Source organism: Triturus cristatus, chromosome 5_1, assembly GCF_964204655.1.
Source record: "Triturus cristatus chromosome 5_1, aTriCri1.1, whole genome shotgun sequence".
NCBI lineage: Eukaryota > Metazoa > Chordata > Amphibia > Caudata > Salamandridae > Triturus > Triturus cristatus.
Window position 1 is genome coordinate 765,598,457 of NC_140587.1, and position 144,179 is coordinate 765,742,635.

Below are 144,179 nucleotides of genomic sequence, written 5' to 3' on the forward strand. Positions count from 1 at the left end.
ATTTAGCAAGTTTGAGAGGGGATATTGTGTTATTACAGGAAATTCATATAAAAGAGGTTGAATTTGCCAAACTACGTCGTAATTGGGTAGGTCATGTTTTTGCATCTCCTGGTTCAGGGAAACGTAATGGTGTTGCTATTCTTTGTCATAAGCGCTTAAATATCACCAAGCCAATGACTCTGATGGTAGATGGGTGAATGTATCTTTGTTAATTGATAACATCCCTATAACTATTTTTAATGTGTATGCTCCTACCACACAGGACAAGTTATTTTGGCCACAGATGCTCACCTCATTGATGCAATCTTCTGATGACTACCTCATTTTGGGGGGGGGATTGTAACACAATTGTGGACCCTCTTATTGATCGACGTTCCAACTGCCATTTCTCACCCTCTCTGATGCACACTCAATTTACTTCCACTATTTCCCAACAGTGTCTTGTTGATTCCTGGAGACTCTGCCATCCCACACTTAGGGAATACACATATTACTCACCAGCCCATTCTTCCCAATCCCGGATCGACTACATTTTTATCTCTAAAGCCTTGACTCAACATATTACTCATTCTGAAATAGGTTCTATTTTAATCTCTGATCACGCTCCAGTTTCCTTGCACCTAGATTTACTCCCGCCCGCAAAAGGTACTAGGAGATGGCGGTTTAATAACTCTCTTTTATTAGATCCTAAATTTACCCCAGCTTTTCTTGAGTTCTCATCCCTATTTTTTACGGAAAATGAATCTCCTATGATCTCTCCTCAAGTATTATGGGTCACTTTTAAAGCTGCTTCTAGGGATTTCATTATTTCTTTTGTCTCTCGTAAAAGGCGTGTCGCTTCCCAATCTTTACAATTGATTAACTTACAAATCAAACAATTGGAACATTCCTATTACTTGACTAAATCCCCCCCTGACTTGGATAAGCTTCTCAAGGCTAAATTCTCGTTAATAAAATCTCCACGGAATCTGCAAATTTATGTTTACTTAAATCTAGTGCCAAATATTATACTGCTCAGAATAAGGCTGGCAATCTTCTTGCCAAATATCTTAAAGTTAAAAGAGAGTGCACAAGAATTGAATCTATTATTTCCTCATCTAACGTCACACTCCATAAAGATGAGGATATTCTGATGGAATTCACTAATTTTTATCAAAAGCTTTATACTCCGGAATCCCCTCCCTTGTCAACTGATATTGACCAATATTTATCCTCTATTCCCTCCCCTTCCTTTCCAGATATTAACTTTTCCCCCTTGGAAGCTGATATAAGCCCTAAAGACATTCAGGATTCCATCAAGTGCTTAAAAAAGGCAAAGCTCCTGGGCCAGATGGTTTTACGATCGAATTCTATTTACATTTTTCCAAGTTGCTTGTTCCTAAGCTTCATCAACTGTTCTCATTCTTTATATCTTCCAAAAAATCTGAAGGCTCCTTTCAGGAAGCCTTAATTTGCCTCCTTCCTAAAGAGAATAAGGACCATACCTTATGTAAAAATTATAGACCCATTTCTCTAATTAACCTGGATTACAAAATCTTTGCAAAAATTCTAGCGCTTCGTCTCGATAAAATTTTACCTCACTTGATTGGTAAGGAACAATGTGGTTTCGTTAAGGGCCGTCACCTCTCTGACAATACTCGACTCTTTTTTAACGTATTAAGTAAGTCTCATTCCTACCCACACTCTTTAGCTGCTATTGCATTAGACGCCGAAAAAGCTTTTGATAGGGTTAATTGGCAATTTATGTTCGCAGTTCTTGTTTGGTTTGGTTTTGGTCCAAAATTTCTTGCACCCATCTCTTTATTATACTCCTTCCCTAGGTCTTTTATATTAGCTAATGGCCTTGTCTCTTCTTCGTTTCCCCTCTTTAGAGGTGTCCGACAAGGTTGTCCCCTTACTCCTCTTCTTTTTATTTTAACATTAGAACCTTTTTTGACAAAACTCCGAGAAAATAATGGTATCACCGGCTTTCCATATGGGGATAAGTATTTGAAGCTTTCGGCCTATGCGGACGACATACTTTTATTCATTTCTAATCCCAAATCCTCTATCCCATCCTTTTTATCTGAAGTTTCTGGGTTTGCGAAGGTATCAGGTTATAAATTAAATGTAGACAAATGTGAAATCCTTCCTCTTAATAAATTTTGTTTCCACGTAGATTTTTTAGCCTCATCCTTTCACTGGAGCCCGACTCAGATCAAGTACTTAGGTTTGTGGTTTAAACCCTCTATTAAGGACACTGTCACGCTCAACCTTAAAAACCCACTAGCAACTTTAAAGGATTCTACAGCTCGGTGGCATCCCCTGTTTTTATCCTGGTGGGGTAGATTAGATTCTATTAAAATGATGCTAGTTCCGATAATTCTGTTCTAACTTTCTAATCTTCCAATTAATATACCTAAATCCTGCTATAAAAATATTGACTCCATCTTATCAAAATTCCTATGGCATCATAAGAAGCCTAGGATGTCTTTTGCCAGACTTAAATGTCCTAAGCAATTGGGTGGAGTTAATTTCCCGGATTTTGCATACTTCATTTTTTCTTCAGCACTCTGTTTCCCTTTTATCTGATCATATGTCTGATATCCTTTCTCAACCTCTGTGGGTAGACATTGAGTCCTCTTTCTTTCATCCTTTCACTTTTGAAGAATTTGTGTCATTGTCCCGCATTCCCAAGAGCTTTTCCCTTCCCATTCTTAAAAATTCTCTGAAAATATTTTCTCCTCTTTTTCTGGACGGCTCCGATGATCGCTCATGTTTCTTGCATTCCTCCTTATGGTATAATCCCCTTATTAAACTAAAAAATAGGATGCTTTTTTGGAAGGACTGGAGAGATCTTGGTCTTAACTGGACTCACCAGCTTTTTCATGAAGGTACTTGTGTCTCCTTCAATACTCTTCAATCCCGTTTTTCTCTACCAGTTTCCTTTGAACCTAAATATAATCTACTACGTGCGGCTGCACAGAATAGCTATGATTCCCTCTCTCCCTCTACCACTCACATCCACCCTTCTCCTCTTCCTCTCCCTTACTTACTTGCTTCTTCTTCTGCTTCCCAAATCTACAAAAAGTTGAGAGAGTTTCCTACTACTCAGGATAAATCTAAAGTAGAATCCGATTGGGAGTCAGATTTAGAGGACTCTTTTCTGCTTCCGTATGGCAGAAAATTTGGATCAAAATAAGGAAGTCGTCTAGAGCAGCTAATACAACTCAAACGTTATTTTTTATCTACAATAGACTTTTAATCACTCCTGCTAAACTGAATATGATTGATCCTTCTGTGCCATCTACCTGTTGGACTTGTTCAGCCTCACTGGCAGACCTTAAGCATATGTTATTTACATGCCCAGTGATTTACAAATTTTGGAATGACGTGTGGCGGCAGATCAACAAAATCTTTTCAACACATTTCCCCTTTACTCTTTCACATATTTTCTGAGGCAGTCTCTACGACATATGGTCCTCTTCCACTACAAATACTTCCATTATTGATCTACTTATAGCTGTGGCGTTTCAACAAATCACTAAGTCTTGGAAGGATGCCTCAAATGTTTCTTTTCAAGCTTGGTGGTATGGGGTTTGTTATCACCATAGATTAGATAGGGCCTATGTATATCCCATTACACTTGCTATTAAACGTAATATATTATGGGTACCAATCACGAACTTTTTAAATGAAGTTGCACGTTCTCTACCCTTACACAATCCTCGTACAGAAGAAGTTCCCAATCCTCCCTGAACATATTTCTGTTGATTTTATGCATCTATACATATACAATGTTTTGTATTTCTAAGTATTTTATACATTGTTATTGGAGAAGTCTTTATATATCCAATGTATCTGTATACTTTCTCTGCATACGTTTTATACAGTAATAATTATGCTCTTTGCGTATATATTTTGCTCTACTCACTGACAATCTCCTTTTCCTTTTTATTCCCTTCCCTTATTTCTTTATTTCCTCCCCTCCCGTATGACAATACTCCATTTTAGTTGATTTTATCCATGCTGTTTTATTATAATTCTGTTGTGCTTAAATTTCAATAAACTTCTCTTTTGAAACTTAAAAAAACGTTCAACAATAGAGGGCCCCACAAATCAGGATAAGATTTAATAATATCAATAGAGAGGCCATCCGGGCCTGGGGCCTTATTCCCCGCGCTCTGGGTGATAGCTTCTACCACCTCCGATAATGATATTTCTACCCACGTGGGGTGGTTGAATACTGGGGTAGCTGTTACTGAGGGCGGTGCGGCATAAATCTTAGAGAAATGGTCCACCCAGGCTGCACCAGAAATGGTGCAGTCCATTGGGGTCAAAAGCTGGCCTGAGCAACACAAGTCTTTGACCGCGGCCCAAAAGACATCCCCCCTTCCGCGATCAGCAGTTCGCGCTAACACCTCCCAACGCTCTTCTAGGATCTCCTCCTTCCTTCTCGTAATGGCCAGTTTGTAACGAATCCTAGCATTTTTCACATCAGTCGGGTTCCTCGGGCAGGAAGATAAAACATGCCGCAAGTCGCGGTTGGCTAGAGAACACTCATGATCAAACAATCTCGGGCCATCCGAGAATATGCGCCGCAAGGTCATAAGTTGGGCTCGGCAGGCTGAGCAAATCTTAACAAAATCCTCAACTGCCTCAGGATTTGGATTTAGGTCAGACAAACAAGAAAAGAAGAGGGGTAAGTTATCTCTAACCAGTGTCTGAAAAGTCCCCTTGATATTAATACCCCTCCATTTTAATCTAAGATTATTTGAACATATGGAGAGGTTCCTAGCTCCACATTCCTTATTATATACATGGCGGTGGATTGATTTTAGGCAAACCTTAATGGGGTTATGATCCCCTTGAAACATGGGAATTACTATAGCCTCACTAATACGGTCAGCCAACCAAGGAGAAATAAAAATATAATCAATAATTGATAAACAATCTCTGCCTCTGAATGTAGGTACTAGGGGAACTGTTGACAAACAATTAGCCATTATATCCATTACATTCTCCAGGTTATGTGAATTCAAAAAGGAAGTCAATTCCACTCCCCTTTGACACCCAGAACCAAAGCTACTTTCCCCCATGGGTAGACAAGCCGCATTAAGTTTTGCATTAAAATCACCTCCCAACACAAACCCGCTAGTTTCATCAAAGTCGTGCCTAGATTCCAAAGTAGTAATAAAGTTAAAAAGATTTATAAAATATATATTTGGCAATGAACTAAAATCATTGTTATAAAAGTTAACCAGGAAAAAACTTATTTTCTTATTTCTTATAGTCAATGAAGAAACCAGAGTCCTGAAGCAATATTCTTATGCAGAATCAGGTACAGACCACAGCGTATCATTGGATTATTTGTGCTTTATTGCAATATCCCACAGCATGACGCGTTTTGACTAGGTCACCCCAGTCTTGATCACATGACTTGCCAGGAACCACAATGTGAATAAATAGTCACTTCCTGAGAGAGAAATCCCTCCCATTGCTCACTAAAGCTCAACAACAGACTATATACCTAGTCCTTTTTCTAAATAGGTTTTTCTGACACTAACAATAATCACTATACAAATATATGAAAAGGCGATTGTACTTTTTTAAGTTTTTAAATTTTCAAAATTCAAAATATTCCTCAGCACAATAATTATTTCAAGTTAGTACTTTCCATAATACATCTTAATAGCGTTACTTCCTGCTAAGTAACGATATCTGCTGATGCCTATACAATACTTGCTTCTGTGTCAAAAAAACCACAAGATTGTCACCACATAGAATCAGTATGCTGAAAGAGCTAACAGAGCATCTAATAGTGACTGTGCAAAAAATCATAACAGGTGCTAGTGCAAAGAAAGTGATTTTATATATGTATACTATTATTACATAGTTACATACTTATCATGATAAACATTATTTATCAATCGTGCTGAGCCTATATAATATATTATTACATCAGCATGTAATATGCATAAATGCACCTTTACCGAACTTAATATGTCATTAATGCATAGTGCACGTTGTATGTCCTTTCCAAAAAATCATCATAATTTCTTAGGGTTTTCATTTCTTGGAGATTGAATTTCCAATGGATCAAGTATAGCAGCCCTGACATATTTGATAGTGCAAATTGCAAATATAAAGTGCAAAACTTCGCATATAATACAGTACAGTAACTTACAAAGATTTGTGTGTGCAAATACGCAATAGTGCAAAAAGAGCAATGATGTCTGATCAATGATTCAATCTATAACAGTTTGTAAAGAGGTGCAAAGATTGCAATAAATAAAATTCAAGAATAAATATAATTGATGTAATTAAATACTGTCTACAACAGTTCCAACATTAAAAACCCTTTAGACACCTAGTTAAAACCGATAAGATCTGGAAAAACAAGGTAAGATCAGGGATAAAAACCAACCTATAATCAATCAAACAAAATATAAAAATTGTCAGAAAGATATATTAGTGGTTCTTTATTGGTCACTGTTTTAGTTGTAGGAGACAAATGGTGGATTCAGTACCATTAATAATTACATCAATAGGGGGAGTCAATGCAAATTAAAAAAAATGTTGTTATAAAAAATTATGTAAATCTTCCCCCGTATTCAAACCATTGGGCATCTTAGTATCTAATTGTAAGATGTATCGTGATTCTAGTTGCCTCAATTTCTTATCTCTATTGCCTCCTCTTATTGACCTTGATACTGCATCAATTACAAAATAGCTGATGTCGTTTAAATTATTGTTATGTGCCAATTTAAAATGTCTAGCAACTGGGTAGCTGGGGTCGGAGTTTACTATAGCTCGTAGATGTTGTAAAATACGTGTATATATACTTGCAGCTTAGTACTGCCTGCGTATTGTAGGTGACAAGAACATTCCAATAGGTAGACTGCAAATTCAGTTTTGCATGTAAACATTCCATTGATTTTAATCGGAATATTGGCAAAGGCATCAGAAAACTCAGTTTTATTTACCCCAAACTTGCAGGCTCTGCAAGAGCTGCACTTAAAAAACCCTTTCCTGTTGGAGAGCCAGTGTGTGGATGTTAGAACTTAAGGACTGGTCTTGACCAATGCGTCCCTCATAGATGGTGCCCTCCTAAAAGTAATAGAGGGCTCTTCTGGTAGTATAGGAGGAAGAGTGATGTCAGTTTTGAGTATTGGCCAGTTTTTGTTAATAATATTTCTGACCTGTTTTTCCTGTCGACTATATGTAGTTATTAATCTGACTACCTCTTCACGCTTTTGTTTTTTTTCCCCATTTTTTTCCTCCTTGCCTAATGTAAATGGTACAGTACTAGCATCAACACTGGTCTCATCAAGTGTACTGCTAGAATTATTGGCTTTGTTCAATGAAGTTTGTAACTCCTTTAGTTTATATCTTCGCGCTAAAAATCTTTGTAGTGAATCTGCTTGGCACTGTTCAAGGTCACTATCAGAATTGCAGATTCGCTTAATCCTTAAAAATTCCCCATACGGAATACTTTTTATCAGGTGTCGGGGTGACAACTGTTGACATGTAGTATCGAGTTCCCTGCTGTACTTTTTTCTGTGAAGTTTTGTTTAAATATTGTTATTGTCAATATATAATTCCACGTCAAGGAACTCAACTCTTTCCCTGCTAATGGTGGCAGTAAACTCTAGGTTCAGTTCATTTTCATTGATATTATTGACAAACTCTAGTGCTGATTAACCCTGGGCGTAGTTCGCGAAGTAGCACTACGCGAAGCTACGCAAAGTGCACTTCGCACTTCGCGAGCTACACGTAGCACTTCGCGAACTGCGTAGTACCCTGTTCGCACTGTGCAAGATGCCGTTTTCAATGATTGCACAGTGCGGAAAGCATCCGGCACTGTGCAATCATTAAAAATGGCATCTTGCACAGTGCGAGCTGTAGTTTTCTGCCGCTCGAGTAGATTTTTACTCGAGCGGCAGCTTTCTCAACGCAGACTGGTAGTTTCTCATCGCGAGCGGTTGCGAGCATACGCGACCACTCGCAATGAGAAACCTGACCTCCTCGCGTTGAGAATCTCGCCGAGATGTTTATTTTCCACGCTTGCGATCGGCAACTTGATGTTGCTGATCGTGAACAAGGAAAAAGTCTCGCTGGGATGTCATTTTGCTTTCTCGCGGTCGCCAACTTGATGTTGAGGACCGCGAGCAAGCAAAAAATGACCGCTGCACTACGCAAAGCTACGCTACGCATGTTTGCACTGTGCTACGTGCAATTTGTGTAGTGCGAAGTAGCGCAAACTTCGCAAACTATGTGAGAGTAGCGTAGTGCTTTGCCCAGGCTTAGTGCTGATTCCTTTGTTCCTCACTAAATGACTCATACGTCGTCAATAAATCGCCACCATTTTACCACATGATTGTCAAACATTTCCTTATGGGTGTGCTTGAGGACATGCTCCTCCCACCAGCCCACGTGCAAACACGCCTAGCTGGGAGAGAAGCATGCCCCCATAGCCACCCCACGTAACTGTTGATATATTTCTTTGTTGAATAAAAGTTAATTATTCATTAGGCACATCTCAATCATTTTTAGGAGCATAGCATTCTGTCTGTAAAATTGAATACTTCTCTTAGCTAAAAAACATTTAACAGCATTAAGACCATCTATGTGATGTATACTAATATAGAGAGAACAAATGTCCATCACTATAAAAAGATAGTCCTCCTTCCAATTGACTTCCCGTATTTTTGTAAGGAAATGGCCCGTATCTTTAATATATGAAGAAAGATTTTCCACAAAATCATGTAGAAAAAAATCCACATATTTAGACATGGCTTCAAATAGGCGTTTTTGCGCAGAAATGATTGGTCTACCAGGTGCTGGTTTTACCATTTTATGTACTTTAGGGATAAAGTATAAAGTTGGGGTAATAGGGAAATCATTTCTGAGAAATTCGTATTCGCATTTACTCAATAGCCCATCCCTTGTCCACGTGGCTAGTTCTTTAAAAACCATGTCTTTAATAGTTATTAGCTCTTGAAATGAGGCTTTTCTATAACACAGCTGATCACTTAAGTGTTTTTCTGCTTCCTTCATATATGCGTCACGTGGCCAAAGAACAATGTTCCCTCCCTTAAATGCCTTATTGACGATTATATTGCCATTACTATTGATCTTTTGCATGAGTTTAGAATATTGTATTTCAGAATAACCTCTTCTTCTTTGTTGATGCATCACATTACGGTTTAATTTCTTAAGATCATCTACAACCATGTCGCTAAACGTATCTATAGCGTCCTTAGGCATAAGGGGAATGAACATGGAAGGAGGGCGAAAAGGGCTGCTACCTGCACTTATACTGGCAATACCCATTTCATGCATTACTTCTTGGGTGCTAGTAATGTCAACATTATCAGCCAAAGCATTCATGGATCTAAATGTTGTGAAATCGGAGGCTTGAAGAGATTTACTAGGTTGATTTGAAGCAATGATGGTAGTAGCCCTTTCTTCTACGTTTGCCAATCTGAAATGTTTTTTTAGTTTAAGTTTCTGCATAAACTTAAAGACATCAATACGTGCTTGTACATATTTAAACCCATTATTAGGACAGAAGACAGGCCCAATGATAGCAATTGTGTTTCCGCTTTATTTAGGTCGATTTCAGTAAGATTAATCACAGTATTGGTACAAAGTGTTGTCTCTGTTACTGTTGGGGCCACTGTTTCCCTCTCCCTCTCCTGCCTCTGTTATTGCCTCTTCCTTTTCCTCCTTTGTTTGCGGCGCTCATTTCTCCTGTGTCGTTTTTCTTCTGTTGTCTCGGTCGCAGTGTGTGGCGCCGATCTTCTATTATAAACCCCAATTCCTCTGATGGGGTAAAATTTGTCATTGCCTGTGCCTGCTGTACTGACAATCCTTCAGTTTCTGAATCTGTGCTACTTGCCAATGAGCTTATGTCTGTATCTGATGAAGGAATATGAATGGGATTGGAAAGAGAGGTCTCAGGTTGCTTGGTGCCCAATGCTTGCTTTTTAACCGTGTCAAACTTTTTAGAGAACGTGAAAACGCGGCCCGTCTCATAATCTTTCTTGTCACGAGCAAATTTAAACATTTTGCAAGTTTTAATCACCTCCTCATGTTTGTTAAGGCGCGTTTTGATTTCTCCTCTAGTTTTTTTAATCAGGTCCTGTTGATCAGAAACATCCAATTGCTGATTGAGTATTTCGATTTGTTTTAAGATTTCAATCCTGTCGATCTCAGCATATTTGATGAGTATTGAAACCATGTTCATGGATGCCTCTAAATTATTTGTTGCCCATTCTCTTAACATGAGGGGGTTGGGGTTTTCAAAGGATGGTGCAATAAGTACCCTCAACCCCGAGGCACTCTTCCTGTTTCTTTGTATTTCTCTAAAGATTTTCTCTCCCACCACTTCGTTAATTCTGTACGTAGCAGCTTCTCTAGTTTTTTTTACATAGTTTTAACATCATTATTGCTCCCTAAGTTGGTGTCATTGTCAGGGCTTGTTTCATTACTGTCCTTGTAAATTTGAAAATAAGGCATCAGCTACAGCCTCACGGTCCCGTAGCTTGTCCGCTGTGGTTGCCATAACAGCGTATTTGTTTGCAAATAGTTCGTTATGCACACTTAAACGTCAGGATAAACGTAGGTTTAGTCCGCTGTTTCAATCGTTGTAGATACTATCTCCTCACCCTCACTGCCGATTAAATAAAATCACCCAGCTTACCGCTCTCGGAGCCCCGACTGGCTCATGGCGACCTCCGACTCCTCGGAACCGGCAGAGCCCTTGGATACTCCAAAAACGGTTAAGGCCGGTTTCCTGTTGCTCGAGCTTCTCGTCGATCGGCTGAGGGGGACTGATTCGGGAAAAACTCCTTCCGGGTTTACGCAAATTATCGCAGATGCGATGTCGACTACAACCGATCAGCCACTTTAAAGGAGAGGGTCCGTTTTTGAGCGAAGACAGCCGTACTCCACCAATAGTCAATGAAGAAACCACAGTCCTGAAGCAATATTCTTATGCAGAATCAGGTGCAGACCACAGCGTATCATTGGATTATTTGTGCTTTATTGCAATATCCCACAGCATGACGCATTTCGACTAGGTCACCCCAGTCTTGATCACATGACTTGCCAGGAACCACAATGTGAATAAATAGTCACTTCCTGAGAGAGAAATCCCTCCCATTGCTCACTAAAGCTCAACAACAGACTACATACCTAGTCTTTTTTCTAAATAGGTTTTTCTGACACTAACAATAATCACTATACAAATATATGAAAAGGCGATTGTACTTTTTTAAGTTATTACATTTTCAAACTTTAAAATATTCCTCAGCACAATAATTATTTCAAGTTAGTACTTTCCATAATACATCTTAATAGCGTTACTTCCTGCTAAGTAACGATATCTGCTGATGCCTATACAATACTTGCTTATGTGTCAAAAAAACCACAAGATTGTCACCACATAGAATCAGTATGTTGAAAGAGCTGACAGAGCATCTAATAGTGACTGTGCAAAAAATCATAAAAGGTGCTAGTGCAAACAAAGTGATTTGATATATGTATACTATTATTACATAGTTACATACTTATTATCATGATAAACATTATTTATCAATCGTGCTGAGCCTATATAATATATTATTACATCAGCATGTAATATGCATAAATGCACCTTTACCGAACTTAATGTGTCATTAATGCATAGTGCACGTTGTATGCCCTTTCCAAAAAATCATCATCATTTCTTAGCGTTTTAATTTCTTGGAAATTGAATTTCCAATGGATCAAGTATAGCAGCCCTGACATATTTGATAGTGCAAATTGCAAATACAAAGTGCAAAACATCGCATATGATACAGTACAGTAACTTACATATATATCCAGGTACTCCGCTTCAATTGCGTGTTGTTTCGCAAGCAGACAACGGATACGGACCACGATTTGGTGCAAAGTTTTATTTCGAGCAAGAAGTCGCCATGACGCATTTCAGCCCTTCCCACGGGCCTTGATCACATGACACAGTGCAAACACATACATTGGTTTAAATAACGTGAATATGCGGACATAATCATTGGTGCCTGAGGCATACAAAGTCAGTTGAAATAAAGGACAGACTTTCATCGAACTACGAATCTGTTTTCTTTTTACCATTGTTACGTTTGAAGTTCAGATGTGCAAAATTTGCATTGAAGCCTCTATTGTTGAAACTTATTTTACAATTTGTTAAAACAAGAATACAATGTTAATATCATTACTGCACCCCAAATGGTGTTCTTCATTGTAAGCACGTCTCCACATTTAATCCAATGTAAAACAAGTAGAATTGTGCAAAATGTGCAAAATTAGTGCAAAAGTGAATTTAAAATGTATTCAGAGAATTTTCTTTGACAAATAATGACACCATCAAGGAGATTCATTTGGGCAATGTAGCGCCATTGATAACTGTATAAATACATTAAGTCTCTACTGGCAGAAATTTCATGACCAATAATAGAGGTGTGTGGATCACTGGAGCCCCAGCGTTCCTCCCTTTCAAACCAATTGACTCACGAACTATAATAAAGTGCAAGTGCATAAAATTGTATAGCAATTTTGCCTAGCAATTTTTCAAATGGTGGTTATCAATCACAGATCAAGACAAGACCTTATCGGATAGCGGTATAAATACCTGAGAGCTAGATGTAAAAACATGTGAAGTAATATTGGTATTAATCGTCATTAATAAGGGCTGGAGATAAAATATCCTCTATCAACCATGAAAGGACCATGAACCCTACACACATAAATATTTGGATACATAAATAATAAATATTAAATAAGCAAATGCAATACAATCTATAATAGATCAAATATGCTTAAATATTCATATGTGTAACAAATAACTATGTGTATAAAAGGTCACTAGATCATTCATAAATAGTTAATAAGTATAACAATAAAATCCACAAGTTTATAAAATCCCATACAAATAACTCTTACGGAAATGTAAAAATCCTAATGTAAAAACATATAATGACACTTGTCAACAGTCTGGGAAATATTCTTATAGACATGTAAAATGATCCTCCGTAACATTAAGGCCGAAAGGCTGTTTTGTATTCAATTCTAGATGTACCTAGTTTCCATTTGGCGCTGTTTTCTTCTCTGTTACTGCCCCTCCTACTAGCAGGAATAGAGTCAATTACAAAGTATTTCAAATCTTTGCTTTTGGAGTCATGTTTGGCTTTAAAATGTCGTGCCACTGGGTAAGTGTTGTCTTAGTTATTGATAGCCCTTAGATGTTGTAATATTCTTTTGTGAACTTGGAGCTTTGTGCTCCCTACATAAAGTAGATTACAAGGGCATGACAAGACATAAACCGCATACTCGGTTTTACATGTGAGTAGCTTGCCAATCTTATGTTTTTTCTGGTCAAATGGAGTGATATATGTAGTTTTGTTTTCACCCTGTTGGCAAGCTTTGCATGATTTGCAGTTAAAAAAGGCAGTATGGGTTTGACTTCCGGGCTGGTTCTAACCAGTTCATCTCTCATGGAGCGACCACTGCTGTAGGTTATAGAGGGCATTTAGGTAGTCTAGGGCCTATTATAGGTTCACTTAGAATCAAAGGCCAATTCCGGGTTATTATAGATTTGACCTTTTTACGATGTTGGCTATGCTGGACAATAATTCTGAATTCATTTTCAGTTTCCTCACTGTTTATTTCTGTTTCAGTTGTTGTAATGTCAGTCATGCTTCCTGTCTCACCTAGTAGCTCAACCCTGTTTTTACGCATTGACTTTTTAATGGCATTGTCTATGATACTGTCAGAGAATCCCCTTTCTTTGAATCTCTGTTTGCTTTCATGTTGGGCTACCTGCAGATCACTGTCTTTACTGTGAATCCGCCTAAGCATGAGCATCTCACCGTAGGGAATACTGTTCACCAAGTGTTTTACATGGGAGCTACTTGCATGAAGCATTGAGTTCCCAGCAGTTTCCTTACGATGGAGTTTAGTTTCAATCCTGTTGTTCTCAACATAAACCTCCGTATCCAGAAAACTCACTGAGGTAGCGCTAATGTTGGCAGTAAAGTGCAGGTTTAAGTTGTTCACATTGATTGCTTGTACAAATTACTTAGCTCTATCTAAACTGCCATCCCATACGATAAATAGGTCATCCATAAAGCGCAACCATAGCTTGACATTAGTTGTCATGACCTCCTTGTGTTCCGTCATAAGGGCCAGCTCCTCCCACCAGCCCATGTGTAAACATGCGTAGCTTGGGGAGAAGCTGGCCCCCATCGCAAAACCTCTTAGTTGTCTGTAAAGAAGGTTATTAAACATAAAAATATTGTTTGTTACACAGAAATCAACCATGTCAAGTAGCATCTTTTTGTGGTTCACCAAATTACCCATTGATGTTTCCAAGAAGTAGTCAAGTGCCCTCAAACCATCTGCATGTTGAATACTAGTATAGAGTGAGCTGACATCAAGGGCAATTAGTAAGAAACTATGTTTCCATATGAAATTTCTAATTTTCCGTAGAAAGTCACTTGTGTCACTCACATACGATGGAAGGGCTTTCACCAGACTCTGTAGAAAACAATCTACATATGGGATGTGTGTTCCAGACACCCATTCCTCGCAGAGATAATGGGTCTTCCGGGTGGATTTTCAGAGTCTTTGTGAATCTTGGGCAGGAAGTAAATAGTGGGTACCACAGGAAAATTGTTCTTTAGGAATTTGAATTCCTGTCCAGTGATCAAATTATTTGATTTCCATGTTGACAAATTTTTGTAAAAGATTGTGTACATTGTTTTCAATTCAGTTCCATTACATCTGGTGTAGCAGGTTCTGTCATTTAGCTGGTTGTAAGCTTCTTTAGTGTACTTGTCTTTGGCTATCAATACAATGTTCCCACCTTTGTCAGAGGCACGGATTACAATTTTGTTATTCTTCTTTAGTTTTGACATCAAAGCAATATAATCCGATTTCTCTTTGTTGAATTTGGGTTTGCCTCTATATGTCTTTATATTAAGCTCCTTCAATTGATCTGTTATCTGGTCATGAAACAAATCAATCAAGTCCTTTAACATGACCGGATTGAATGTTGACTTTGGTTTGAATTGGGTTAGAGGATGTCCAATTGGTGTCAGCATACTGTTAGACTCAACAGGAGGTTCATCTAATTCATCTTGAGCTAGGGCAGACAGGTCCTCGACTTGTTGTGGGTCCCATAATTCCTGTATCTCATTAAGGAATGAATCGTCGGTTTGTGAGACTTCTGTTGAATTTGTAGCTCTTGTTCCCACTGTCGTGGCGGAGTCATTTTTCCCAATATTTTGATTGAGCAGATTATATTTTTGCAGCTTTAATTTTCGAGTGCTTTTAAATATATCTAGTCTTGTTCTTCCATAATTAAAGTTGTTTGCAGGACAGTACGTTAGGCCCAGACTTAATATTCTTGTGTCGTTGTCGCTCAGTACCATATCCGATAAATTTACAATCGTTTTGTTGGTATCTGTTGGTATAACTACTTTCATTTCCTCCACCCTCCTCTTTTCTTGCGATTTGTTTCTGTTACGTTTTACCTTCTGCCGTTGTCTTCGCGTCCAGTTCTTGTTTGGCCATTGTTTGTTTTCTGCGTGCGGGGACGGAGAGTCTGCCGTCTCTCCTCGCATAAAAAAGATAGCTCCTCATCTAGCGTATGCTTCGGCCTGCCCTGATTGGACGCCGATTCCCGCTCCGAATCACTATCCGGAGCTGAACTCAAGTCAGATTGTGACGTACTTGAGGATATCACATCTGTCTTGTTTGCTTTAGCTTTGGTTTATATATATATGTTTGAAGAAAGGGTGTGGGGCCTCCGACCAGCTCCCTTGAATCCCGCTGTGTCACACTTACTAGAGGTAACAGGAGGGCTTCTTGGCGCCTAAGGACCTGCAGCTTCCAAGAGGAAGTAAGCTCCTAACCAGTAGAGCACCAGGAGGTGCAGTTGAAGAGTGGTGGAGTAAGGGTGCGTGGCCTCCAAAGACCTCTCAGCAATCCCACTGTGGGGGACTTACTTTTCGCAACAATAGGGGTTCTTGGCCCCAATGACCCTCAGCAGCCAAGAGGACCACATCCCCCAACCAGCAATGTGCCAGGAAGCTCCTTTGCAGAGTGGTTGAGAAAGGGGTGGGGCCTCCGACGAGGTCTCACCATTCCTGCTGTGAGGGACTTACTTCTGTCAACAATAGGAGTTCTTGGACCCCAATGACCCTCAGCATCCAAGGAGAGTTCATCCCCCAACAGGATGTGCGTTTACAGAGTGGTTGAGAAAGGGGACGGTACCTCCTACAAGGTCTCAGCAATCCCACTGTGTGGGAATAACTAGTGAGAAAAATAGGGGATCTTAGCCTCTAATGACCCTCAGCCACTAGGGGTGGCTGAGCAATACTCTGCCTATTCATGGAACTCCACAGAATTTGGTAGAGTTTTTCGGTAATTCTGCAGAAATCCACGGAGTTAAACTCTGTGAGCTCCACCCAGGCCTACAGAAAATGAGCAGAACCCACTCAAGCACTCATGCACCGACTCACAGAACAATTCAGACACTTTCACAGCCACTCGCAGACCCATTCACTCATACACCCACTCACAGGCAAACTCAGAAACATATACCGACTCACAGACACAGTCAGACGATCATGCACCCACTTACAGAATCATGCATACTCTCTCACCCACTCACAGATGCACTCAGAGACTCATACATTGACTTACAGAACCTCTCAGAGACTCACACACCCACTCTCAGACCCACTCAAAAACTGATATTCCCACTTACAGTCCAACTCATACTCTCTCCTCACACCCACTTACAAGCCTATACACCCACCAGGACACGCATACACTCAGTGTCAAAGGTTAGTGGTTACAGTTAGGAAATAAAACTTTAAAAACCTTACAAATTCCCTTAAAGAATCAAATATTACACATACATTATAGTTAGGAAATAGAATTGTAAAAAAAAACTAGAAATTCACTGATAAAACTAAGGTTACTGGGGTGTCATAGGCAGGAAATAAAATTAAAAAACACCTTAGAAATTCACTGAAAAAAACAAAAGTTACAGGGGTGTTATAGTTAGCCTCAGATTTCACTTGTACAAAACCAGTGAAATTCAGCAGTTATAGTTACCTGAGCTAACTATAACTTATGCCCATACAGTTCACTGGGTATGACCTCATATATTACATCACTCATGACATTGTCAGTGACATCACTGATGATATCACTTATACTTTATTTGGGACTGGCGGGATCCTGAAGGCCACCGTAGTCCCTGCCAGCTCCCCGCCTCCTGCTGGAGTGGACTTTACTTTGAGACCCAGGGATCTGCTAACATGCAGGACCCTGAATCTCAAAGCAATGTGTCTGTTTTCCTGCTCACTTGACAGTGGGCATAGAAACAGGCATGCTCCACCTCCAGCAAGCAAGAGCATTTTCTGCTCCAACTTGCTGAAAGCAAAGCACTGTTTGCTATGACTTGGCAGGAGCAGAACACCTACCAAGCATCAGCAAACTGCAATGTCCCATGGTCATTGCTGGAGTGGGCCCATTTAGGGCTCCATAAGGGGGGCTGCATGGCCCCCTCCAATGCAATTAAGCACTGGGGAGGTGGTGGTCCCCTGTGCTGCAGGGGCCACACAGCCCCCGCATGTATATTTAGAGAGTTGCCCCTGGGAGGTGGCAGTCCTTGGGCTGTAGGGAGGCACGTGGCCCCCGCCTTTGTCTCATTTAGCTCCGGGGAGGTGGTGGTCCCTAGGGCTGCAGCCACGCATTCATTTAATTCAATAGCCCTGGGAAAGTGGGGTCCCCAGGGGCTGGGGGATGCTGCATGGGCACCCCTGCATTACTAGAAAAACTAGCCCTCAGAACACAGCCCACACGGGGGCTTATATTAAAACAAAGCACTTATTTTGGCCCTGGAGGTTCCCTGATTTACACACATAAACAATTAAGGCTCTTTAACCAAATCCTGCTGCAATATCGTCTTCTCTGACTTCATTTCCCATATATTATCTAGAGTGCCTCCCTCTGGTACCTGCTGTGTGACAGCCTCTGTCCTGTGATTGAGAGCACAGGATACATAACACAGCCAATCATGATGTACCTTGACACTCATTACGCTAGCCCCATTACAAGGTCAACATTGTCAAACACAAGTATGGAACTGAACTTGTCACCGGGATTGTGCCACTGGCTCAGACCGCCTTACTGGAGAGATGTGAACCACAATTTCAGAACCACTTCTCTAATAGAGCGCCAGCTTGCCATTGAGTGCAAAATGTACATATCTGATGAGCCCAGTGTGGTTCTCTGGTCTGGGATGGTGGTTATTCATCACCTCAGGGAGAGTGATGAGAAAATTGTTGGGGTCCCACCCAAATCTCCAGAAGGGTGAACCACGTTTCATAAAGAGTGCTTTACCTATCTATGTGCAGTTGAATCATCAAAAACACAAGGAATACTATTTTTCTATTTATAACAATTAATGCAGTCTCACACTTTCATTAGCACAATTTTGTTTAATCACTATGCCACCTCTAAGTGACTAAGAATGGGAGGCTGACTTTTTACAATAATGTACACATTTTTCAATCAAACATGAGGTTTTATTTTTGGAAATTAGTTTTATTTACCCAAACATTATTATTGTCATGCCCATATGCCACTATTTCATGCCTGCAATCAGTATCATGTGCTAAGAATTACCACTGTTATGCCAGGGCCACATTGTAAGAAGTTGCTGGCAGTTATGTAATGGATACCGAAATATGCCATGACTTATCACCATTATGCTGTAGCCAGCATTATGCTAAGGGTGGTCACCTTCATGCATGGATGCCCATAACATGAGAAGAACTACCACTTGTATGCCAGCGTCAACATTGTACCTGAGGGAGGCATAGCAGAACATCACACATACTTGCATGCACACACAGAAGGGAGTAGCCAGGAAATTAAAATATCTCCCACTTTGAACCAAAGCTCTGATTGAACTAAGAAAGCAAAGCAAGCAAGTGTGACCCTCCCTATGAGAGCTACCTTGTCTCTTCAATCCAAACATCTATCCATGTATCAACCATTTTTCCTTCACATCCTGTCACCCATTTATTCTTTTATCCATCATTCAGTCTTTCACCATTCCATCCATTCACCCTTTCACCCATCCTTTCACTTACTCACCCTTTTGCCAATCATTTCACCCATCCATCCTTTCACCCATTCACACACCCATGGTCCTCTGATCCACCCACGTATCCTTTCACCCATCCACCCTTTCACCCATCCTTTCACCCACACATTCTTTTACCCAATCACCCACCCATGCATCATTACATCCACCCACGCATCCTTTCGCCCATCCTTTCACCTTAGGTTACTTTCAAACATCAAACCTTTCATCCATCCTTTCATTCACCCACTCATCACTTTACCCATCCACCCTTTTATCCATCTTTTCACTCACCCACCCATGCATCCTTTCACCCATCTACCCTTTCCCCATCTATCCTTTCACCTATTCTCTCATGCATCTATCCTTTCATACAAATTTTCCCTCACCCGTGCATCCTTTCATTTATTATTTCAATCACCCATGCATCCTTTCTCCCTTTCATCCATCCACTCTTTTACCCATTCTTTCACCCACACACTCATTCTTTCACCAATCCTTTCTCTCACTCACAATTAATTTCACCCATCCACACTTTTACCAATCCTTTCAGCCACCAACACATCCTTTCATCCACCCAGCCTTTCATCTACCCATGCATCCTTTTACCCATCCACCCTTTCACCCATCCTTTCACTCACACACGGATCCTTTCACCCATACACTGTTTCACCCATGTTTTTGCTCACATATGCATTCTTTCACTCATTCTTTCTTCCACCCATCGTTTCTCCCACCAATGTATCCTTTTCATCCATCCACTCTTTCACCCATCCTTTCACCCACCCGTGCATCCTTTCACCCACCCACCCATGCAGCCTTTCACTCATCCTTCATAATAACCTTCCATCCTTTTTTCCCTTTCCTATCAACTCATCTGTCTTTGTTTAATTAGGAGCTTTTGTCTGCTGAGTTGCAGACAGAAGAGGCCCATAAAAACACCTACCCCTGCCGTAGCTGGTAAAGCCGGGAGTTCACAACACCCTGCACACACATGCATGCCCTCATGCACATGTGTAACTAGGGAGACATGCACATTTACACAGACACAAACACACCAACTATCAAAACATTTTATACCTGCTTTGACTTAGTCATCTCTGACTCTATCCCAGTGCCATGCTTAGACTTAATCACATCCACTGTATGACAGGTGCATGAGGCACACTCATTGTGCAAATGAGAGCACAGGTCCTGCATTACAGCCAATCAACATGTCTTGCGCCCTGTGGTGATAATTTACATTATAAAGCCTGCACCCCAAACATACTTTAAGTGCGGTACAAAACCTAAACTACAATCTTACCAATTGTTAAGAGCAAATTATTGCTTGATCGTGGGTTATATTATTAATTTACACTGGAATGCAGTCTTAAACTGTTCAAAAGTGTATTTGTTGCCCATACTTTGTGACATCTCTGAGTGACTAGGAAAGGGAGGAGAAGACATGAAGGAAAATCACTGTGTCAGGACTGAACATGAGTGATGAATTAGAAAACTGTCAATCTGAGGTACTTTCAAGTGCATAGTACCTGGTACTTAGTTAGACAGGTTCAAATCACTAGGAAAGCTTCCAGCTTAGGTCCAGTCTGAGTATGATTAAGATCAAAGTAGAGAATCAGTAGATCTAGAGAGCACAATTTATAGTGCCACATGAGGACGATTGACTCACACATCTTATGCTGTTCCTGGGCCATTCCATGGGAAACAGGTAATGACTGGCTGACAGTGTCCTGGGTTTTCTTCTGTCCGAATGCCACTCAGGGAAACAGAGCAACAGACCTTACAGAGTCCATCAGGGAACATTGACACAACTCAGAAAGGGTACTTCCTGATGGTACAATGGCTTTTGCAGACTGAAAGTGGGATGGCTTAAGTCAGCTAGGGGCATATGTATCAAAAACCGTATTTGCGATTCTCAAATAGCGATTTTTTGAGAATCGCCATTTGAGAATTGCAAAATGGGATGTAATTAAAAATTCGCACATATTTTGCGAATTCTTAATATTCCTTAATTGAGATTAGCCCATTGCGAAATCGCAATTAAGGAATACCTTCCTATTCATTCCTATGGGCCAGGAGGACCATAGGAATGAATGGGAAGTCATTCCCCAATTGCGATTCGCAATTTGCTAATCGCAAATTGAGAATAATTTCAAAGGTGCAAGAGTGTCATGATGACACCCTAATGCACCCCTGAAATGAGCATGTGTGCGCATATGGCGCACATACATGCCATAAGGGCAAGTATGTGCGCCACATGGCACTTTGAAAAATGCCAAAAAGTGAATTTTTCAAAAAAATCGCAAATTACCACCAACTTGAAGTTGGTGGTAATTTGCGATTTCTTAAGGAGAAATCGCACAACTTGGGTGCTTGTTACATAGCATTTAAGGAATCGCAAAATTAGCGATTCCTTAATAATGCGATGCAAAAATGGCTCATACATCGCGTTTTGCGATTTTGTATTCGCAACCGCTGTTTTTTAGCGAATCGCAGCGTTTGCGAATACAAAATCGTTTGATACATTTGCCCCCTAGTCATTGACAGCATGTGCTCACCTCAGCTGTGATTGAGACTGTTTCTTCATCCGCGCATAAAGGCATCACGCTAATCCCTTTCCCATGAAACCCAGCAGGCACTTTGGAGAGCACAGGCCAGAGATTAATCTCACTCATACAGCTGGCACCGGGTGCAGTGAAATTCCCTGCATGCGACATGCACAATTAGGCTATTTTCCAGCCGCAGTATGCACTAAAAAATACATAAATTCAGTAGTGGAATACACACTTATCATTAAATAATAAATTAAAGAAGCAGAGAAAATAAGCAGAGTTTGTTGCATGTTTTGTTTAATTATTAGCAATACAAGACAAATTGTATGTGAACAAAATCTTTCTCTCTGTGCTTCACTGCAGTGATTGTACCTTACAAGTGATCATAAATCAAAATGTGTTAACAAGAAATCCGTTTATCAAATAGCATTTTTTAAATTAAATATATGATTCATTTGAATTAATAGAGGTGACACAACCACTAGTATTTTGCAAAACATTATTTGTGCATCTCCTGTTAGTTATTATTGCATATTTCTTTAAGTTATACACTGGGGAACCATCAAATCATGACAGTTTTGGATGTACATCATTTTGTTTCCCAACTTTTTTTAAATCGTCTCAATAGAAGGAATACATAACTTTTCATGAAAGAGCAAGAGAAATTAGTAAGGTTGCCTCCTGTGTCATATCATGACAGCACCTTAGTTAAAATATAGGTACCGTCTAAAATTAACATTAATTTGTGTAAGCAACTGTGTATTATTAGATAATTTGTACGTTTATATGGGGTTTTTAACTTCTGCTATGTCAAATACTGTGATGTCATCAAGGGCATATAACAGCAGTTCCTGTGACCGGTCTGGGCAAAAGTCATATGATGTAAATTCTCTAGTCTTGTTGAGGTCAAAGGTGTATGATATCACCTCTGCTACCTCTAACGTTTCGGTGAGTTGACATCCATCTGCTTTTGTATGAGCACTCCATAAATATGGTATGCATACATCATCAATTTGTCTTATCTAAAAATTCTCTCTGGTCGTTTTGTTTGCACATTCCCTGTTTTCCTCCAGGCACCTTTAAATCCACACTTTTTAGGGAACAATATTTTTATGAAAGCCTTCTTAAATGCGGGATGACACATTGGATAAATAAAGGGATTAAATGAGGAGTTAAAGTAAGGGAAGACATATATGATATCATTCCACTGTACTGGTATACAAATATCTTGACAAATTGCACCAGCGATCAAAATCAATGCGTAGGGGGCCCAACAAAGGCAAAATATACCCACAAGAACTGATAAAGACTTTGCAATTTTTATGTCAGCAGACAGCAAAGCGCTGTGCTTTGTAATATGTGGTATTTTCAATTTGTTTCCGGTATCTATCTCTAACACAAATACTCTATTCGAGGAGTCAATGTGCAGAACGTGCTTAACTGCTCCTCTTTCTTTTAAAATCGGAGGCTGCTCTTTACTACATCCTGGTCCTGAAACTGAGTTGCTGTTGCCTTCATTGTTTTCCAAACCTGGAATGGTGAAGACGGATTGTGTCTCTCTGTGTGCATTGTATTCTCTTGTAGGAACATCTAAATGCTTTTGTTTTGCTCTCGTACGAGTTTTAATGTTGATGTAGATGTTCACATTCAAATACAGAATGGCAACAAAAGGTGTGAAGAAAAGTATTATGGATGACCAAAGCTTAAGGTTATGGCTATAATGGTATTCTGGATTGCACTCTCCCTCTGGAATATTGCTGTAGCCAGCTATGTATTCCCATAATACAATCAATGGCCCATGAAAAAGGAAGGCAAGAACCCAGGTAGCAGCCATCTTCAACACAGCAGACTTCAGCTTGTGTTGTTGTTCTCTGTAGACCACCTGTAGAAAAAAAGGAATACATTTAGAAAAACAAATATATATATATATCTATATATATTTATATATGTGCATACATAAAGGCAAACGTTCCCAACTCACAATGCAGCTATGCCATCCCTTCCATTTTAAAATATCTCCTTAAGACTGTTTGGGGACCAAGTCAAAATTTACATGGGCTTCTGTCAACCCCATTGATTCAACAGTCAATTGGCCTGTTCCATCAGTTGTTAAATACACGAAATGACTATCTAAAATTCACGGTTGAGTTGGACAAGACGCGCTTTGCATTTCTGGATTTGTCCATTTTTGTAACATCACAGGGTCTTGAGAGCGAACTATATCGAAAGCCCATGGCACGTAATTCGCTTTTGCGATATGACAGCCAGCATCCTAAGGCTTTGAGGGACAACTTGCCCTATGGCCAGTTCCTGAGGGTTCGGAGGAACTGTTCGACTACTGAGGGGTTTGCAAGACATACTAGTCTTTTAACTGAACAATTGGTAGAGAGACATTACCCACGGAAGCTGGTCAAACAGTCCCTTAAAATAATAATCGTGAAGCCTTGTTGGAACCACCCGCACCCAAGCCACCTCTTGAACGCTTGACGTTTGTCAATACATTTAGAACTTTATCTAATAACATCAAGAAAAGTATTAAGAAACACTGGCGGATTTTAAATAGTTGCAATGAGAAGATTGCTCTGCCGCTTTTTGCTTTCAAAAGATCAGGCAACATAAAAGACAGATTGGTCCACACACGCCCCCAGGTTGTTCCTACCAGGTCGGTGGGCACATTATGGGATTTACCGGCAGTGACTGGACACCACCCTTGCGGGGGGTGTTCTGTTTGTCCACAAACCACCCATACCACGTCAATTGACATAGGGTCTAATAGACCTTGGATCCAGACCCACTTTACGAACTGCAACAGTAGCAATTTAATCTATCTACTTACATGCCCCTGCCGTATCCGGTATGTGGGGATGACAACCCGCAAGGTGAGGGCACGCATGTTGGAGCATAAAAGTACCTTTAGGTGCCAAAAGTTGACCACTAGACTTACCAGGCATTTTGCAGAGTCTAATCATACCGCAGAAGATTTCCACTGGACAGTATTGGAAAAACCGACTATACCTTCCCACACTAGTGATGTCTCCAGATACCTGTTCATTAAGGAACAAAAATGGGTCCACAGGCTCCAGTGCGACACTTTGGGTCTAAATGACGACATACCTTGGACCAGCCTCTAGATAGAAGTACTGATTTAGCAATGTGGTGAGGAGGTGGGCCCTATCCCGGATTACGCGGTGTTTTGTTGATATAACACTCTGTCACAGTTTTTTGGGGGGATTTCTCAGTTTTCCTCGACGCCTGTGCCATGTCTCATAGTTTTTAGTTACCCTAGGAGTCATAAATATATTCCTATATGTGCTGGGTTTTGGGCCTTTGACGAGACAGAGGGGTGTATCTTTTATAGCCCTTTATGTCGCTAAAATAGTTGTTTCTCTATACACTAGCCCTCTGGGCAATCAAGTTTACCACCCATTGTGGCACATTTGGGCTTTGGGAAGTTGCGATGTGGCTGTCATCAATAGTGCCGGCCTCAAATGTAATGTATCGCATGGATGGGTGAATAAAAGAAATTACAACACCTTTTTGGATTTTAACAATGAGAAGGAGCTGTTTATCAAAACATAAAAAACAAAAAAACACAAAAAGACACAAAAAAATGTAATAATAAACAAACTATAAATACATATACAAAAAGCAAGTAAGTGATAAATACAAAAAACATTTATGACATCATCCTGTAGTTTCAATTTTTCATGCTCGTATTTGGCTTAAACAATTTTTGCTGAAATCTGGGCATAAGTTTATACAGTTGTCTTTTATCTGGGGTATTTGGCAGGCGGTATACTGCACGTGGTTTGCAAACACGGGTGTACTTAGCGAACGCTTATCTCGCTTGATGAGGCATAACTAAAACTACATCTCCCATGAAGGATGATATCATTCTGTAGTTCAGAAATTAAACGCCGCGCGCATGTGACGGCGTGATCATGCAGCGTTTTGCGCGTCTATCGCTGATCGATTCCAGCTGTGTCTAGTACCGCTATTTAAGCAGCCTTCCTGGTTCCTGCCGTTGCCTCCCACCCTGCTCGGTAAGACTTGGGGCAACGACGGACAGGTAAGCGCTGGCTTGGTGACTAGCTCAGGCTACCTGTTGAATTATGCTTTGGGCAGCTTCTAAAGTGACTCACTGTATCTCGCTGCAATCGAGACGGTGGGGATGACTACAGCGTGCTGTTGCAGTTTTGTGTGGCTCTAATTCAAACGCTGTATTTTTAAAGTCCGCTACAATCATGTCTTTGGCATACAAATAGTTTATAGGTGCCATCATGAGATTTGGTTTTTTGGCAGGGGCTGTTTACTTTGGGGTAGTGTGCCCCAGTGAGAGTGCAGGCACATTGCGTTTAACATTACGTAATATAGTTACTGAGATGGACTTTTGGATTTCTCAGTTTGAAACAAATGTTTTTCTTCTGTCACCCACGACTCAGAGCAGGGCCTCCTTCACCTGAGCCAGGTTCCAGGGTAGGTGAGGTGCAATCCCAGATCACGTGGGGTAAGCAATTTGTATATGCTTTGAAGTTATGAACAGGCATACCAACATGATTTAAGACAGCACTTTTGATGTTTTATGTTGGATTTTGTGTGTTAACTGTCCTATCTCCCTAGGTGATGCTTGCACCTTGTGATTCAGAGGATTAGGACGTTTTGAGGTCGTATTTATTGCAACCTTGTTTATTTTCACATAGAGTGGATATGTGTGGGCACGTTTCACGATTGGAAGTGTACTAATTAAATGCAGTAGCATGGTCTAGAGAAATACAGGTCCTGAAGAAAGCCGTGGGCAATATTCCCGGATGGCTGAAACATGTCGACCCATATATAGCAGCCACTAGGTAGTACTGCTATAAATCTTGATACACTTTTTAATCAAGGTGTGCGGAGTGAATTGAATATGTAGGATTTTTCTCTCTACACAACCTTTTTTAGATTTCACTGTTTTCTTTGCACTGCACTTTAGATGACTATTCTCCTTGGATACCACAGTTTTTCACTTGTCTTTTGACTCACATTCATCAGCCCGAGTGAGTAATAGAGCTTCAAACTAGCGAGGCAGTCTCTATGATCAAGAGACACACCTCTGCCAAAGTTGGATACCAGATGATATAAACGATCGAGAGAGCAACTTTGTTCTCACTATATGCTTCATTCAATGAGTAAGGTTGATGGTAATCCACGCTCTGCTCTAGTAATGTTCGGGTCTGATTGATTTCATGCACCTATTTCCTTCTTTGTTTTCTTCTGTGCTGCCTGTTATTAGACCCCCAGTTCTTGTGTGTGTGTATAGTTCAGTTATGGGGATGAGAATTTGGGCAGGTCTATAAATACTCTTCCCTTAGACCCTATTTTTCTAAGTAGTATTGTTGATGTTCTTGAGCAGCTTATAGCTGCGGGTCTTGATTAGGACTACACCGTTCCTTTGGGTAGTCTTTTGCTTTCACTGCGGATTCATTTAACTGCATAGTTTTCATTCTCACTGTGTTTTTCCCTTTAGTATTTAGTCCCATTGCCAATTTGCACTAGATTTCTTTTGGTCAACCCAAAATGGCAGAATTCAGCGGCTTAGCATATGACGATGCAGTATATCAATCTATTTTAGATAATCCACCTAGCATCCTTGAGGGACCTAATGCCCCCTTGATAGATACAGGCAATGAGTGGGGCAGAGTCCTCATTCTTAAGAAATCACATTCACGCTCCTCTATTCACGGCGCTATTATGGCGGAGTACTTAAGAGCAAATTGTGCTCCTCCGGGGTTGATAGTGACAAATGCCCCCAGGCTATTCTTAGAGGACGGGGTCTTCCTAAAAGACTGGTCCCTTATAGCATGGCGCTGTACGCGCGACTGGCTGATTTTAATCATCAGTACAGCGAAGAGGGTTGCAGACTCTATTCTTATAGAGATCCAGGCTTTGGAAGCGCAAATTAAATTTACTATCACTGCCACTCTATTTAAGAAAAATTTGGATGAATCCAATAAAAATAACAAGGAGTTTAAAGACTCTATTCTCCTTACCAAAATCGAGAAATTCAAAAAATATCTGGCTAAGTTCAAGCATGAAAAAGTCTATCCATACACTAGCGATAACTACTCACCCCCAGAATTCAGGAGCAATGGGAAGAGATATGGTTCCACTTATTCAGGCTCTAGTTCAGATGAAACCTCCAGTGATTCAGATGGACCTAATGTCCAAAAACCACATTCCAGAGGTAGAGGGAGATACGCTAGACCTTACAACCAAAGGGGTTACAGCGCACCACAATTTCAACAGTGGTGGGCGCCTGCTCCATGGGGCTTTCCACCGCAAGCTTTTCAGCCACCAATGACACCATATCAACCGGAATATGATAGCCAGTCTTTTTTAGGATATGGCCCACCAGGACCCAGAGGCAGAAGAAGAAATGCACAGGCCCAAGTACATTGGGATTTAACCTCAGGCCCCCCCTCAGGCCCCCACTCAGGGACTCGGAGCAACACGAGGAAGAACTCGGCTCCACCAGTGAACAGCACAAATTAAACCTCGTAGTCAATCTGAGCAAGCGGATTCTGTCTAGAGACGAGCAGTCTGTCCTTGATAGGGGGCTCGGCTTTGTTACCACTTCTGTAGGTGACCAATGCGAATTGGCACAGTTTTTAGGAAACTTAGGTTGCATCATTTTTTCAAGGATAAACCACTGGCAGATACTGATGAGAGTGAACAGAATACGGGCCTCAGATTAAAATCTACGTTCAATCCCCCAGCACATCTGGTTCCTCCCCAGGTTTTGACTTTTGAAAGAGCAGTTGTAGGTGAGGTTACTGCCATGTGCAAACAAAAGCACGATAGGTTCAGTAACTTACCACGATGCGAACAACAGGCACTTACCTCTCTGGCTAAGGATGATGATATCACTATCAAACCTACGGATAAGGGGGGCTCCATCGTCATTTTGGATACCACTGACTATAGAGCAGAATGCCTTCGCCAGTTGGGCGATCAGAATTCGTACAGAATTCTCACACAAGATCCCACTGCTAGATTACAGCAAACCATCAGGGAATACACTGAAGAGGCACTCAGTGAAGGCTGGATAACAACACGGGAAGCACAGTTTTTACAGACTAAGTTTCCTGTTATTCCATACTTTTACGTTTTGCCAAAAGTGCACAAGCCTCAGAGACCACCACCTGGGAGACCAATTATCTCGGGGCAGGGCTCACTTCTGGAACCATTGTCATCTTTTGTGGACTATTTTTTAAGACCCATTTTCCAAAAGATGCCGACGTATCTCCAGGACACTAAAGATGTCCTGCGATTGCTTCCACAAATTGAATTCGACCCGGAGAGAGACTTTTTAGTCTCCTTCGATGTCGAATCTTTGTATATATCAATTCCCCAAGACAAAACGCTGGACACAGTATCCTCTATTTTAGAGGCGACTGACCTGAAGTCCATTACACCTGTACATTTTATCATGGCCTTAGCCAGACTGGCTATGAAAGAAAATGTCTTTAAGTATGAGAACACCATCTACTTACAGACATCAGGGACCAGCATGGGCAGCGTTTTCGCGCCCAGCCTAGCGAATTTGTATGTCCACTCGTTTGAGCAAGAGCATGTGTTGGACCCCACCAACCCCTTTTTCACATCAATTCGCTTATGGAAGCGGTATATAGATGATGTGCTGGTGGTTTGGAGGGGAGACCAACAGTCAATTGGCCTGTTCCATCAGTGGTTAAATACACGAAATGACTATTTAAAATTCACGGTTGAGTTGGACAAGACGCGCTTGGCATTTCTGGATTTATCCATGTTTGTAACATCACAGGGTCTTGAGAGCGAACTATATCGGAAGCCCATGGCACGTAATTCGCTTTTGCGATATGACAGCCAGCATCCTAAGGCTTTGAGGGACAACTTGCCCTATGGCCAGTTCCTGAGGGTTCGGAGGAACTGTTCGACTACTGAGGGGTTTGCAAGACATACTAGTCTTTTAACTGAACAATTGGTAGAGAGACATTACCCACGGAAGCTGGTCAAACGGTCCCTTAAAAGAGCTTCTACTAATAATCGTTAAGCCTTGTTGGAACCACCCGCACCCAAGCCACCTCTTGAACGCTTGACGTTTGTCAATACATTCAGTACTTTATCTAATAACATCGAGAAAAGTATTAAGAAACACTGCCGGATTTTAAATAGTTGCAATGAGAAGATTGCTCTGCCGCTTTTTGCTTTAAAAAGATCAGGCAACATAAAAGACAGATTGGTCCACACACGCCCCCAGGTTGTTCCTACCAGGTCGGTGGGCACATTATGGGATTTACCGGCAGTGACTGGACACCACCCTTGCGGGGATTGTTCTGTTTGTCCACAAACCACCCATAGCACGTCAATTGGCATAGGGTCTAATAGACTTTGGATCCAGACCCACTTTACGAACTGCAACAGTAGCAATTTAATCTATCTACTTACATGCCCCTGCCGTATCCGGTATGTGGGGATGACAACCCGCAAGGTGAGGGCACGCATGTTGGAGCATAAAAGTACCTTTTGGTGCCAAAAGTTGACCACTAGACTTACCAGGCATTTTGCAGAGTCTAATCATACCGCAGAAGATTTCCACTGGACAGTATTGGAAAAACCGACTATACCTTCCCACACTAGTGATGTCTCCAGATATACCTGTTCATTAAGGAACAAAAATGGGTCCACAGGCTCCAGTGCGACACTTTCGGTCTAAATGACGACATACCTTGGACCAGCCTCTAGATAGAAGTACTGATTTAGCAATGTGGTGAGGAGGTGGCCCCTATCCCGGATTACGCGGTGTTTTGTTGATATAACACTCTGTCACAGATTTTTGGGGGGATTTCTCAGTTTTCCTCGACGCCTGTGCCATGTCTCATAGTTTTTAGTTACCCTAGGAGTCATAAATATATTCCTATATGTGCTGGGTTTTGGGCCTTTGACGAGACAGAGGGGTGTATCTTTTATAGCCCTTTATGTCATTAAAATAGTTGTTTCTCTATACACTAGCCCTCTGGGCAATCAAGTTTGCCACCCATTGTGGCACATTTGGGCTTTGGGAAGTTGCGATGTGGCTGTCATCAATAGTGCCGGCCTCAAATGTAATGTATCGCATGGATGGGTGAGTAAAAGAAATTACAACACCTTTTTGGATTTTAACAATGAGAAGGAGCTGTTTATAAAAACATAAAAAACAAAAAAACACAAAAAGACACAAAAAAATGTAATAATAAACAAACTATAAATACATATACAAAAAGCAAGTAAGTGATAAATACAAAAAGAACAAAAAAGAACATAAAAAATATCACTCTTAACAACTACTACTATAGAAACTACAATTCCATTTTTTATGACATCATCCTGTAGTTTCACTTTTTCATGCTCGTATTTGGCTTAAACAATTTTTGCTGAAATCTGGGCATAAGTTTATACAGTTGTCTATTATCTGGGGTATTTGGCTGGCGGTATACTGCACGTGGTTTGCAAACACGGGTGTACCTAGCGAACGCTTATCTCGCTTGATGAGGCATAACTAAAACTACATCTCCCATGAAGGATGATATCATTCTGTAGTTCAGAAATTAAATGCCGCGCGCATGTGACGGCGTGGTCACGCAGCGTTTTGCGCGTCTATCGCTGATCGATTCCAGCTGTGTCTAGTACCGCTATTTACGCAGCCTTCCTGGTTCCTGCCGTTGCCTCCCACCCTGCTCGGTAAGACTAGGGGCAACGACGGACAGGTAAGCGCTGGCTTGGTGACTAGCTCAGGCTACCTGTTGAATTATGCTTTGGGCAGCTTCTAAAGCGACTCACTGTATCTCGCTGCAATCGAGATGGTGGGGATGACTACAGCGTGCTGTTGCAGTTTTGTGTGGCTCTAATTCAAACGCTGTATTTTTAAAGTCCGCTACAATCATGTCTTTGGCATACAAATAGTTTATAGGTGCCATCATGAGATTTGGTTTTTTGGCAGGGGCTGTTTACCTTGGGGTAGTGTGCCCCGGTGAGAGTGCAGGCACATTGCGTTTAACATTACGTAATATAGTTACTGAGTTGGACTTTTGGATTTCTCAGTTTGAAAGAAATGTTTTTCTTCTGTCACCCACGATTCAGAGCGGGGCCTCCTTCACCTGAGCCAGGTTCCAGGGTAGGTGAGGTGCAATCCCAGATCACGTGGGGTAAGCAATTTGTAGATGCTTTGATGTAATGAACAGGCATACCGACATGATGGGCCTGTTTTAAGACAGCACTTTTGATGTTTTATGTTGGATTTTGTGTGTTAACTGTCCTATCTCCCTAGGTGATGCTTGCACCCTGTGATTCAGAGTATTAGGACGTTTTGAGGTCGTATTTATTGCAACCTTGTTTATTTTCACATAGAGTGGATATGTGTGGGCACGTTTCACGATTGGAAGTGTACTAATTAAATGCAGTAGCATGGTCTAGAGAAATACAGGTCCTGAAGAAAGCCGTGGGCAATATTCCCGGATGGCTGAAACATGTCGACCCATATATAGCAGCCACTAGGTAGTACTGCTATAAATCTTGATACACTTTTTAATCAAGGTGTGCGGAGTGAATTGAATATGTAGGATTTTTCTCTCTACACAACCTTTTTTAGATTTCACTGTTTTCTTTGCACTGCACTTTAGATGATTATTCTCCTTGGATACCACAGTTTTTCACTTGTCTTTTGACTCACATTCATCAGCCCGAGTGAGCAATAGAGCTTCAAACTAGCGAGGCAGTCTCTATGATCAAGAGACACACCTCTGCCAAAGTTGGATACCAGATGATATAAACGATCGAGAGAGCAACTTTGTTCTCACTATATGCTTCATTCAATGAGTAAGGTTGATGGTAATCCACGCTCTGCTCGAGTAATGTTCGGGTCTGATTGATTTCATGCACCGATTTCCTTCTTTCTTTTCTTTTGTGCTGCCTGTTATTAGACCCCCAGTTCTTGTGTGTGTGTATAACCCCATTGATTACCATAGGTTGGCTTTCTTTTCCCTCATTTGCTTTCGTCTTATTCAATGGCTTCCCTTTATTTTCTTGTAATTGTCTCTCCTGTAGAACACAGCTTCTTTTTCATCTTTTAGATTGGATGACTTGTATCCTTCCACCTTCCACATTCAGGTCATTACTTTATATTTAAGCACTCCTGGGGAGAGATATGTTTTATTGCTGTCTCCCCATTGTGGCCTGCTTCAATCCTCTCACCCCGTGCACTCTGTGTTGCTTTTCTACCCCTTCCACCAGGTTGCCCTTTGCTTCCCTCAGTTCCATTGTATCCTTTTTTAGGTCGAGCCCAAACAGCGCTTGCACTGTTAGGATGATCTGTTGTATTTACTTTGAGGGTTTTGACTCCTCTCATCACTTTTAATTTGTCTAATCGTCTGTCTTGTAAAAATCTTTGCTTGTTAGAAGGTAATTTTTCTTCCTGGTCCCTCCTTTTTCCAAGTTGTTTACTCCCCTGGAATATTTCTACATGACTTGTAGGCTTCCACTTGTCCCACTGTAATATCCGTTTAGGGACTACTTTTGCCTTTCTTCAAGAGCATTTGACCACAGAGCTTGATGTTTTCAGTGCTCAGAGGTTCGTTTTTGTAACAGCGCTGTAATTCAATGTTCCTATCTCCTTACATTTGCTGTACATGCAAAGCCAAGGTCACATGTGAAAGGCTGTTTTCTTTTGCTGTATCTTGAATAAACATGTTGGATTTTCATTTTTGTCTCTGTCACCACTGCAGGGATTTTGGTTTTTGCTTTGGTACGCCGAAGCACAATCTTGAACAATCTTGAACAGTGCTGGCCATCTTCAGAGCCACAACCAGTGCGCAATCTCTGGTCGGGTTTGAGTGAACCCCACCAAGAGTGCCACACTGGCCCCTGACTGCTCGAGACTGATAGGCGCACTTCAGTGCACTTGCCCCACCCCCCCAAAGGCAGAGTCTCTATCATCAGTTTAAAACTGCATGCAGGATGCAATGGCAGACCTGAGACATTATTAAAAAGGCTACTCCAGTGGGTGGCACAATAAGGGCAGCAGGCTTACTAGTAGCATTTGCTGTGCAGGCCCTGGGTACCTGTAGTGCCATTTTACTAGGGATTTATAAGTAAATTAAATGTTCTAATTGGGTTTAAACCAACTGTACCATGTTCAAAGGAGAGAGCACAAGCATGTTTAAAGGAGAAAGCACAATGCTGTGTTTCCCTTTAAACTGCATATTTGTTATTTAAATCGCTGTTGCTATGTTTTGTGAATCCTGCGCTGTCCTGTGTAAAATGTGTATTGGTTCCATCGCATGTGCTGCCCCTCAACCATAGCTATTCTGGCTGTCTCCCTGGCTGAACTGGACTCCGCAACAGAAACAAAAAAGGTAGCACCCCGACAGGGGGAGATGGACATGGGTGGCAGAGGCCCCCATGTTCCTCCCGATCACAGACCACAGATCAGAATTCACGGCTGACATTGTAATGAGGAACTAGCTACTGCTGTTGTGTCTATGACCAACGCCAACCTGCTTGGTTCAATCAATGCCCCTGACTGCCCTGAAGAGTCCCTTCCATATCCCCTCGCTCCTCAGCCCAGCACTTTAGCTCTCAGTGCCAGGCAACAGTCACCATGAAACCAACAATCCCTGCCGCGAAGCAGGCAGCGGAATACCCGCTGTGACATCACACAGGAGCTTGCAGCTGCCCTCCCCCAGACAACATACCATAGGAATCACAAATCAAGCAGGGGATCATAGTACAATGAAACAGTGGCTACCTGGTCCTAGCCCTGGCTTCCCAGCTTCTGGTGGCTGCACCGAATGTTGGGAACTGTAGTCTGTTACTTAGCGAGTGAAAGCCAAGTTAGGTGCTACTCAAGGATGTGGAAGTAATCCATGACTAAAGGGACGTAGTCCTTTGCTCTTATTTCAGTACTCGTTAGTGTTACTCCAAGGCTGCGCATGGCTGAGCCGGGTGTGCCTTTGCAGACATTTTGTTTAATAAATAAAGGCCTCATGCACATTCTGTCCTGCCTACAGTACGCTAAATAAATATTTACCTCATACACATTTGTCCAACCTGCAATTAGCACTAACTGCCTCCTTCACCTGTCCCCCTCCCTAAGGGCTCACAAGGCCTCTTACACAACCAGAAAGTGGTAACGCGCTGACAACAGCGACATAGGTTGGTGATTAACATAACAACTTAAAGCTTCGGCGTACCAAAGCAAAAACCAAAATCCCTGCAGTGGTGACAGAGACAAAAATGAAAATCCAACATGTTTATTCAAGATACAGCAAAAGAAAACAGCCTTTCACATGTGACCTTGGCTTTGCATGTACAGCAAATGTAAGGAGATAGGAACATTGAATTACAGCGCTGTTACAAAAACGAACCTCTGAGCACTGAAAACATCAAGCTCTGTGGTTAAATGCACTTGAAGAAAGGCAAAAGTAGTCCCTAAACGGATATTACAGTGGGACAAGTGGAAGCCTACAAGTCATGTAGAAATATTCCAGGGGAGTAAACAACTTGGAAAAAGGAGGGACCAGGAAGAAAAATTACCTTCTAACAAGCAAAGATTTTTACAAGACAGACGATTAGACAAATTAAAAGTGATGAGAGGAGTCAAACCCCTCAAAGTAAATACAACAGATCATCCTAACAGTGCAAGCGCTGTTTGGGCTCGACTTAAAAAAGGATACAATGGAACTGAGGGAAGCAAAGGGCAACCTGGTGGAAGGGGTAGAAAAGCAACACAGAGTGCACGGGGTGAGAGGATTGAAGCAGGCCACAATGGGGAGACAGCAATAAAACATATCTCTCCCCAGGAGTGCTTAAATATAAAGTAATGACCTGAATGTGGAAGGTGGAAGGATATAAGTCATCCAATCTAAAAGATGAAAAAGAAGCTGTGTTCTACAGGAGAGACAATTACAAGAAAATAAAGGGAAGCCATTGAATAAGACGAAAGCAAATGAGGGAAAAGAAAGCCAACCTATGGTAATCAATGGGGTTATACACACACACAAGAACTGGGGGTCTAATAACAGGCAGCACAAAAGAAAAGAAAGAAGGAAATCGGTGCATGAAATCAATCAGACCCGAACATTACTAGAGCAGAGCGTGGATTACCATCAACCTTACTCATTGAATGAAGCATATAGTGAGAACAAAGTTGCTCTCTCGATCGTTTATATCATCTGGTATCCAACTTTGGCAGAGGTGTGTCTCTTGATCATAGAGACTGCCTCGCTAGTTTGAAGCTCTATTGCTCACTCGGGCTGATGAATGTGAGTCAAAAGACAAGTGAAAAACTGTGGTATCCAAGGAGAATAATCATCTAAAGTGCAGTGCAAAGAAAACAGTGAAATCTAAAAAAGGTTGTGTAGAGAGAAAAATCCTACATATTCAATTCACTCCGCACACCTTGATTAAAAAGTGTATCAAGATTTATAGCAGTACTACCTAGTGGCTGCTATATATGGGACAGAAGTTTTGGCAAACAAACAGAAGATCACTCGTGGGATGGACACACTGTCACAGGGACATTTTTGTTTTTTTCCGATTGAGACTTCTGGATGAATGAAAAGGGATTCCCAGTCAAGCTTACCAGAATGATGTGTTCTCAAAATGTGATGTATAATATATACGTTTCATTGCTCTGTGATGTTTTCATATTGTGTATACATGCTTTTATATTTGAGTCTTTCATTTGACAATGCTTATTCTTGGCATTTGACAGTGCTTGTTTATTTCATTGGGCGTCCATTATTATCTGCTTATATTTTACTCCCTTGCATTTGACTTGTGAGTAGTCCATTATTATTTGCTTGTGTTTATTCCCTTGCATTTCCCTTGCATTTGACTTGTGAGTGTTCCATTATTATTATTTGCATATATTTTACTATTAGTATCTGCTTGTGTTTTATCTCATGCATTTGATTACTTGTGAATGTTTTATTATTATTTGCTTGTGCACATATATATTTATATACATTTGCATGTTATTTTACCTGTTTCATTTGACATCTGCAAACGTCTTTCTGATAGAGAGTTGTACTAATAAAATCCCACACTTTATTTTGAAACTGCCTTTTGGTTTGCCTCATTTTGTGAGTGCCGAATCTCCTTTCCAGGTGTTTCTTCCTGCTTTACTGAGTGCCTCATCTTGGGAGTGCTGAATATATTTTATTTGGGAGTGTAAAGCAAGACAGCCACTCATCTGACTCATAGGGAACCCTTCACCTCCTCTTTTGACCCCATTTTTGAGACTCCTAACTATAAATTGCTCACAGAAGCATCCCAGTTTGTGGGCAGTACCACAATGGCCAGCAAAGTGGTGTGGCACATTCCGCCCCTTGGATCAGACATCAGTGTCAAGAGCCAGGCCCTGGGCCATTCAGAGTTCTCTCACCTCTGAGGTTTCTCAGAGTGGGAGGGGAACACCCCTGGATATTGGGTACCCTAATTCCAATCTCCATCCCACCAGTGCAGGGATGGTATCCTGAGACGTCCCACTCAGCCCATGGTGTGTACCCAGAGGATTAACAGGTGACTGCCAAGCCAATACATCCAGGGGGGAACCACCACCTTCTGCAAGAGTGACACATTACGTCTGTGCAGTGGCCCAGCTGGTGCAAGTCTCTGGCCCTCTGTCTCTGTGACAGTGCAGAGAGCACCCCAAGGTCAAAGGTCACCTCATCAGGGTAATTCTTTGAGTACTCTATTCTCAGAGCTGGCAACCGCTGACCCACTGGTCCTCCCGCTGTGGACTGTCTCCACCTCCTGCCATCCATCTGGGACTCCATACTCTCGAGAAACTTGAGCATTCAGGGCACACAGGGTGGCTGTCCCTCTAAGCACAGATAATACTAGTGGTTATTTGTTACCCAGAATGCAGTCATTAGGCATTAGGGGATCATTCACCCTTTTTAGATCACCCACCAGTGGAAGGTATCTTGGTGCAGACTCTTGCTTGGGCCACTACTAAGAGAAAACAAAGCACTGGGGTTGGAAGTGGGGTGCTCTGAGTCACCGCCCACCAGAACCTATCCTCCTACTCTTAAAAAGGGCATGCAAACCCCTTCCTCCCCATGCTATTCTTGAATGTGTCTAGATCACTGTGGAATCCCTCCTCATTCTGCAGGGGGGAACCAGAACCACCCTGCTTGGGGTCACTCACAGTTACCTTCTCAGCCACTGGTAGTAATCCAGAAGTCTGCCTCATGTGCAAGCTCGCTGAGGTCAGTGAGCTTGCATTCAATCAGATGTTGGTGTACCTCCGGAAAACAATGGCTGAGTGCTCTCTGGCAGCGAAATTGTTCAGTACCTTATAAATGCTCACCTCACTAACCTTCACCCAACCATCAAGCGCCTTACAAAGGTAGTCCACCAAATCCTACCAGGACTGTTGGGGCAACTTCTGGCTGTCCCTGAACCTCTGCCTGTACTTTTCAGGTGTGAGACTATGGGCCTGATTACGATCTTGGTGGACTGGACACTTTATCACAAATATTACTGATATCCTGTCTGTCATAGGATATATTGGAACTTGTAATACAGCGGATGGAATATCCATCATGTTTGTGACGGAGTGTTCCATCCGCTAAGTTCATAATCAGGCCCTATATTTCTTGCAAAGTGTGTCCCTCATGAGTGGATAACTCATAGTATGTGCTTTCCATAGAGCTAAAGGTGCATCCCTCCCTTCACTGGAAATGGTCCTCCAGAGACTGGCTCCCCATTACTCCTCAGGGACCCTGTGCATCTCTAGGACAACTGGCATCAAACCACTTATCTATATCATCTCTCACAACACAGTTAGGCACCAGGTACTCGGGTATGTGGACCCTCCAGTCATCATTGGGAACTGGGGTATCACTGCCACCATCTCTGTTGGATTCTGAGACTTGTTTGAGCCTTAGGGCCAGCTCTTTTAGACTCAGGTTGTGAGCTCACAACATACTTTATCTGCCAAGGCCCTTTCTGCCTCAGCCTTCTCCTCAGCTTTTCTCTATTCTGCAGACTGTCTGGCAGGCTGCAGTTGCAGGCACCTCTCAGCCTGCCTGTTATTCAGCTCCTCAGGAGAAAGGTTGTGATTGGATACACAACAGGCGGTCCCACCTCAATGGCCCTGTTCTATCCTCTGGAGCCATTGACAAGTCCGTTCCCTTCACATCCTCATCATTATCAGGGACATCACCATCTTGGTCCTGTGTTGAAGGCTTCCACAAGTGTGCTTCCTCAAAAGCATACAAGGCTTCCTGAAGGTTCTACTTAGTGAACTCCTTCTTCAAGACTCATCCCCTCTGTCTGAAAAACTCTTCTGTTCCCTTATATTGCAGTATGAAAGGCATTTGGGATCCATTATAATTCATGCAAGGCACCACAGGTACGACAACAAAAGTTCCAAGTGCAAAATGGGGAGGCAGGAATTTCATTTGGAAAAATGACAAATTGAGAAACAAAAAGGAGAAAAAGGGATCAAATCTGGTATCAAACTGTTTATACTGGGATTTTATTGTTACACACAATCACTGAAGGACACTGCACAAAAGCAAGCAATGAATACCACCGCTACCACTAATGTAAGAAATTAGGTTGTTGGTTGGGAACGGGGGTGTGAACCCTTCTCAGGCAACAGTCACAATCCTTATCAGGGTGAACCACAGACAGTCACTAAATTGACCCATGCTGAACTCTCTGGTAGCTTGGCACAAAACAGTCAGGTTTACCTTAGAGACAATGTGCAAAGTATTTATGTAACATGCAAACAGCAATAGTCCCACTGAGAACTGTTAATTTTATCCTTTATGCAGGGTGTTGCGTCACACTGCATAAGTTCTGATGAGGAGTTGCAACTGCTGCAATGTGAGGTCCTTGTTGAGTTTCATTTAGCTGCATTGGTTCTGATTAGGAGCTGTGAGAGCTGCAATGAGAGGTCCTGAATGGAGTTGCACCAACTGTGTCAGTTCTGATGAGGAGCTCTGGGGGCTGCGATAGGAGGTCCTGCATCACACTGCTTAGATTTGTGCTTTGCTGCATTCGTTATGAGGAAATCCACAGCTGGACCAGGAGGAGTAATTTTATTGCCAGCCAAGGTTCTTTGACCTAGAGGTACCTCTTAGAGAACTGGACTCACTCCAGCAGAGGCCAGGAACAGGGCAGAGTCACATCCAGTTGAGTCTGGGCAGCTGGGCAGATGGAGGGCACCTCAGTGGACCTTGTTATGTCCTTTTAGTTCAGAGCAGGAGGCTATTCAGCTAACCCGATGGAATTCTGGCAGTTTTGGGTTCAAGGAACAGGCCCAGCTTTCCTTCCTCATGTAGCAAGGCAGCAGAACAGCTCTTCTTGCAGCAAGGCAGCTGGTTAGTAGAGCAGCAGGACGGCAGAGCAGTCCTCCTTCAAGTTCTGAGTCTTCCACAGGTCCAGAAGTGATCTGAAGAGTTTGTTTGAGGGTCATATATTTATACCTGGTACTAGTTTTTAGATGGGGGAAACTTCCAGACTCCCCCCCACAACTGGTACTGGCATTTGCTGCCTCACAGCCCTGGCTCCACTGGGTCAGGAGTTACAAAAGACTAGTGTGAAGTTCTTTGTGTGTGGGCTGAAAATAAGTTTGTCTTCTGATGCATTCGCTCTGTAGTTCTGTGGTAGATGGTTTATCTGAACAAAGGGGGCATATTTATGAGAGGCTTACGCCAAGTCTTCAGCCACCATCTGCAAGGCTCACCAACATCCCAGAAATGTAAAATTTATTGCTGTGCTCCTCATGTTCTTGGTGCAATTGAGTGCCCACTGTTGCAACATCCCACCTGTATAGAAACCGCAAGCAAACATATTCCATCAATGTCCATGCCATAGTGGAAAGTTAGGGAATGTTCATAAATGTGTTGGCAAAACATCCTGGGAATACAAATAATGCCTTCCCCTTCTGCCACTGTACCATCAATGAGATGTTTCAGAATGGTATATATGGCAATGGCCTACTTATTGGTAAAGAAACCACACATTTACATAATACCAACTAAGGGTCCGATTCCGGCCGCAAAACGTACTGACTGACACAGACCCGGAACGGAGACCGACCCACACGGACCTGCGCCGTACGACCCGTGCAGTACGATGCAATGTGTGTGTTTTACAACCGACACATACGGAATACAAGCCAGAAAACGGACACGATTAGCACCGACCGACACGCACCAGGAAGGAACCCGACCGACACGTACCCGTGATGTCCGATCGGCGCAGTACGATGCAATGCGTGTAAAACCAGACCGACTCGCACGGAGCCCAAGCCGCATGACCGACATGCACAGAAAACAGGGAGCTGAAGCAATAGAGATCTCCGCGACCGACGCGTATGAAACACAGAAGAAAGTCAGTGTGAAAGACCCGGAGAAGCCCGCACAAGCCAACATCAGCGTCCGTCTCAGTCAGAAGAACGTCTCCTTCATGCCTAGAAAACCCAAAGGAAAAAATACAAAAAAAAGGACAAAACAAGCAATGACAAAGTCAATGAATATAAAAAAAAATTTTTTTGAACAAAGACACACCCACAACTGCACCTATATAAAGGACACAAATCACTACCATGATCCTCTGCAAATTGAATACAACAGCCAGCAGAGAACACCATCACACAGCAACCACAGACACACTCACAACTCACCCATCACACAACTTTCACACCATTGGCACCTCACCAAAAGCACTCACACATACACCTAGCAAAACCGACACCCACCCACCCTCACTTGCACACTCACACACAAATCACTCACCACCACCACCCATCACCATGCCCCCAAAGAAGAATCCAGAGTTCACAGATAGTGAATTAGACGAGATCATCAGAGTAGAGCCACATTTGTTTGGTACATTGGTCCAAAGGACCCCCATGTCACAGAAAACAAAGATGTGGGCGAGGAATGTGGACAAGGTGAACGCACAAGCACCAACGTTGCGCACAAAGGATGATATCCAGAACAGGTGGTATGACATGCGCAGGAGGGTCAAGAAACTCATCGAGAAAGATCACGCCTTCAGTCAGCGCACTGGTGGTGGCCCTCCTGCCAAACCAGTATACTTCAGGTCCTGGGAGGAGAAGTTGCGGGACATCCTACCACCAGAGAGCATCCATGGTCTAGCAGACTTACCAGAGCCTGGTGAGTACACAACCAACATACTCAATATTGTGTGGAAAGGGGACAGTGAAACCATGCACCGTTAGCAAAGCCACAGTAACAAATAGATAATCATCCCAAGATGTGTATGCTAGTCAGACAAACACAATACCTGCCATCTCATAGTGACTTGTAACTGTGTCGTGACATGTACAAACCTACCAACAAATAGAGCAAGGCAGTGGCACAAAGCTAAATAAACACTGTCAGGCAGTTTGCCACCACAAACACACTACCTCACAGTGCAGCTGACTGAAAGGAAGGAATAGTGGGTATGCAGGTGAAGTGAGTGTATCCAAAAGCATGATGGTGTTTGTAGTCACAGATAATGCTCCCCCTCCCAATTGGCCCATAAAGACCTCTCTGAACCATGCCCACATCACTGGGAGTGGAAAATGACTGACAAGATGGCTCACACTGGGTCCTGCTGTGGGGAGCACAAGGCCCTGGTAGGGGTTGTGCGCAAATCAGAAGCAGGACACCACTGCCTCACATCCTGAAAGACAACTTGCACTCCCTCCAATGGAAGCACGTTTCATGGTGGGATGTCTGGCCGGGTGGGAAGGAGGACTGACAGCTCTGACCATACTTACCAGCATGTGGAGACACACACACCCCTCAACACAAACTCCACACAACTCACCGGGTAGAATGCATTGACTCACACTGTAGTGAAATATCACCCAAAGATACACCGCACTGGGTGCTGCTGTGTGAAGCACAGGGGCTCTCTTTGGACTTGTAGCCAAACAAACACCAGGACTTTACAGTCAGCCATCTTGCCATTGCTGTCATACTCCCTCACAGCGAAGCAGAGTCAAAAGGAAGGAAGTATGGGCATGCTGGGAAGGGGGGGATAGCCAAAAGCATGATGGGAGTTGCAGTCACAGATATTCCCCACCCACCCACATGGGCCAGCAAGATCACACTGAACCATGTTCGCCTCACAGGGAGTGGGAATGGACTGACAAGATGTCTGACACTGGGCTCTGTTGTGGGGAGCACAAGGCCATGCTGGGTACTGTGCACCAACCAACACCAGGAGTGTAAATTCAGCCATCTTGCCATTGCTGTCACACCCCCTCACAGGGAAGCAGAGTCAAAAGGAAAGAAGTATGGGCATGCTGGGAAGGGGGTGTAGCCAAAAGCATGATGGCAGTTGCAGTCACAGACAATCCCCACCCACCCACATGGCCCAGCAAGCTCACACTGAACCATGCTCACCTCACAGAGAGTGGGAATGGACTGACAAGATGTCTGACACTGGGCTCTGTTGTGGGGAGCACAAGGCCATGCTGGGAACTGGGCAACAACAAACACCAGGACTGCACAGTCAGCCATCTTCCCATTGCTGTCACACCCCTTCACAGGGAAGCAGAGTCAAAAGGAAGGAAGTATGGGCATGCTGGAAGGGGGGTGTAGCCAAAAGCATGATGGGAGTTGCAGTCACAGATATTCCCACCACCCACATTGCCCAGCAAGCTCACACTGAACCATGTTCGCCTCACAGGGAGTGGGAACGGACTGACAAGATGTCTGACACTGGGCTCTGTTGTGGGGAGCACAAGGCCATGCTGGGAACTAGGCAACAACAAACACCAGGACTGCACTGACTGACATCCTGAAAGTTAACCTGCACCCACTGCAATGGTGGCACGCTTCATGATGGGATAACTGGCCTGGGGGAGAAGGAGGTCCTGACTTTAAAACAAATAACACCGATGCTGGCCATACACACACCTTCTATGCTAAAACACATTGAACACGTGGTACCAGTCACTCACAAAGATAATGCCTGGGCAAGATGTCTGACCAATGGGCCTGATAAATGATGCGGCTGAAATCACACATATGCACTGGCCAAACCAAACACGGTCGCACACACAGTCATTGCAACGGATGTTCAAAGCCACTGTCTGGGGATGCAGTGTCCAGGGGTGCCCCCTGGCCTGGCTGTGGAGGTGTATCTTGCAGATGGCAAGTGTGGAGAGCCATATATAGTACATTGCACAAAACACACTGGAACTCACATATACATCATTGACAGGGGACATCTGACAGTGAATGGAATGGACACACCAATATAGCCGACACCATAGCATGGTCTCATTCACACTCAGTGCTGTTGTGAGGTGCATTCCACTCCTACATCATGCTGCAACATATGCATCCTTCACACAACACACCACTCACTGACATAGAACTGTAGACACAAGGTCTAACCTGGACTGCATTGGAGGAGACATGCTACTCACAGCAGCCAAACCGCAACAGACACACCACCGGCACTCACTGTCATGAGCATTGAAAAGCCAAAGTGCTTCCTTGCCCAACCCATGTCACAATGGAGAACATTGACAAGTCAAATCACATATGCACGTACAAAACTCAGCACCAGACTCATTAACGATGGTGACATCATCACTTGTATGAAATGAGATGGGAACTAGGAACACTGTAAAAAAACACTTTCTCCCAAGAGATCACAGGCATACCGGACTGTGACCATGTCGTACCAATACACCAATGTGACACACAAAGACTAGCAAAATCTGCTACCACACATGCCCCAATCTACAACATATCCTCAGTGGAATTGCACGTATTTCCTTGTTAAAGGTCAAATGTGTACAGGGATGACACAACTGTGTCAGCAACATGATGGCCCTTGAGTAGTAATGGCCATGTACAGCCAAATCTATACATGAGCTGGGCATGCACACACTTCGACATGCACATTGAAATGTTTCATTTTGGCTGGGAAATGTGTCACAACAATATCAATCTCTGTACGTGACAACTTTGGACAAAGCAGTGTACAGGCACGCATCCTGACGTACAGTAGAAAATGTCATGTATGTGAACCATTGATGCCTGTAGAAACCTAACTTACATTGTGTGTCTCTTCCAAACACAGGTGGTGCTGGGGACACAGCAGCAAATGAAGAGGAGTCCCTGTCCCAGACTCTGGTGGACCCTCAGCTCTCTGGTGTGGATCCGTCTCCGTCCTCTTCGGATGACGACGAACAACCTGTCACCTCCGGTGAGTCATCATGCAGCACCAGTAGTACCAACATCTGCACCCCCTGTACCCATGCCTCCAGCATCTGGCAACAGACAGGGCACCCCCACCAACACAGACAGACCAAGGCCACAGAATACTGACAGCACAGGGACACAGGACCCCCAGGAAGCTACGGACAACACCACCAGCAACAACACCCAAGGGGGCCCAGTGTCACCTGTGCGTGCCGCCGCAGGTCCTGCCCGTGTGGATAGGGGTGCTGGGAGGGGCGGTAGGCAGAGGGCGCGCCTTGCAGAGGGTCTGGACTGCATGATGACCCCCAACTGGCACGCATCATAGATGCGTACCAGGATAGCACCGGAGGATTCGGCCAGGTAGTGGGGATCCTCAAGGACATTCAAAAGGAGCAGGCTGCCCATCATGCCCGCATGGTGGCAAAGTGGGATGCAATTACTGTGGTGCATAGGGACATACTCCAATGCCTCCTCCTGATAAGCACCAACATGTCCACACCTCCCTATGTGGCCACAACATCTGTTGCCGCACGATCTGCCAGTGCCACAGGGAGGGAGGATGACTGTGGTGGAGAGTCCTCTGCACCGCAGATGCCTGCACCTGAGGATCCCCCCCGAAGAAGAGGAGGGGTCGTCCGAAGAAGGACAAGTGAGACGCAGATGTCCATGCACATCCCCCAGGGCCTCTAAACCTGTTCTGGACAATGTTCTTTGTGCGCAAACCGTTCACCTTGTCGTATCTAACACAACTCACCTACATGACATGGAGGGTTCATGTTGGTCAAATGTAGCAGATGACTGTGCACTTTACTCTGGACATTTCAGCTACCAACACTTCCAACTCTACTGTGATCTTTGGATTCAAAACCCAATGTACAGCACCCACCATCCGGTGCACTATCCTCACACATGTTTGTAAATAAACTCACCAGTACACTATACTTGCCTCTGTTGTGATTCCAACTTGTCATGTGTCATGGAGATGTTGATCTGCTAAACAACACAGTGCATGCAAAATACTACAACAATGTGATCACTGTTATGTGAGTCAAGGTGATGTGACACATGTGAGGGAGACACACCACTATGGCACCTCAACACATACTCACCATGTCCATGTAACTCATCCCACACAATGATGTTGACCTGAAATACATTGGAATGCACAGACACCACACCTATCCACAGTCAGTGGTAACAATCCCACAGGTGAGGTAAGCAAATGTCAGTCAGATGTGGGAAGACAGACAACGCACATAACAAAGCGTAGCACAGGTTCATTACACATCAGCAACATGTTTATTCCATAATAGTTGCAAGGTAATTCCACGTTACAGTAGACACACGGTCACAAAGTGTCAGAGAGTTAAAGTCCAGGGGTGTGTGGTACATCACTTGATGGGAATTGACAACTTCCACACTGGTGTTGGATTCTGGGTGTTGGGGGTCAGTGTTGACCAAACAACAGGCAAAGTACCCTAGGAAGGACAGACACAAGACACAGTCAAAAGCACAGCAGAACAGGAGATAAATGCAATACACATGCACAAAACATGTCAAAATAAACCTACACAGAAACAAGTTAGCAGTTTGACACTATTGTGGAGTACAGACCACCTGAAAGGACACATCACTGCATGCATACAGTCAAGTGTAACACAGACACACTCAAACAGCAACAGAGCAGCCCCAACACATTTCAGGCTAACTCAATACATTGACATAACAACCCTGTAAACTCACATTGAGGTGAAGAAGTTGTTGATGAGCTGTGTGCGGACGTCACCCTCATCATCATCACTGGCACCGTGGCCCAGGCCTGGATCCTCCACAGGTGGCGGAGGTAGGTCATCGTCATCCTGGATGAGAGGTAACTTCTTCCGCACTGCCATGTTGTGTAGCATGCAGCATACAAGGATAATTTTGCACACCTTTGCAGGGTCATATGGGAGGGCCCCTCCGGTCTTGTCCAGGCAGCGGAAGCTGCTTTTCAGGAGACCAAATGTCCGCTCAATCACCCTCCTGGTCCGACCATGTGCCTCATTGTAGCGCATCTTGGCTGGTGTCACAGGGTTCCTGAGGGGTGTCAGCAACCATGGCATGTTGGGGTATCCGGAGTCACCTACATACAAACAATTGAACAATTAGCTAAAAGAGGGTGGAATACAACATTTCCAAACACACACAATGGTAAACAGTCAGTAAACACCGACAAGCCAGGCACGCTGTTCTGGCATCTGTGACATCAGCGTTGCAATGCGACTACTCCTCATGATGTAGGCATTGTGCGCAAAACCGGGGAAACGTGCACACACATGTTTGATACACATGTCTGCAAGACATACCACCACAGCATTGATGGGGTGGAAATGTTTCCTGTGCCCGTGGTGATACCAGGGCCACATGTGTACCATCAATAGATCCAATGACGTTCGGCATCCTCCCCAGTGTATAAAAAGCATCCTTTATTTCAGTGAGTTGACCTGGACTAGGAAACTTGATGTACAGGTCAAGGAAATGCAACATCCCCTCCAAGACATCGCGTAGCACACGACTGAACATAGTTTGCGACATACCACCAGCAGTGCCACAGTGTACTGGAAGGTACCAGTAGCAAAGAAGTGCAGGGCTGACATCACCTTCACCTCTGGGGTCAGTGCTGTAGGGCATGTCCGGCCAGGTAGCAGATGTGGCGCCAACTGCTCCGCCAACTCCTCAATCAGTGGCCTGGTGAAGCGGTACCGTCGGATGCAGTCACGTTTCTGCATGGTTTCAAGGTCTGGGAATGGTCTATGGACAGCTGGTGCCCTGCAGTACAGAGATGAACAAAGGAAGATTGTCGATTCATCCACCCATGTGGCTATGACCAAGCAAAATATCACATGATACATCTTGACAATACACAATGTACTAAAGTGTGTGCTGTTGGGTATGGACACATATGTCACCTACATGCACATCACCTCACATCTCAAGTCCACATGTCTACATAAGTTCCATGTAGTGCAATGGCCAATCATTGGGCTGTGTCACAGTACCTATGTACTGCTGTCACATTACAAACACACACCACAATGACAAGTGAGGCCTGATGTCTCCCAGGCATCACAGCTCTTTGACATGCAGATACCCAGGGTCCCTGTATTGCCACATGGACACTGGCATGACATAGCATATCATGTATACGCCACAGGTAGTGGCCACTGTTGTCTCTGCAGGCCCTACATGGACGTCTCATAGACACACACACAACATCAATGTTGATGCACAAACCACATGGATGTGGAGACTGTCAACCATTGGGCACATTTGATCAGCAACATAGACACAGACTTTGGGTGTACATCAGAATTGGGGCTATAGGTCTCACTGTGTCGTACATACCATCACACCCAGGCTGTATGTGACATGTCCTAAACATATCCAACCTGCAACTGTGTCCATGACTCATGACCATAACTGTACAGTTGCACATCACAGTGGTAATGTGCACAACACACAAAGGATTCTGTCCCCATGAACATGTGTACAGCCAGGGAGTGGCTGCACAAAAGTACCACACAAGAAACTGAATGTTGCCCCCCCAAAACACACAGGTAATGCAGCCTTACATGCCATGGGACACAATGTGGCACATGCTGTAGTGTAGTAGGTGTGCATCAGAGTCCCGACGTGGGTGACTTCTACAGGGACGCATTGCACAGTTCAGAACCGAGCTGTGCGTATGCTTAGCCACTGACAGCAATGCGAACCAATGCAGGTGACTATCATGCATACGTATTGCACAGTTCAGGACCGAGCCGTGCATACGCTTAGCCATTGACAGCAATGCGAACCGATGCGGGTGACTATCATACGTATGCATTGCACAGTTTAGGACCGAGCCGCGCGTTCGCTGAGCCATTGACTGCAATGCAATCCGATGCGGGTGACTATCATGCATACGCGTTGTGCAGGCATGGACCGAGACCTGCGCACGCCTTGGCCATTAAATCGTATGGAGACGGGTGCGTGTGTATTTTCATACTACGCGTTGTACAGTCAGTTGACTGAGCCGAGCGCAGCCATTGGCTCTGGTCTGTCATGGAGACGGATGCGGATTCAAAACTTGGACGAGTTGTGCGGTGGAAATTCAGTTGGATGCCTACAACAATGTTGCAATTACTAGGGTTTTATGAAGGTGAAGATTTGAACGATGCGGAAGACGTGTACGAGTCGTACAATTCCATGGATTGGCCAGATTCATAGAATGCAACCGTGTTGGACCTATCACTTGGGACACATGGCACAGATTCTGCCTCTGAAGCACAGATATAAGGTCGGCTGGTGTACATCAGAATTGGGGCTATAGGTCTCACTGTGACGTACATACCATCACACCCAGGACTCAGGCTGTATGTGACATGTCCTAAACATATCCAACCTGCAACTGTGTCCATGACTCATGACCATAACTGTACAGTTGCACATCACAGTGGTAATGTGCACAACACACAAAGGATTCTGTCCCCATGAACATGTGCACAGCCAGGGAGTGGCTGCACAAAAGTGCCACACAAGAAACCGAATGTTGCCCCCCCAAAACACACAGGTAATGCAGCCTTACATGCCATGGGACACAATGTGGCACATGCTGTAGTGTAGTAGGTGTGCACCAGAGTGCCTGGCAAGTAATTGTGTGTGGAAGCCGTCAAAAAGTCACACCAATGTCAACCGACGTGGGTGACTTCTACAGGGACGCATTGCACAGTTCAGGACCGAGCTGTGCGTATGCTTAGCCACTGACAGCAATGCGAACCGATGCGGGTGACTATCATGCATACGTATTGCACAGTTCAGGACCGAACCGTGCATACGCTTAGCCATTGACAGCAATGAGAACCGATGCGGGTGACTATCATGCGTACGCATTGCACAGTTTAGGACCGAGCCGCGCGTTCGCTTAGCCATTGACTGCAATGCAAACCGATGCGGGTGACTATCATGCATACGCGTTGTGCAGGCATGGACCGAGACCTGCGCACGCCTTGGCCATTAAATCGTATGGAGACGGGTGCGTGTGTATTTTCAAACTACGCGTTGTACAGTCAGTTGACTGAGCCATTGGCTCTGGACTGTCATGGAGACGGATGCGGATTCAAAACTTGGACGAGTTGTGCGGTGGAAATTCAGTTGGATGCCTACAACAATGTTGCAATTACTAGGGTTTTATGAAGGTGAAGATTTGAACGATGCGGAAGACGTGTATGAGTCGTACAATTCCATGGATTGGCCAGATTCATAGAATGCAACCGTGTTGGACCTATCACTTGGGACACATGGCACAGATTCTGCCTCTGAAGCACAGATATAAGGCTGGCTGGCTCCCAGGGAGCTCACTTGCCTGCACTATATGCTACTGGACCACATCTCTGCTACCACTGCTGCTGTCTCTGCATCCTCTGGCTACTGCTATGGCACGTACTCTGGAGAGGGCCCCAGCCTTCAGTGAGGAGGAGAACCAGGCCCTGCTGGATGGGCTCCTTCCACAGTACAGCAAGCTGTATGGGAAACCAGGGGAGCAGGTGAGTGTGCAGTCCCCTGCCTTCCTAATTGTGCATGTTGTCTGACTAGCAGTACTAGCAGTGTGTACACCAGTGGCAAGCGTACTCACTGAGTACTTTCATCCCCCAAAGTGTGTAGGTACATGTAATGAACAGGTGCTCTGCAGCTAAAGTGCATTTGTGCAAGCTTAATCTTCCCAGGCAATGTTAACATGTCAGACATGCAGGGCATTTGTCCATTTCCATGGATGCACTACCTGTGTAACTCATTTTCCTTTGTGATGACGACATGTATATCCAACTGTGTGCAGCACAAATATGGGGCATGTGTGTTAATGGACTTTTAACCTTGTCATCCTCACAGGTTGATGCCCACCAGAAGCAGGAGATATGGCTGACCATCGCCCGGGCAGTTTGATCAGTGGGGGTCTACAAGCGCCGGATCTGCAACTGCCAGAAGAGGTGGCAGGACCTTCGGGGCTGGACCAGGAGGATCGCAAGGGTCCAGCTGAAGCTGTCGCCTCCTCGCAGGAGGGACGGACACCGGACCCTGACCCTCCACATGCTCAGGATTCTGGCAGTGGTCTTCCTGGACCTGGATGGGCAGCTGAAGTCCAGACAGCATCAAGGAGGGGGTAAGTCCATGCCTAATCTGTGTACTATGTCTGACATGCTATTTGCAGTCTTTTGGCCTGGTCACACTTCCACATTACCTAGGTCTTGTAGTCCAGGACATATGACCCTCAGTTGTGTGATGCACCCTCCTCATCTGATCCACAGGTATGGACCCTACAGTCTGTGGCTTGTGTCACTAGGGCACTGTGTCCCCGCAGTCAGCTATGCTTCAGGTTCCGGACAGCATCTGTTACCGTGACTCTGTTGTGTGTATCATGGATGGGTCAATTGTTTACACAATGCCTGAGATCTGACATGTGATCTGTGTGTGCCCTTGATATGTGTTCCAATTGCTGGTCTGACTCGCCACATGTGCCTGGGGTATTTCAAACACACCCATGCAGCAGGGGACTCCAAATTGTGGGCCTCAAGTGTATGTATATCAAGTGTGTCACACTTGCTTAGCCACCTGACTACTGTCCAGGGCTATACACTTTTTCACGTACACCTGGGCAGTCATGCCTACTCAAGGGCATTTAGAAACACTCTGTAATCCCACTCCTGTGTATCAACTTACAGGTTGTGCTTAGTGACATGTGCCTTCAGGTGTCTGCCTCTGTGTCATTGTGGTGTGGCTTCCTTTTCTGGACAACTGGGGTGTTCATGAGTTTGAGGGTCAGCAGGACATCTGAGATGTGACTATAAGAGACAAGACCTGTGTGACATATAGGTGTGTGATCACTTGACAGTGCACAAATGGTGTATGCAACTGTGAACTTCAGGCAATGTGTTTCATGCCCAGCAGACTGTGATGTGCTCATGTACGGAGAGTTGTGTTCGCAGAGACTTATATGTCTGTTTTGTATGATGTGTGGTCATCTGGGTCCGGGATATGTTGTTTGCAGGGGATGGACAAGTGCACTTGCCAGCTGCAGAGTTTGCTTTACCCATGACCTAAGATTGTGACACAGTGCATACTGTTGTTGTCTGGATGCCCTGCCCCTGTGACAGGAGACAGTGATGACTGACTTTCCAGGCATGCCAGTGCCATGACATTTAACTTGCTATGAGCGATCCTGCATTGGAGTCAAATGTGCTCCATGCACCCCATTGTGGCATTGACTATCAGGACATGAGAACATCATAGTGTGTGTTGCTGGTATGAATCACAAGCATGTGAAATGAGACTCTGGCCATCCCTTCATCCTGACACCTGTACTGAGTCAGTGGCAAGAGATGTGATGTGTGTATAGTGAGATACTCCTACATGTTCACTTGCATGTCCAACAAATGTGTAGCTGGTGCATGTCTGCACATTGGGATATTAGCATCCAACATGCAACAGACATAAGGGTGCAAGTCCAGGAGGGATATGAGTGCCATGGTTGATGGTGATACTGACAATTGGTTTATTCTAAACAGTGTGAGCACTTTGAGCAGTGTTCAGCTGCTGATGCCAGGTGATGTGCTGTACTCACTGTGGTGTGTGCGGTAAGTGCAGGTGACTGATGTTGTTCTTTTTTTCCTAATTCTATCCAGATACATCTATGGCCACAGGAGGGGACAGCTCCACAGACCAGGAGGAGCCACAGAGCCTGACTGGGACAGAAGGCGAGGAGTTGTAGGGACCCAGTGGCACAGAGGGCGAGTGGAGTCACACCGAGGAGTCCTCAGCACCATCCACCCCAGCTGAGGTTCACAGCAGCTCGGAGGATGACTCCCTTGTGGAGACGGGTGTCAGCAGCCACCAAACCCCAGCTAGTGAGGCTGTCCCCGCCACCACCACCACCATCACCACCCTCCCATCGGCTCCCATCCCAGAGGTCCGTGGAGGCTCCCGTGTTCAGGAGCATGTCTCCTTTGTGCCAGGCACCGCACCCCCTGCCTCTGTGTCCCCTGCTGCCCTGAGTGTGGACTCTGTGGACTTGCTTCAACAGATCCATGTAGGGCAGATATCAATGCTGAGTGTTCTCCATGCACACACCAGTCTGTTGACACAACTGGTGTCGTTCATGGAGGGCATTTCATCGGGCATGTCTGCCCTACAGATGACCAATCAGTCCGTAGCCTCCTCCCTGACGGCAGCAGTGTCCCTCCTCCAACAGTCCTGCAGCCCTCCTATCTCTGCCCCACCCACAATTCCTAGCACCCTACCTGTCCCAAGCACACACACACCAGCACATTCACCCAAACCCAGAGACACAGGGAGCACAGAAACACCCAAACCAAGGTCCAGACGTGCACACAAACAACCTCAGGGGACTGATACCACACTCACAGGGGATGGTTTGCAAACACACACACAGTCATCCACAACCACCTAGCAGTCCTCCGATACCTCTCCCTCCAAGACCCCTTCCCTTGCCTCACCTGCAACCCCATCTCCCAAGAAGCTCTTCCTCTGTGACCTTGGCCTCTTCCCCACCGACCCAGCAGATCCAGCTTACAAGGGGAAGAGGAAGTCCTCACACACAGAGGGGAGTGCCCCTCACACCCGGCGCAGTCAGACTGAGGCCCCCACCCGCAAGTCCCCCCGGAGCCGGAAGAGCAAGACCCCACCCCCGCCCGGCAGCTCCACGACAAAGTCTCTGTCCTCCATCACCCAGGCCACCACTCCAGAGGTCCCCCCGCCACACCCTGCCCCAGGTTCCCCCACCCACAGATACACCATCCCCAAAATGATCCGGCCCTCCCCCCCTACCACTTGCTCTTCCACCCCCACCCCCACCACCCCAGTCAGACTGTTTGTGCCACTGATGTGGGGACCGTGGCCCCCCTCTGTCCTGCCGACCTCACCTGAACCCCATTCCGCTACCATGGAGTTGGGCACTGCAGTGGAGGCCACGACCACCCCATCTGACTTGGACACTGCAGTGGGGACCCAGTCCACTCCATCTGACCTGCCCACTGCAGTTGTGCCGGCACCCACCCCATCTGACTTGTGCCCCACAGTTGTGACTGCACCCACTATGTCAGACACCTCCACTGCAGTTGCCAGTGATTCTCCTGCATCCACCACCCCTTCACTGCCTCCTTCTGCTAAGCCCTGATCCTGTCCCTGCAGTGCCTGGCCTGCCCCCATGTATGCCCCTCCAAATGGATGTCCCCTGTCCTCAACAGTGCAGGCAAGCAACGTGTGACAGTTCACATTGTTGACATTTGGATATAGACTGGCCATTGGCCTTTGTTTTGAAAGGACATTTGCATTTGCATTGAAATTTGGCTGAATAAAGCAATTGTATTTATCCTTGTGTATTTGATTTAGCTGTACATTATGTTGATGATGTTTACCATGACCTTGCAGTTCTAATGCTGGATTTCCAATGTTGAACACTGAGGTGTTGATGTGAGGTACTCCATGTGGTCCATGAGATATGTATCCTATTCTGGTCGGTATCCATGTCATCCTTTGCAGCTAACTGGGTGTCATGATTAACAATTGGTGAACATCTCTGTAAACATATCATTTGCATGGTCACATCTGCGGCTTGCACACATGCACATATGATGTGCTTCCCATTGTCCAATTTGTCTATTTCCCTGACTGTGGGCGCATCTCCACTGGACATGCAGGTGTGGGCATCATTGTTATAGGAGCAACTGGGTCCTCTGTGCAACTTGCTGGACATATGTATTGAGTATGTGCAGATGACTTAAGTGTTCTTCTGACATGACTGAGACCTGCTGGGACTATGTTTGGCACAGCTGAGCTTTCACAGGATTTGAGTCCACTCAAGTAAGTGTGTTGTTCCATGACATTGCCTGGGCCCATGGTTTGTGTTGTGTGAGCATGTGTGTGTGTGTCCACATCCCTTTTCATACACAGGCAGTGTTCCCTTGAAATGTTCCTGTTGTTGATGCTTGCTGAGTTGTACTGTGTTCATCCCACATCTTTGACCTGGGCTACCAGATGTGTGGGTGCATCACACGCCACTGTTAATTGGTGTTTCATCATTGGGATTTGTCAGTTCTGAGTGGTGATAATGTGGTCAGATGCAGATGGGACACAGTCAGGGGTCCCCAAGGCACTTCTTTGTTTGCAATATCATGTAGTTGTCCCTAGGTGGTACCTTTCAGTGATTGAGACATGTGTATGTTTGTGTGACTACTCCCACTCGTCCAGTTCAGGGCTGCAATGTTGGCAGGTGTCAGCATGCGTGCCTTGTGGTTCTCCTTGGCTTCTGCATTGTCCTGGGACTGTGGCAGGGATTCCGAAGGTTACAGGAGCTTGGACATCATGGCCATGTACCGCATACTGTGCAGTATGTCTGTCACTCACCAGTGTTGTAGACAGTCCTTGTGTGATGAGTCTGTGCACCTTAGTTCCTCCTAACATTACTGTGTTTGTCATGGGTGCATGTGCACCGTAACCTGTCCATGCGGGCTTCACAAATGCACATTGGTGCAGTTCAGGGTGTGTGGTGTTGAGAGTGGACAGGTGTGAATGTTTGCATGGATGGGCCCCTAGCTCCCGTTTGTCCATGGATGATGGGCCATGCTGAGTGATTTGTGTTTGTGTAGGTGTGATGTACGTTTGTGGCACAGGACACATGTCTGGGTTTCCCAGTTTGTACGACATCTACCTTTGTTATCACAGTGGACGTATCATGCATGCTTGTGTCACCCCAATGTCTGGTCCCTGGGGTAGTGCTGTTGTGTGTCAGTCTTTTGCTGTGTTAGTTGCTGTTCATTCCAGCTTGTGTCACATGTGTCTGTTGTGCTCCCTCTCATCTCACAATGCCTGATTGCCCACTAAGGGGGACCCAAGGATAAGTTACTTTTGTATGGCACTGTGTCCACATCTGTCTCACTGTGGTTCAGCCCCCCTCATGTGTTGTGTAGTTGCCTGTGGATACTGAGACACACACACACGTTGTGTCAGATGTGCAGTGTGGGGTTGCCTGTTTGTGCATCTGCACCAGTGCATTGGTATTGCTGTTGTGGGCCATTGTCTGGATGTTGTTTTTGTGATTTTCCCTGCTGTCCCTGTGAGTCATATCACATCATTCTGCACATTCATCCTGGTTGTTAGGTCCCATTGCTGCCATGGAATGGGAGTTTGTGACCTGACACCTGCAGTCTACACAGGATGTTTTGATTTGTGTGTCTATTTTCGAGATGTGTGTAGGCTTTGTGATGGTCACTTCAGCTGTTGTGTCATTGTACACTGTATGCAATGTCAGCCCCCATGGGTGGTGCTTGTCTGCACATGGCCGAGAGTATGTTAGGTTTTCACAGCACTGTTATCCTCACCACATCTCTGCGGGTATGGGACACATCCACTACTTTGCCACAAAAGTGTTTCATGTGTTGGGACCAGGAATCATACTTGCTTTTTGGCATTTGCAGCTTTGACCATGATGACACTTACCTTTTGGTCACTGTGATGAGGTGGGTTTTAGGCCCCATCACCACAATGCTCAACATTTGCTGCAGTTTGGAACCACACACTTAACTTTTGTTCTACACAGTGAGGGGTGTTAGTTTTACATTGACACAGTGCTATTGTGATGCTTGCCTTGTGTAGGCCACACTCAGTTTTTGGTCACACATGTGATGATAGTTACATTGTATGTTCGAAGTCATAATCACTGTTGTGGGCATTTGTCACAGACTAGACACTGTTGTCATGATGTTAGGGGGATGTATTTTGCTGACATACCTAATGTTGGTGTATGATGGATGTGTGGCGCATCACCCATAATATGGGTGGGGGTGGCAGGAGTGCTGGGCAACATTTTGTATACATTTGTGTTTATTTAATTTTGATTTTATAGTGTTAATTGTGGGAATTCATTTATTATTAATTATTTATTAATTAGTTGTTAATTATTTTTAATCAAATAATTGGCAATTATGTTAATTGTGTCATTTGTTTAGGAGCGGGTTGTGGGTTTATGGGAGAATAGAGTGGGAAGTGATTTAATTATAATACATTAATGATTATTTTTTTGTTAGTATTTATTTAATTTAGATTTTATAGTGTTAATCGTGGGAATTAATTTATTATTAATTATTAATTAATTGTCTGTTAATTATTATTATTTAATTAATTGGCAATTATGTTAATTGTGTCATTTTTATAGAAACAAGTTGTGGGTTTAGTGGGGAATAAGATGGGAAGTAATTTAATTATAATAAATGTATTAATATTTTTTCTATTTATATTCTATAGTGTTAATTGTGGGAGCTGTTTTAATATTTATTAATTCGTTGTTAATTATTATTTATTAATTATTGTGTAATTAATTATGTTAATTATGTCACTTTTTATTCGTGGGTGGTGGGGTTCATTGGAGAAAAGGGTGGTAAGTAGTTTATTTAAAATTAATTCATAATTGTTTGTTAATTAATGCCAATACATTAATTAAAATTAAAATATGTCTGTTGTGTAATTGATTTTTGGTGTAAGTTCGGGTGTTTATAGTGGTAAAGGATGGGAAATACATTCTTTAGAATTAATTAATAAGTTGCTGTTAAATGATATTAAATCATTAATGTAAAATTAGTTATGGAAATTGTGTAATGATTTTCAGGTGTGGGTTGTGGTGTTTATTGGGGTAGAGGATGGAAAGTAATTTAAGTTTAATTAATTAATAATTAGTTGATTATTAATATTCATTTATCAATTTATAAATAATTATGGTAAGTGTTTATTTTTATTTTGTGTGTCTGTTTTGTTTTTATAGAAGTTACGATTGGGGAGTAAATTAAATTTTAATTGTTTTAAATTTTTTAAATTAATAATATTTGTTTAATTCATAATTAATTATGTCAATTAGGGAGGCACATTTTGTGTTTTTAATTTAAATGTGGGTTTTGAATTGTGTGGTGTTATAGGGTAGGAAATAAAAAATATTACATTTATGTAATAAATAATGTTTTGGTTTATAAAACAATTCTATTAAGAAATAGTTTTTGTTTTAAAATTATTTTTGATTTTTTAAAAATAATCTTTCTAGGTATTTGTTAGATCTTTTTACCATTCTAATCTGTTTCTATCTTTTGTAATATTTAAAACTTTTATATATGTTTTTAAAAATCTTTTATGTTTTTATGAATTTTTTTAATTTTTTTATTTTGAACTGGGCCCAGTGGAAATATTAATTTTCTCCCCTTGAATTGAGTCCAGTGGAAATATTAATTGTTACCCCTCCACTATCCAACACTTTCCCTACTGTTGCACAAACTAGAGTGGGAATAGTATTTTGTATCCCTCCGCTATCCAACACTTTCCCTATTGTTGCACTCACTGGAGTGGGAATAGTGATTTTTACCCCTCTACTATCCAACACTTTCCCTACTGTTGCACCCACTGGAGTGGGAATAGGAATGTTAACCCCTCCTCTATCCAACACTTTCCCTACTGTTGCACTCACTGGAGTTGGAATAGTAATTTTTACCTCTCCGCTATCCAGTACTTTCCCTACTGTTGCACCCACTGGAGTGGGAATAGTAATTTGTACCCATCCGGTATCCAACACTTTCACTACTGCTGCACCCACTGGAGTGGGAATAGTCATTTTTACCCCTCTACTATCCAACATTATCCCTACTGTTGCACTCACTGGAGTGGGAATATTACGTTTTACCTCTCAGCTATCCAACACTTTCCCTACTGTTGCACTCACTGGAGTGGGAATAGTAATTTTTACCCCTCCGCTATCCAACACTTTCTTTACTATTGTACTTACTGGAGTGGGAATATTAAGTTTTACTCCTCCGCTATCCAACACTTTTCCTACTGTTGCACTCACTGGAGTGCAAAATTTAATTTGAAAGACTATTAAATATTTTAATGTTTTATTCCATAATATAATGTTTTTATTCGATTTTAAGTTATAAGTGTATGTAAATATAAATATATTTATTTGTAATTTTTTATATTTATAAAATTATGAAATAAATAAAGTTAATAGTTTATTAATTGGTTTAAAGGGAATATATATATATATATATATATATATATATATATATATATATATATATATATATATATATATATATATATATAATATTACATGTTATATATGTATGTTAAAATATTTTTTAAATTACATTTATTTTATTATATTTGTTAAAATGTGTATTAAATCGAAATCATTTTTTCAAAGTTAATTTTCTTATTTAATATATTTAAGATTTATTTTTATTTAAATTTAAAAATTGATATTTTGTAGATCTGTATTTTTACATCGATATTTTTGTTTTGATATTTTTGTACTTACAATTTTAAATAGAGGATGTCGATATTTTTGACATTGATATTTTTACATCAATATGTGTATGGGGATATTTTGGGAATCGATATTCTAACAGTTAACCGTAAGTACGAAATCGCAGCTCTATTACCGAATTTACCAATCATGAACTCTCCATCAATCCCGACTCAGAAATACGTGGTCAAGAAGATGCAGAGGTCAAGGCTTGAGGTTACTGATTGACAGGTCACAGGTTGGGTGGCACATAGCCAGCAGACAAACACGTGAACAGGAAACTCAGGTCAATCCCTCAGATAAGCCCAGCAACACCAAAATGGTCCAGGAAGATTGGCCCCAATAAAGCATAGATGGCCAGAGGGGTATGCACATTCCCAAAAACATCATAAAGTCAGATGCCACATGGGACACACAGCCAATCAGGACACAGCACACAAAGTACACACAGTGATTATGCACCCTTCATGCTGGACATCTGAACACATTACCCCCTGGCCTCCACTGAGTACATGCGAGGCCCAGCTGCAATTGTTAACAGGGGCCTTATTTGTGACTCCAAAGAAGGATTGTTAGACTTGGCTTTTTCAGCAGGTTTACCCACAGACCTTTTGCTTTTTGACCTCCTGTTTTTGACCCTGTTTTTGTTGGTTTTAGGATTCTGGGCACTTTACCACTGCTATTCAGTGCTAAAGTGCATGTGCAGTCCTGGTAAATTATGTAAATGAATTAGTGTTTCCATGTTTGGCTTATTTGATTTACTATCAAGTCCCTAGTATAGTACACTGTGTGTGCCCAGGGTGGACCTGCAGATCTAATGCTGGTAGTGGGCCTGCAGCGCTGATTGTGCCACCCACACAAGCAGCCTTTCAAAGGGTTCTCAGACCTGCCACTGCAGTGTCTGCATGCAGTTGGGACTGCCATGTCAACTTGGAAAATTCACCCACTTGCCAGGCCCTAACCTTCCATTTTCTTACATGTAGAACACCCCTAATAGGACCAAGTTACCACTGTGGGCAGGGTGCAGTGTATTTGAAAGGTAGGCATGTGCTGGTGTGATTGACATGTCCTGATAGTGGAATACAGTGTATTTCGTTTTTCACTTTGGAGTGACAGGAGCTGGAGATGTGCATTCACTTTAGACAGCCACTGGGGGGTCGCGGTGTGCCCTGCCTGTCCTGGATGAGTCAGGGCTGGGCTGAATGGACCTGGGCTGCATCCAGTAGTGGAAGGATTTTCACTAGCACCTGAATAGGCCAGGTCTGCATTTAGAGTGGTGGAAGGAGATTTCTCTTGCACATGAATAGGCCCTGTATCCCTTGCACAATGCTGTCTCCACCTCCTGCTGGGAAGCTGGGCCAGAGAGGACAGAACTGGTTTGGACTGAGCTGAGATACATTTGCCACAAGAGAACAAAATAAGTGGTATAAATATTGGGACCCAGACCTCAGAACTTTAGATAACTATTTCACTAAGGAATTTGCCAGGAAGAAGAACCTGGAAAAGCTGTCAGGAGGAACTGCCACTTTGCTGCATGGTCTGCTGTGTTGGTCTGCTGCTTGCTGCTTCTGTCTTGGGCAGGGAAAGGACTGGATTGTACTTTCATCATACTGCTGTTAGAGTTTTCTCCAAGAGCTTGAAGTAGAGCTTGCATGCAAGGTTATACGCACTGGTTTGTTACTCTCTATCTTTAGTCTAACTCTTGGCGTTTGTTTTATGTATTCCTTCCTCTTTGAAATATTTACTTGAGGTATCCTCGATGATAATATTGGCTCACCTGATTTTACATATATCGCTCATGTTGCCTAAATATGAGAAGCAGCTGTGGTGCTTTAAAATAACGCAACTATCACTCTATTGATTTCGAACTGTTCAAGATACGAATTTCTTCGTTGTTTACTGGGCTACATGCAAAATACTTAGCTGAACTATGCCTATAACCGCCGCAGCGTGCTGAACATTCCAATCTCAGGCGTTGTCATGACGGCTCCCGGCCGTCGTGCGCACACGCCCACCGTGACTCATGACGGCCGGGAGCCGTCATGAGCATGGAAGAGGTTAAAATCACCTTGTTGCAGCATGGCTACAGTAAATACAAACTTACCACCCGCAACAAAATATTCCCTTAAAGGGGGATGATAGACCTAGGCACTTTTTGCCTCATCTTTTCCCTTGCGAGTTAACATCTCTTCAGATTGTTTCTTTATCTGTTAAATAAGGACATTGCGCATTGTTTATTATTTGTTTTGTTTTTTGTTTACTTTCAGCTTGAATATATATATAGAGTCGATCTATACCCAGTGCGGAATCATCGCCATTTTTAGTCTGCTTTTATTAATACGGGCAGCATTTCAATTTATCCACTACAAAACCTTACTCCAGGCAAGTTTTTTCCATCAATATTCTGGTTGAAGTCTTTGTCTTGTTGTTCCATTGTACATCGTTTTTTCTCTAGTTGTGAAATATCTTTATATGTATTATATTTATTTCTTAGATACACTGGATTTATTTACCATCGGTTCTATTTTTCATCACACCTTTACTGGTCTAAAAATACGATCTAGCCTAGGTGAGTTTAAGATACATTTTATTTTAGACTCATCAAACTTGAAAATATGTTAACCCTCACCACCTCAAAAGCCACACTCTGGGATTCCTCTCTGCTCACTTTTTATCTTTTTATCTTTTATTCCATGGCATTGTCTGTCGGTGACACTATTTCTCCTATGTGTTTATTTAATCTCCTCCTCTTTTTCTTTTGATTTTTTTAGAAAGTATCATTCAATCTAACCTGAGTTCTAACTCTTTCACTTTTACCCTTCTTCTTTCATAGATTTTTGTTTACCTAAATTATATATTTGGAAGTGCTATTGCTCGCATAAAAACCTTTTAAGCATCCAATTCATTGTTAATTTTTTGTCTCTGACCCTCAACCCGCAGCTCTTGCTGTAAAGATGTTAGATAAATGTGCAGTTTCCTCAAATTAAAAAAAAAATTTTTTTTGATTCATTATGTTAATTTAAATGCGGTTATCCTCAGGCTATACCATTGAAGATTGATTGGGTAGTCAATGAACACCACCTTTTGCTGAATCCATAGATGTATAATTGATCTTTGGTTATATTCTAGTGAAATGAATTCATGTATCATATGAGATATACAATTATTTTTATGTCTTTACAGGCCCCTCGGATTACAGAAACTTTAAAATTTATGCCCTGAAGAAGGTGGCACCCACATCACAGGGTGATTGCACCGAAACGCGCGTTGGCGTGTCCTTTTGTCTCTTTTGTCTTTCAAATCGCCCCCAACAATGTATACCAACTCACTGTTGAGACGATTTTGTTGACATATTTTGTATGCTGTGAAGATGAATGTGTTATATAATATTAGCTTGTGAATGGGTGTATTGTATGCATGGTTCGTATGAACGTGATACGTTAATCTGTCATTATTGATTTTGTAGATAATTTTTTATATATTACACTAAGCAATTTTTGATATTCAGTTTCTGTTGCATATATCAACTAAGATTCTAATAAATATTGTAAACCCTAGTTGACACATCTCTTTTGTGTTCTCTTATATGGTCTAGCCTGAGTGATTTCTGATGGTCTGATATCATGACGATTTAGGTGCCGATCACGATCCGGCAAAAACCGGGTACGAACCGTCGGACGGAGCACAATCTCCGCCCGACGCGTACCCGGTCGTCAATTTTTACAAACAAGGAATTACGATTCGCACGTGTACACCATTACCGTACGAATCGTAAAAAAGCCCGACCGAACAAAAAAACACCTACCAATGCGATCTGGGAAAGCGCCGACCTGACGTCGGGACGCTCGCAGCCAGCCATTCACGACCCAGGAATCACGATTCGCACCGACGTCACCCCGCACGGTGAATATTTTGCGGCAGCCAAAAACTGCCGGGAAATCAGGACGACGCGAACAAGGACCACCAGTACGCGACGGACAGACGACGACGCGAACAAGGAGGACCAGTACGTGACGGACACACAGGACAACGCCACCAAGGAGGACCCGTACGCGACAGGACGACGCGATCAAGGAGGACCCGTACGCGACAGGACGACGCGATCAAGGAGTACCAGTACGCGACGGACAGACATGGACCCGAACCTACGAGTCATCCCTGCCCTCATAGCAGTACACCTCCTCTACAGGTTACGACGCAGACGCCGCAGAAGGTCAGAATAACTAAGGGAGGGGGGAAAGTGGGGTGGGGTGGGGTGGGGGTGGCACGACCAGGGCAGGCCACAAAACAACCACATAAGTCACACACCACACATGGCCTGGACATACCTGACTCCCATGCCCTGGTCACCACGAGGGGGTGGGGGCGTGTCCTGATAAGCCAGCGACCGCCACAACGGAAGTCCGTCACCACGCGAACCGGCAACACAACCATACAGGTACGTCCCCACGCCTGAAGAGCGTGGGTACGATTCGTACCACGCCCACACACACGTCACCCCAACAATGGCGGGACGGATCGTACCCACGTGGCAAAGGCCTGGGTATGGGCCGCACAAGCATCACATAGCGTGGGGACGGATATGTACGGACCCTACCCCCACCCCGTATGCAAGGAGCGTACCCCCCACCCCAACAGTGAAAGTACGACCCGTACCCCCACCCGCGTATGCATGGAGCGTACCCCCACCCCAACAGTGTAAGTACGACCTGTACCCCCACCCGCGTATGCATGGAGCGTACCCCCCATGCCAACAGTGTAAGTACGACTCGAACCCTCACCCGCGGACGTACGGACCGTACCCCCACCCCCACCAGTGTAAGTACGACTCCTACCCCCACCCGCGGACTCACGGACCGTACCCCCACCACACCAGTGTAAGTACGACTCGAACCCTCACCCGCGTATGCAAGGAGCGTACCCCCCCCCCAACAGTGTAAGTATGACCCGTACCCTCACCCGCGTATGCAAGGAGCGTACCCCCCACCCCAACAGTGTAAGTACGACCCGTACCCCCACCCGCGTATGCAAGGAGCGTACCCCCCACCCCAACAGTGTAAGTACGACCCGTACCCCCAACCGCGTATGCAAGGAGCGTACCCCCCACCCCAACAGTGTAAGTACGACCCGTACCCCCACCCGCGTATGCAAGGAGCGTACCCCCCACCCCAACAGTGTAAGTACGACCCGTACCCTCACCCGCGTATGCAAGGAGCATACCCCCCACCCCAACAGTGTAAGTACGACCCGTACCCCCACCCGCGTATGCAAGGAGCATACCCCCCACCCCAACAGTGTAAGTACGACCCGTACCCTCACCCGCGTATGCAAGGAGCGTACCCCCCACCCCAACAGTGTAAGTACGACCCGTACCCCCACCCGCGTATGCAAGGAGCGTACCCCCCACCCCAACAGTGTAAGTACGACCCGTACCCCCACCCGCGTATGCATGGAGCGTACCCCCCATGCCAACAGTGTAAGTACGACTTGAACCCTCACCCGCGGACGTACGGACCGTACCCCCACCCCCACCAGTGTAAGTACGACCCGTACCCTCACCTGCGTATGCAAGGAGCGTACCCCCCACCCCAACAGTGTAAGTACGACCCGTACCCCCACCCGCGTATGCACGGAGCGTACCCCCCACCCCAACAGTGTAAGTACGACCCGTACCCCCAACCGCGGACTCACGCACCGTACCCCCACCACACCAGTGTAACTAGACCCGTACCCTCACCTCGAATGCATGGAGCGCACCCACACCGTGTATGTTCCAAGCGTACATATCCAGAAATAGGAGGTGTGTGTGCAGAGTCCACCCAGCATTGCCCAGAGACAGGAGGGGTGTGTGCAGAGTCCTCCCAGCAGTGCCCTGAGACAGGAGGGGTGGGTGTGGAGTCCTCCCAGCAGTGCCCTGAGACAGGAGGGGTGGGTGTGGAGTCCTCCCAGCAGTGCCCTGAGACAGGAGGGGTGGGTGTGGAGTCCTCCCAGCAGTGCCCTGAGACAGGAGGGGTGGGTGTGGAGTCCTCCCAGCAGTGCCCTGAGACAGGAGGGGTGGGGCCCTATCACTCACAGCAGTGCCCTGAGACAGGAGGGGTGGGGGCCCATCACTAACAGCAGTGCCCTGAGACAGGAGGGGTGGGTGTGGAGTCCTCCCAGCAGTGCCCTGAGACAGGAGGGGTGGGTGTGGAGTCCTCCCAGCAGTGCCCTGAGACAGGAGGGGTGGGTGTGGAGTCCTCCCAGCAGTGCCCTGAGACAGGAGGGGTGGGGCCCTATCACTCACAGCAGTGCCCTGAGACAGGAGGGGTGGGGGCCCATCACTAACAGCAGTGCCCAGAGACAGGAGGGGTGGGTGCGGAGTCCTCCCAGCAGTGCCCTGAGACAGGAGGGGTGGGTGCGGAGTCCTCCCAGCAGTGCCCAGAGACAGGAGGGGTGGGGGCCCATCACCAACAGCAGTGCCCAGAGACAGGAGGGGTGTAACACATGTGTGTGAGGCCGGAATTACCCACATCCATACTGCCTACAAGGGAACATGTCCCCATGAACTCATGTCAACAGACTCCACACACAAGTACAGTGATCACCAAGGATGCCACGATTGTTGCAGGTGGAGACATGGCCATGCATGCATGGCCAAAGTAGAAGGGCTCCGTCACACACACAGCTCATGTAGACACAGCTCTGCGCTAAACATTGTGAACACCCTGCAGGGAAGAAATCTGGGTACACAGAGGAAGGAATACACCCTGGGACAATTGAACCATGCAGTAACTGCTGACATGACCTAAGGAAGTTAGCCAACACCTTGTGATGGCACACAGATCCCAGGGTCGCCCCAATGGGCAGAACACTACTACAAATCCCACACACCCAAAGCCTTAAACACCACCCAAAACAATGTAGCAGCCCCACCAACACCAATACCACCATAGCAGGAGTGTGATAATGAAAACAAAATTAAGCTTTATTCAGCATGAGCACAATGTCCGTGGATCACAGGCAGTTCAATTTTAACAAAGGCCATAGGGCAGTCAATGATTCCCAGCTGGATGGGGGACACAGTGGGATGTGTGTCCCCTACCTTGCCTGCACAGTCAAATGGCATCGTCTTCCATACTGGTGAGGGCATCAGGGGGGGGGGGAAGCAACTGGCACCGCAGGGACATCAGGGCAAAGGAGCGGCGTTGTGGGTGCAGGGATGGAGGACTCAACCACAGGGGGTGTGTCATGGCCAAAGGCGGAGGCCAGGATGGCACTACACACCTTAGCAAGGTCCTCCAGGGAGTCCCCTGCACCCGAAGTGACCTCAGGCCCCAAGGAGGGGGGGGTCAGAGGGATGGGTTGCAGCGCCACCGGGGGAGGGTGGAGACAGGGGGGGAGACTCAACCACCCTGACCGAGGACTTCCTTGACCGCTTGCGTGGTGGTGGAACTGTGGGGCTCAGGGACAGAGCGGCCATGAAGGAGTCCTTGGGGGAGATGTGGCCAGGAGAGCTGAGGGGAGGGGATTTGGAGGGAGTGGATTGTGTGGAATGCGGACTCCCACTCTGGCTGCGTGTCACACGTTTGCCCCCCGACCCAGTGGGTGTGCCTATCTCACCCTGTGTGTGCGTGTCAGGAGGAGTGCGGTGGACCTTCCCTGCTGGTGTGGTGCCTGTGTCTGTTGTGGTGGGTGCATGCCGACGTCTGGGTGTACGTGGGACAGGCATGGAAGTGGGAAGTGTGGATGGGGCAGGGGTAGGTGGGGGGAGGTCGCGCTGCAGGAGACCCACTGCTGCAGTCAGTGTGGAGTCTATGGACCTCAGCAAGTTGCGTTGGTCAGCCTGCGAAGAATGAATGCCCTCCAAGAATGCCTCGATGTTGGTGAGGGTTTTCGCGTGGGCATGGAGGACATTAGGGATTGCAGCCTGACCAACCTGCAGTTGCCGCTGGATGTCCACAGACTCAGCATTGGCGGCAGCAGTGGAGACAGGGGCAGGGGGTGCGGTGCCTGGCCGGAAGGAGACATGCGGTGACCGGGCACGCTGGGAAGGGACACGAGCAAGTGGGAGGCGGCTGATGGGAACTGAGGGGGCGGTGCAAGGTGTTGTTCCGCTGTCAGCTGCTGGTGCAGCCACCGCCCACTCGGAGAACTCCTCCTCGGACCTGTCAGCTTCGTATTCTGACGTGCCAGTCGACAGGTCCTCGGCAGCACTATCCTCCACCTCTGTCCCACTCGATGTACCAGCCCCGATGTCACGGCTGGCACTGGTGCTCGGTCCCTCCGCCTTGCCTGTGTCCATGTCTCCCTCTGTGTCCCCCGACGATGCTGTGGGCAGGGTGGAGAGACATAAATTAATCAGACAGCTGTACACATCAGTCACATGAGTCCAATCGACATAGGTAACATTGCATAGCCTGAAAAGGAAGATCCCTAACATCTTCAAAACAAGGTACCGATGTAGGGCATGAAACACACAGTTGGTTGAGCCACCATGCCACTGAAATACCATGGAGAGCATGAGACAATAGCTAAAGACAGGAAACGGAGTCTGACATAGCACCCAGGCCCTGGGGACAATCCAGCACTGCATCTGCACCACACAGCATTGGCGAAAATACCGATGACCAGGGACCATATCCATGAACTTGAGACACATGCTGCATAGGTAATGCTGCAAACATGCCCAACATGACTCGGTCACTGCACCTTGCGTGTGTGTCCAGTAACATCACACACTTGCCAGACCCAGCAAGTAGAAATCCGGATTTGACACATAGGCATTGCCCGCCCCAACAAACCCCCACACGAGGCAAATTGTTGAGACACAGGTGGCACCAACATCTCATAGTCTGGGTGATAAACACAGGGGCAGGCAAAAAGCAAGATTGGACGCCAAACAGCCAAGGTGCGCCTGTACAAATAATGAGGTACCAGTGCCCATCCTCAGATGAGTATAACAAGACACACAGGCACTGGCAACTGTGAGTATGAAGAAGGACAATCAGGTCAGGTTGCACAGTGGACACCTGTACATAATAGCATGTCTATATACATGGTGACAGGGGACAATGGCACAGAGCACAACCTACGCTGTAGACAGTGAGAGTGTCCACGTTGATGATGACACATACAACACTGAGGATAAGGTGCCCCAGGGGACAGTAGTGGGCACGCAACTACATGCTACTGAATGGTAATGACTGCAACACACGTCACCATCCCTGCACTATGCGTATCGCACACTCATGCACATCATGTCACAGGCCACTACATAGGACATGCGCGCTGTGAGGCATGACACATGAGAGACCAACTCCCATGTCTGGAGTCAGCATCAGTGCCAACTGACATGGAACCCACATGCAGTGAACTTGACAGTGCACAGCCAAGGTCCCACAACCTGTTACACACCACCCCCAGACATGATGCTACAGTCATTGTTCTCGTGGACAAAGCGCCAGCCTACATTACCTTGTGAAGGAGTGACTACACACAGACCAGGGAACACATTGCAAGGAGGGGAAGGGTGGCAGGGGCGCAGCGCTATACTGGGGCAAACTGGATCTGCACAGCACCTTTAAACCCTGCCAGTGAATTCATGCCACTGTGCCCTTACAAATGCCGGTGACACACAACAAACGCACATGTACCTACCCCCTTCCGGCTGCTGCATCGCCTGTAAGCGCCTCTCCAGGTCTGGAAAGACCACCGGCAGCACACGCCTGTGGAGGTGGCTCAGACGGCGGCGGCCGCGGTTCTTGTGGTGAGTCCCCCAGCAGGAGCCGTGCAATCCTCCGCGTCCAGCACCGGATATCCTGCCAGCGTTTCCTCACCTGGGACAGGCTCCGCCTCCGACCATCCACACCCCTCACGGCACTGACGGCGGTCAGCCAGATCTGCTCCTTGGCAGTGGCGCCTACCTGTGAGGAAGAACAAGTGACACCACATCAATACACCAGCCACATGTCACAGAGAGACATATGGGTACAAATTAGCTGGTTACAACAAGGCATGTCATGCAGCCAACGCATTGCACCTTTGTCATAGGGACATCATCCTCTGGTGAGGGAAAAGGCAGTACGTGCAATAGTGGGTACACAGGTGGAATGATGGCAATGTCACAATCAATGATCAAGGCTCACACTGTGCATCACACCCACCCCTCTTGTCTCAGGGCACTGCTGTGAGGACTCCACACCCACCCCTCCTGTCTCAGGGCACTGCTGGTAGTGATAGGCACACACCCCTCCTGTCTCAGGGCACTGCTGGTAGTGATAGGCACACACCCCTCCTGTATCAGGGCACTGCTGGGAGACATCAGGCATCCCCCCCCTGGGACCCCCCTACAGTACATGGCATGTGTGTCACACCAGGACACAATGCCTGAAGTCACAGTCACAACATAGGGACAGTCTGTGGCAGTGGCCTATGCACTCACCTGATACCCTGGTCGCCCATACAGCATGGAGTACTGTGGGAGGATCACATCCAGCAGAGCCATGTTCTCCTCCAGGGTGAATGGCTGTGTCCTCTCCACAGCCCTTGACATGGTTCCAGGGAATCAGTAGCAGCAGCTTGGTCGACAAATGCAAAGATGTGCAGGCAAGTACTCCCTCATGGGACCTGGCTGCCTTATATGTGCCCTTCTGCCCAGTCTCATGCACAGGAGTACAGAGTGATTGGTCACTCACATTTGCATCCTATGTTTCCACCAATCCCTTCAAACCTAGCAGTCTGTGGGTTCTCTATCGGTTTCATTCTCCTGCATGATGTCAGCCCCACAAACACATTGCAACAAAGTAGAAGAATTCCAACTGACTTCTGCTGTGCACCTTCCAGAACAATTTCGAAATTTGAACTTGGTCTCCATGACAACCAGCATGCATGTAGGCCTTAATACTTGTCCCCTATGTAATTTGGAGAATCACACACAGGTACGGTGCGTTTCGGGGCCCTAGGGCACCCCAAATGCATGGCAACGGCCCGTACATGCATGCCTACGTTCACTATCACTATGGGTCTGCACGCGTATGCGTACCCGTAGTGGTACGGACCGTACACACGCATGTACGCTCACTATCACTATGGGTCTGCACGCGTATGCGTACCCGTAGTGGTACGGACCGTACACACGCATGTACGCTCACTATCACTATGGGTCTGCACGCGTATGCGTACCCGTAGTGGTACGGACCGTACACACGCATGTACGCTCACTATCACTATGGGTCTGCACGCTTATGCGTACACGTAGTGGTACGGACCGTACACTCGCATGTACGCTCACTATCACTATGAGTACGCATACGCGTGCAGACCCATAGTGATAGTGAGCGTACATGCGTGTGTACGGTCCGTACCACTACGGGTACGCATACGCGTGCAGACCCATAGTGATGGTGAGCGTACATGCGTGTGTACGGTCCGTACCACTACGGGTACGCATACGCGTGCAGACCCATAGTGATAGTGAGCGTACATGCGTGTGTACGGTCCGTACCACTACGGGTACGCGTGCAGACCCATAGTGATAGTGAGCGTACATGCGTGTGTACAGTCCGTACCACTACGGGTACGCATAAGCGTGCAGACCCATAGTGATAGTGAGCGTACATGCGTGTGTACGGCCCTATCACTTTGGGTCTGCACGCGTATGCGTACTCGTAGTGGTACGGACCGTACAAATGCCTGTACACTCGCCATCACGATGGGTACACATACGGCAGCACTCCCACAGTGATTTGGGAACATACACAGCCCCTCTTAGCAGCAGTACGGCGGTTTTTACACATCACTGTGGTGATAGGCGACACACAGGTAGGAATAGGGCGGACATACTTGTCCATGGATGGACATACTTGTCCAGGAATGGACATCAAGGCATCGTCTGTGCATTACTACATGTGTGGGGCACAGGTGTGACAGGCTGTGATGTGGGACATGCCTCCTGAGTGGAGAAGGCACCAGATGTATGATGAGATGTGTACAGGTGTACTGTGTGAGGGTGCAATGTGTGCCAGGCATGCCCTTGACTCCTTTGACATGTGTGCATGTCGGACTGCGCACTTGGGGTGAGCGTCACTGGCATGGCACGGACACCAACACACGGAAGTGTCCCATGATGCCCGGTACAGGGGTCATGACACATGACTTGTCACTACCCACAGTGCACAATGTGACTATGTCATTTATGTGTCCGGGATTTACATCAGGTTGATGTTGTAGCACCCTCAAAAGCTGCAGCCGTTGCAGCAACCAACATGTGTCTGTGTGTAGATTGTCATTGCACACTGTTCCGCACACCATGCCACATGTGTTATCGGATGTGAGGTGCACATGTATGCATGGGACACGGAGTACCGTGACAAGGCCATGTCAGCATCCTCACAAGGAATGTGTGGTGAGTCATGACATGTGCACCTTCATGGCAAGGTGTGTGGGCTGGACTAGTGTAATGTCATGTGACCTGTGGCTCCAGTGTTCCGCTACCAGTCTCTGCAATCGGCATCCCACTTCTGCTGATGTGTGGGTGTATGTCACTCCTGTCTTGCGTCGGGCTGTTCACTTGCACTGGGACACAGCTATTCCCATGGCGTGGCGTGGGGAGGTTCTCAATCACCGTGTGTAGCTGGGTCTTGGAAGGAGTGTCACCTTGCATCCATACGTGTCCTGGGCATGTAGCACATACCTGACTCCATATGTAGCATATGTGTATTGACAGATTAACATGTGCTCAGTACATATGAATTGTTGTCGTAGTGCACTCACTCTTCCTTGTCACTTCCTCATTACTGCAGAGCACCGCCTCTTGCCCGGATAATTCCAGAGTTGGCTGCCATGCAGGAGAATGACAGCATCCGGCTCTACCGCTTCACCCAACCGTTGATTCTGGAGTTGACGGCGAGACTGACACCACACCTGCAACCGCTGCACAGGTATCCCACGGCACTGACACCCCAGCTGAAGGTAATGGCTGCCCTACATTTCCTTGCCATGGGTACCTTTCAATATACCATAGTTCATGTTGGTGGCATGTCCCAGAGCATGTTCAGCGCTGTGCTGCATGATTTCTTAGAGGCCATGTTGATTCACCTGGATGACTTCATCAAGTTCCCAACCCCTGAACAGATGACAGAGGTCAAGCGTGGATTCTATGCCCTGGGAGGGATGCCCCATGTCATTGGGTCCATAGATGGGACACATGTAGCTTTGGTACCACCACACGCACGGGAGGTGGCGTACCGAAATCGGAAGCACTACCACTCCATCAATGCCCTTGTGGTGTGTCTGTCCAACATGGTGATTTCACATGTCTGTGCTCGTTTCCCAGGATCAGCACATGATGCCTACATCATGAGGCGTAGCGGGATGCCTGATATGATGATGCAGCTGCGCAACGAACGGGCATGTGTTGTTGGTGGGTACAGTCTGTCTGTCCTGTATTCTGTTTGGCCGAGCAGCACGACCGCTTCGCCAGTTCTAACGATATCCATGTGCTTTCCATGTAGGGGACGCTGGCTATCCCAACATGCCTTGGCTGCTGACACCTCTCCGCAACCCCATCACGCCGGCCCAGCTCCGCTACAACACCGCCCATGGCCGGACAAGGCGAGTGATAGAGAGGACGTTTGGCATGCTGAAGAGCCGATTCCGGTGCCTCCACAAGACCGGCGGCGCACTCCCATATGCCCCGGCGAAGGTTTGCAAGATCTTCATGGTCTGCTGCATGCTGCACAACATGGCAGTTGAAAGAGCTGTGCCACTCATCCTGAATCAACATGACGAGGACCATCCACCCGTGGAGGACGAAGGGCTTGGCAATGGGGCTAGTGATGTGGAGGATGTGGAGCCGCAAGAGGACATCCGGACTCGGCTCATACGCGACTTCTTTGCTTAGTGGTGAGTACCAGTGTCTGAGTGTGCACGCCTCGGTCCCCGTGTGGCATGTGTTGTGATGTGTGTCTCCACCTGCATGTATGGCACGTGAGTCAGAGGTGCGTGTGGGTGTGTCACTGGAGTGATGGTGGCAGTGATGGTAGTATTTCCCCACTCATAATTGTGACCTAGCATGTTGTCATCCATACATGTGTCGAGTCAATGCACATGCAAGTGGCTGTGCTTTTTGTGGCTGACTTCTTGTGTGTCTCTCTTCCCCAGGTACCTGCGCATGCCATCTTCTGGTTGCATTGTTGTGGCACTGCTATTCCTCATGGACATGGCATCGTGGGCTGACTCAGCGTTACAGGCACGGACACGTTTGGAAGTCTCCATGGGGTAAGGGATGCATCTGGGGTGTATTGGGTGTGGCAGTTGTTCACGATGTGTGCACACTGCCCCGGTCGGGGTTTGGTTCCTCTGCAGACATGTGGCATCCCCATGGGACACGTCATGCAGCTGGGTACACCTGGATAGATGGGCTGCCTGGTTGTCAGTCATCAGTGATGGGATAGTGGATTGTGATGATGGCATCAATGTGTGTGACACTGCCCTCGGACACATACGGTTAACATTGGCTTGACATGGCATGGGACTTCCACATCAGCGGATCTATGGTGTATGGCAGGCTCTCCGTGTGCAGCTGTGGGTATTTAGCTGTTAGCCGACGCTTGTGTGCCAGTACCATGGCTATCACGCATTTGTGCTGCAGAAGGGGGGTGCCAGTGTTGGACCCACATGTTACTCCACATGATGTGTTCATGTGTACTTCAAGTTGCCTCTGCAATCCCAAAAACATGACTAATAAAGGTGTCCCTATGCCTCCAAGGTGCCTCTTCTCAGTCAATGCTGGTGTGTTGGCACGGTGCATCCTGCATGTCTGGCATGGTATTCCCTGATTGTGGCTATGTGTCAATGTGTCGAGTGGCAAGATGCAAGCTGTGTGTGTGTGCTGAGACTGTGTATTGGGCATGATGTCCATGACTGTGTGGGTATTGTGACATGTGCCATCCCCATGCATCCAACGTTGTCCATGACCCCATTCTCTGCATCCACCGGACTCAAGCTTGCAGGACATGGTTCTGCCACCTGTCTACACATACCTGGGTGCCCCCCAGGACACTGGCCAGGATCCCTGACCTCTGCGCATGACTGTTGCTGTACTCAATGTGTCTGTCAGCACGGTTGTTCGGCCACCCCCTCAGCTGGTTGTGCCCATCACGGGTGTGTATGGTGCTCCATGTCTGTCTTGCCTAATAAACTGTGACCCATGTGTCCTGTGCCAGACTCAGGCCCCAGGGTGTGGATGGTTGAAGAGAACAGATGACTCAGGCATGTTTAGACTGTACAAGACACATGTTAGGTAATAATGCTACCAGCAGGCATCTACTCTTAATAGTGTGATTTATTATTGGGGGGGGGGGGGGACAAAGTGAGGGGCTTTCCGGGATTAGGGAATCCAAAGTTCAGTAGGGGAGTTGGTGTCCTTGCCATTGGAAATCCTCAGAGTCCATGCCACAGTCTTTGTCAACATTGGTCAGCCAGTGACCAGCAGGGCCATGTGGCAGAGAATGTCTCTTGATGCTGTGATGCTGTTGCTCCAGTGGGCCAGGTGCCAGGCCAGGTGTCCTGGGAGATGGTGATGTAGCAGCCACCCTCACGGTCCTTTCCGTGGACGACCCGGCTTCCTGCGGGGAACCTCAGCAGCAGGCCGTGACGACGTCTGGGATGCTCCGTCGGATGTTTCCTCCTCCTCCTCCTGATCCCTCCCTGTGGGTGGTGATGTTCTCCGCCTTCTGGCACAGGGAGGGTCGGCAATGGTGTCGGCCATCCGACGGAGTGTAGCGTGAATCCCCTGGAACGCCGTCACTTGCTCAGCCTGTCTGTCCTCCATCCTCCGTTGGTGTACCAGTAGACAGGCTATTAGCTCCGCATGTTGCTGGGCCTGCTGGACCTTGATCCCCTCGAGGACGGACACAACCTGGGCCATGCCCGTGGTGTCCTGCCGGTATGAGTCCAGGATGTTACGGACATGGGAAAATACCGGATCCCCAGCCAACTGGTCAGGCTCGCGCCTCCGCCGTCCTCCACTCCCACCACCCCTGCCCACTTGCGCCTGGCCTGCACTTGTGGGCACATCGGGTCTCCGGGACCCCTGAGGGGTGGCATTGGCGTTGTCGCCTGCCTCCTCCTGGGTGCCCGGGACACCGTGTCCCTCCTGGCGAGCCTGGCTGCATTGTGGTGTTGGGGCAGGGATCCTGGGTGTCTCCTGGGATGTGGCAGGAGTGGGGGTGGTGGTTGGCACGGTTGTACCTGACGCAGGTGCTGCAGGTGGTTGGACACCAGAGGGGCCAGGTCGGTCGGGGTCGTCCGCAGAGTGGTGAGAGTGGTCGCTGCCGGTGGGATCGGTCTCATGCAGATCCGGGTCCTGTGAGTGTTCCCCCCCAGTGTTGGGGGGTGCAGCACGACGTTGACCTGTGTGTGAGAGAGACAATGTTAATTTTGGTCCATGCAACATCCATGTTTCATCCGTTTCAAAGTTGGCACATTTCCTCTTGGAATTAGGATCTGTCTTGCATTCCACTCACAGTGCACTTGTGCATGGGTGTGTCCCTTGGCCACCAATTTGGCCCCTTTAACTATGTGTGGCACAGTCTTACTTGCTGCGTCAAGTGTGACTGCAGTCAGCAGTGGAGTGTGCAGGTGTGGCGAGCCATGCATTTGCGCCTTCCTTGTAGCACTGTACATGTGCACATGGAGTGGATCCACACACTTATATGATGCAGGTAGCTGTCCTTGTGCTCGTGTACAGGTTGTGACATGGCCCTGCGTTTTGCCATGATGAAGAGGGGGGGTTCTGGCACTGGCCACCCTTGTCTACATGCACGCAGTCCACCTGCTGACGAGCAGACATTCCCACACACCAAAGGACTGATTTGCTCTCCCTGAGTCTCCCTCCTTCTCTGTCCCCCTCTCCCTCCCTCTCTGTCCCCCTCTCCCTCCCTCTCTGTCCCCCTCTCCCTCCCTCTGTGTGTCAGCCTCCTCCCTCTGTCCGTCTTCCTGTGTCTCCCTCCCTCTCTGTCCCCCTCTCCCTCCCTCTCTGTCCCCCTCTCCCTCCCTCTGTGTGTCAGCCTCCTCCCTCTGTCCGTCTTCCTGTGTCTCCCTCCCTCTCTGTCCCCTTCTCCCTCCCTCTCTGTCCCCCTCTCCCTCCCTCTGTGTGTCAGCCTCCTCCCTCTGTCCGTCTCCCTCCCTCTCAGTCCCCCTCTCCCTCCCTCTGTGTCCCCCTCTCCCTCCCTCCGTGTGTCACCCTCTGTCACCTTGGCCCAGCTTCCTGGGCACACACTGTTAGCAGATCTTTGAGTGGCCCTTGGCCTGTTGATGTGAGTTTGTTTCTGATCTCCAGGCACCCATTTGGTGTGATGTGTGTCTGTGCGCTGCTGCTGTGGTGGTGTGTGCTGCCACTCTTTCACAATGTTGGCTGTTCATTAGCTGCTGTCATGTGCAAAACAGTGCCTTCACCCCCATGTGTTGATGCAAGGCGTCCGCCATTTGCTGGCAAGTCATTCCTGTGTTGGGACACACTGTTTGTCTGGCTGTGACCTAGGCCATATGGGCAGAGGGCATTGTTGTCTGCTTTGGAGTCGCACTATGTGATTTTTGGTGCCCAGCCTCCCGCCATCCGGGTTACCGTGTCATGTGTTGTTGTCTTCTGTGGCCTGTGACTTGACATTGTCCAGCTGGGTGCATGGGGCATGGTGGCAGCAGTGGCATGTGCCTGCTCATGGAGTGTGGTTGAGTCATGCGATGGCTTGTGGTGGTTGCGTGCCTGTTAGTAATTTTGGTTGTGGTTGCAGTTCCCCCCATGTGAGGTGCGTTGTTTGTGGACTTACCCGGGTCTCGGAGTCCTTCTAATCCTTCAACTGCCTCCACCGGCAGTATGGCCATCACCCTCTCCTCCCAGGGATGGTACTGTACGGCTCTGCGGGAGGGCCCTCCTCCGGTGGCGTTGGCCTGGTCGTGTTCCTCCTGCCTCTTGGCTCTGACCCTCCTCCGCAGATCGTACCACCTGTTCTGGCAATCCTGCTTGGTCCTCCTGGTGTCCGCAACGGCATTCACAACATCGACGATGGTCTGCCACATGGCTGTTTTGGCTGCCTGGCTGGTGCTTCTGACCAATGTTCCAAAGATCTGTGGCTCGACTCTGAGGATTTGATCAACAAGGACCTCCAACTCTCGGTGACTGAACTTTGGATTCTTGGTAGTGGGCATGGTGAGGGGTGTGGGTGGGGATGGTGTGGGTGTGGGGGGTGTGTGGATGTTGGGGGGGGGTGTGGATGGTTGTGTGTGTGTGTGAATGTGATGAGAGGGTGTTTGTGAGGGTGGTCGTGTGAAGGTGTGCAAGTGTAAGGTGTGGTGTAGCTTGTAGTCTGGTTCTGTGGTGTCTGGCAGCAGTGAGTCTGTTGCAAAGGCTCATGGTTTGTGTGTGTGGGCCCTTTTTATTGGTCCATGGGTGGGTGTGGCAGTGTTTGAAGTTTGGGTGGGTGTGTTATAAGGAGTGGTGGTGTATTGGGCCTCTGTTTGTTTTTGGCAGTTGCAGGTCAGTGATTGTGTTATTTTAGTGGTTGTTGGCCATGTTTAGTGGCTTTGTGCCTTTCGAATGGTGTATTCTTGTGTTGTTTTGTTTTGTCCTGGTTGTGTACGTGCGTTTTGAGCGTGTGTACGGTGTGTACATGGGCCATTTGGTTGTACGATGATGTCCTTGTGTGTGGCTTTGTACGACTCGTACATGCGGTTGTGATGTTGGGGCATGGGGTGCGCTCCGTACTTAGGAGGTTGTGTTGGGGGTGCGCCAGGAACTACTGGGGTGTACATAGACGGTGGTACGACACGTACAGGGGTGGGGGGGTGTACATTGACGGTGTTACGACACGTACTGGGGTGGGGGTACGACTGGAACGTACTGGGGTGTAGGTACACGGGGGTATGACACGTACTGGGGTGGGGGTGGGGCTCGAACGTACTGGGGTGTACATTGACGGTGGTACGACACGTACAGGGGTGGGGGGGTGTACATTGACGGTGGTACGACACGTACTGGGGTGGGGGTACGACTGGAACGTACTGGGGTGTAGGTACACGGGGCTATGACACGTACTGGGGTGGGGGTGGGTCTCGAACGTACTGGGGTGTACATAGACGGTGGTACGACACGTACAGGGGTGGGGGGGTGTACATTGACGGTGGTACGACACGTACTGGGGTGGGGGTACGACTGCAATGTACTGGGGTGTAGGTACACGGGGCTATGACACGTACTGGGGTGGGGGTGGGTCTCGAACGTACTGGGGTGTACATAGACGGTGGTACGACACGTACAGGGGTGGGGGGGTGTACATTGACGGTGGTACGACACGTACTGGGGTGGGGGTACGACTGGAACGTACTGGGGTGTAGGTACACGGGGCTATGACACGTACTGGGGTGGGGGAGGGTCTCGAACATACTGGGGTGTACATAGACGGTGGTACGACACGTACAGGGGTGGGGGGGTGTACATTGACGGTGGTACGACACGTACTGGGGTGGGGGTACGACTGCAACATACTGGGGTGTAGGTACACGGGGCTATGACACGTACTGGGGTGGGGGTGGGTCTCGAACGTACTGGGGTGTACATAGACGGTGGTACGACACGTACAGGGGTGGGGGGGTGTACATTGACGAGGGTACGGCACGTACTGGGGTGGGGGTACGACTGCAACGTACCGGGGTGTAGGTACACGGGGCTATGACACGTACTGGGATGGGGGTGGGGCTTGAACGTACTGGGGTGTACATTGACGGTGGTACGACACGTACAGGGGTGGGGGGGTGTACATTGACGGTGGTACGACACGTACTGGGGTGGGGGTACGACTGCAACGTACTGGGGTGTAGGTACACGGGGCTATGACACGTACTGGGGTGGGGGTGGGGCTCGAACGTACTGGGGTGTACATAGACGGTGGTACGACACGTACAGGGGTGGGGGGGTGTACATTGACGGTGGTACGACACGTACTGGGGTGGGGGGGTGTACATTGACAGTGGTACGACACGTACTGGGGTGGGGGTACGACTGGAACGTACTGGGGTGTAGGTACACGGGGGGTATGACACGTACTGGGGTGGGGGTGGGGCTCGAACGTACTGGGGTGTACATTGACGGTGGTACGACACGTACAGGGGTGGGGGGGTGTACATTGACGGTGGTACGACACGTACTGGGGTGGGGGTACGACTGCAACGTACTGGGGTGTAGGTACACGGGGCTATGACATGTACTGGGGTGGGGGTGGGGCTCGAACGTACTGGGGTGTACATAGACGGTGGTACGACACGTACAGGGGTGGGGGGGTGTACATTGACGGTGGTATGACACGTACTGGGGTGGGGGGGTGTACATTGACGGTGGTACGACACGTACTGGGGTGGGGGTACGACTGGAACGTACTGGGGTGTAGGTAGACGGGGCTATGACACGTACTGGGGTGGGGGTACGACTGGAACGTACTGGGGTGTAGGTAGACGGGGCTATGACACGTACTGGGGTGGGGGTACGACTGGAACGTACTGGGGTGTAGGTACACGGGGGATACGACACGTACTGGGGTGGGGGTACGACTGGAACGTACTGGGGTGTAGGTACACGGGGGGTATGACACGTACTGGGGTGGGGGTACGACTGGAACGTACTGGGGTGTAGGTACACGGGGGTATGACACGTACTGGGGTGGGGGTACGACTGGAACGTACTGGGGTGTAGGTACACGGGGGGTACGACACGTACTGGGGTGGGGGTACGACTGGAACGTACTGGGGTGTAGGTACACGGGGGGTACGACACGTACTGGGGTGGGGGTACGACTGGAACGTACTGGGGTGTAGGTAGACGGGGCTATGACACGTACTGGGGTGGGGGTATGACTGGAACGTACTGGGGTGTAGGTACACGGGGGGTACGACACGTACTGGGGTGGGGGTACGACTGGAACGTACTGGGGTGTAGGTACACGGGGGGTATGACACGTACTGGGGTGGGGGTACGACTGGAACGTACTGGGGTGTAGGTACACGGGGGTATGACACGTACTGGGGTGGGGGTACGACTGGAACGTACTGGGGTGTAGGTACACGGGGGGTACGACACGTACTGGGGTGGGGGTACGACTGGAACGTACTGGGGTGTAGGTACACGGGGGGTACGACACGTACAGGGGTGGGGGTACGACTGGAACGTAATGGGGTGTAGGTACACGGGGGGTATGGCATGTACTGGGGTGGGGGTGGGGCTCGAACGTACTGGGGTGTACATTGACGGTGGTACGACACGTACTGGGGTGGGGGTACGACTTGAACGTACTGGGGTGTACCTAGACGGGTGGGGGTATACATACACGGGGGGTGCGTGTCGGACGTACGGGGGCTGGGGGGAGTGTTGGGCGCGTATGCGGGCACATGTCTCCATGGTTGCTATAGGAGTTCGGTGCGGACGGTGTTTTTTCCATACGGTTGTACGCTCGGACGCACGGGTTGGATCGTGATTCCTCGGTCGGACTTGGCTTTTCACGTTTGTAAGGTAAATCGTCCGAGGACGTGTCGGACACATTTTCCGACCCGAGGACGTGTGGGGAATGATTCCCAGTGCGGTTCGTATGGACTTTTTACCATGCGAATCGTGATTGCCAGTTCGTACGGCACTTGTACGATTCGTACGGTAAAAAGACCCGATACGAGTCGTACGGGGAAATTTTTTGCCGGATCGTGATCGGCACCTTAGTCTTTCTATTATTATTTAGAAAGGTAGAGCAAATCTTATTGCATTACTTGAAGTAGAGCTTGCCTCCTATTAGAAGTCTCAGGGAGATAAACGACTTTATAGAACTCGCTGGAATCAAGGAACCTGCCACAAAGAAGAGCTGGCAGAACTACCAGGAGGAGTACTGCCCCTTTGCTGTGGTCTTGCTTTGCTGGGTTGATCTGCGGTTGCTGCTTCTGCCTTAGGCAATGGAAGGACTGGTCTGAACTTTCTTTACTTGTCACTGAGGGCTTGAAATAGAACTTGCCTCCTTTTCACAAAATCTCAGGGACAGCAAAGACTTCACCTACCTCTAGGTACCGCTTCTGGAACCGCGGTTTCCGTGGCCACAGAGGGGGAAAGCAGCCGACACCATCACGACACTGCTGCAGACTCTGTGTCTTGAAAGCACCACAGAGGGCATTGCCGCACTGCGCACTGCGCACCGCAACCCTGGTCTCATCAATGACGTCGACTGCCGCCGAGCCGCTGCTTGCAACACGACCTGTGGGCTCCGCAAGCCTCACTTCACTCTGCTTCCCTGGTCTCACCAACAACATCGCTGCCCGCTGACCATGACAACCGTGACCTCACCGTGGTTGGGGGGCACCACTCGTAAGTTACACGATGCACCGCCCCGTCCGACACTGTAGTCTGGGCCAACCACCCCAGCTCCCATCAACCGGCACTGCTACGTACACTGCCACCTGTCAGCACCGCCATGAGCACCGCCTCACTCCGCACTGCAGCCCTGGTCTCACCGACGCCGCTGGACGTCCGTGACCGAGCCGTTACCTGCACTGCGACTTGAAGGTACCACACACCCCACCGCTAAGGTTCACATCACAACAGAGACAGTTGCCACGGCCAGCCCGCACCGATGTGGTCCGCCGGAACCAAAGATACTTTTTACGAGTCTGTTGACACTAACACCAGTCCGCAATGACGCCGTTGACCGGAACTGTTGGATTTTGTTGTTTTTAGCACCGCTGTAGCACCGGATGGAGATACCAACTTCAAGAAACTTCATTTTTAACTCATACTTGCAAGTTGCCTATTTTTGGTTACTGTATGTTGGTCTTTTATCGTTTTGTTCTTGCTTGCACAGATAAATATTGGTTATTTTTCTAAGACAGGTGTGGTGTCCTTTTGTAGTGTTTTCACTGTATTACTGTTGGTTATTTGCAAATGCTTTACACACTGCCTCTGAGATAAGCCTGACTGCTCATGTCAAGCTACCAAGGGGGTGAGCAGGGGTTATTTTAGGAGTATATCCCCCTTATCCTGACTAGAAGGAAGGGCCTCTACTTGGACAAAGGTGCAAAACATTGCCAACTACAGACCCCCATTTCTAACAAGGATCAACAGAAACTCTTTACGATACCCAAAGAAATGTTTAAAATCTTCTTCAGATTGATTGTACTTTGAGGAAGTCCTCAGACCGCTTCTGTAAGTGTGGCCCCGGCCGAAATGTCTACTGTTACTAATACAGATACAACAAAACGGTATGGCCCAAGATTCGCCTGCACACTGTTAGTCCTAAACGTCTAAACATTGCCCACTCTTCAGGTCAACCGTTATAAAACCTGAATTTGACAATATATACACCTCACAGGTAGAGGAGCACAGTACTCTGAGGTATAAAGATACGACTTCATAGGATTATATAATGCTCAAGCATGTATCTTACATCCTTGACAGACACTTGTCTTATGTGTGAGACAGCAAGACAAACACATTCTGTTTCAAATGAAAACTTTCACATCCTTGTTTTTTCTTTTCTGCCTTTATTCAAACGTCTTCAAGTAGCTAGACAAAACAGGACGATACAACCAGAAATACAGCTTACAAGTTTCGTTCCAATTCGCATGGGACTTCTTCAGGGCAGCTTGGCGATCTTAAAATTGAGTGAGGTGACTTGGAAGCAAACACTGGGGTTGCACTTGCAAGGTTGTTGATCCCCGGAGAAGCTGCAGAAAATGGGAATTTGGCAGCCGGTGGCCTTCAGTACAAGTTCAAGGTAGCAAAGACTCCCAGTAGCTGCCGCAAGAGACATGGAGTACAGTGCTGCCACTGTTTTGAAGCCAACACCCCCATTCAATACTGCCAAAAACAGAATATTGGCACCAGATGGACTGCATGGATCAAGACGTTCGATGATTTCATAGATGCCCATACATTGTATCTCCCCTAGTGGTGTAGTTTTCTCCAGACCTGGGTCCAGTTCCTCCCTTTGGACCTCGTGAATGACGAGCAGTTTGAATTCCTTGAGAAAGGGAGGAACTGAACCCTTCATTAATGTGATAGATGACTAGCTTGGTGACTCAAGTTGGCTAACTTTCCTGCATCTCAGTCCATCAATGTAAAACTGACACAGTCAATTAATATGCAGTCAAATATGACTTACACCAGTAAATAGCATATAATGAAATGCAACCAAGGTAAGGGATCACAATGTACTCAGGACCCTAAACTGAACACACTCTTGCCACATAAATGATGTCATAATCAAGGCATATAAGTACTGGTTCACCTACAAGGCAAATACACATACATACATACATGTGAAATCTGAAAGTGCTGTGCATAGGTCTGTAGTATAAAGTTACCTTTATCTACATAAGTTAGCACCATATGATAACGGCCTACATTGCTATACATGTGTGTCAATCGAAGTTCAGCTCAAAACCTTGTCATACAAAAAGCACTAGCTTTTTGTGGTGATGTCATGTTACTGAGTTACATGTGGAATTCTGTTAGGTCATACAGAGTGTTGAAAGATTCTGTATCCAATGTTCCGTGCTGTCAGTTGTGATCTCTGTCCTGGCAGCATAAGGGACGACTCTCTGTATTCAAGAATAGATCTTCTTCTAATCAACAAAGTCTACACATCATTTCATTGGCGACAGAGGAAGGGATTGCGGACTACAAGCCATCGTTTTACTACAACGTGCCAATTTTGATTTCCTGGTGTTCAGGTACTGCATATCCTGATTTACTGAACTCGATTTTCTACAGTGAGTAAGTTTTTTTTTCTTCTTCATCCTGTCTCCACTGCACGATTTACATTTTGGGACAATTTGGCTTTGAAACGGCACGTTTTACATTTTGGGGCAACTTGGCTTTGAAACGGAGTAAAAAAAAAAGCCCGAGTTAAAACAGAGAGTCGTTCCCCTTTGAACTTTATTCAGAGTCGGCACTCTATCTAAAGCGCGCAAAACATGGGACACAGTTTGATGGTTGTAAATAATATTATACGAGCATAATATGATTAATTAAGTGTCGCGCTTCACGTTGCTCGAGCTCGAGCATCATTTGAAAGCATCCGCGTGACTTACCAGCCTTCCAGTCACAGGCATTCTTCCGAACGTCATTCTTCTTCCGAACTCTTCATTCTCGGAGTTCTTCCGTAGGAACGTCTTGACGTAGCAGTGGGGTGGAATACTACGTTGATTGTCATCAACAAGGAAGCTTCATACTCACGCTGATACGCACAGCGAAGGCGTGTCAATTTCATCGTTCTGCATAACAGCTGAGCGCAAGTTCTTTCTCTTGTAAGTACGCTGATACGCACAGCACGAGCGTGTCAAATTAAAAGTGGATCACATTACAAGTCTGTTTTGCTTGTGGGCTGATGCGCACAGCACGAGCGTTTAAAATTAAAAGTGGATCACAAACCCCATATTGCGCTGATGCGCACAGCAAACACATTGTGATTTCCATTATCAAGACAACTTATTTTGCATCGCGCTGACGCGCACAGCCATGATTTTATTCAAAACATCATTTTAGTGTGTTGGTGTTTATGCCCAGTTTGTTAATGAAAAATTGTAGTTAATTAGTATTCAATTATTAGTACTGCCACCTAGTGTTACATCACATTAACATATAAAGAATTGTTTTTTTTTCTTCCCTTACTGCATATTTCTTGTTTTTAATTTATTTTAATAATTTTGTTTAGCATTGCCTTACACCTAGTAACATGCAGAGTGTTACTCCTCCTGCACCATTTTTACAAGAACCAGGTGATCCTCCACTCGAATGGAAGCTATGGATTAGGTCTTTTAAAGCTTATCTTGGTGCTATTGAAGGTCAAAGATACAGGCCGGAGAGAAAGAAAAATTTAATGTACTATCATTTGGGTGTGGAAGGTCAGAATGTTTTTGATCATCTCCCTGGATTGGAGGCACCTGAAGGGGAAGACCCTGATGAATTTGATGCAGCAGTCATGCAATTGGATAAGTATTTTGCAAAAACAAAAAACATTGTGGTTCATAGATACAACTTCTTCACTAGAGCACAAAAGCCTAATGAAAGCTTGAACACTTTTATTACTGCACTGAAAGTTCTTGCCGCAAAATGTGAATTTGACAATTTCACTTCGCAGTTGATAAGGGATCAACTTGTCGCTAGATGCTATTGTAAAAAAGTTCAACAAAAATTACTCACTTGTAAAGATCCCACTCTTGATGAAGCAGTAGATATCGCTAAAAGCATCAAAAGGTCCATGGACGATGCAAAACAACTTGAGTCTGCTTTATCAAATTCCACTATTTCTGGAGCAGTCAACTCAAAGCCTTCAATTTCTGGTTCTTCTTCGTGGAATGCTCAAAGAAGACCTATTTCATTTAGAGGTGGAAGAGGTTTTACACCAAACAGAGCTGGAAGAACATTCACACCTAACAGACAATATAACTATAACATAAGTTGTTACAGATGTGGGTCATCCATGCATGTATCATCTTTTAAAAATTGTCCCGCGCTCAACCGTCAATGCACTAAATGTGGAAAAGTGGGACATTTTGCAAATGTTTGCATGGGGGTAAAAGAGGCAATGTAAGATGTGTGATCAATGATTCTGAAGGTGTAAGTGGTGATTTTGATAGTCAACTCAATGATGAAGTAATTAATCAAGAATATCTTGTAGTTGTTAAAAATTGTTCTAACAACTGTGTTACACAAAATATTCCTGATCCAGAGGTTGATGTTGTCATTGATGGCAGTCATATTCAACTTCTTGTCGACACGGGTGCTCGTATCACTATAGTGTCACAAGATAAATATCTTATGCATTGGACCTGTAAAAATCTACTACCTCCTGACATACTCACGGTAGCCTTTGAGGGTAGTAAAATTGACCTGCTTGGTCATTTTTGGGCAAGTATTAGTGTTTTTAATTTAACTATCAATGGTAAAGTTTATGTAGCCAAACGGGGCATCAATGTTCTGGGTCTTGTACATCAAGCAGAGTTTGGTCTTACCATTAAACCTGGTCTACCGAATCCAGTTTTCATTGACAATCAAAGCCATCATAACCTTCTTAAAAGTATTAGTTCTACTGTGGATTCTCAATTAAATGCCTTTTGGGAAGAAAAGTATGCAAAGGTTTTTGAGGATCGTTTAGGCAAAATTACAGGTTTCCAGCATTTTATCAAAATCAAAGATGGTACCTTACCAATCAAACATAAACTTCGAAATGTTCCGTTGAGTGTTAGAAGTGACCTTTCAAAGCATTTGCAATCTCTATGCGAGCAAGGTATAATAGAGAAAGTTGAGTCCACACTTTGGCTTTCTCCCATAGTTTTGGCTAAAAAGAGATCTGGAGAACTGAGGATGTGTGTTGACTTGAGGAGCCTCAACGAAGCAATTTGGGTTGATGGTTTTCCTCTTCCGCGCATTGAAGATCTTATCGCTAAAGTAGGGAATTCTTCGTGGTTCACAAAACTTGATCTCAAAGCGGCTTACCATCAGGTTGAATTGCATCCTCAGTCCAGACATTTGACAGCGTTTGTTACTCCTGATGGGGTATTTCAATTTTGTCGTCTTCCTTTTGGTCTTGCCTCAGCTGCAGCAATATTTCAGAGATTAATGACAGAAATGTTTTGTGATGACCCCAACGTAGTGGTTTTTCAAGATGACATCCTTATTTTTTCGCAAAATGAGATTGAACATGACGTTGTGATTGATAGAGTATTTAATGTTTTGTCGAGTAGAGGTGTCACTTTGCAAAAGAGTAAATGCGTTTTCAAAGTAAGAGAAATTGAGTATTTAGGACATGTCATTTCTGAGCAAGGAAGTAGACCCAGACCAGGCCTTATTAAAAGTATAGTTGAGGCTCCATCTCCTCAAAACAAGGAACAACTAATGTCATTTTTAGGTCTCTGTGAATTTTATTCAAAGTTTATGAAAGATTTCGCGAAAACTACTGAGTGTTTTAGGGCACTACTTAAGAAAGGTGCAAATTATGAATGGTCTGAAGAATGTCAAAGGGGTTTTGAAGCCATCAAAAATCATATTGTTAAAGCACCTGCCTTGCAAGCATTCAAAGAGGGAAATCAGACTGTTATCACCGTTGATGCTTCTGATTATGGTTTAGGAGCGATTCTCTCACAGTATGCTGGTGGGAAGGAATATACAGTTGGTTTTGCTTCCAGGACTCTTCGTCCGGTTGAACGAAAGTACTCTGTGATTGAAAAAGAGCTTTTGGCCTGTGTGTGGAGTGTGGAAAAATTTAAACAGTACGTTTGGGGTAGATCTTTTATTTTAAAAACTGACCATAGACCCCTTGTGGACATTCTTTCTGGTAAAAATGTCAAACGTACCACTGCACGCATAGCACGGTTGTCAACAAAACTCATTGAATACACTTTCAGTGTAGAATACATTCCTGGGGGGAAAAATTGTAGAGCTGACTGTCTGTCGAGACTTCCTATTTCAGAGCCGGATGATCAAGATTGGGAAAATGAGGTTGAGGAATGTTTTGTAGCTCTTATTGGTCAAGAGAATGTATCCTTTGCAGAGGTAGATTGGATTTTACAGATTGATAAAGATCCGATTTTAAAAGTGGTTGCATCTTCGATAAAAAAAGGATGGCCGAAAGAGAAGTGTTTGTCACCTGAACTTCAAATGTTTTGGAAAGTCAGTAGCAAACTTTCAGTGGAAGGTGGTAAGATAATTAGGGGTGACAAACTCATTCCTCCTAGTATTTATCGTGATAAAATTGTTTTGGCTGCGCATTCTGGTCATCTTGGGTCAACTATTACTAAAAGGAAGGTCAGGAGTGATTTCTGGTGGCCTAGAATGGATGTTCAAATAGATACATTGGTTAGAAATTGTTCACGATGCAATACCAGTGATAAAGTGTTAGTACTCGAGGGTACTGTTGAGTCTCCTGTTGTTCCTCCCAGTAGGGTGTGGCAAAAAATTGGAATGGATTTTCTTGGTCCATTTCATGTGCTTCCTTCTTCTTCAAAGTATTTCCTAGTCATTATTGATCATCTATCTAGATGGGTTGAGGTTGAGCCCATCTCTGCACCAAACTCAAAAAGCGTTATTAATTGTTTGAATAACATTTTTGCTAGAGAAGGCTGTCCAGAAGAAATTCTCACAGATAGCGGAGTGCAATATGTGTCACATGAAATGACCACATTTTTAGATTCATGTGGCATAAAACATACTAGAACTCCTTTATATCATCCACAGAGTAATGGTAAGACAGAAAGATTTAATAGAGTTGTGGTAGAATGTGTACAAGCAGCTTTCAGATCTAGGTTTTGTGTGCTTCAAGCTGTTAAAGATCTTGTTTGGTCGTATCGTACATCACCACTTATGCGGGGCAGAAAAGCATCTAGCCATGTGTATCCTTTCTGGATGGTCAGATCTTATCATCAGGGTTGTGATATGAAGTGTTTATGGGAGTCTGCATGGAAGACCTCATGTGAAATATCATCAAAATTTTGTCAATCTCCAAGTAAAAAAGAGTCTCATAGATTATCAATTGGAGATTGGGTTAGAGTCAAGAATCCAGTTTCTGTAAGAAAAGGGTTTACTAAATTCCATGAGCCACAACAAATTGTAGATGTACGTAAAAATGCTGTAAAATTGTCAAATGGTAATTGGTGGAGCACTTCTCGTATAGCGAAAGATCCATCCTTTTCTTCTGACATTAGCAAATGAATCAAAATGTTTCAGGAGGGGATGGTGTTAGGAAAAGCATTAGGATTCGTTCTAGACCTCGTAATTTACAAGATTTTGTATAATTGTCAATAATTGTTTTTTTTATTGTTTAAAGGAAAAGTTGTTTTATTTAAGGGGGGAAGTGTGGTGATGTCATGTTACTGAGTTACATGTGGAATTCTGTTAGGTCATACAGAGTGTTGAAAGATTCTGTAGCCAATGTTCCGTGCTGTCAGTTGTGATCTCTGTCCTGGCAGCATAAGGGACGACTCTCTGTATTCAAGAATAAATCGTCTTCTAATCAACAAAGTCTACACATCATTTCACTTTTTTTTTTTTTTTTTTTTTGTCCTCATGTGCTGCTTTCCACCCGTTCTATCTTTGTAGCGCCCAGGGGTGTAGATTATCTTATGATCAAGGAGGCCTGCTAAACAGAAAGCTAGAGAAAAAGAGAATGCAAGATCCTCACTCCGACTTTCCATCGCAAAATTCTCCAAAAGATAAAAAGCAACTTAATCATAGGACTGGAATTTTCCATCAATACAATACTTCAATACTAAGGAGATCCTCACCCAACCCGTCACCCAAAGTACTCAAAGAATAACAACCAAAATCTGTGCTTCTTTTTCAGGGGAACTACCATGTCCAGTTTACCAATGTCTCTCATAGCTCTAATCCACATCAGATCTGTAGGGGAGTCAGGAGAAACCCAAAGTTTACAAATTTCCCTGCGGGCCAACAAAATAGCATAAAACACCAGTTTTGCTTTGTCGTCGAAGCCCTTACCTTGTAGATCCATTCTACCTGTGATAATATTCTCAGGGCTTACCTCAATCTTTTGCTTGAGTATGACTGACAAGCAGTTACTTACAGCATCCCAGAAGATCTTGATCCCCGTACATGTTGCAAACATGTGAATATCATCCTCATTTGGACTATCACATTTGGGGCATCTTACATTACCACCTTCTTTAAATTTCGCCAGCCGCTTTGGAGTCCAATACGCCCTGTGGAGAGTGAACAAGTGGTTTCTTCTTAAATTTGCAGGTTTAACCAACTTATATAGTATCGACATAGTTACTTGCCATTGATCTTCTGTCGCAATCCTTGGCAAGCTCTCTCCCCAGAGTCTCTCCGGCAGTAGAAAAGGGCCATCTTCCAAATCAATTATAGCCCAATACCATGTTGCCACTTCTTTTTTAAAACAGGCTTCCAGTGCCAATTTTGCCTCAAAGTCACTGGGGCGACCAATAAGATGGTTTTTCCCAATAGCCCAACTTTGAATCTGAAGATATTTAAATTTGGAAAACTTAGGACCCCAACATAAATCGCACTCAGACCATGGCAGCAGGGAGCCTTCAACAAATAACTCCCCCCATTTCTGAGGACCCTCTGATTTTAAAATCATTGCCAGAGCATCATTTGTCCAGCTTGGAGCGCCCAGAGTTTCCCAAATTGGTGCATTCACACTAAAGTAAGGAATTTTTGTGGCCCTTCTGACGCGATACCACACCATAGCCAAGTCTCTTAAAACCTTCAATCTTACTTTTTTGAAGAATTTTGGGTCAGAAAATTTATACATAAAACCAAACTGTTTGACCCCCTCAATACTTAAAGTTGAAAGTAGTTCCCCGATCACTGAATTTCCTGGACTACTCAAAAGTATTCTGTAATTTTTAAGCAGAAAAGCCCAGGAATAGATCTGAAAGTCTGGAGCTGCCAATCCTCCCTTAACGTGTTTTCTCCTTATCTTTTTCCATGATAACCTAGACCCCCTAGAAGACCAAATAAATGACCCAATCTCACTTTGCAATTTTGCTAACCCCTTTTTTTCAAACATCAAAGGGATAGAGTCGAATAAAAAAGTTAACTTAGGAAGCACAGTCATCTTAATCAGATTTACTCGGCCAAAAATAGTAAGAGGAAGATGTCTCCATCCCTTCATTAGACTAGAGATATCCTTCCTAATTTTAGCCAAGTTAGTTGTTGCAATTTGTGAGATATCCTGTGTTATTTGAACCCCCAAGTATCTAATCTGCATTTTCGGAGTTATAAGGTCTGTTTCCATATTCCACACCATAATTTCCGTTTTGTCAGCATTCAAACGGTAGCCTGAGACCGATCCGAAATTATTTGTAATTGTTTCTATCTTGGGCAAAGTTCGATTCAAATCTGATGTTAAGATGACGATATCGTCAGCATAAAGACCGATCTTCCCAACCCAACTCTGACACCTGAAGGGAGGGATATCGTCTGTCTCCCTGATTCTGCAGGCCAACGGTTCAATATATAAATCAAACAAAAGAGGGGATAGAGGACAACCCTGCCTCGTTCCCCTCATTACCTTAATATTTTTGGTTAGAACTCCGTTCACTAATACCCTTGAAGTAGGGGATTGATAGAGAGACAATAAAGATTGACTAAAATTTTTCCCCAATCTAAAATGCATAATTACAGCCTTCAGGAAGGACCAGTTAACACGATTAAACGCCTTAGCGGCGTCTAAAGCAACAATCGCTAAAGGAAGCTTTCGATCGATAGCAATGTCAATACTTGTTATAAGAGAAAAGGTTAAATCTTTAAGAAACCTACCCTTAATGAACCCCTTTTGATCTTCATGCACTATTCCTGGGATCACCTTCGCCAACCTGTCTGCTAAGATCTTAGCATAAAGTTTATAATCACTATTCAAAAGTGAAATTGGTCTGTATGAATCCATATACCTCGGTGATTTCCCAGGTTTAGGAATAACAATAATATTAGCCTGATTCCAAGAGGCCGGGAGCTCTACATTGCCTAGAAAAACCCCATTAAATAACTTTAATAATAACAGTGCCAAGCTACCGGATATCATTTTATACACCTCCACCGGGAAGCCATCTGGGCCAGGTGCTTTGCCCTTCTTAGCTGATCTAATAACCAAATCTAGTTCCCCCTGAGTGATCTCCTGATCCAACATATTTTGTACATCGTCAGTCACAGGTTGTAAACAGCTTAACCATTCATCTATCTCCTTCATATCGGGGACCATATCTTCCCTGTACACCTCTGCATAGTAATTAAAAAAGGCATCCACTATGTCCTTAGTTTCTGTAACTATGTCACCTGATGGTTCTACTTTCACTTCTTTAATTATATTCCTGGTCCTATCTGTCCTGGCTTTCCAGGCAAGTAGTTTACCTGTTCCCTCCCCGTATTGAAAATGAGCTAATCTACTAGCTACCCATTTCTCTTTTACCCGATTGTTAACAACTAGAGTTCATTTCTCTTTCAAATCCAGCATTTTTTTAATATTCTCATCCTTTTGTAAACTATTCCTGTGGCTGTTAGCAATAGCTGCTTCCCCTTGCCTAATTTCTTGTTCTAAACTTTCAACCTCAAAAAAATATTTCCTTCTTTTGCTGGCCCCAATAGCACCTAATCTCCCTCGCAAAAAAGCCTTAGTCGTTTCCCAAACAATATCTAGTCTAGCCGTGCCTAAATTCTGTTCAATAAAAGTTTCAAGTTCGTACTGAAGAAACTGCATTGCCTCCTGATCATATAAAACTGTATGATCCAACCTCCATATTGACTCCGATTCACAAATTCCAATCGCAAGCTCTAAAGTAACCGCCGAGTGGTCAGAAAAATGTGATCCAACATGCATACTTCTTTTTACTTTACCCAATAATCTTGCATCAATTAAAAAGTAATCAATTCTAGATTTGAGGCGATATTTTTTATTAAAAAAAGTATATCCAAGATTCTGACCTGCCCTCAGTCGCCATACGTCACACAAGCCAAATTGCTCCATCAAGCCTCTTAATTTAGAAGCCATTTTGCTGTTTACATGAGCTCTGCTACCCGCCGACCGATCTAATCTGGGGTTTAAGACCGTGTTAAAATCTCCAGCAAAGACTATAAGACCCGTAAGAGACAACATCTCCTTAGCTAACTCGTCTAGTGGATTCACATCATCTTGATTTGGGCCATAATACCCAATAACATTATATAATAGACCAGCAATCTTAATATTTACTATCAACCACCTACCCTTAGTGTCTGCCTGTTTTCCTTCAATCTGACAATTTAACCCCTTCTTAACCAACACTAAAATGTCCCTTGTTACAAATGTCTGTGGTGTGTAAAGGACAAAATCTAGCCATCGAAGTATACCAACAAATTTATTACTCTCTGCCTCAGTTAGGTGTGACTCTTGAAGAATAATAATGTTTGCCGGAGAGTCCTCCAAGTATCTCAAAATCCTATCTCTCCTAGATTTAACCCTTAGGCCATTTACATTCCAAGACATCCAAATAATATTGTCTGTCCTACCCATTATCAACGTCACCCCAATTTGCTATCTCCAACACCCAGATGCTAAAGTAACTCATGAGAACTATTTTAATGTTTAAAGCCCCCTCCCACCCCCTCAACTTCCTTACCCCCAACCCTAACCCTCCCAACCTCCTACCCCCTAAACCCTGAACCCTCACCCGGGAAAACCCACCCACTAACATTAGGCCCAACCTAGGCCTGCCGAATGCCAAGACGGCGGACGTGCTGGGACTATCACCTAAATAATCACATCAATAGTCTGTAGCGGCGCTTATTTATAAACCCCCGGACTGATCACCGGCTTGACACAATTCCAGAAAGCTATCAGCATCTTCCACTTCTCTAAATATGTGCATCTTGTTGTTCCACATAACTTTCAAAAACGCCGGAAATTTTAGCTGCACCGTAGCTCCCAGTTTTCTAAAAGATTCAATCCTCTTACCCAACTCCCATTGTCTGTTCGCAGTTACCGCCGAGAGATCTGACCTAACCTCAATTCTTGCTTCGCCAACAGTCAAAAGGCCCTTCTTTAAAGCAGTCGCTAGAATTTTCTCTTTTAACCCATAGATCAAAAAATTAATCAAAATCTTCCCAGGTTTCGAGCGATTGGGATTCAATCTAAAAGGGTCACGATGTATCCTCTGTATATCCAACAATAACTCTTCTTCAGTTTCCTTCAGCTGTAACTCCGTTTTTAATAAATGTACTACAAAACCCTTTAAATCGTCCCCTTCCTTTCCTTCTGGAAGCCTCAAAATTTTTAAGTTATTTCTTCGCTGCATATTCTCCAATCTTTCCAACCGCTCCTCATAAACCTTTTCTCTAACTTTAACCTGCGTTAGCTCCTTACAATTCTCCTCAAGTTTATCATGAATCACCCTAACCTCCGTCTCAAGAGAAGCTGTACGCAGATTCAGCTCATCAAACTTAGCTTCCAACAGGCCGACTGCCTCCCTAATTCCATCTTGTTTAACCTTAGACTCCTCAAAACCTCTATGCATATCTAAGTCAAGTTTTTTTAACAAGGCAATAACAACTGTATCTGTATCTGTATGGGCCTCATCCGACATATCTATAGCCCTCGAAGAATTATCCTGTAAATCAGAGCTAACAGCCATACCGGTCAAATCACTCTGTCCACAAATGTCTGTTGGGAGTCCCAGCTCCTCGTTTACTCCCAAATCCAAGTTACCTGCCTCCATCTCCAGAGGGTTGTATCTATTAGGGGAGAGGTAATCAGCCCAATCGTCTAAACTACCTTTAGAATCCGCTGAATCTGGATTATTTTTTATTTTTCCAACACCAGCCAAATCTGCTAAATCTACTAAACTCTGGCCTCTCGAAAGTATAAGGGTCTTGGGGACTGGTTTAAAGTATGAATTTAGAGAAGGGTTAAAAGTTGTCTTCTTACTTAGTACCCCCAATTTATGAGCTTGCCGAGTATTTTTTTTCGTGTTACTAGGAAGTTTACTAATTATTTGTGCATCCCCACCTTCTCCCCGTTTTGACTGGACTATGCTCCTAAGTGCGTAGCGTTTACTTGGTTTTTGCGCTAATTTTGTCTTTAATTTAGAGAAAGTATCAGGCTCTCCCCCTTTTGCGTCTTTTTTATTAGCAAAAATACTAGAAAGAGCTGGGGTCCCGCTACCAAAGAACAATGAATCAGCTTGAGATTCCGTAGGGGAGGGTGGGATTGCTCCTTGCTCGCTGGCTACTCCCCTTCCTAGTGCCCCACCCGCACTAAACTGGATCCTAGAAGCCGCCCGCCTCCCTCTACCTCGTTCGATCACAGCACGATGCCAGCGTCCGGGCCCTGCTGCTCCACTAACTCCGCTTGCTGCTGTGGTGTATTCTTTCGACAACTCCTCCGGGAGCCCCGCCTCCGTAGCAGCCGGTGAGTGTTGTTCGTCCGTAACATTAGCGTTCGCGTTCGCGTTCGCCATACACCGCCGCTCAATTTCACAAATGTTCTTTGAAATTATGATCCGATAGTGTAGGGACACTTGTACAAAGATACTGGGAGCTTCTTAATCAATCCAGAAAAAAGCTAATGCGCCGCTCGAGTCGCTCTCATCCAGCACGCCACCTTACAGCACTCGCGACCAAACTCCTAGCTGGCCGCAATGTTTTCCGTCCCATCATTTCACTTTTGTTGGACAAAAAAACAAAATAATTATCCATTTCACATGTCGAAATTCATTACATGTACTAAACAAATAGTCATGCTAAATTAAGTACCCAAATCAAAGGCTATGCTAATGTCACATAGGCAAGCAAGGACATCATGGGTAAAAAAAAAGGGCAAATGTACGTATGAGTGTCAAACATGTTGACAGTGTCGCAACCTATATAGGCCTGAATATATACAAGAGATTCTGATCATAAGTTTGTCACTTTGCACACATAGGGGTTGCAAATAACATAGAGCTGCTAGGAATATTCAAAAATACTTATCATAGCAATCTACTGCCAAAACATGACAGTCAGCATGTAGAAGTGTCCTATTTCTCAAGACGTGGCCCATATGAGCAATGACACATAGGATTTGATGGTCAACAGTATCTAACACATATCTACTAAACGTTAAATAAATGTGTATGAGTTTTCCAGCATACATAAAACGCATGGTCAGTTATGTCTAAGTAACAGTGTACAAAATCATATGCTGTGGTCTTCAGGCACTTTTTAGGTAACAAACAAAATGGGTTGAATCCATGAATCATTACCTCTTTAAACAATCTTCCAATGGAGGCAAAAAAACAATTTGACACAGCACTGAGCAAGACAGGTAACGTTGTAGAAAGGAACTCTGGGGTCCTAAAGTTGATGTTCCGCTGCCTGGATTTGCTGGGGTAAGAATATTATACTCACCCCCTAAGGTGTGTAAAACGTTCCTCGTATGTGCAATGTTCCACAATGTCTACTTACAAACAAATTTGCAGTGGGACCATGATCCAAACCTCCTGAGGAACTGGAAGATGAATCAGACAATGATGGAGAAATCCAGTGCAAAATTCCAGGTCGGTGGGACGGGACCAGGTTGTGGCCAGTTGTTTTGCTTAATCAACAGCACTTAATGGTAATAGTGACAGAAAAACTTTCAGCTTATCAACCAATAAATACTATTTTTGGAACTCATATATTGTCCTGTGTATGTGTGAACATCAATGTAAAAATCTCACATCTTCTCAACTAGATGTAGGCCACAATATGTGTGAATCATGTTGTCGGAGCTGTTGATCAACAAGAGGCCATAACAAAACAAAACAAAAAAATCAACGCAGCAATACAATGTAATGCAGTGTACTGCATGAAAGGGAGATATCAGGATTGCCACACAGTACTGGGGCATTCCTGTCCTCACGCTCTTAAGCAGTGCAGTGCAGCTCAGCAAGTTGCCATGCTGTGTTCTAAAGCAGCAAAGTGTGTTTCTTTTTTTTTTTTTGGTCCTTCTACGCCATTAAATGTGTCCAGAATCTGCTTTTGCTCTTTCTGCGGCCCCCCGTTCGATTGATTGGCGCCAGCAGTATGTAGATTCTGATCTGGTCTTAATGGAAGCACTTTACACAGCAACCCTCCTAAATAGTCAGTTCAGTTTTTCTAACTGGATGGCCCTTGAAACTGATCCGAGATATACATTCATCTGTGCAAAGGCATAATCATCGGACAAATAGGTCTCTGGTGTCACAACTTGTCAAGCCACCCCATACATGCCAACCAAAAATCTTTCTTCCTTTTCCAAGTGGCCCTGTCCAATTGTATTGTATATTTGATCGCATTTAGCCAGTCTAAAAATGTCGGGGAGATATTCTTAAGCCAGCATTTGCAGATTTCTCTGCGAGCAAGTAGAATTAAATAAAAGGACAATTTACTTACATCTCGAGGTAACAACTCATAATTCGAGAAGATACCAAAGAATACCAAAGTTATGCTCACCTGAATGTCGAAACTGAACATAGCTTTCATACCTTCAATAACCGAACCCCAAAATGTGTGTAGCATTGGGCACCTTAAAAACATATGGATGTCGTCAGCCTTTTTCTGCTGACACTTCGGGCAGCGGGGAATAGGTCAACCTGAGGAGGGGACCAGTAAACTGTGTGAAGAGAAAAGAGATGATTTCTCTTTAAATTGGCAGCTAATACTGTAGAGTGCAGTAAATCATAAGATACTTGCCAAATTTCTTCTGGGCTGTGATCCAGCAAGCAATCTCCCCAGAGCTGGAATGGTAAGGGGAAGTCTCCGTCAGCCATGTCCATCATCATCCAGTAAAAATTTGCTATCTCTTTCTTGTTCCGCGTTCTCATGTGTAGTGCCTTCTCCAAATCGTTTGAGATACCTGCCACTGTGCCGATTGCCTGACTCCAACTACTTATTTGTAGATATTTAAATTTTGATAATTTGCTGTCAGTGATATTATTCAGCTCTTCCCATGATAGCAGGGAGCCCTCCGACATTAGTTGAACCCATCGTTCCAATCCCGCCAATTTCAGCGGAGTTTCCAATACGTATTTAGTCCACTCCGGTGATCCTAGGGATTCCCATATAGGAGCCAAGGCACTGTAGTAACTGATTTTCGAGAGCTTTATGACTTTATACCAAGTTGTCACTATGTCTCTTAGAGACTTTAAGCGGACCTTCTTGAAGAAGCGTGGGTTTCCGAACGTATACATAAAGGCTTGGTCACCTCCTTTTATGTCCTAAAGCATTACTTTGAACATTTTTCCTATGTCTGAGTCATCTGGCTGGTTCGGGAGCATTTTCCCTGCCCTTGTTAAGAATACCAATGCATAGAAAATTAGGTCTGGTGCACATAATCCCCCTTTATTTTTCTTCCTTCATAGTTTTTTCCATGAGATTCTTTTGCCCTTGAAGGCCCAAATGAAGGAATTCATTTTAGCTTGTATTTTCCTTAGAGGCTCCTCCTTAAATGCTAATGGATGTTTTGGAATACGAATGTGAGTTTTGGTAAAAGCATCATTTTCACTATGTTGACTCTACCTATTTATGTCAAAGGAAGAAACACCCAACTTTGTAGGGAGTCAGCAATTTCTTTATCTATTCTGCGTACGTTTTTATCGGTTATACGATCAATGTTTTGCGTGATTCTGATGCCCAGATACCTTATCCCATTTTTCAATATAGGGAGTTGAACATTCATATTCCAGGCTATGCACTCCGTTTTTGACTGATTGATCTCGTAACCTGAAATATGTCCAAATTGTGAGGCTATGTTGTATATTATTGGGATAGCCGCAACGGCATCTGACGTGTATATCATCATATCGTCAGCATATAGGGATACTTTCTTTTCCCAATTTCTAAACTTAAAAGGAGCTATGCTGACTTGCTTTCTGATCCTCTCCGCCAATGGCCCTATGTAGAGATTAAAAAGCAGCAGTGACAAAGGACACCCCTGCCTTGTCCCTCTTTTGATAGTTACAGCCTCCGAAAGATTACCATTTACCAGAATTCTGGTTGTGGGCTTTGGATAAATTGATAAAATTGTTCTACAAAAGTTTTCACCCAGATTGCATCTGTCTAATACCTGAACTAAATACAGCCAGTTCCCACGATCAAATGCCTTTGTGGCATCTAGTGCAGGGATCTCCAACGAGAAGCGCGGGAGCTACTGGTAGCTTGCCAGTACCGTCAAAGTAGCTCTCTGATGTGAAGTCAAGCCCAGTATCAAATTCAGAGAGTAGGTGCTTGTTTAAGGGTCTTGAGATGATCAGTTCTGCCTCCTTTGAGTGACAGTCAGCTATACTTATGGCAGTAACTCATACTAACACTCAAACACACACTGTGTTGGCTTATAGGGCCTGCTACATGACAGTATGTATCCAATCTCAATGTAATTAAACCACAAGGAGATTGACCATGTTGTAGGCCCTCCTTTATCAGTCACAACATGTGAGTGAGCAGTGCACCATCAAAAAGTATGGCAACAATAGCCTGAGCAGTAATCAGTGCTGACCCACCAAAGTGGGGGACGGCAGGAGTCAGGGTGAAAACGTGTCTGTTGGATGCATGATCAGCCGAAATCCTGAGAAGAACAGGGTATGACCCAAAGCAGAGAAAATTAAGAGATTCAGCAATATTTATGTGTGTGTCCATAATAAACACTATTGCTTCCTATTTTCGTGGATAAAATCGATAAAATCTACTCCGAATTCCACAATCACCCCAATGTCACTCCAAAATTTCAATCCACCTACTCCGCACCTCCTCACAACGCTCAGGAAACTGCCCAAGCAAATAGTACCAATTTGCTTAATGAATGGTCTCCCCTAGACATTACTTCTTTTCACAACATTCTTACAAGCATTAAGTCGGGCGCCCCGCAGGATCCTATCCCCCCTACTGTACTTCAAAAACTGGATCTCCCCATACTCCTTTCTATCATGCAGCTCCTTAATATATCACTCATGGAAGCTTGTGTTCCTGCAACCTGGAAGCATGCAATGGTCCTTCCCTTACTAAAAAAAGCCAACTCCGACCCTGAGATTCTCTCTAACTTTCGCCCTATTTCCCTGCTTCCCACTTTTTTCTAAGATCTTGGAAAAACACGTCAATCGCCAAATGACCGAGTTTGTTGAAACCAGAAAAATTCTACACCCTTCTCAATCTGGTTTCCGTGCCGGTTTTTCAACAGAGTCAACCCTACTGGGTGGAACCGATAACATTCGTCGACTAATCGATAAAGGAGAAACGGTAGCACTTATCCTGCTGGATTTAAGTGCAGCTTTCGATACCGTTTCCCATTCCTCTCTCCTAAAAATCCTTAACACAAAGGGCATCGGCGGCAAGGCTCTCATGTGGCTGTCCAGCTTTCTATCCAAAAGGACTTTCCAGGTCTTCTCCTCTACAGCTCATTCCCAGACGCAAAAATCTTCGTATGGAGTCCCCCTGAGCTCCATTCTCAGTCCATTACTTTTCAACATATATGTTAGTCCTTTGGCTATGATAGCAGAACAAGCAGGTCTGACTATCCACTCCTACGCTGATGATACACAAATTATCTTTTCACTTTCCCCTAGGGAAACCCCTAACCCACCCTCTCTGCAAGCATGGTTATTAAAGATAGCCGACTGGATGCACGCTAACAAACTTAAGTTGAATGGAGGAAAAACTGAACTCCTCATCTTTGGAAATAAAAAATCGTTATGGGGCCCCCAACATTGGCCCTCTGAGATGGGCGACCTCCCCCTCCCATCCCAATTAGCACGTAACCTCGGCATCGTCATTGACGATCAACTAACTATGAAGCAGCAGGTGATTAAAGTAGCTTAAATTTGTTTTACTATTTTAAAGTGGCTTCGAAAAATCCTGTGGATGCTTCCAGCGACCATCCAAAGAACTGTTGTCCAGGCTCTGGTAATTTCCAGACTGGACTACGGAAACATGCTCTATTTGGGTGCAGGCAAGGAAGTGCTCCGCAGACTTCAGGTGGTCTAGAATTCCGCTGCTAGACTGCTCTGCCAACTTCCCAGAACAGCCCCAACCTCTGGTGCACTCTGAGAACTCCACTGGCTGAGAATCGACAATTCGTACCAAATTTAAAGCCCTCTGTTACATGCACAGAATAAACATGGGCTCTGCTCCCCACTATCTAAGCGCCCTGGTCCAGCAATATCGCCCCTCGCGCTCGCTTCGATCCTCGAATCAATTAAACTTCCAGGTGCCTAGAATCAGGCGAGCCAAAATGGGGGACGATCCTTTGCCTTTTTAGCTCCTTCACTCTGGAACTCTCTCCCGACTCACCTACGTCATGAAAAACAGTACCTTAAATTCCGCAAGGATCTAAAGACATGGCTTTTTAATCAGTAGCGATGCAGCGCGCAACGAAATTTGTTTTTTATTTATTTAAATGTGTTCTTACCTCCGTTCGTCCATATTTCGGTGTTTACATTTCCCCACCCTGCCCCTCCCCTGCCCCGCCTCTCTGCCCCACCAAACTCCTTCCACGGACCGCTACTGCCTTCACTCCTTCATTCCATGTATGAACTCTTTACAACTGGATACACTTTTTGCACACAATTATAGAAGTCTTATAAAACTGTTGCGCGAAAGCAAAACCATTATGGATATGAAGTACACAGTAGGACGTTGCTGAAAAAAAGTAAATGATTTTCATGTATAAGATATTAGAATGTGAACAGGTGAAAAATCTAATGAGTGTTATGATCATATTAAGAAACTTGTGTGGGGTGAGTATGATGATTTCAGAGTGAATAATTTATCACTATATTTGCATACTTACAGGTTTAGTTACTGCCAGGAAACGGTCAAAGCTGATTAAGGTTATAGTGTTAATTGAACACTGACTTATGATATAATCTATTACAAGCCACATTTTGCAGACATGTCTTCCGAGAATCCATTTTCCGTTCATGATATAGTTCTTCATAAACAATGGGGTCGAAAAGGTACCTAAAAAGAAATATTTCAAAGAATTCAATGGATATTCAGGTACTTAATATTTTGAATTTATACTAATAACTAAGAGATATTTTTGAAAGTATATTCGTTAATGGGTTAGTTCATAAAATTGTTTAAAGAAATTGAACTCAGGTGCACACAATTGCCATCCCCAAGCTAAAATGCAGTAAGATGGAATGTACTGCTGCAGACATCATGTATGGCAAGTCTATATTTAACAAAAAAGTGGTATGCAGTTCCTCTTCCATATTGGTCTCCATTCCCACTCCAGGTTACCCGCATCCACCAATGTTGTGGACGACCGTGCACATCCTGGCTGAAGTGTAAGCTTAATCTCCCAGAGGTGAGACACACCCTCTTAGTTAGTTTTTCTTCTGGGTATTCTGGTTTGGGCGGTAGGGCTCTACCTACCTAACTGGTTTGAGCACATAGACAAACCACTGCCAGTGGTTGCAGTACCCCCACAGAGTCTACAGGTATGTAACGAGCATGTTTCTTACTGCATCACCTGCAGACTCACTGTACACTGGTTTTCCCACGTGTGGTTTTCCACATGGATGTCTTTTTGTCACGTGGATTCACTTCGACTTTCAACAAATGTAAGTTGTTTTATTGATCATTTGATGGCATTGTTTTGTCTTTTCTTGTTTTTTCTTCCCTTTGTTTTTTTCGCCCAGATTCGCTAGAAGGACGACCTTTGTCAATCAATTTTTTTCCCCTCTTCTTCCTCTGGATTGACTCGAATCCTCTCCATTGGGACGGTACTTTTTAAAATATCCCTATGACTGTAACCCATACAACAGAGTAGATTAGGTATTTTACACCCCCCCCACCAGGTCCTGAAGAAACACCACACATCCAGTCCGAGTAATATAGGCGTGAAACATGTCAACCTTTTAAATTCACTTGCACTCGTCACCACACGACAATAGCTGTTACAGGTTGAACCCCTCCTGGCAGCCTAGACTTCAATAGTCTGTTTTAACCATAGCACAATGTCCAGTGAATAAAGGTCTTCTGGCACACTGTTAGCTATTTTTAGATTCACTCACACCAAGCGCACCCACTCTACTAACCTTTTCATGCCCATTCACCCGACTCATAGGGCCTCCCAGTGTGTACATCTAAAGAGCGCCGGCCCAACGAGGATCTGCCATTTGATGAAGCATGACACCTCTCAGGGTGAGTGAGGGCCCTTGCTCCTAATTGCAGCTCTCCCCCGTCTTGATCCTTCTTCCACCTGGCTTCCTCTTTCCTTCCCTTTCTGACTTTACGCTTCTGTTGTTCCTTCCCATTAGGAACTGCATACCACTTTTTTGTTCCACATGTCTTTGGGCATGTATGCTGGACCTGCTCCTCAAAAGCCCTCGTTCCCCTATTATTGATTATAAGTCTATACTTAAGACAGCAATGTGAGATGTGATGGGGTGAATGGCAATGCAAACTGTATGGCACACCCCTAAACTCTTACATTTGTGGATATTTGCAAAGGTTTGGCATTGTGTGTGTAACTTTTAAACCACACTTAAACTTTCTTAAAAAAAGAAGATGTAAGAGTAATGCCAGGAAGAAAAAAGGAAGGAATACGCTCATCAAAAAGAGGAAAATAGGATTGTTTAGGTTGCAAGAAAATAAATCGGCCAAAGTTGCTCATGTAACATAGGAGTACATTTAGTTGAGGAGGGATATATAGGAAAATATATGTCTGGCATACGTTTCCATGTGTATTCCTGGGGATCATTATACGTTTGATGAAAGGTTGTAAATCAATGCAAAAGTATAGGTTTAAATGAGTGATGCACAACGTTTTTTCTTTTGCAAGCCATTTTGTAATCTGTACCATTTAAAAAAAATTATCATTTGGTAATCCAAGGCAGATAAATTGTTTGTGTCATTGATGAACCTCCTAGCATATTGTGAGTGTCTTGAGAACACCAGAGGTGACTCAGTCCAAGAATTACTTAACATCCTTGTGTCTACTCTTCTCACTGTGTAGGAAAGTAGAAGAATCTGGCAGTGTGATCAGCACCCTAGCTGTTTTTGGAGGAATAGATCCACATATCAGTCTAAGAAAGAAAAGCACAGTGTCCGTTTACCTATGCCGAAGTCACAGATCGCTAAATTCAAGAGGTAGTAATTGCTCTGTGTTCGAAGATTGGCATCTACGACAAAACTCAATATAACTAGTCCGTTTCCAGCCCCAGTGACACCGATCATAACAGCCATGCCCACTTCCTTGAGGGTTCTCAAGCTGTCTGGTGGGCTCTGGGCTTCACTGGTCACATGGGTAATATTGGTGCCAAAAACATCTCCTTCAAATGACGTTGACATGTTAATCGACGAAATTGACATGGCGGATTTTGATGCAAGGATCTAAAATTTGTGCAGCAAAATGGGAAGAAAAGGAAGAGATGTATGGGAATCATTATTGTGCAGAAATTAGGATTATGAACTTTCTGTCTTTGTCTGGCAGAAAGGATACATGTCTAATTGTCTCGCTTTCCCTTGCTTAAACAGTTTGCTTGTATAAAAAAAAACATGCCATCCAGTTTCAACGTTCATCTAAATGTGGCCCAAAAATACTTTCCTAAGAAGGATTTAATGTGTAGGCTCATCGTGGTATTCCACATTTTGAATGAAAAAAGTAAAGTTTGATCAAGTGCAAGTGTAATATTTTGGAGGACAGCAAAAGGAAGAATAAACAAGGCGACTCATGTATTTTGAAACATGTCTTTCCAATCAGTATTAAAATAACATAAGTGAAAACAACTGAAAACAAGCAACAATGTAATTCCACTGCCACGCGCAGTTAATAAAAAATCAATCACAGCCAGGCATGTGTTAACAAGAAAAAATGATCTTGAATGTTTACTTGCAGTAAGCATACATGTCCAAGTACCTGCCACCCCCACACCTTCTTTTCCCACGACCCGCACACACTCTCATACACAAACACAACACACATGAAGAAATGCAAAGCCATTTAACCGATTGTAAACTCAGACGAGGACCCTTTCACAGCTATGGAAGCAATTCAGATTTCAACTCATTTAAAGTGGAAACATTTAAAAACAAGTAGCAGGTTACCTTGGTGATCAGTAACACAGTTAAAACACGCATTATCGCTGTGACTTAAACACAATGGCTGCTTCATTTTCTATTTAAATTGCTGATGGTTTTGTGTGTTAGGAGTGTGGGATGGTACATTAAAACCATTAACTTTTTTAAATGGCATTAGCAGCGCTTGTACCTTTACACACTACCATTACACACTTATACGTGTTCTTTGAGAAAGAACCTCCATGGCAAAAAGATAAAAAAAATAAGCGAGGATGTACTGGTTTCCGTTGAAAAAATGATGTTGCCTTTTTGCCTAGTTCTTGGCCCCCTGAGAAGATTGTCTGGGCTCCGGATTACATGGCAAGGTCTAGTTTCCATCTCACTAATCGTTAAAGATCCACAAAACAATGCTGATCGTCCCCAATGCAAATTAAGTCTATGGAGAAAAATATAGAACTATGAAGGTGTGTTTTGAATAATAATAATATGAAATTATGTTTAGGTTATCGAGCGTAAATGATAGAATAATGCTCAGAAAAACGGAAAAGAAACACATAATACAAAACTAAAATTCCCAAAAGAATTATTATGCACACTGGAAGGTTTGCAAACAGAATTGTAAAGTTATCAATTTTTGGCCTAAATGGGAATTTAGTTGCCCTATCAAGTGATTTGGTGAAAAGTAGTTCCCAGAATTGTAGTGGCCTCTGTGTGACCAAAGCACCGTATCGATAGTGAAAGGATTATGTCGCGTTTGTAAATTCTAAATCTTGTTATATAAAGAAAAGTACAAGCTACAGTTTAAAAATAGAAAATACACTGTATTTGTAAAGATTGTCCCTAGAAATAATACAAAAACCCATCAGTAATTGTTATAGCCAAACCACACGTATGTCGATTGGCCTTACTCAGAACAACAGTATCTGAAACCAGTTTTATTGTTTGAATATAAATTCTCAACGTTAATGTGTTAAAGCACTTCTCATGGGTAGAGTATGGTTAGAAAAATGAATTGGTAACAGTGAATGTGATCTTCATGATTATAGGGTTAGCAAGCCTGTGTTAAATGGAATTGTGGTTGTTAGGGAGAACACCCACCAACAGACTAAAAGTGAAATCTCATGTGGTAGTTTCTTAAGACCTTATTGTGTTTTTGCCAAGCTTTCGGGTGAGGTATTACTAAAAGGATTTTATCATATTTTATAAATCTCTTTGTTGGATTCAACAATGCTAAAATATTTTATTAGGCTAGGGATAGGTATTTTAATAAATATCTGTTAGAATAAATCATTCGAATTTTTTTTGTCAAGTGTCCGTATGAAAAGATTGCAGTTCTCATCCCATGGAATTTATATTTCGGTGGACAGAATATCTGTCACCGTTGTGATGGAGTCACCTTTTCGCCGAGATATAAATCAGGCCAATAGTTGTTAGTAAAGGCCACAGAAATGCTTAAATACAATGTTTCTTCTATCTAGAAATCAACTCAGCATTGCCAAAATGTGCCCGTTGAAATGTAGAAGCTTGACCTTCATGTGACATGTTTATAAATATTCGTCATGACTGCAGAATGGTCCAGTATAACAACTTTATTTATTTTGCAAAGAAACGTATTACAATAACTAAACTTCCTTTCTATATTTCACATAATGCTCGAGCAGCAACGGCAGCTTCGGAACCGGGACGGTGGGGCAGTGGTGGAATGGATAAAAAATAAAATAAATAAAATAAACTTACCTTTCCTTCACTGCAGCATCCACCGCATGCCTCTCCTCTGTCCTCTTCGTCTGCACTGGGAGCAGACTCTCCCAGCCAATCACGATGCACGATGCACGATGCACCATGAGCAGCATCGTGATTGGTCTATGTGGCCAGTTTGGCCTCTTAAGCAGTGCCTGGGAGCCTGGGCATGTACTCCATCAGGCTGTGCAACACAGCCAGTTGGAGAATATCCTAAGTGCACATGAATGTTTGGCTGGCCAGAGAAGGCCGGCTAAACATTCATGAGCATTTAGGGAGTGCAAACCATTCCTCACTCTGGTCAGCCCCGCCTCGCCCTGGCTTCAGCCCCGCACAGAAAATAAATTAAAATGATAACAACGTCTTGTTATCATTTTATTTGTATTTTTGCATTGCTCAAATAGCATTGGGGTAACGTTCCTCTGCCTTAGCTGAGGAGCCACCACTGTGCTTGAATAGAATAGTTGTAAATTTAAAAAACTTAATTCTGGTTTGTGTTAATGAAATGTATTTCTAAACAGTGATTTTGCATATTGATGTTTCTCTTCTTTAGTATATTTCATTGTTTATGCAATGAAACATTTAACATTAGAAGGTTAAACTCAGTTTGATGCCTATGAGAATGGAGGCTTATGAATTTAGAAGCTACATATGTAAGGTGTACTTTGTGATAAAACTTCGCAAGCTGCATGTTATTTCCTTGGAAAGGATGAACCGACCTTATTCTCAGACGATTGCTGCTGCCTGATTAGATTGGAAGGCTGAGAGCCTAATATACTGTCTGCAACATAATTTCTGCCTTTTTATTCTAGTGTGTGTTCTTAGTTGGGCATCCACCTTATTTTAGACCCTTTGCACAAGGTTTGAAGCTTGGAAGCTGAGACTCAGACCCATTCCCTTGTCCTTTTTGACAGTCGTGGCTACTGTTGCTACTGTTGATGTTTGATTTTTACAGATTGCAACTGTGTGCTTATTTGCTCAAATTACAGAGACTGAGCTGAGTTTCATGGACTACTCTTTATATGAAGTTCTGCAACTTTAATTGCTTTTGAGCTTTATGCTCTCATCTCACCCTTTTCTTTTGAACTTAAACTCTTCATGAGTTCTGCTAACTGTAACTTCTGGTCCTGTTCTTCAAAATAGAGACTTTATCCTTTATGGAACAAGCTTTATGCATTATTTAATGAGTTTAATATCATTTTAATATATATTTATTATCATTTTTATGTAACACAACTGGTGGAGATTATTGACGACCTGGAGTCTACTATGTCTGACTAATTGAGTAAAGAGGCTATCAATGCTTCTCTGATCTGGGCAGGTGACTTTTCAATATTTCTAAATATATTCATCAAGGGAAGCATATTTGTGGAATCATGAATGGTCAGGGAGAGCCTGCTGGCCACTTCTTGCAACTTTTGCTGTGTAGGCCAGCGGAAGTATAATTGATCACATCTTAGGAGCTCATTACGATGTCGGTTGGAAAACATTCCGACCAACTCTGTTTCGGAATGGTTTCCGACTGACCCGGGTTCAGGGAGTCCAACCAACCGATTACGATGTTGCCGAACACCGTTCGGTCGGACTCCCATTGACTTCAATAGGAGCCTGTGCTCCGACCGATAGCCCAGGCTCCCATTGAAAAATGGGGTGGTTGCGGAAAACCTTGTACCCTGTCGCAGACCCCCATGGTGCCTGCCACACTGTGCATGGTTGGAAGAGGGGACCCATGGCAACCCCCACGGCCCCAACCAAAGGCCTCCGGGAAAAGGGGGGCCTCCTACAGGACCCCCAGAGTCAGATCTCAATGTCTGGTCTGTGTCAGGCAGACCGATTCGGAAAGGCTGTCAGAATCTGACATCGTAATTACTCGGTCGGAAACACAGTCCCTAGAAACATACGAGTCTACTCCAACCGACTCGGAATCTCTCAATGCCGTTCAGACATAAGTCAGAAACTATTTGGACAGTCCGAATGGTTTCCAAGCATCTTAATCGGTCAGAAATGTTTCTGAGTCGGTCGGAAACAAGGCCTATAACACGGATTCGGACAAACTGAATGCCATTTGGAGCCTTTCTGACCAACATTGTAATTGGCCCCTTAGTGGCAGATGGCTTGTTCCAGTCACTGAAAAAATATGAGGTGCGCCCTACCCCTTTCAGTAATGACCAACCGATTATTATTCTCTCCCCTTTTCAGCAAGCCCCTCCAACTTTTAGAAAGCATTTAAGTCTGACCTATATGCCTAATAAAGGGGTGCGCAGGAGATGGAAGCATGCTGATTCTGATAAAATGTTTGTAGACTTGATTATTAAGAGTCAAGCAGAAATCTCGAACTGCCTCTCAGACAATGATGATCCAGTCATCATACGAGATAACTTTATTAAAATTTGTAAATCAATCTCTGACATGTTATTGATCGAAAAGCCACAGATGTTTAGTCCTGTACACTCTTGGTTTAACTTTGATTGCACAAATATCTATAAGGCGTTAAAAAGAGTATATAACACCACAAGATCCAGCTGCGGTGCATTCTGGAGCATGAATGGGTCCAACTATTCACAAAGATATTCCACCTAGAAAATTGTGAACCAACACCCTTATCTTCAGTGGACCCCGATGTAACATCTATGACTCTTATAGATTTTAGTAATACCATCTCAGTATCTCAGTGGGGAGGGAGGGGGGGGGGAGTGCGAAAAGCAATTTTGAACTCTGCGACTGGAAAGGCTTCAGGCCCAGATGGGGTCCCAGTGGAGCGCTCTGAATTTAACTTAGTTTTCTGGGCCCTCTGATTACAAATGTTTATGGGCTCTAATAATTAGGGCCCTGGTTGAATCATGGAGAGAGTCAGTCACAGTACCTATTTATAAAAAAAAAAGGAGATAAAAATGACCCCACAAATTACCATCGTGTTTAGCTGCACAATTCTTCAGTAAAGATACTTGGCAGGGTGATTTTGGTTAAACTAGAAGCTGGGCAGAAGAAAATCATTTTTCATAAAAGTTCAATATGGGTTTCGCCCAGGCATGGGTACCACCAATCAAGCGTTAAATTTGTCCTTGATCCTAGGTAAATATGTCAAGGTCAGGAGAGGAGTTCTTATAGAAATAACAATCCTAAGCAATTTGGGACTATACAGGAATCAAGTCCTATCCATGGTCAGATAATATCAACACAGGCTCAGTGTACTACAGAATCAGTTAAATGTATTTCATTATTATTACAAATTTTAAAATTCTGGCATAGACAACCATGATAAGACAAACAACATCACAAACCATACAATGACATATACACTGAAATGATCAGTTTAAATACAACCATATGACTGAACATTAATAGAGACAATCAATGTTCATGAGGTGTAAACCACAGGTGGCTGAGCTTTGTAGGTGTTCCTTATTTGTTCTATGCGCGTTTCGGCGTGCAAGATGCCTTCTTCAGGAAGAGCCACATAAAAGTCTGTACAAAAACAGAGACAACAACAAAAAACACACATAACGTGTATAAGACAACAGTACACTGAGTCTGTGTAGAGATAAGGGCTGTACAATCAACATACATAAAAGGTGAACTCCATACACTTGTAAAGAACAGCTATGTTGCATGAGAGAAAGAATATGAGATATAGAGATACAAACCGTGCAGAGAAAGTGAAAGAAGACTCCCCAACTTTCCACACCCAGTCTAATGATAAAAGTTGCAGGATTAGGAACAGTGATGTGAAATAGAGTGTGATCAATAGTATCCAGTGACCCTTAGAACTTACCAAAAAGAGAAATGGAAGCTGAACACTAGAAGTGAATCATGAATAATAAGCAATTCTGTAAGAAAGACCATCGAAAGGGGATTGAATACATAAGAAAACTGAATAGAAACGGATAAACAGCCAGCTATATACAGATAATTACTTGCCACCTACACTCAGTCCACGTGATATGTAGACAGACGCAAATATTGGAAGAATCTAGACTGATGAATAAATCTAAAGGACACAAATAATCATGCATTAAAAATAATATAGGAGATTAAGGTGTGAGGAATTACACTAGAGCTAGTCAATGATAATGCACCTGAAAACTGTTATGCGGGTCTCAGAATGAAGAAGCAAAGGTGCAGCGGTGACGCTTGAGTCCAAGTAGTTTTACCAGCAAGTATTCGGGGGGGAAAAAAGGGGGAAGAGAACACACTCTTTTCATAAGAGTCTCCAGGGGATAATAGATACACCGAAATGAGCTTCAATCTAATATGAAACCGATAAAATGTAAGCCGCATATTCTAAGAGTAGAAATACCTTGGATTCTTTGCGCGCATCTTGAACTAGTGAAAGAGGTCAATGGATTACGATATGATCACAAATGTGAGGAATGTGCATTGATGACTTCTCTCTAAAGGAAAAACTAGAGGAATATAGCAAATTAGGGCAATGTATACATTTCTGCAGCGCTTCAAGAAAATCGTACAAGCGTGACTGGGAGGCGAACTCAAACAGTACTTGACCCAGGCATCTAATGTATATAGAAATATTCTTACGGAGGCATGTCAGAGATATAATCACATTGCGGGCCCCGGGGGAAGTGAAGGTCGCAGACCAGTCTTCCCCCGGGGTATTCGCGCAACGACCGGAAGGACATGGTGGGGGTGGGGGTGGGATTATAGGAAGGAAGGGGGCGGGAGTTGGGAGGGTATATAGGTGTCAGGAGAGGAGTATCCGGCCTCTTCCTGACACCTGAGCACCACCGGGAGGGAGAAAAAAGTTTGTAGATAGGTTATACAGGGTTAGGCCATCTGTGGATTTGTCGATCGGCGGGGGGCTGGCACTGGTTGGTAGGGCAGGGAAAGTGAATTTGCCACGAAGGGCTGGAAGGCATGGTGTCATCGATGCGGCGTCCGTTGGAGCAGCGTGCGGTCTTGGATGGGCCGGCCGGATGGATATCCTACGTCCGGGGGAAGTCTCGTCAGGCGTTTGGGCCGGGATGGCCTCGCGTGCTCTGGAGGATGGAGTCCGTGCGCTGGATGGTGGATTCGACCGCCGCTTCAGGTAGGGGGCGGGGGGCCGCCATGTCGCGGTTGTCCGGGATGCGCGGGGCCTGGGGGGGCTCTGTCTGCGGGCGCGGCGGTTGTTGGAGCGAGCGTGCTGGCATGGGTCAGGCGGGAGGGGGGGCGGGCGCGGGGACAGCACTCACGGCGGCGCGATCTTGACGGGCGGCCCAGGGCGGGTTCTGCGGCGGGGGACGGCGGGATGTGCTTGTGTCGCGGTAGAGCACGAAGTGGATGTAATTACCACTACGGGGTCCGCAGAGGGACACAGACAGACGGAACAGTCGCTCGGTGCAGTGGGAGCGCCCCGGTTTCTTCGTGCGGGTGTACGGCGGGGTTGTGGGGGTATAGGCGGGGACGCCTCCTCTTTCTGCTTCCCAGAGTGAGGAGCTGTTTTTCCGACGGCCTGTTGCGCTGCCGCCTCGGGTGTAGGCATTCAGGGTCGGGCCTCATGGCCGCACGCTCACCCGGTGCTTCCGGGCAAATCACTTAATGTCCCAGTGCCGGAAGGTGTAATACAGATAAGGTGCGATGAAAGCGCTCCACTACCTTCTGGTCGAGTTCGCGCCGTCTAAATATGCATAACGGGCTTGCACATGGCTCACGTGGGTTTCAGAGGGACGTGGTTGGGGTGGGGGGGGCGGCATGGGCAGTTGATTACGGTTTACCCCTGCATTTGTGGAGCCGTTCATGGCAGCGGACAGTGGGCCCACCCCAGCGGCTTTACCCTCGGCTATGCACGGTCCGGCGCAGTTTTGGGGGGGGGGGCTGATGCAGGTGGCAGATTAGGAGTAGCGAGGCAGGGCTGCTGCCAGGGTAGGAGGTGTAGGGGGTGGGCCTAGGGGGAGGCGGGGGGCTGCAGGCAGTGGGGGCTGGGGTCATCAGAGTCCAGGTGAGGGACTGCCAGCACGGCACGAGGCCCGGTGGTGCTGGGGACCCACTTAGTTTCGCGACTGAGTGGGTGGGGGGGATCCAGGTCCGGCGGCGAAGGCCGGCAGTTACGGGGTGATGCCAGCGGGGCGCACAACGGCCCCGCGACGCTGGCCAGAAGCAGTAGGGGGGTCCGCGGCGGCCTGCCCTCTGAGGGATTCGCGCATTGAGCATACAACCTTGTGACTCCTACCAAGTTCTGAGTATGTGCTGTGTGCAGGATGGTATGGATGGTGTTGGGGGTGAGGATGGAAGTAAGTGACGGTGTGCGTGCCGGATACAGTGTGATGGGAGGATGTCCGATGGGGCCTGGGAGTGGGGGGTTGCCCGGAGGGTGCGGGGGGGAAGTCAGGTAACCAGTCCATTTTGTTGATTGTTTCAGGCGAGTGCGGCCTACGACGGAGCGGGGGACAAGGAGCTCCAAGGGGGATGGCAGCTTCGGTCTGGCAGAGGAGGTCCCCGACGGACACTCAGGTAAATGAATGGGGGGGGGTTTACAGCCTGGGGGTCGCACTTTGAAGTCTAGGTGTTCATGCCCTGGTTGTCACCAGGTGCTCATTTCTCAGTGTATGCAATGGTATTTCCTTCAGTAGGGTGGGGACAATGTTGGGGACCTGGGGAACCCAGGGCCCAAATTAAGCACAGCTGGTCAGCTGGGAAGTTCGGTGGTGATACACGCAAGGAGGCGGCATTACGTCAGACGAAGGGAACTTTTGGGGCCACGCGAGGAGAGGGTTTTGGGTTTTCGACCGGCCGATGGTGATATCAGGCGAACGGAAGGCTGGCAACCAAAGGGTGGCTTGTCCCTAATTGCCATGCTCGGAGGGTGACTTTTGAGCTGGGGGTGCCAATTGACGCTAGTTGTGGATAATCGGTCTCGGACACATGGGGCAGCATGTTGCAGGGTGAGGCCCGGGGACAGCTGGGGGTATTTATACGATGGATGGGGGTGTGCTGGGCTGGAACGGTGGGAGACAGGTTTAAGGTCAGCCCAAACGTAGCTCGACTTGGGGTGGTCTTTCTTCGACGCCATATTCAGCCGCTACCCACAGCTGGGAAGGCAGGCAGGAGAATTTTTCTCGGCACTTACGTTGCTGGGCAAGTACTCAGACGAGTGGTGGACCTGGAGGGTGGGGGTGGGGGTTTTCGGGGGAATTTTTCTAACGTACGGGTCACGAAGCCCTTGGGGGTAGGCAGGGGCCTGGAGATCCTTATTGATCAGTTGGAGGCCATGGGTCCATGGCACCATTTGACTCACAAGACGCAAATATGCGGAGGCAACGGGATGGCCGGCCTGACGGTGTACACTGGGTGGGGGTCTGGGGTCTGGAAGACATGCGGGGCTCTGAGGCCGCGGTATCTGGAGCGCGAGCATCGCGAGGCGTGCCGGGGGCAGTGTTATACAGGGGGAACTTGCTGGGGTGTGGGACTGGTAGAGGTCGTTGGCTGGCCACTGGACAAGATAATCACCGTTCGGTGGGCATCGCAGTAAGGGAGGCTGAGGGGATGTGCTGGAGGGGGAGCTGGTGAGACGGAGAAGGCTTGGGCCACTGCTTAGGGGACCCAGATGGGTTAAGGGGCTTTCGGGCACGGCAAGATGCGTTTGGGGTGGAAATGGTCTCCGGGGTTGTAGCGGGCAGTAATTTGAAAGCAGGGATTCTGGCTGACAGGACGCAGTTTTTTGTCAGGGGGGGCGTGGGAATGGGTCGCGTGTCGAGAGCGAGGAGCCAGCACAGTGGCACCACTGAAAATATAGCGATTTCGTCCCGGGCATTTGGGAGTATGGTACTGCAGGACACAGGAGACGCGATGATATGGTACAGGCGGGGTGGCAGACACTGGTGCAGGGGCTGGGGTGACGGGCGGTTTGTGCAGGGCTTGTCTGGGTGAAGCAGGGGCATGACGTTTTTCGAAATAGGGCAGCGTGGCGCTTGAGGCGTAGTGAAGGATGAGGGTAGTGGCCGGGGACAGGGCAATTAGGAGGTTGAGTTGTTGTGCGGCTACAGCGGTCGAAGGGATGCCTATGGCGGGGGAATTGGGGTGGACGAATTCGGAAGGTAGTTTAGCGGTGCTACAGGCTATTTAGGTTTCGTTCGAGGGCTGGGCCGATGGGAAGTGGCTCCCTTAAGGAGAGGCACGATTCTTCCGCCTGAGGGCTGGCACAGAGGTGTCATCAGGACGGCGTTCGGGGGTGGGGGGAAGTCGGAGATTGGGGAGATGGCAGTATAAGTAGGGTGTGTGGTGCCGTTATAGGTCAAAGTAGGGGTTGGGGGGGTGTTTTGGAGAGCCTGGGGATGGACGGGAAAGAGGCATAATCCATACGGGACTAACCATTCTTTTTCTACTACAGGTGGGGAGAGTGGCCTGGGATCCAGTGTGGTCGCATGGACAGGCGGACATTCTCCCGAACGTTGGCCAGCCACAGAGGCGGCATGGCGGGTGTACGGATGTCCTCAGGCGGGGAAAGCAGTCATTTGGGATGTTTGGTGATTGAGGGGGAACGGTTGAATTGACTCAGGGTGAGCGTTGTGGCCAGTGAGAGGGACTGTGTCCTACGTTATGGGCACTGGCTCCGAGACCAGCAAAGGCGCTGGAGAGAAGGTGCTCAGGGAAATGGCAGGTCTGGTTTATCCGAGAGGCATGGCAAGGGATATGGTTCGATGACTCAGAATTTAAGAAGTGGATTATGGGGAAGCACTGCGCCTTGCGATGAATGGTCTCTGGGACGTCTAGCATGCTTACAAGGCAATGGTCTGCAGCGATGGGGACGGTTTGAGGGGAAACTGGTGGCCTGGTTGGGGATGGGGCACTTTCATGGATGGGGGATGGTCCTGGACATGTGTCTTGTTTGACAAGGACACTGGCTTTATGGGTGGATGGTCGTCCACCGATGGTGCCTTGCACAGAATGGAGTAGGGGTGGATGGTCATCCACCGATGGTGCCTGGCTTAGGAGGGACGTTTGGGGGCTGTTGACCAGGCTTACCAGCTACTAGCTCTCAGGTAATGGGGACTGTTTGAGGGGACACGGGGCGATGTTGGTTTTGGTTTGGGGATGGGACCGCTTTTCATGAATGGGGATTGCCCTGGACAGGTAGCTTGATGGTGCCTTGCAGAGAATGGAGTAAGGGTGGATGGTCATCCACCGAGGGTGCCTTCCAGAGGAGGGATTTTTGGGGGGCGGTTGAGCAGGCTTAACAGCTGACAGCTCTCAGGTACTGGGGACTGTTTGAAGGGACACGTGGCGCTTTTGGTCTTGGTTTGGGGATGGAACACTTTTCCTTGATGGGGATTGCCCTGGAAATGTAGTTTGGTTGAAATGGACACTGGCTTTATGGGTGGATGGTCGTCCACCGATGGTGCCTTGCAGAGAACGGACTTTGAGGGCTGTCGAACATGCTTACAGGGTAACGGCCCGCAGTTAATGGGGCCATTGGAGGAGGCACAGGCGGTCTTGTCTGGGGCTGGGACGCTCTTCAGGGATGGGGGATCGGCCTGGAAGGTTACTGGATTGCAATGGATACTGGCTGTATGGGTGGATGGTCATCCACCGGAGGGGGCCTTGACAAAAAGGGAGTTTGGGGGCGATGGACTAGGATTAAAGGGGGACGGTCCGCGGTTGAGGAGACGGAGGGAAGGAAGACAGTAAACACAGTTTCGTTTCGGGGTCCAACACCCATGCTATGGTGTGTGCACTGGTACAATTTTGTCACGGACGGGGTTTGTTTGGTAAATACTGCTTAGTGACACAGGACACAGTTTTCAAGGGTGGATGGTCATCCACAGGGTGCCTTGAGGGGTGGGGCAGGCATTAGGTATGCAACCTGGGGGGACAGGTAGTCCTGTTTAGAATAGATGCACCTTTCGCAGTCGGGGGTGTCCCGGCAACAGTGAACTTTATATGGGACGCAGGTTTAGGGGATGGAGGGTAGTCCACAGGGTGGCGCGAGGTAGACTGGATGGAGGCGAAAGGTGCACTAGCGCTGGGGGTGGGGCCAGGAACCTCCCTCCGGGGGTTTCCCTGGTTGGCGGTACTTTGGAGGGGTGGGTAGTCACATACGGGCGGATCCACCCCTCGGGGGGAGAACGTTACACAGGTGACTGATAGCGGGCGCGGGAAGCAATGACCAATGAAGGAAATTACACACAGGATGCTTGGAGGGCAAGTGAAGGTGAGAATGGGGAGAGGAAGGAGGTCACCGAGTGAATGGGGGAAGAGTCTAACAGGTGAGATGGTTTGAGAATGGATGAAAGGAGAATGAGTCGGTATGGGATGGGGAAAGTATATTTATTGCAGTTATGTACTGTCGAATAAAGTCTAAATGATTGCAACCATGTCCTAATAAAATGGCCTTTTACGCTTCAAGTAACAGCGTGGAGTGTGGTTCTTGCGCAATGCGGGCCCCGGGGGAAGTGAAGGTCGCAGACCAGTCTTCCCCCAGGGTATTCGCGCAACGACCGGAAGGACATGGTGGGGGTGGGATTATAGGAAGGAAGGGGGCAGGAGTTGGGAGGGTATATAGGTGTCAGGAGAGGAGTATCCGGCCTCTTCCTGACACCTGAGCACCACCGGGAGGGAGAAAAAAGTTTGTCCGCCCACCCACCCTACAGACGTTAAGCGAAGGGTTGGGATACATTTTTGGGCGAAGCGAGCCAGTTTAGGGCAGGTTGCAGAGTAGAGACGTCACAGTACTTTGGAGGGGTGGGTAGTCACATACGGGCGGATCCACCCCTCGGGGGGGAGAACGGTACACAGGTGACTGATAGCGGGCGTGGGAAGCAATGACCAATGAAGGAAATTACACAGAGGATGCTTGGAGGGCAAGTGAAGGTGAGAATGGGGAGAGGAAGGAGGTCACCGAGTGAATGGGGGAAGAGTCTAACAGGTGAGATGGTTTGAGAATGGATGAAAGGAGAATGAGTCGGTATGGGATGGGGAAAGTATATTTATTGCAGTTATGTACTGTCGAATAAAGTCTAAATGATTGCAACCATGTCCTAATAAAATGGCCTTTTACGCTTCAAGTAACAGCGTGGAGTGTGGTTCTTGCGCGATGACGCAGGGGCCTCGAGGAACGTTGTGGTCGGTCTGAGACTTTCAATACACGAGACTAAACATTGCGAAAATCGACGGTCTCTGATATCAAGGTAATTGGAATACGGAGTAATGAACAAGGCCGACCGCACCCATACATTCACAAATGCAGCTGAGTACTCACGCGTAGCCACTGGGATAGCGTCCTCTTGGAATTCATGCGGTGAGAAAGAATACTAAACGTGACCTGACCTATATAACGGGTTTAAACGAGCCTGCGCTCCATACTGCTAATTGTACGTAGTGTCATCATAGAGACCGGCTGTGTAGAGAGTATATTTGAGTATCTATGGGAAACGAGAGAAAGATAGTACTGACTGCTAGAACGCTAACCTTATGATGGAGCAGGCAGATAGAAAACTAAGGGGAATGAAAAATCGGAGGTGACGTGAATGTCAAAGAGTTATTTAAAGAATTTTATGGAGCAAAGACTGCAACATGAAAACTAAATAATTAATTTGAAAGAAAAAAGGGACTCATGATGGAATTGTATTTGATAGCATTTCCCATGTGATATCATTATTGAGGCCCTTCTTGTGTGTGGCTAAGCTAAAAATCCCAAAAACTTCACGTTTTTTACGTAACTCGTCAGTTTTAGTCCCACCGGATGCGTCTACATTTTCTGTTATAAACCGACGAATATCAGTTGGTTTATGTTGGTGCTCCATATAGTGTTTAACCAAAGGGGCATTCATTTTGGTTGTGTGGATGGTAGAGCGATGTTCAGTGAGACAAGTGCCGAAAGATCGGGAAGTCTCTACCACATAGCCCAAATGACATGGGCATACGAGGAGGTATATTACATTTTTGGTCTTGCAATTGGAAAATGTATGCGGTCTGATGGTATATCCTTGATGAATGTATACAGTACCTTCCATGACAGTATCACATGCCTTACAATTCGCACACTTATATGTGCCTGTCACCGGTACTGCACCGTCAACAGTTTTTGGGATGAACGGGGTACCTTCTGTGAATCGAGACCTAGTAATAAGATCTTTGATGTTTTTATTTCTCCGATGGGCAAATAGAGGTTTCGGAATTTTTTCTTTATCCTCCTGGTTGCTATTCAAAATGTGCCAATTGGACTTGATGAATTGCCGAACTTTGTTGTTCATGGTAGAGTGTTTAGTAATGCAAAAAGAACTGTTGATGGACAGAATGCAGAATTATGTCATACATTCACCCCAGTACAGAGATCTGGGCCTAAATCCATCGTTTTTTTGCTCACCATGCCATTCCAGTTTGGACTCAGCCATATGCAAATCAGTCTTGACCCTGTGCCCCATGGGAACAGTCCAGCCCGAACTGCCAGGCTAGGTCCTCCCTGGACTGGAAACAAGCATCCTAGGACCAGTTTCGGGGTTTCACCCCTCTCCAGCCAGGATAGCTTGACTCCAGTGGTGTAGTGAGCATGGGACCCACGTCTGGGCATACCCTTCCCACATAGGGCGAACAGCAAAACACACAAGATGATGGACGGAATGTTGCACATTGGCAAAACATTCACCCCCAGTCACAGATCTGGGTTTAATCCATCGTTATTTTGCTCACCACTCCACCCCAGTTCAGACATGGCCATATGCAAATCAGTCTTGAACCTGTACCTCATGGGAGCAGTCCAGCCCGAACTGCCAAGCCATGTCTTCCCTGGACCGGAATCAAGCATCCTAGGACCGGTTTCGGGTTTCACCCCTCTTCAGCCAGGATAGCTTGACTCCAGTGGTGTAGTGAGCACGGGACCCACGTCTGGGCATACCCTTCCCACATAGGGCGAACAGCAAAACACACAAGATGATGGACGGAATTTTGCACATTGGCAAAACATTCACCCCAGTCACAGATCTGGGTTTAATCCATTGTTATTTTGCTCACCACACCACCCCATATGTTCTTGAGGGATATTGCTACATAAAGATTCAATATCTAGCGTAACTAGAATATTGCTAGCCTGGTTAAATGGAAGATGTTCAACTTTGTTGATAATGGCAGTAGTGTACATAACGTAGGAAGGTATTTTTGGTATGTATGGTCTTAAAATTTTGTCTGAATATTTAGAGAGAGGTTCTGAGATTGAGCTGATGGTAGAAACAATAGGGCGATAGGGAGGATCGGAAAGGTCTTTGTGGATTTTTGGAATACCGTAGATGTAAGGCATTTTCGGTTCCAATTGATTTTGGTAGTCAAATTCTTTGGTACAAATGAGCCTATTATCCAGCGCATGTTGGGTCAGACGTTGGATTTTGGCCTTCACTTTAAGTGTAGGATCTCGGTTTGCCAAAGTATAAAAATTCTTGTCATTAAGAAGAGATTTCATTTTTTGTTCATAAGTGGCAGTGTCCATTACCACGATTCCACCTCCTTTGTCACAACTTTTGATTGTGAATGATTTTTCTTTCGATAGAACAGAATTCTTCTCTGTTCAAGTTGCAAAGAGGTTTGGGTACAAATTTGGTGGCTTTATCTAAACAATTAAGAACAGTATGTTCAAAGACCATGACCTCAGGACTAAGTTGGTCCAAGGTCGGGGTGAAGACTGAAGGGTTCGACACTCCTGAAAGATTTGTAATAGTGTTAGAAGAACAATCTCTATCCATAAAGAACTTCTTGAGTCTGATCTTTCGAAAAAATGTAATATCTTGATAGAGTTCAAAAATATTGATTTTAGTATGGGGCACAAATGATAACCCTTTAGATAAGAGATCAATGCTTGCATTATCTAGAGGAGTGGATGATAGATTAAAGACGGGAATCAAGTTCCTCTCCTCCAGTATTGACCATTGCGAGTCTCCAGCATCTGATAGCTGTTCTGCTGTTCTGTGATACGGGTTCTGATAATTGCCTCTGGTTTGATTCTGGAATCAAACTTTTTGCCTCCCTCTGTGGGCACTGCGCTGTCCTGAAAAAGGCTGCGGAACATTATGGCTTGACTTGAACGCTCTATGAGGTCAGCCACCTGTGGTTTACACCTCATGAACATTGATTGTGTCTCTAATAACGTTCAGTCATTTGTTATATGGTTGTATTTAAACTGATCATTTTAGTGTATATGTCATTGTATGGTTTGTGATGTTATTTATGTCTTACCATGGTTGTCTATGCCAGAATTGAAAAATTAGTAATAACAAAATTAAATACTTTTAACTGATTCTGTAGTACACTGAGCCTGTGTTGATATTATCTGAACATGTATAGGACTAGATTCCCGTATAGTCCCAAGTTACTTAGGATTGTTATTTCTATAAGAATTGTTTCCCTGTCCTAGCAACTTCTAGAATTGTCAGGGGGTCCTTTATTTTTGCATTTTAGCCATACATATGGCATTTATGGACCTCTCCTGCGCCTTTGACTTAGTCGATAGAGAAAAAATGTAGACTATTATGGAGCTTGCAGGGCTGGATCCCCCCTTATCGAATGTTTAAAAAAATGTCACAGAGAACCAGAAATTATGGTGCCATAGCATGGAGATCAGACGCCCCCCCCCCTATTCAAGTCACCCACTGGGTTAGACAGGGCTGCATATTGGCCCCTCTTTAATTTTTATTTTATACTAATGCCCTTGACATCTTTTAAAGTTATTTTACTCCTGATGTTCCCAAAATTGGTCTGCATTTGCTTCCCATACTTTTGTACGTGGTCGATGCTCTGGTTTTAGCTTAAACTGCAAATGGATTACAAACTCTTTTAGATGGGTTTTATTGTTTCATGCAGGGGCTGAAGCTTCAATTGAATCATAGTACATTTCATATTTTAACCTGTGGCCCAAAGCATATCTTTTCAAAAAGGCTTTTTATTGGAGAAATCCCCAGAATGAAAAGAATGAATTTCAGTTATTTACTGCAAATACAACATGGGAGCGATTAGTAATGCAGAGTTTTCAATCAATAGAGGCCGTGTGCGAAACACTTTTTAGGTTTGCCAAGACATTAGGTCACAAGCCACCAAAAGAAATGATTATGCTCTACAAAAACAATTACCTCTCTGTGGGCATGTATGGAGGTAAACACATATGTAAAGACTCCTTCGTCAGTAGAGTATAGGTTTCAAAATAGGTTCATAGAACTTACTAGATCCACCACAAATCTTATATCCTATAATTAACTGGGCTTAGGTTACTTAGAAGATCTGGTGGGTTTGGCCCCCATTCTGCTATGGGTCAAAATATGGTCCACTCCTGCACTGGGTTTTATGCGCTTAATAGTGAAGGATTGTTTGAACCAAAGTAATATGTGAGACATCCCCTGGATTAATTATATCAGAAATACTCTTTGAGACCTAGAACTGAGGAGTCTCTTCGAGATGACCAATAATATCATCTCATGCATTAAGATGTTGATAAAGGAAAATACTTTGCATACAAAGAAAAGCTGAGACTCATGAAAGGGCTTGATATGATGACTGTTCAATCCTATGTCTCAAAACAAATTTGGAATGGGGAGAGGGCTGTCGACCTTGAAGCTGGGGAACCGGGTTTGAGTCTCAGCAAGGACTCTCAACATCCTGTGATTTTGAGCAAATCACTTAATCTTCCCATGCCTAACAAAAAAAGAAATGCATGTGACCATCTGTAATGCAACTGGTGCTCATGTAAAATGCTCTGATACCTTTGGGTCTAGTTTGCGGTATATATAAAAGTTTAAAAAATATATATAATAATATTGGTATGGAGCCCTACTTAATGAGGATAAAGGTATCTGAAAATAGGTTTCATCTAGCACATCTTAGTGTCAATATTATCCATTACATAGGGGCTTTTCATTCATGTCACGGGGTCTTAGTTTGCTTCACTATCCTGCTACCCTACCCTACCTTATGATTGAGATTCCAGCAGTCAACCAAGCACTTAATGTTATTTTGCAATTTGTGCTCATCCCTTCAATTGCAATTTCTCTCTCCCATTTTAAGTGGAAAAACTTTTAATACATACCAAGAGGGTCTGCCTGTTTTACAATGCTTTGAGTCACCAATGAACTGTTTCGCAGTTTTGAATTTTACTACCCATGCCCTGACTCTAAAGAAAAATATTCATAAAGTGGGGTGGTGATTGTTGGGTTACAGAGGTATTGGCTACAAATTAAATGATATTGATATTTTGGATTATGGGATATATTTTGTAATTTCATTCTATATGTATCTTAAATAATGAGCTTTTATGGTCACACATTTGACCGATTAAAGATTTAAACTGATTCATTGATTTGTTCTAATACACGTTTATGAGAGTTTCTGTAAACTTTCCTAAACTTTATTGACTAAACAGAATATAAAGAATAAAATAATCTTACTAATCTCTTAATGAGAAATAGACCTTTTAAAATCAAATTTTAACTCTCATCATTGACTCGACTTAAGATTGTTATTGTAATTTGACTTATTATGATGAAATTGCTCCTGATTCAAAACATGGTGACTCATTTGATTGATTACATTTAACTCTAATTTTCCTAATTCGGTTTGGGATTTTTATTACTAAGGGCCATATTAGCAAGACCGGCGATAAAATTATCACCGCTTTAGCGGCAGGAAACTGCTGCTAAAGCGGCGATAATGGGCTTGTTAATATGCGCTATAGAATTCCAATTGAAGCCCAGGTTAGATGATCTAACCTGTTCCAGCTGACTGTGGTCTGACTATCCCTTGCGAGGTGTCTAACTCAAGTTCGACTAAATCCTAGTGGGATTCTTGGCTATTAAGCTCTTAGACTATAAGGCTATTAGACTATTAGGCTCTTAGGCTTATGAGCTCTTTCGCACCTACTCACATTGTAGTTTAGTTCCTATATCACTGATAGGCTCTGCGCATTGGAATAACATACACTATAGATTTGACATAGGACTAAGGTCAGTATGTCTCTATCGAGTATATTAAAATTAATTACTTGTGTGTGCCAGCTAACTCAGAGGTCACTAGAAACTTCTCAAATATACAAGAAGGGATTAGTCTCTGACAACCGCATAAACATGACAACTTTGCTTCCCTTTAGAATCGGAACAGTCTCAGAATTGTGGAAACAATAGATAACAGTTTCACTCAGTCAATCATGCATGCTTCGTTTCTACAGAGTTGCACAGAAATAGAGAGACGGGTGTTTCAATAAAGGCGTTTATTGAACAGTCTTATTTCTCATTCAAGAGATATGAATTGCTACAATCGTAAGACAGACTGCGATGTACAATATGTACGAGGTCAGCAGTAAGATGAAATACTACTGCAATAGCATGGTTTGTAGCTATGACATATATTAATCAAAATACATACATAAATAACATAATGCTAAAATGTGATACTCATCTGATGCTTCTAAATTGTTCTACCCCAGTGTACTTAACTAACCTGCAGTACGAGGTTTCTAAAGTATAGCTAGCTATATTTTAGTTTAGCCAAGAGTCGCCAAAAGTTTCTCAAAGTTCTAGTCAGCTCCATACCTGAAAATGAGAGAGGTTGGAATCTCTTTTCTGGACTCGATAGTGTAACCACCCGCAAGGGAAGTCATAGAACACTGGAGATGGATTCTCTGCAAGGAGGATGGCAACATCAGGTCAGTGCATCAGGCTAGAACTCAATCTCCTTCCGAACTTGCCGTTGCGAACCGCGTAGTCTGGGTTGGATCGAATCCTCCGGGAACCGCAATTTGCCAAGGCAAGTGCTGGTATATTTATACCTTGAAGGTGTCTAGGAATGCCAGTATTGACGTAAAAGTCGGGCAGAGGAACGTCATGAATTAACCCCTAAGGAATAGATGGTCATGCATACTTAATGAGTTCTTGGAGAAATCAATATTCAAGCTGAGGAAAATTCCTAAAGGCTTAAGGGTCTGGTTTTCCAAGAATTCGTTGTGACGTGGATGGACGGATGTAGGTGGCCATGCCTGTATTTGGTTTGTACAGACAATGTCTAAATAAGTGCCGGATTTCTATGTCCAAATAATGGCAATGTGAATTGTACCTATATAAGGGCATAAATCGGGAAACCTATATACGGAATCTAAATCTGCACACAACACCCACTCCAGTTTCGTATGAACGACGTTACTAAATCCTAAATGTTCTCAACATATCGTAAAACAGAGTATCGCATGGGTTTGCTAAAATAAGCTAAAAACATATCTAAAACATATGTTCTAAAAATACATTATAAAACCATTGCTATGCATAAAGTGTTGTAGATATTAAAGGCAATGTTCCATTCTAAGCATAGGATCACATTGGAATGCTAAATGAATTAACCAAAATATATACATGTGATGAAATGGCTTGTAAATACAGAAGAAAAAAGGGCCGAAACTATTTCATATCAGGTTACATAAGTCAAATTGTTATTCATGACAAGGTGGCATACTGTCCCTGGAAGTGTTATCAAAAAATTCTGTTCTCTATGAATAGTTCTACTATAAGCAGATTACTGTGCCAAAAAATGAAAAAATACAATTATGGGACGGGGAAGAAAGAAAAATAATCATAGAAAAAGTTCCAAAGTCAGTATTACATTTGAAAAAGAAAGAAGGCCAAATTCAGAGTCTCTCCGGAACACTGTTTGCTTGAATCAAAAGTCAGTGTGTGGGGATGGAGAAAACATAAAATATTCTAATCCTGTAGACAACAAGTTGTCTACCGTTGTGGGTGAGAGTTGGAATACCTTGTGTAGAAGATCAACAGCACGTAGATGCGAACTATCGCCTTCAGCATTGGAAGCATCAGCAATGTCCGGATTGGATATTACCTGCGCGCCTGGTGTTTCCTCTCATACTTCAACAGTAGCATGTTGCGTCTGTGAGATCTCAATGAATACCTCCATCTGGATTGGTAGCTGCTGGGGACAACACATAGCATCGGCCGTTATCAGGTCCAGCAGAGTATCGATATCCGTAGGCATGACTGATGGGAGTGTCAGACAAATGTCCAGCACGCATTCCTCACAGCATAGCAGGCAGCGTAGAACAGGTAAGATGCAATCTTGCCAGATTGGTCTGAATGACAGAAACCAAGTGGTGTTTAATTCCCGTAGATGAGGTAAACCCAGAATTTGGACGATGCACTCACGACACTTCATCTCCAATAGCGTTCTTTCCATGGTGAACTGGGTGTCGCTGGTGATTTGGCTTGCCATACCGTAGCAATAGGAGCAAAAATAGTATCCCTGCAACGAGTGCTAAAAGGAGCGGCAGTCCACCAAACACAGAGTGCACGAAGTCTGGAAAAATCCCGAGGACTGCTTGAAAAGGTGCTAACAGTCCTGCACACACGGTCTTAAATACATGTACAATACCGCTCGTATCAGACATGTTTAAGATACAACCTAACATTTCTGAGAAATGCACAGGGCAGTTTGTATACAAAAGGGTATGTATCTCCGCAGAAGTCCTTGCGACTTGGAGATCACAGGTTTCTTTGGCAGAGGTCAAAAGCACAGTTTTTTGTAAAAGAATTACTTTCATTCTGCTTAGAGTATCAATTCGTATAGAAGAGATATTCAGTGAAGGCCATAAAGGCGACTCCTTGACTATGTCTATTTGTGGAAACAAGACTTTCATACAGCAAGTGACCCTGGATGTAACCGTTACTAGATATGGGATACCTGGCAGCATGCCACAGCAGCTGTGATTATTCAAGATAATGTAGCTCCCATTTGAAAGTTGACCAAAGATTGGATTAATCACTGCTGCCGGTGAACCGTGCAGGTGGCAGGATAAGTTTGTAGTGGAACCGTCACAGGCCCCGTGTAAGTTAATACCCTGACAAAGGAGAGAACCGCTTAGTGCGTGTTCACAGTTTTCACCGCTAAGAAACACTTCACGTCCCCCACTCCAACATCTGTGTAAATCCCAGGAAGTCTTGATGTATTCTTTACCCAACCTTTCATATTTGCCTGCTGGTATATTTTTCAGGCAATACTAAAAATGGAAAGTCGTAACAGGCAGAGTAATCTTACCATGTATGATCCACTCAGTAGCTGGTTGTTTTGCCACTGTGAATGGTAATTTCTCCAGTTTTTCAATGCTCAGCACCGTATAGTCTGCTCCCCTTTGTGCCATTTTGATCTGTCTATCAGTGAGATTGAATTCTGAAAACAGTGACGTAGTATTGAAGCGTCCAGCCTATTAACATGATAGAACGTAGCTGTGACTGACCATGTTGCAACATGACCCAGTCTTATTCCATGATGTCTAAGACAGAGGATACAATGCTGTCCAAAGAATATATCCTGGATGACAGAGGCGTTAACTCATTGTCTACTACAGAGAGAGATTTCTCTAAATTAATACGATCAATTTCTCGTATTCTTTCTGCAGTCTCTGCTTGGGTGACCTTCCATGCTTCATTATAAGCAGCGTTGATAACGGCATATATGAAACGTTTTTGATGCGGTTTTCTTGGACCTAGCAAGAATTCCCTACAGTCTGCGCCTTCTTGAAGTAAAGTTAAGTGTTGTTTTACATCCTCTAGTGTATCTTTCTCTAGCCAATCAAGGCAAAGTTTCCCTACGCTGTAAGTTGTTACTACCCCTGGATGCTGTCTTTGGACATAACGTGGGTCTGGCCTATGAAAGGTAAAACCTTGTGTTTTGTTCAGGAATCTATCTTGACAGTTGCTTGTGTCTAAGGGCCAGAGCAACCATTTTTACCATTCAGAATCTGATCTGTTATGTTTCAAAATAGTACGTACGTCGACCTCCCCCTGTGTAGTACTTTCACTTGTTGGTGCAGGTATAGATGGAGTGTTCATGTCTTTTATCTTGGCTATTCCAAGGCATGATGTTTGTTGGACAGTGTCGTTCAAAAACATAATTTGCTCAGGGATGATACAGGCTCTAAACAAAGCTTCTATTCCCTGTACTTGCCAATCTTTAGTACCCCAGACAGTTTTTGTCTCAATGTTGTCTTTCCAAAAGTCGTAACCCTGTCTAGACAGTTGGGCAATAAAGGCTTCAGAATAAATCTGTTTGGTATTTGTTAATATACTTTTCATTCCTGTCTTATTGACATTCTTAAAGTAAAATGTCTCTGCATTCGAGATATTAAACCCTGAAACATATGGAAATTTCATTGCAAATGTTTTCGAGCTACCCTTTGGTGGCGTAGGACAATGTTCCCATTGGTTATATATTAATACATTTCTAGGTGTTGCAGATTTATGCAAGAATTGATGACCATAGTGGTTATAACAATACAGTTGTTCATAGTCTGAAGAACCTTGTAAATATTCATTATTAGTAAATGAAGTTGACATCTCTAGATCAGACATCATATTATTAACAGTCCGGAATTCCCAATCATCAGAAAAGGTACTGGAGGTAATAAAGTCACTTAATGAAATTTTAAATAAATGTGGAATCTTCAAAAGCTCCGACAGACCAAAAATGTCATATTCAGTTTTGTCCCAAGCTATACCATCAGGTATAGGAATCGCTGTGATGTTCACTGCTGACAAGTCTCTTGTTTCACGATAGGATGATTTGTGTGGCTGGAGAAGTAAGTTCACTCTTTTACTTGCTGTGTCCATTTGAATATATCTTCCATTAATCTGCATACCCAGAGTTATTACCAGAGCTAACCAAAGTAGAAAGAAAAATATTCCCAAAACAATCCATAGTTCAATCCATTGTTGAAACCAGATAAGCCTTTTTGAGTAGACGAAAAAAGTATGTTGCTTGTTCTTTGAAACTTCTTTGTACTGGTGTCGTTTCAGGCTCACTGGGATTCTCAGAAAACGTATCAAAGTTCATGAAATAGCTAGAAGCAGTTCTGTCAATGGTTGGAATTGCATCCGTATTTGATGAAATTGCTGGAACCAGTTGATCATTTGTTACTTCGTTGTAAATAGGTGTATCTGGACGAACTGTTATTTGGGTCTCAAGAGGTACAAGGTCCATAGCATTGTTGCTTAGTCCTCTATTTCTTACTGTCGAATCTTCAAAGGTGATGAGTCTCTCAGTTTGAACCTCTTGGATTGTAGCTAGAGGAGTGCGTCTGCTACGTTGGCGGAGTCCACTTGGCCTACTGTTCAGTATCTGCCACATAGTGTGGTTTGATCAGGTAGATGAATACAAATGTTTTCTCCTTTTTACCAGCAAGGGGCGGCAAAAGCACTGTTCTTGATCCGTGGATTGCTAGGACAGGTACTGGTTGTCTGTAAGAAGGCTCAAATTCCTTCTTGTCCGCGATCTTTTCTCTGACTAGATCCCCAAGCTTTGGGATTCAGACAGGCCTTGCTGGGACGGACGGATTTTTCTCAGTGGTGGTTGGCTTCAGGATCACGTTGCTTTGTTGCTTTCTAAGTTCATTTAAGTCTTGTAAAACAGCCAAACGATCTTTGATATCAAATTGTTTGTTTTCCACCACTGTGCCTTTCATATCTAAGTCCGGAACCAACATTCTAGTCCCAAACAGGACCTCATATGGAGTGACAGCCCCTAGAGAACTTCTTGGCAAGTTGTTAAGTACGCGCTGGACCCCATATAAATGTTTGATTCAACCATCACCCGAACCTAATACCCTAGCTGTTATAGACTGCTTTATAACCCATTTTTTTCTTTCCACAACAGAATTTCCCTCAGGATGAAATGGAGAAGAATACCGCAATGCTATGCCCAGACTGGCCATGGCTTCTTTGTAAGCCCTAGAGCTGAACGTAGGACCCAGGTCAGAATGTAGTGTGCCTATTGCGTATGTGCCGATAAAGGCTCACAAATCTTTTATAACAGTTCGAGCGTCAGCCGAGCGCTGAGGCCACATCCATAGGAACCTAGAGCACTAATCCACCGTGACCATGATATATATTTATAGTTCCCATCACTTTGTAAGGGACCGCAGTGGTCCAGGTAAACACAAGATAATGGTTTATCTTGGTTTATCTGAAATTAACAGGGGAGTCTGCGCAGGACGTTTCACAGTAGAGACTTTCATCTTCTGGCATATCTCACAGTCCAAAACATAATTTCTAGTCTGTTTTCTAATGCCGGGCCACCAGTACCTTTGTTTTAATAATGCCACTGTGACGGAAACACCTGCATGGGCAGAGGCGAGCCGTTCATGTGCTGCTAGGATTAGCCCTAGTCTATGTTCCATGTTTGGAATTACTCTATCCCCCACTCCAGGGATTCGAGCAAATGGAACATTGTTCGCATCAATTATATATGAGTATTTGAGTGGAAACTTTTTAGGTAATGCCGCACCGCTGCCTTTGCTTGATGCATTGACAGCCAGCATTATTTTGCTGTCTATTTTCATTTTTGAACGAGTGATTGCAGATACGGAAGCCATTTGCACAGCCGCTTTCGCGGCTTCATCAGCCAATGAATTCCCTTTAACGTGAACGCCATCACATTGGTGACTCAGCGTGTGTATCACGTGAGTGTTCTGTAGTCCGTTTCACAACAGAACTACTTGTTGCCAAAGCAATTTGTGCTTGATTGTGCCACCTTTTGCATCTTTGAAACCATTTTGAATCCAAATCTGTAAATATTCATTGTAAGATTGAACACAGTAAAAAGAATCACACACTATGAGGTTGGGGAATTCGCGATCCGTGTTTTCAAGTGCCATCTTGAATGCTTGTATTTCAGCTCGCTGAGCTGTACAATCTCCTAGAGATTGGGTTTTTTTTTGTGACCATTGGTCTGAATTTGCCATCTCGCATGCGACCTTTAACGATAGCACACCCTGCACTGTAAGCTTGTTTACTCCCCGTAGCTGGCTGTGCAGATCCGTCAGTATAAATTATAAATTCGTACTGGTCAAGAGGGAGAATTTCAGTTGGCAGAGGACATTTGTGTTTGTATTGCAGGAATGCTTGTGTTTTTAAACATTGATCAAAAACGTATTCAACATCAGTTGCAGCAAGAGAATTAATCCATTGTATCCATCTCGGATGTAAAGCTTTTGTATTTGGAATGCTAGCCTTTGAAACTGCCTCTAGGGCTGGTACAGGAGTCACAACCATAATGTGTTTCCCCTGTGCTAGGGCTCTTTCTTTTGCTACAGCGGTTTGAACTGCTGTCAGAATTTTTTCTGTAGCAGTGAATTTCATTTCTGCTTGTGTATACAAGTGGAATTTGTATGCAATTGGTACTATTTCACCTTAGTTAAAAGTTAAGTAGGTGAATCCGTAGGTGTAACTTCTGTTGCACTATCCAGCATGGTCTGGGTCCATTCTCCGTTCCTGAGTTGGGTTCTTAGTATTCTCGGCAAGTCTGATCTTCAGACCTTCTACCTTTTTCTTGGAGAATTGAGGTTTTGCTTTATTTTTCTGAACGTGTTGATCGTCTATGGACTTCATGCGTTCTTCCTTGTTTTCTGACTGTCCTCTTCTTTTGGATGTCTGTGACGATATCTGAAAGGTAAGAGAGGAACGTCTATCATTATCTTGATATCTGTCAGGTTTTCTCAAATTATCCCTATACCAGAGGTTGTACCTCCTTTCAGAGGGCTCCTTCTTTGGAGGAAACCTGCCTCGGGAATGAGAAAGCTTCTCTTTGGAATTCTGTTTGTTATTTTCCCACTTCTTTTTAGAAGAGGTAGGAGTGTTTTTAGGAAAGACCTTATCAGGACTTTCAGACAGTTGTGGTTTTACTGGTTACCCTCCCAGACTGTCTCTGCCTAATTCCTCATAGGATTTTTCAATTATTCTGGCTAGTTCTTGAGGTTGTTCTGTTACATCAAATTCCCTTAGTTTTTGGCTGATTGCCACTCATGCTGCTTATCCTTTAATATTAGATAATATTATTGTTGAGACCTGGTCGAAATTATTAAGTAACTTCATACCTAAATTCACATCAGGCTCTGCCCCGTATTCGTTTTGAATCTGTTTCAGGATGTTAGGTATTACCGCCATAGATGGAACACCATGTGTTTTTGTGTACATAGCAGCAAAGACTGATCCCCATTGGTAAACAGATTGTTAGAATTCTGTGGTTCTCATAAGGGCTAGTATTAGGAAATACTGCTTTGATTTGAGTAATTTTTTTAGCTATCCAGAATGGAATTTGTTCACTTTTTGTGGGCATTTTTCCCATGACTGCGTGTAAAGTCTGTAGAGTGCTTTTTAGTGTATTCCCCTGATGAGGGGTTGGATTTTGAATTGTTAATGGTGGTTGGACTGTGAAAGTCCACATGACATATTGAACCAATTGTCTATACATTTTGATTAGCTCCTTGAGTTGAGCTAGTAGATCCACATCTGACATTTCTTCAATGTCAGGATGAGATGTGTAGCCGGCTAAAATCAGCCATGTTGCTCCTAGTCTACCTTGTGGACCGAGCCTGGTAATGTGATTGTAATGTTTTAGGGCGCCATTAAACCAGAGCTCATGCTCCTGGTATGTGAGTGGAATTTCAATATCCTCGAAAGGAATATATTCCTCTGGTGGTTCATCTTCTTTGTAGAAATGAAACAAGTGTGTTACTGGATTTGATTCTGGGAATACTATCCATAAATAGAATACCTCTCTCTAGTGATATTTATGTGCCTCTATCGCAAAAACTGCTCTACCACCTCATGGTGTCAGGCCATGTTTTATACGTTTTAGAGTGATGGCTCTCATTAAATTTGGTGGGATGTGAATAACACCCGCTTCGTTTTCATGAAAACCTGTAACGTCATCCGCAGCTGTACCGTTTTCAACGACAACATCACCGTGGTCGGAGATTGTTTAAATGAAAAATGCAAAGCAAGTTTCAAGGAAACAAAGGTAAGGTGCACAATATTTTGGAACACTGTATCCTTCAACGTTGAACAAAACCAAACAGCTAATACATAGGACTTTCGTCCTACTCAGCTATGGCGGATATTATCCCTACCCACTCCAGACGTCTTATGGAGTTTTATGAGTAGAGGGTCTCTGAGAAAAGCATGACTGAGTTAATTCAGCATCTAGCGTTAAATTAGTGCCTTACCAAACCGCTGGGCGCCATGTAGTGTAGTTCCTATATCCCTGATAGGCTCTGCGCATTGGAATAACATACACTATAGATTTGACATAGGACTAAGGTAAGTATGTCTCTATCGAGTATGAGTGTGTACCAGCTAACTCAGAGGTCACTAGAAACTTCTCGATTATACAAGAAGGGATTAGTCTCTGACAACAGCATAAACATGACAACTTTGTTTCCCTTTAGAATCGGAACAGTCTCAGAATCGTGGAAACAATAGATAACAGTTTCACTCAGTCAATCGTGCATGCTTTGTTTCTACAGAGTTGCACAGAAATAGACGGGTGTTTCAATAAAAGGGTTTATTGAACAGTCCTATTTCTCATGCAAGAGATAAGAATTGCTACAATCGTAAAACAGACTGCGATGTACAATATGTACGAGGTTAGCAGTAAGATAAACTAATACTGCAATAGCATGGTTTGTAGCTATGACATATATTAATCAAAATACATACATAAATAACATAATGCTAAAATGTGATACTCATCTGATGCTTCTAATTTGTTCTACCCCAGTGTACCTAACCTAAGTGCAGTACGAGGTTTGAAGTAGGTGCTGTTTCTAAAGTATAGCTAGCTATATTTTAGTTTAACCAAGAGTTGCCAAAAGTTTCTCTAAGTTCTAGTCAGCTCCATACCTGAGAATGAGAGAGGTTGAAATCTCTTTTCTGGACTCAACAGTCTAACCCCCGCAAGGGAAGTCATAGAGCACTGGAGCTGGATTCTCTGCGAGGAAGATGGCAGCATCAGGTCAGTGCATCAGGCTGGAACTCAATCTCCTTCTGAACTTGCCGTGGTGAACCGCATAGTCTGGGTTGGATCGAATCCTCCGGGAACCGCAATCTGCCAAGGGAAGTGCTGGTATATTTATACCTTGAAGGTGTCTAGGAATGCCAGTATTGACGTAAAAGTCGGGCAGAGGAACGTCATGAATGATCCCCTAAGGCAGAGGTCCTCAAACTTTTTTGCTCTGAGCCCCCCTAAGGAAAATATTTTGAAGTCGGGGCCCCCCTCTAAAACTTTATGGCAAGACTTGGGCGAGCGGAAGTGGTAAAGCTGAGCAAAGCTGAGTGTGGAGCTCTTATTTGTTGTGAAGCTGAGGTGCCTGCTACCTGAAACAAATGTAATTGGGTGCAATTGGTTAATCACCAAATGTAAGGCCTGCTTGGGACCCAGTGTAAGCCTTAATTGATGGAGTCACTGGAAGTTTCATGATGACAAGTGACATAAGGGTGTTGAATTCTGGAAAGTATAATTTTAATGGATACTTATAGAAATGCTTGCACTGGGTACAGTCTGATTACCTATTACTAAAGACATGCTTTGAAAGCCCTTGTTTTATCATAAACACTAAAGCCAGAGCCACTGGAATTGCACGATTCTGTGGCTTTTTTCACATAATTATGGCTCTTCCACATTTGCCACATAAACCATCACCTGGTGCTTAAGCTGCAGATTTTAGAAAAAAAATATTTCTAGCTCAAAAGGATCAAAAGTTACTAAAATGTGGCGCCGTGTTCCCACAAAGTGGAAGGCCCTTCACGAAGGTTAACTGGCCACCTTCCACCTGCTTATTTCTGTATTTGGTAAACTGGCACTAATGAGGAAAAATATTTGCCCAAATAGTATTATGTATAAAAAGTACAAAATAATGAAGTAATAGTGTCAGAAAATATGCCGCATTATGTGCATTTTCTTCTTGCATAGTTTTGTTAACACAGCTGCATAATTTGGTGCTCTTCTGTCACATAATTCCTGAGGCTCTGACTAAACCATTCTGCAGCACCCTATCTTATACTGTGTATACAGTTTTAAAATAATGATTTACATATTCACATTCACAGTGCTGTATGTTAGGGGATGGGACCTGTAACACTATATTTACACATACATTCCCTTTTCCCCACTGCGCTCACCAGGATTCAATTCTGTGACTGTTTGACCTCACACAGACCACTGCAATGACTGCATTAACAAATTGAGGTCTCATAAATATTAATTATTTTTAATTTCCGATGCGTGTTATTTTATCTGCAGTTACCAGCAAGTGAAAAAATAGAACAAAATAGTTAAAGAAATGTTGTTCTTTTTAATCGTGTCTTTGACCCTGCCTTGCAGTTCAGCTGCTGTTTGTAAATGAAGACAGCTTGGAAACGCAGTAAATTAACAAATTGGTGCTGCCCGGCTATTTTCATTTACAACTTCTTACTGAGGCATTCATGCTCCCCTGAGAACACTGCCACGGCCCCCCAGGGGGGCGCGCCCCACAGTTTGAAGACCTCTGCCCTAAGGAATAGATGTTCATGCATACTTAATCAGTTCTTGGAGAAATCAATATTCAAGCTGAGGGAAATTCCTAATGGCTTAAGGGTCTGATTTTCCAAGAATTTGTTGTGACGTGGATGGACGGATGTAGGTGGCCATGCCTTTATTTGGTTTGTACGGACAATATCTAAATGAGGGCCGGATTTCTATGTCCAAATAAGGGCAATGTGAATTGTACCTATACAAGGGCATAAATCGGGAAACCTATATGCGGAATCTAAATCGGCACACAACAACATGCTAGGTAAACTCAGGTACATCTAGACAGGCATCTTAGGAGTACGCACTTTATTTTCATAAATGCATTTTATATTCATGTATATGTTCGTGACCATTGAAAAATGGTAGAGCTGTGCTATTCCTTTTTATTCACTGTACTGCTGATTCTATATCTCTGCTACTGTGTTACAGTTGTAGCAGCACATATATTTTACATGATAAGAACAACGGTACAATAAATTCTTATTGTAAACATCCCCAACTGTTTCTTCTGTGTATCTTTCTGAGAGAAAATGAGCAAGCATGATTGACTGGGTGAAAAGTAGTATTTTGTTTCCATGAGTCTGAGGAATCAGGGTTTGTTGTGTTCTGAGGTTGCCAAAAACTAATCTCTTTGATAAACAGAGATTCTAGTGGCACTGCTAGCTAGCTAATGCAAAAACAGGCTAACATACTCAGCGGGGGTGTACAGAGTCAGTCTGCCACACCTTTATGGGGTCCAGCGGGCATTAAACAACCAGCCAAGAAACTCGCTAGGGGGTGTCACTCCATATGAAGTCCTCTTTGGGACACAAATGTGGGTACATGATCTTGATTGTGAAGGTGCAGTGCTGGATGAAAAACCAATTGATATCCATGATCGTTTGGCTGTTTTACAGGATCTAAATGAATCCAGGACGAAACAAAGCAATGTCCATCTAAAACAGTCCGCCACTGAGGAAGTCAAGGTAGTCACGGCAAGACCTGTCTGGATCCCAAAAGTCGGGGATCTGCTCAGAGAGAAAATTGTATTGTATTGTATTGTATACAGATTTATATAGCGCGAAAAAAACTGTAACCCTACGGGTATCCAGGCGCTCTGACCAGGCGAGATGATAATTGCACAGAGAGGCAGGGTCAGGGGCTTCATGCTGCTGGGAAAAGCCAGGTCTTAAGGCTCTTCCTAAATTCTGTCAGTGACTGCATCTGTCTGAGAGCAGGTGGAAGTGTGTTCCAACTTTGAGCTCCAACCACCCTAAATGCCCTCCCTCCCAGTCTGGCTCGTTTAAAGCTAGGCTGTACCAGCAGGTTGGCCTTAGATGACCGTAACTGCCTTACAGGGGAGTACCAGGCAAATCTTTCCTGGAGTGGGATCGGGCCTGTTCCATGAATTGCCTTGTATACCAGGCACAGAGATTTGAAGAGGACCCTCTCTCTGACGGGTAGCCAGTGTAATTCTCTTAGTGCCTGGGTGGAAGATGAGTTGAACTTGCGACCAAGTGCCAGCTTAGCAGCGGCTGACTGAACTCTCTGTAGCCCCTGCAGAATGTATTGGGGGGCTCCGAGGTACAGAGAGTTACAGTAATCCAGTCTGCTGAGAATGATGCTTCTGACGACCGTGTTACGGGAATCTGCAGGCAGCAGCGGAAGAACACGGCGTAGAAGTCGCAGCAGACCATAGCAGGTACTGGAAGTTTTACTAGCCTGTGAAGCCAACTGGAGGTTGTTATCAAATAATACCCCCAGATTCTGTACGGTGCTAGCTGGCGTCAGTGGGGCTGAGTCCTGGGCAAGCCTAAAATCCACTGGGGGATATTGGATCTGTTTCGGTGGTGCGAAAAACAGCAGTTCAGTTTTGTCTCCGTTGAACTGCAGACAGTTCCTCCGCAACCAGTCCGTGGTCTGCCTCATGCAGCTTTGGAACTGTTCCAGAGGAACCGCCTGTCTACCTTCCAGGGAGAAAGCCAGTTGGGTGTCATCCGCGTAGTTAATCAGCTCCACCCCGTATGCTTTAATGATGGAGAATAGCGGTTGTAAGTATATATTAAACAGGATGGGGCTGATGCTGGAACCTTGTGGGACTCCAAAGTCCACAGGTGCGTTCTCTGAGACGAAAGGTCCCATGGTCACCTTTTGATGCCTTCCCATTAAGTAGGATCGAAGCCACTGTAGTGCCTGGCCCCCCACCCCGACCTCGGCCAACCGTCCCAGCAGCGTGTTGTGACTCACGGTATCGAAAGCGGCTGACAAGTCTAGGAGCACCAGAACGGCGGTGCTCCCTGTGTCAGCCCGCATCCGCAACGAGTCCATCATGGTGACTAATGCGGACTCGGTTCCGTGGCAAGGGCGGAAGCCGAACTAGTCCTTGTCCAGCAGGCTGTTGGCTTCTATTGCGGACAAAAAGGAATTTGGACCTTCATACAGAAAACCTGTACCAGTCCTTGCAGTACAAGGAACAAGAACTGTGCTGCTGTCACCTCTTGCCGCAAAAAAGGAGAAAAGATTTGTCTCAATCGACTTAATCAAACCACACTATGGGCCATATGTAGGTAGCTAAATACCGGTCGGTAACGGACGAAATTCGGTAAATATCCCGTTACCGACCGGTATTTAGTCAATTGAGATGTAGGAGGCCAAAAAGAAGGTTTCGGTAAATAAGAATCAGTAAATACCAATTCATATTTACCGAATTCTAAATTACCGATTCATATTTACCGAATACATATTTTCCGATTCGGTAAATATGAAGTGGTAAAACGATAAAAGAGATGTAGGTAAATTCGGTATTTAAGAAATCCATGAAATTCGGTATTTAAGAGTCGGTAATTAACACAGATTGAAAGCAGGTGGTAATCAGCAACAGTGCATATAAGCAATCCCAAAATGCAACAGCGTGGACACCATGGCCGCTCTGTATGTGATTGCAAGGCGCCTACGTCTACAGGCAGCAGGTCTGAGGATTTGGAGACGGGAGGAACGCATTTACAGACAGCGCATCACACTGTTTCAACAGACTGAGGCTGAGATACATGAAAGGTACAGGCTACACCCACAAACCATCATGGACCTGATAAGGGACCTGCACCCACTCCTGGACCAGCCAACAACAAGGGCGCATGCCATACCACCACATGTGCAGGTTCTCTGTAGCCTACATCTACTTGCATCTGGCAGTTACCAGGGGGTGATAGCTGCGGTAGGCGGTGTATCCCAGAGTTGCCTGTCCCGTTTCTTCAGGAAGTTCCTGGATGCCATGATGCAGAGAATGCAACACTACATCAGCTTCCCAAACACACAGGCTGAACTGCAGAAAACCAAGACAGACTTATACCAGATGGCACAGTTCCCGCATGTCATAGGCTGTATTGATGGCACACACATTCCAATCTGCCCACCAGCAGCCACTGAGCACATCTACAGGAACAGAAAGTCCACCCACTCCATAAATGTGCAGGTATTCTGTGATGCAGGGAACATTATCACTGATATCGTAGCAAAGTTTCCTGGGAGCACCCACGACTCCTTCATCTTCCAGAACAGTGGGATCTACACACGACTGCTTGCCGGAGAATTTGGAGAAGGATACCTGCTAGGTAAATCACTGTGACGCTCCCTAATACTTAGTGCAAATTATTGTGTATTGAGGCATGTGACTGATGGTTCTCTCTTACTCACCTAGGCGACAGTGCATATGCCGTGTGGTCATTCATCCTCACTCCCTACCTACACCCATCAACCCTGAGTGAGAGACAATATAATGTGGCACACAAATCAACACGCAATGTGGTGGAGCGCACGTTTGGACTATTGAAAAGCAGGTTCCGCTGCCTCCACAAAAGCGGAGGCGCACACGCCAGTACACACCCATCATCTGCTGCAAGATCATTGCCACTTGTGCAATGCTGCACAACCTTGCCACGAAGAGAGGTACAGAGGTGGAACTAACTGATTTTGAGGACAATGATGATGAGTCTGCACAGCCAGAGGCCAACGCAGCTGGAGTGGCAACAGCAACAGATGGGAGAGAGAGACGGGCAGAGATCACATGCAACTATTTCTAGTAAATAAGGGGACACAGCCAGTAGTTGGATGGCATGACGTAGTTTAATTATGCGGCACTACGCCACAACACAAAGAAAAACCTGTCCTCTCAATATTGTGCAATCACTAGTTGCAAATCAAGGGTTACTTCACCCAATTGTCTCATGCTATACTGTGCAGCATTAGTGTCTGCGCCCACGCACTACAGTGCAGGATGCCATTGATTGTGCATCCTCGCTAGTGGCAGCCCCATGCCGCCTGCTGCTCCTCCGTGTATCTGGGACAGGGGGGGTATTGCTGCTCCTGCTGGTGGTTTCTACGCTGTCCACAGCATCCCCAGCACCAGTTGTGGCCGACTGGCTTGTCAGTAGCACTTCCAGTGCACTGGTGACCCTCACCATCCCCCTTGAGACGTCATTGCTGCAGTGCGTCAGGCCCTCCTGCATTGCCACAGAGCGCCTGCAGAGCAGCGAAGTGGCAGTTGCCAGCCGGTTGACTGCCCTTGTATGATTGTCTCTTCTCTGCCGTTCCCGGCGCCGTGCAGCTCTGTCTGCATCAAACTTTCTGCACAGCAGCACGACGGACTGGGACATGTCCCGCATGCCCGCAGCCATCTCACTCATTCCCTCAGCCATAGTGCTGATGCCCCTGTCCATATTTACAAATGTATCTTGGAGTCCCCGCATTTCCCGCTGCACTGACATCATTGCCCTTGCCTGTAGGCGCTGTATCTTTACCATGGTGGCCTCCAGCCCCGAGAACACTCCATGGCTCTCACCCTGTGGTGGTGGACTTTGCACCCGAGCCCTGCGGCGACGTCTGGCACCTGTGTGTGCTCCCTCAGAGGCGGAGGACACACTGGCATGGCTACCATCCAGGGGCACAGTGGATGGTTCCGGCCCCCTGAAGTCTTCAGATGAGGACTTCAACACTTGCAACCTGGAAACAGCACGCCTCCTCGACCTGAGCAATGCAGGCGGTGATGATGCCGGTGACTCCAGCATGAGTGGCGATGCTGGCTGTGGTGGTGATGCTGGCTGTGGTGGTGAGGCTGGCTGTGGTGGTGAGGCTGCATGTGGCTGCATGTGGTGCTGATCTCTGGCCAGAACTTGTGGTGGCCTTCCTTGAGCTATCTTTCCGGTGTGCCCTCTCTCCCATCTCATGTGCAGTCCTGCGCAATGTATCGTCTGTGGACAGAAATGCAACATCAGCTCAGTGTACCTGAAGCCCTGCATTGCTAGCATCACAATACATTTCTGAAACACTCTCACATTGTCCTCTGCCTGCTTTTCGCTAATGTGTGTAACATGCCTTGTTGTTCTGTGCTATTCAGTTCATGGTTGGGGTTTCCCGGACTACATCTCCCATAATGCATTGCTAGTATGCACTAACACATGGACTGGAGTGGGATACTCATTGCCCAATTGGGGAGTTGGGATAGGGGTAGGGGGGGCCACATTGCTGTGCATGCGTCTTACCTTGTTTGGTGGCGGCTCTGGCAGAGCTGTCGGCATCCCCAATCCCCACGACACTCTCGGGCTCTATTGTGGACTCCACCAGCTCCTCCAGTTCTGTAAGGGCAGGTGCCCTGTTCCTTCCCCCTCCTGTCCGGCTGGCCTCCTTCTGCAGTTCCCCCATCTTCCTCTTCGTGGCGATACGTAGGTCGTACCACCGCTTTTTCAGCACGTCTATGTCCCTGGGGGTCACTCCGATTGCATTCACCTGCGCCTGGATTCCCAGCCAGATTTTCCTCTTCTCCGACTCAGGCACTTGCAGGGACTGCTTTCCAAACAGCTTCTGGTGCTGCTTGACCACCTCCTCCACTAGTACCTGCAGTTCCTTTGGGCTAAATTTTTGTTTCCTCCTCCTTTCCCCTCCATCTCTCTCTGTCTCCTGGCTGGACATTGTCAGTTTGAGGTTCACAATCAGGCACTGGCTCCCTTGCTCTGCTCTGCACTCCCAGCCTCTCCAGAGTCTGTTGATTGTGTGCACCTGCCTGGGTGTGGCCACTTCCTGGTTGGGTGGGGTTGGCCTTGCACTGGATTGGCTGATTCATCAAGTGATGTATTTTGAATTACCAATTCGGTAAACTCCGATTCGGTATTTACCGATTCGGTAAATACCAAATCATGATTCCGGCCGGTATTTTGGATTCGGTATTCATTTACTGAATTTTACCGATTCGGTAATTTTTACAGAATGTTTACCTACATACTATTTACCGATTCATAATTACCGATTCGGTAAAATTCGGTATTTATGAATCGGTAAATTGTATGTTACCTACATATGGCCCTATGTGGCCGATACTAAACAGTAGGCCTAGTGGACTCCGCTGTAGCAGACGCCTTCCTCTAGCTACATTCCAAGAAGTTCAAACAGAAAGACTCATCACGTTTGAAGAGCCACATGTAAGGAATGAAGGTCTAAGCAATTATGCTATGGAACTTGTTCCACTTGAACCAGACATTCAAATTCAAAATAAAAAACAGGATAATTCACAAGTTGCAATTAGACCTAATTCAGACATCTACATCAACTTGCCTCATTGAGAGGAAAATAACATTTCAATTAATCCCGATGCTATTCCAACACCTAATCGAACTGCTTCTGGCTATTTCATTAACTTTGATACGTTTTCTCTGGATCCAAGTGAGCCGGAAACGACGCCAGCCAAAACACCATTCAACCAACAAGCAAATAACTTTCTTCTCTTTCTTCAAAAGACATACCTGGTATCACCTTGTAACTTAGAACCATGGCAGGGTTACACCCTCACGCATATACAAAATCCTGTCAATAGTATGATACTAAATTAGAGAAGTGCTCTAGGGAAACATCAAGAGGGACAGCCACCTATGCCCCAATATTTCTCCGTCACACAGGTGAAGGGGAAAAACAAGAAAAACAAAATAGACGTTCCCGAGCAAGAACAAGGCAGTTAAGCCACTTAAGCAGTAAATCTCAATGAGAGTGACAAGAATAATTCAGAGTCCAGTGAATCAAAGATAAGTGTTTTCTTCCAGACTTATCTGGATTTCCTTTTTCTTAAATTCACCATTCTGGGAACCCAATTTCAGGTGTAGTAGGGAGTCGTTTTTCCTTCTCTTAAGAGGTGATCCTCTGTTGTGAGCGTTACTTTCTTGGTCATGGGTGTGGCCTAGCACCTTTATTTTCTGGCTTTTCACTGGGTGGATTTCTTTTGGCTTTCTTTAATGTATGGCCTTTGTTCTTTCTATCTGAATCACACCGTACTTATGGTTTATCTTTATTTCTAATTTAACTTCTGTGAAGAAATGTAACCAGAAGTGGCTAAGTTTCTGAATAGAATTATTTTTATTGTTATTGTTGTAGCCCTGAGGAAGTCGCCGGGCAACTTACCCGAGACGAAACACGTGTTGGCTACTGTTCTTATCTTGGTGCTGTTAATGCGAACAAAGAAGACTAAGGAAAATAAAGAAGAAAACACTTATCTTTGATTCACTGGACTCTGAATTATTCTTGTCACTCTCATTGAGATTTACTGCTTAAGTGGCTTAACTGCCTTGTTCTTGCTCGGGAACGTCTATTTTGTTTTTCTTGTTTTTCCCCTTCACCTGTGTGACGGAGAAATATTGGGGCATAGGTGGCTGTCCCTCTTGATGTTTCCCTAGAGCACTTCTCTAATTTAGTATCATACTATTGACAGGATTTTGTATATGCGCCAGGGTGTAACCCTGCCATGGTTCTAAGTTACATTGTGATTCTTGGGTTCTTGCAGCAATTCCAATTTTCCTGTCTTTAATAATTTTGAAATAATGAGTTCTAGATCAGACCGAGAAAAAGTAGCAGAGGATCAGTTTAACAATTTACATGCTGGGCTACCTATTAATAAGGCAGTAACTCAAGGTGTCCCTAGACCAAATGAGGGTCTTAGGGCCAAATTCATTAGATTAGAGAGATTAAGAAAATTCGAAATCTCTAAGTGGTGGGATGGTGCAACCCTCAAACAGTACATTAAGCTGAATAGAGTACCACAGGGGTTGCGCTCGCAGATTTTCCCGACGTATGATGATTTGGAAGAGGACCTGCTCCTCATATGGGAGAAAGAACTTAACGATAACAGTTTTAGACTTATTAATATCTTGATTGAAAATGCTGAACGCAAGGTCAGTAAAACTTCCGCAGAAATAGATCTATTGGAAAAGGAAATTACAGATCTTAATATGACAGAACCTACTAAAAAGAATTATGCTATTCTAGATGAAATTTTGTCCAGATATGAAGATGACATCAAACAACGTAAAGCTCGCAAATTGAGACGTGATGAAATTGATTATGCCAACGGCAGAGTCTTTACTTTTGCGAAAAAGTTTGATGAGATTATCAAGAAAGATCAACCGAAACTGGGCAATAGGACACCATCGGCTAGTGGTATTAGTGTGAGCTCATCAGGAAACATTTCTAGTAGTGGGGATGAAGGTTCCTGTAGAGGACCTCTGGTAGCCTTGCCTGATAATTCTTTTTTAAAGGAGGTTCAAAGAATCAGAATGGGGAACAAGGGAAACGAAATGAGAACGAATCAGGATGCCAAAGGAAGACTAGGAGAGGAAAAAGGGGTGGAAGAGGAAACAAGGGAAAGAGAGAGGGTACACACGAGGTCATGGAACAAGAACAGATAAAGAGTTATGGGTCAAGGGAGGATGTACAGGTAGTAAATCTGTCTAGTAAAGTCTTATCCAACGATTTGGTTTCAGCATTACAAAAGGGAATGAACTTTTGTCCAACGTGGTTATATGATGTGACAGATGTCAAGATTGATGTTTTCAAATTTGTCAGAAATCTAAAATTAAAAAAAGTTTTATGAGAGCAATCCGAAGTCTACTGTACATAACAGATGTGATCAGATTACTGGTGATATGTCAATTCATGATGTAAATAATGTGACCATGTTATTATCATTGGATAAGGATCTTAATGCACCGGTGAATGTTCTTGATGTGGCTTCTGATTTACAACATCATACTAATCTGAGTGTGGAAAGTGGACTGAAAAACAAGTCACGCTGGACTCCACAACTGGCACCAGGAAACAATATAGATCTTTTTCACAAAATGGTCAACATTGAAATAGACAAGTGGGATAAACATATGATTAACAACAAATTTACCCCGGGGTCACGAAATCTGACGTTTAAAGAACGAGAGGCTCTCAATGAGCTATCCAAGGACCCTGACCT

General features: G+C 44.9%; 1 protein-coding gene across 1 annotated transcript; it reads right to left on the reverse strand.

Annotated features, from left to right (window-relative positions):
* Positions 1-16,349: 16,349 nt before the first annotated feature.
* Positions 16,350-104,152, reverse strand: LOC146831445 (histamine H3 receptor-like). The gene is made up of 4 exons (XM_085603915.1): positions 103,918-104,152; positions 101,643-101,812; positions 23,132-23,608; positions 16,350-16,481 (listed from the first exon to the last, which is right to left on the reverse strand). Exons 1-4 carry the CDS (start codon positions 104,150-104,152, stop codon positions 16,350-16,352), a joined length of 1,014 nt encoding a protein of 337 aa, XP_085460041.1.
* Between the last annotated feature and the right edge of the window lie 40,027 nt (positions 104,153-144,179).

Excerpts from the sequence above, each read along its gene's own strand:
- LOC146831445 (XM_085603915.1), bottom strand. The coding sequence starts at position 104,152 with ATGTCAACGTCATTTGAAGGAGATGTTTTTGGCACCAATATTACCCAT. Across the intron at positions 101,813-103,917 it reads GATCTGTGACTTCGGCATAG|GTACCTTTTCGACCCCATTG; the intron begins GTAAACGGACAC and ends ATTTCTTTTTAG. Across the intron at positions 23,609-101,642 it reads TCCTGGCAGTAACTAAACCT|GTGGTCTACAGAGAACAACA; the intron begins GTAAGTATGCAA and ends TTTTTTCTACAG.